General features: G+C 45.5%; 1 protein-coding gene across 1 annotated transcript; it reads right to left on the bottom strand.

The window, feature by feature from the left end:
• Window positions 1–29,398: 29,398 nt before the first annotated feature.
• On the bottom strand, window positions 29,399–132,613 carry PTH2R (parathyroid hormone 2 receptor). The gene is made up of 13 exons (XM_054044581.1): window positions 132,301–132,613; window positions 98,664–98,766; window positions 91,548–91,658; window positions 91,320–91,441; window positions 88,601–88,698; window positions 81,730–81,916; window positions 80,152–80,305; window positions 59,220–59,280; window positions 42,566–42,632; window positions 36,160–36,254; window positions 33,793–33,931; window positions 32,620–32,661; window positions 29,399–31,890 (listed from the first exon to the last, which is right to left on the bottom strand). The coding sequence occupies exons 1-13, from the start codon at window positions 132,370–132,372 to the stop codon at window positions 31,495–31,497; spliced, it is 1,647 nt and encodes a 548-aa protein (XP_053900556.1). The 5' UTR covers window positions 132,373–132,613; the 3' UTR covers window positions 29,399–31,494.
• Window positions 132,614–144,179: the final 11,566 nt, after the last annotated feature.

The raw sequence follows: 144,179 nt of genomic DNA, 5'->3' as shown, positions 1-144,179 counted from the left end.
TGGAGTGGATGAGATCCCTCCTCTTTCTCTTTCTCTCTCGGTTTTCCTTTCTACCTTAGGTATTAACCTTTAATCATGTATGTTATGTTGGTTTAGCCCTCCTTGTGTAGTTATCATTATTATTCAATAAATAACTTTTATGGTTAAGTTGGTTGCTTCCCTCTCTGTTGCTGAACTTTGTGTTTTTAGCTTCCCCCATTAACTCTACAGCAACGCTTCTTTTACCTAAGCTAAAGATCCCTGTGTGACGTTGTGCAGTCTATATGGTTTTATTAAAACATGATAATAAGTGAATATAATGTAACTGGGATATGCTTCGTGCAAAAGGTCTCTTGTAAGGTATCATTACAAAGTTCATAATCTACTGAGTGTGATCATCCTATTTGTAGAAATGTACCACTCTTGTATCTAAAACTAGAAATATAAAACATAACTCTGAGGGCCTATTGTAATTATGTAATGTATGAGCCATTAATGATGGTTTGGAATCTTGACTTCCATTAACAAGGACCATTGTCTGCAAATGGCTGTGTTTACCTGTTAGTCTTCCTGTATATGTGTGTGCTGGCAAGTGGGCCATGAAGTCTTGCAGTGACATGTGATCATGTCACCTGAACTGGAATCCATCTTTAACCTGATGCTTTTCCAGTGAGGGGGGGTGGAAACCCAGAGGGACAAAGGGTTCCCGCCTTATGCAAAAGATAAATAAAAGGGTGGAAGAGAACAGAGGGGAGAGGAGCCATCATGGAGAATCCCCTAACTATCACCTGAGCTCCAACAAGAGCTGTACCAGGAGAAAGAATTGTGCCCAGGCCTGGAAGGTGTCCAGTCTGAGAAAAAGCTTACTGAAGCATCTCTGAGGGTGAGATTATCTGTATTTAGTTTGATTAGACATAGATTTGCGCATTTTATTTTATTTTGCTTGGTGACTTACTTTGTTCTGTCTGTTAGTACTTGGAACCACTTAAATCCTATTTTCTGTATTTAATAAAATCACTTTTTATTTAGTAACTTACTCAGAGTATGTATTAATACCTGGGGGAGCAAACAACTGTGCATATCTCTCTATCAGTGTTATAGAGGGCGAACAATTTATGAGTTTGCCCTGCATAAGCCTTATGCAGGGTAAAACGGATTTATCTGGGTTTAGACCCCATTGGAGTTGGGCATCTGAGTCTAAAGACAAGCACACTTCTGTGAGCTGTTTTCAGGTAAACTTGCAGCTCGGGGACAAGTGATTCAGACCCTGGGTCTGTGTTGGAGCAGACGGGAGTGTCCGGCTCAGCAAGACAGGGTGCTGGAGTCCTGAGCTGGCAGGGAAAACAGGAGCAGGGGTAGTCTTGGTATATTAGGTGGCAGCTCCCAAGGGGGTTTCTGTGATCCAACCCGTCACACCCTGCAGCGCCCAAAATACTGTGGGGTTTGCTCATCAAGTAGGTTACTGCCAGTGCAATTGTGTTGTGAGATTGGGGATAGGGTCGGGCTGAATCTGGGACACATAAGGGTAACAGCTTGAAAGTGCTGCTTGACCCAGTCCATTGAGCCCAGGGGCATACAAGGGGGGACAGCTTGAAAGTGTTGCTTCAACCAGCCCAGTGAGTCCAGAGACACATAAGGGGTCAGCTTGACAGTGCTGATTGACCCGGTCCGCTTAGACTTGCTTTGTTAATGTATGTGTGGATGTGTGTGTGTGTGTTCATCCGGTTCTGGGGCTGAAGAAACCCAGCCCTGGGAACCTAGGTCCTGCAGGATAGCTCCATTGGGAGGGGACTTGCAGAAGGGAGAAGTAGAGCTCCATATAAAAACACAAATGACATAAACAGTACGCTGATAGAATTACAGAATCCCCTTCCCGAGAAGAGTAACCCGAATAAATGAGCATACTCCAAAGTAATGAGCAAATCTTGTAACAAGACCCAATCCACCCAGTCCTAATTGCAATCCATTCATAGTCAGCCATGTCAAGCAATGATCCCCAGCCCTACATCTCCAGGGGACTGTGTATGGACATGCACTGCTGTCCTCTGTTGCACAAAGCACATCAGACCAGATTAAGTATCTATTAGATTCTATTGTTTTCCTCTGAATAGCGGAGGAGCTGCTCCTTTCCCTCCTCAAGGGCTGCATTTCTGGAGCTCAGGGTCATGGGCCCCATTTCCAACTGCCACAGGTAAGTGGGTGGCTAACGAGTGTGATGCCGCCTGCGTATCCATCCATGGAGCATTATGAATGGATCTGCAGAGCAGTGGGTTCGAGAGGAACTTGATTAATGGCAGGAAAATGCCAAACAGTCTAAAAACAATAAAACTGATAAACCCTGGGATGAAATGTAGCAAAAGCCATTCCTATCCGCTCCGGGTTTCTGTCGGGATATTCAGAGGACCAGAAAATGTAAGTGGGTGATTTAAATTATCTGCAGTTAATTTAACTCCATAGTTAATCCACGGACCACAAATCTTCAATTACAGGAACAAACTCTTCCACTCAAGGGAGAAAAGTGAATGACGCGGGTGGAACTGAGACTGGATTGATTATAGCCTGATCAGGCGTATGTGTGACTTGGGTTTGAGGGCAACAGTCCTGAGGTTAGTTCTCATCATAAAAAATACCAGGCAGTTAGGCAAGATGATCTGTCCCCTGCACAGGTCTAGAGTCGCCAAGGGTGCTGCAGAGCCAAGCAGAGCGGGATGCAGCAGCAGAGGTCAGTGGAGAGGGGCAGAGCAGAGGGCAGTTGCACGTCAGGACAGAGAGTTGTGTGTTCAAGCCCATCACCCTCCAGGTGCATTGTTTGGACTGGACTAGCAGGGGCATGGTGCGCCACGGAGGATGGGTGATGCCTTGACACAGAGCTGTGTTGATGGTGCCCGCTGGATGCTGGGGAGATGGTGGAATTTGTGGGCCTCTTCTGTTAGTGGGCATGCTGGCAGGGTGGGATTCAGTAGTATGGAAAATGGAAGTAGTATAAGGACCCTACTGTCAATCAAACCGTAACACCTCCCCTTGGCCCCTTAAACCCCACCCCTTGAGCCCTTAAGCCCCGACCACCTGTCACCTGAAGTCCCACCCATGGGACTTCAGGTGACAGGTACTTCTGGGTTCAAGGCGGACACATGACCAGAAGCAAAGTGTGTCATGTGACCCCTCTAAGAACTCATCCCACTTCCCTCTACCAATCAGGAGGGGTTTCAGCCACATAGGACTGCCCCAAGAGCAGATTTGACCAATTGGGGGTGTCCCGGGGCGGGGTGACCCATCCGGAAGTGAATAATGTGACCTCTCTAAGAACTCCTCCCACTGCCCTCTACCAATCGTGATGGGTTTCGGTCGCATAGGACCGCCCCGAGAGCAGATTTGACCAATCGGGGGTGTTCCAGGGTGGGGTGACCCGCCCAGAAGAGGGTCGTGTGACCCCTTTAAAAACTCCTCCCAGCGCCTCTGCCAATCAGAGTGCACCACCATCACCCCATAAGTCCCAGCGCCGGGGCAGAAGAGGCCATCTTTTACCAAGAACACGTGCTTTAGAAATCGTGGAAACATGGACTCCTTCACCACCCCCGTGAGAACTTCGGACTTTGTTTTCGCCCCGAGGGCCTTTGACCATCAGTGGAGAAAGCGCTACATCAGCGACAGTTCTGAGGAGGAGGAGGGAGCGACCAAGGGGAGCCCTTTGGCCCAGCCGTTGATGGATACGCCGGAACCCGAAACCCAACTGCTTGTGAGACACCCCGATGAGCATGGTGGCCTCTTGTTGTCCACCCCCATGGAGGAGGAAGACGAACACAGCTCGGGGGAGTCACCGGAGGACAAGGTGAATGGAAAAGACGTCGCTCAGGTAAATGAATGATTAAGAAGTGACAGTTGATGATGGGGTGTAATGGGGTTAGGAACCAGCGGGTTGTGTAAATCTAAAAACAAACAGTGGGGTGCTTACTTTCTTTTCTGAAAATCTCTCAACAGCTCGACAATGTCTTTCTAGAAGCCTTTGAGAACTTACACATCGGTAGCCCCGTAGGAGTAAATAGACATAAGCAAAAACAGCTGATGCATGATATGAGACACAGATATCAAGACGAAAATCTGGAAAAGGACAAAATGGAAGAATGAACCAGCTCAGACTTCCTTATGGAGTCCATTTTTACAGGCGGCTGTAAAAGGTCGTGTTAAACCAGGCGATTAATAAAACGTATTTATTGAAATGTGTCAATATGAATGTGTCCCCTTTCGTATTTGTGTTAGTAAAAGATGGTACCAGTAAAAGTCATGTCTAGGCAGCTCTGTTAAAGAAAATCTATTACACCCCCAGGGAAGTTGGGAGCTGGAGTGCTATTTCTGAGATGGCCGCTGCTAAATCGTCAGAGGCTGAACATAGTCTAGCCCTCATTTGCTGCGGGGACGATTTGCTAAGTAATTTTAAAAGGACCAGGTTTCTCTTTACACAGCTAGACATGTTTTCGGTCGGCAACCCCAGCTGTTACAAGCAGTTCTTTATACAGAGGTTGCCAACAACTGTAACACCACACAATATTCTCAAGCATAACAGACAGTGTTTGTTTGGCATTATCCAACACATTTTTTATAAAGTAACTTTTCCCGCAGTTGCTAGGCCCCGCGAGAATTGCAGAAAAGGGGTGTTTCCACCTCGTATCCATTTTTAAAAGCTGTAGGGCAGGGTTTTAAACCCTTCTTCTAGGACCCTCTTGTTGTAAACGACTTTCAAGTGAGTTTAGGACCCTGCAGTGGTGAGCAGCAGCTGGGCGGGGGTGTTGGGAATCCCAGTGGGGCCTGATTCTGGCAGTTAGGTGCCTAAAGCAGCAGTTAGGCACTTAAGCCCTTTGCTGAATCTGGCCCCGAGAGGTACCCTGAGTGATCAGTTCTAGGCACATCTTTTCCTTCAGTAACTGTCTAACGATGAAGTATGCATCGTAACCTTTGGAATTGTGCTCTAGGAACGTGTAGTCCCGGAACTCTTTGCCAGTCAAGGTCTCAACAAACATAGAAAGACACTCGTTGCCCTTCAATTCCCAGGATTTTTCCAGCTTTAGGAACATAACAAAAATGTATTTGGGCGTGTGCAACCCAGTCTCCTGCGTGCATTCAAAATCATAAAAAAAGATACTTTTCTGATGATTCAGGCTTTCTAAGGCTGTCCATAAAACACAGGTGACTGTCTACATCACCAGCGATCAAACCCTGACACTGCTTACAGCGCCTCCCTTTACACCTGTGCCGCTTGTCCACATAAGACTGACACTTATCACGCAAAGTTTTAAACAGGCATTCGACTTGTTTTTTTGACGCACAGTCGACATGTCCATCTAAACACTCTTTGGATCGACAATACAGTCTACAGCTAGGACACCTCAGCTGCACGCCCATGCTGTCCAAGCACGTTACACTCAAACAGAGGCGGCAACGATACCTGAAGAGTGGTCGTGACTGTACGCCATGTGGCAAAACTCACAATAATTTTTCACACTGAAGAACTTTTTCATATCCAGAACCCCATAGTAATGATCATCGTGCAACAGGATGAAAAAAGTCTTGGGGTACACTGGGCCCTCCGTTTTAAAAAAGCCCCATCTGCCTTTCGCCGTATACAGCACCACCTGTATATTGTCTCCTAAATGCTGTTCAAATGTTGCTACGTCACTGAGCAGAACCTTTTTTTGATCTGACCACCCAGTTTCTCCTGCAACTTTCTCGCCCCCACTAACAATTCCGCGTCTGTAGGTTTACGGTCGGACATAACGGCCAAGAGCCCACCCGCAAAACACAGATTGGTACCAGTGTAAGTCAGGTCTATTGAACATTGTCTCTTTTTATGGAGGATTTGACTACCGCGGATAGAATTTAAAACGCTACAAGCTCCCCCACCCCTGTTTTTTACAACTGTCACAACGAGGAGCAACGTCCCATCGAGATGCAGCTCTCTATTGCTCTGTAACAGCTTTGAGGCCTGAGTTAAGAAATCCTCAGCAGACAGCTCATCCCTAGTTCTTCTGACTGAAAACAAAGGGTTAGTTAAATTTTGGCTCTCTAAACGTAACTGAACATAATCATCATAATCACCATTAACGTCATCCAGAACTAACTGTATTCCCCTGTGTATGGCTTCAGCAACCTGCTGAGCTGAATTTATTCACTCAGGATTGACAAAACGAAATTCCTCACAATACACCGACCCCCCAAATCTAGGTAATTCACGTTGCCAACTTCTCACTCTCTCCATATACACCTCTGCATTTTCAGGGTTACTTGGGGGTTCCTCTATGGGACCGTCAGCGGCATCTTCTACATCAGATGCTATTTGAGAGTCAGACTGCGAGGGGCCTCCGTGAGGGTCATCAGGAGGAGACGGGGACCTTCTAGAGAGCCCTCTGGGGAATTTTCTAAATCAGACTCTGCGTGAGAGTCGGGTTCCACCTCCCCATTTTCAGACAAGCCAGTTTGAGAGCCTCCAGTAGGGGGCATCTCTTTTTGCTTTTTTCCTCATTACCTCTTTAGCCTTTTTTAAAATTTTTACTGAGACCCTGGCCTGGAACTTTTTGGCCGCCATTTGTTTGTCCACCAAGAGCTGTCCCCCCTTTTGTTTACACCTGAGCTGATGTGTACCCTTGAGGGTACCCTTTTTACCCAGGCCCCTTTCCATGGTTAGTTACGCCTGCTCAGAGCCACCTTTTGGAAAAATTGAAGTATTTTTCAAAAAGTCACCTGCCAGAGCTTTTGCATTTTTGACATGGTTTCCAGCTCTCCTTTCTTTTAGACCCCTGAGGATATAGCAGCCACCAGTATTCTGAACAAAGCCTCATATTTTCCCCAAATCGTCATCAGTTTTCTGAATGAAGCATCATACTTTTCCCAAATACTAGAATATGGGGGAGCTGTGACGAGCTTATGGTGTTTGGAGAATGGTCTGTCAGTCCTTGGTTTTTTATTCACAACCCCTAGAGCGCGTGCTCCAGGTTTGTGAATGTGTGTATTTTTGCTCACGTTCACAACCTCTAGAGCGCGTGCTCCAGGTTTGTGAATGTGAGCGTTTTTGCTCAGTTTTCTCAGGGCTTGGTGTGGTGGTGGCCGCTGAGGAACTGGAGTTGTGTTTGCGTGGTTGGTCTTTACCAGAATCTTTTGTTTTGTCCTTGGGTTTGACATATATGAGGTTTGGACTGCCCTGATACTTCATCTGCACTCTCGTGCTCAGGGCCGGCGCAACCCATTAGGCGACCTAGGTGGTCGCCTAGGGCACTACAATTTGGGGGGCGGCGACCGCGGCGGTATTTCAGCGGCGGGACCTTCCGCCGCCTCTGTGGGGGGGCGGCATTTCGGGGCGGGACCTTCCGCCCCCTAGGGTGGCAGAAAAGCTGGCTGCGCTCCTGCTTGTGCTGTTTTGTGTTAGCGTTGTTAAAGGTCTCAAAGCAGATTCCTGGTTCTTTGGCGGTTCTGGTGGAGGTGTCCCTGTAGCTTCGACTACTGCATTGTCAGGAAAGCTGCCCGTGCCTATGAGGGGGGAGAAAAGACATTTTACGAAACTGAACTTTATCATCTTTCTCACCCACACCTATGGATTTACTTAAAATACAAAACCTCATGAAACAAATAAGCAAAATCTATTTACTGGGCTTCATCCATCCATCAGTCATTGATGCTGGTGAATTTTCCTTTTCAGCTGTCTCTTTCCTTTTTCTTCTGAGCTTGTTTACCCTCTTGTGTTTTGACCGTACTGTGAAGCAAACAACATTATAAAACACATGAAACTGTCTTGTAAACTTAAAAAAATAAAATATTCATTAGGGTGTTTTTCTATTTGAAAAGTCACAGCTTTAAAACAAAATAATCCATTTCAGGCTGTACAACAAACACAGGTTTTGAGTTTATTTCTACCGCTTTAAAAAACAAACCCACAAACATTTTTTAAAAAGACATCTCATTTTGCAAAATAAAAACCAAACTGCTTTTAAAATCCATTGAAAATACTTTTCAGTAAACCCACATGCATTTAAAAGGCACATGGTTGTTCTGTCCACCACCACCCCGCCCCCACCCCTGCCATGTGTGTTTGGGCCTTCAGGTTAAAGAACAAGCAAACATGTTAAGTTCGGATTACCCCCAAATCCCTATACAACCTGTGCAATACCTGAAGGTTTTTTTTTTTTTTAATTTAACAGTATTAAGCACATCTATAGTTAAAATGGTTTTTACCTTGGCCTGGTGGTGAAATGCAGCTTAAAGTTCCTGGTTCCATGCTAAACAGATCACACTGCAATAAAGCCAGGCACCATTATTTACTAAGACGGCATGGCCAAAGAATGGCATTATAGAATATCTATTTTCAGAGTTAAAAAGAGGGCGCATACCTCCTCTTGCAGTCCAGCAGCAATTCAAGAGCGTTTCTGTTGAAAGAGACAGGCTCCAAGCTCCTTGAGGTTTTTATACCATCCTAACTCTTTGTTTCAAAATAGTCAGCAGGTTGATTGGCTCACCCTTCCCTAGCATTCCCTTTTGTGGTCTGGGCTGGGGGAATAAGTTGTCTGCACAACTGGGCTGCTTTTCTTTTCTTTTCTTTTCTTTTCTTTTCGTTCAAATACATTTTTCTGTAGGGCCTCTTACAGTACCCATTCCAAGTGGGGGCCCTTTGCAGATCTCAATGAATGTCTTGGGGCTTGTTTTTTATCAAGGTCCCCCCCCGACGCTAAATGTTCTTGGGTTAGGCACAGACATTGCATAGCATAACCAATGGCAATAACAGTGTTTAATAGGATTTCCAAACACAGCTCAGCACACAGGGCCCCGAGTTTGCAGTTTATATCCACTGAAGTCCAAGTCACACAGTCATGGTGCCGTTGGGCTGGCGCATCTATGACACAGCCCTCACAATCTTCAAAAAGCTTTTCCCTAAGGCAGTGATTAAGGACAGCATTAACAACAATGCGAAGAATAGTCCACAGGACTTTTTTTACGCTCACGACATGGCACTGGCTCAGTTAGTTCCATGCCAAGCCTCCTCCTAAACTCCTCATAGCCGTCATCCTCGGAGTCCTCTTCAACAATTTGTATCGGCGTTGAGCAGAACCAAGGTGGGCCCAGTTCATCTTCGCTGCTTGATGCTACGCTGTCCAGGGCCTCCTGCTCCTCTAGAAAGGCATCGTCGAGCTGTCGAGAGATTTTCAGAAAAGAAACAGTGTAAATTCCCACTGCGTGTTTTTAAATTTACACAAACCCCCCGCCCCCCGGTTCCTAACCCCATTACACCCCATCATCAACCATCACTTCTTAATAATTCATTTACCTGAGTGATGTCTTTTCCATTCACCTTGTCCTCCGATGACTCCCCCGAGCTGTGTTCGCCTTCCTCCTCCAGGGGGATGGATGAAAAGAGGCCACCACGCTCATCGGGGTGTCTCACAAGCAGTTGGGTTTTGGGTTCTGGCGTATCCATCAACAGCTGGGCCAAAGGGCCCTCCTCGGTCGCTCCCTCCTCCTCCTGGGAACTGTCGCTGATGTAGCGCTTTCTCCGCGGATGGTCAAAGGCCCTCGGGGCGAAAACAAAGTCCGAAGTTCTCATGGGGGTGGTGAAGGAGTCTATGTTTCCACGATTTCTAAAGCACGCATTCCTGGTAAAAGATGGCCTCTTCTGCCCCAGCACTGGGACTTATGGGGTGATGGTGGTGCACTCTGATTGGCAGAGGGCGCTGGGAGGAGTTTTTAGAGGGGTCACATGACCCTCTTCTGGGCGGGTCACCCCGCCCTAGAACACCCCCGATTGGTCAAATCTGCTCTCGGGGCGGTCCTATATGACCGAAACCCATTGCGATTGGTAGAGGGCGGTGGGAGGAGTTCTTAGAGAGGTCACATTATCCATTTCCGGATGGGTCACCCCGCCTCGCGACACCCCCGATCGGTCAAATCTGCTCTCGGGGCAATCCTATGTGGCTGAAACCCCTCCTGATTGGTAGAGGGAGGTGGGAGGAGTTCTTAGAGGGGTCACATGAACCCCTTCGGGATGGTTCACCCCGCCCTGGAACTCCCTCATATTGGTCAAATCTCCTCTCGGGACAGGCCTACGCGGGTGAAACCCATTCTGATTGGTAGAGGGCAGTGGGAGGAGTTCTTATAGGGGTAACATGACACACTTTGCTTCCGGTCATGTGTCTGCCTTGACACCAGAAGTAATACCCCCATGTGTGGGTCTTCCGGTGACAAGTGGTCAGGGCTTAAGGGGTCAAGGGGCGGGGTTGACGGTAGGGCTTTATACTACTACCAAACACCCTTGGAGGCCCTTGCCTTCCAAAAGGGTGGCTTTGTAAATTTAGTATCAGGTGTTCTTGAACGAGGGTCCTTGGACATTTGAGACTTCACTGTGTTTTGAAGTTTGGAGAAGGTTTGCCTGAGGCACATTAAGATCCGTTTGAGAACTGGAACTTTGTTCCTTGAAGGGGATGGTGTCCTAGCTCTGGAGGCCTTTTCTGGCTTTGGAGGAGAACCATCAGGACTCCCAGTTGCTTTCTCCCCGGCTTGCGAAAGCCCTGTTGTACTTGTAGCAATGGACACCATCTTTGGTTGCTTGGTGGGGGCCGTTTTCCCCATTCCATCCTGCGTCTTGCTCCTGTCTGCTGGAAGGAGCCACACCACTGGCAGCTTGTTGTGGTTGGATGACGCTGAGGAATCTCCTGGAGTCCATCGCTGTGGAATTCCATGGGATCTTCTGGGCAAGTCAGCACCTGCAGAGCCAGCAGGTCTCTTCCGTTGAACCTTATCGCACTTGCAGACTCTGATTGGCGGCTGGTCCCTGGAGAGCTTTGAACTCACAGTTCCATTGAACCCGTGTGGAGCCATGATGTCTCGAAGACCATGCAGCTCAGCAGATACTTGTGTCTCCTCCTGAGTTTTCTGACCCTTCAACTTTCCTGGATGTGCCTTGCGGCACAGCTGGCAGACTGAGACCTGGCCCGCCAAGGGGCGGGAGCTGCTCAACATTTCCATCAGGTGCTTGATCTGCAGGTCGTGCGCAGCCTGCCCAGCAACGAGAGAGTCAAGAATGGATCTTGTCAGCTGCCCAGAGCCTGGTGCCTGGGACGTCTTGGGACGATCTGCCCTGCTCTCACCTGCCTGTGCCCCTGGCCTCAGGCAAGAGCCTTCTCCCGAGATAACCTTCCTCTCCATGTGCAGCTCCAGCGTCTCTTCTGTCCCTTTGATGCTACTCACACCGGTAAGGGGCTTTCTCAACTCACTCCCATAAATGTGGAGTGTCGCTGCGAGCAACTTCTCTGTTCCTGCGGTTTCTGGAGGTGGCGATGTCAGATCCACCCCTGCTGGCAGAGTGCAGCGATCTGGGTTAGCCTGGTTTCCTGCCGTGCCTTCACTCCCGCCCATCTCCATGGTGGTATCTTCCACTGGCGTTGGAGGACGTGTGGAACAAGAGGAGCCTGTGCTTTGCTTCCCTGTCTGCGATACGCTGCCATGGTCTGGGGTTTCTTTCCCTTTCGAAGCTGCTGCCCCAGGATGCTTCCAGGAGTAAGACCTGGCCATTTGCTGCCTTCTATCGGTGGGTAAGGCATGTACATCCTCCAGCCACTTCTGACTGGGGGCCCTTAGAGGCAACTGAATAGACCGAGCCTTCTTGGAACGCACCTGAAACGGTGACCGGTACGGAGTCACGATGCCCCCGCAGGTAGAGTGAGAGAGCCGGCCTCTCTCCTCTGGGGAAGGAGACATGAACCTCCTCAGGGAATCCTGGATCCTCATGGGCAGTCCCCATCTTTGCTGCACTTGCATCTTTATAATGTGGAACTCCAGCTGCTTTTTAACGTCCCTCCCAAGGAAGAGCAGCTCCCCAAGGATGGGAACCACCTCAACCTCTGGCTTTGCCTTCAGGGAGGACAGCTTGGGAACCGGGGGTAGGAAAGTCCGCAGGGATTTCCACTGGGCATCCGGCAAACCCCACTCCTGCTGCAGCTTCTTCTGCTGCGTGTGCCAGTCCAACTTCTCCCTGACCTCATGAAGCAGGAAATCGGTCTCCATCTCACTGAACTCCACCCCAGCTGCCCTGGCTGGGACGATGTGAGGCACCTTTGCCGGGGGCTCTGGGTCCAGGGTGAGCAGCCCCCTCTGCATGACGAGATGCTTACGCCTTATGTGGAGTTCGATGGGGTGGGCAGGCTGTTGTCCCATCATTGGCAATGCCGCTGTCCTGGGCTTGCCTGGCTTCCTAGGGGGGCGGAGTGGCCCAGGCAGGGCAGTCTCTCTCACGAGGGGAGAATCTCTGTGCGACTCTCCCACCATCTTAGGAAGCGCCTTCATTTGGATCTCCAGGCATTTCTGAGCCACGTGCTCCTGCAGCTTGACCACCGCCGTGGGCACAAGCCTTGCCATTATGGCATCAGGGGATGCCATGATCCTGTGGGCCTTTTGGGGCAGGGATCCTGAGGGGCACACACATGGTTCCTGGATCTCCTGGGCACACTGAGGGCCGTCATCAGATCTCAGGGGCGTTGGGACCTTTGCTGTAAATCCACATTTGGGCCGATCTGTGTTGAATTCCCATTGCAGCTTGGTGTCCCGCTCCCCCAGCAATGGCTCCCCCAGGATGGGGGTTTGTGGAGCTGGAGGCAGAAGAGCTGTGTGGGGTTTCTGGGGGGTGAGGGGTAAGCCCTGCTCGTGCTGGAGTCTCTTTGAGTGCACGTGACAGTCCAGCTCCTCCCGGACTTCATCGCTTAGGAAAAGGTCCCTGCTCATGTTGAACTTCACCCTGGGGTCTCTGTCCGGTGGGCGTAGAGCAGGGGCGTTAGGGATCACCTTGGCCAGCGACTCAGTGGATAGGGTAGGTGCCCCCAGTTGGCTCTGCAGATGCTTCTGTCGGATGTTGAAGTCTGAGCCATGGGCTGACGTCTGGTCCAGACCCGTGGTCTGCTCTCGCCGGTCTTGTCTGCTGTGGGCAGGAGGCCTGGGGAGAGGCTGGGCTTGGATGGGATGAGTGGATCCTTCCCAGCCCGCGCCAGGCATGATCTCCCTTGTGCGGCAGAGGGGCTCTGACCGAGTCACGGAGGCTTCTGCCAGGGAAAAGGAGCTGTGACTCCAGAGGGAAGAGGGGATGGATTCCATAGAGGAATAGGAGAACTGGCTCGCCACAGATGTCGTCACACTTGGCCTGTGGGAGAGAGCAGACAGGGACAGATGGGACATGGCCCTGCTGAGCTAAGCCTTCCAACTGTACTGCAATGGGGCAGTGCCTAGGCATGCATGGCACACCACACTCTGACACAAGGACATCAACTGGCTGACGAAGGACTGAGAGGGGGAGCTGGCACTCAATTGATCTATAACGATAACCCCTTTGTCATACGCACATGTGCAGCACCTAGCACAATGGGGCCTTGAGCATGATTGGGGACCTAGTGCTATTTTAATAGAAAGATTAGCTAACAAAAATTGGTTTGGGTGAGGAAGATGTGAGCATGTGTGTGTAACCCTTGCCAGAGCATGTTGTGAAGGCCAAAACCATAAACAGGGGTCAAAAAAGAACTTCACACCGGATTCCAGGCCAGGGACCCTCAACCCAGCAGTTCTGGGCTTTCCTCTCCCAGCTTTCCCTGCTACTTCCCTGGACTGCTTCCTGCCACTCCTGGTTCCCCTCCTTGCTCTGGGTGCACCAGCTCCAAACACATCCCCCTCTGCCCAGGGAGGGGTGCCCTTTCCCAGCAGCAGCCCCTGTCTGTTGCCAGCTTCCTGGCTTTATGGGCCCTGCCTATTCCTGCCCAGCTGAGCCTGCTTGCCATCAATTCCCTGCTCCTTGGCTCTTCCTCCAGGGACACCATGTAGAGTTAATGGGTCTGCCTGGCCACCTTAGCCCCTTCCAGTCCTGCGTGGGGTGGACACCCCATCCCAGGGTGTCATCTGATTGCTGTTTCTTTCAAACACAGCAGGGAGCAGGGGCAGGTTCTAGACAGTCGCCTGCTGGGAGATATTGCCGGACAGAAGGATTTGATCCTATTCACAACCCAGCTTGTGGTCTCTGCATTTAATTTCTGATAATCCCTCACCTCACTGTCACTGGTATCTCACCTTGGAAGCTAAAGCCTCTTAGTGGCTTTTTCCCTGTTATTTTAGGATCCTGGAGTGTCTGGTTTTCTCTGCTCCCTCCTCTCTCCATTCACTATCCGCTCCCACCCAGCCCCCAGTCTGGTGCCCCCCGTGCAGTTGCCTTACGGTATCAGAACTTCATCCAGGTGTCTGGCCACGTACTCTATCCTCCTCTCAGCGATCCTGAGGGTGTGAGCCAAGGGGAGCTTCTCCAGGTACATGCGGCAGCTGGGGAACAGAGAGAGCAGATAGCTGAGTGCCGGCCCTGCCCTCAGGCCCTCTTTTACCCAGAGGGGCGGCACTGAAAGGCTCCCTGTCCCATTCTCCACTGAGGCAGCCTCCTCCTCTGCAATACCCAGGCCTTGGATGTTCTGGTTTTGGGTTATCTGGATTGTTAGGTGACCTCTGTCTAGTGTGGAGAAGGGGAGAGTGTATCCTGCTGGCAGCGTGTGTGTCATGTCCCTTCCACAGAAGCTATCAACATATAGGATAACAGCCTACTACAGCTACCAACTAATGCAGCTGCCTCTTTAGCTCTAAGGGGTGCTTTCTGCTGCAGAGCTGAAGGTCCAGGGTTCAAATCCTACTGGGAACCCATGCTGGGGGACTTGAGGTGCAAGAGGGGCCATTACACAAGTGCTGCTGGATCCCTTTCACCCTAATCACCGTACCAGAAAGGCCAGCCTTCCTCCTGACCTCTCCACCTCATCTTTCTGGTGTGCAGGGGGCTGCTCCCATCAAACATCTTTTCCCCCTCTTGGGAGGGGAGGATGGTCCACTCCAGTCGACACAATCTACCGCCGCCCCCCCGTCCCCCGCAGGTTAAATGAGCCACATGATGCTAGAGTAAGGGAAAGACCCACTGTACGATGCATGGGGGTGGATTAGAGATGGCAGCTTCTGCTGGGTGGGAAAGAATTGCATGATTCTAAGGAGAATAGTTGCTTTCCTGGTTTATAGGTCGGGGCAGGGGAGGGATTACTAGGGCTACTGCCCCTGGGGGCGGGGATGAATTGCATGACACGAGAGGAGGGGACTGACCCACTGCAGATTTATGGAGCCGGGCATTGCTTACCATGCCTCTAGGCGTGCACAAGCCTCCTCCAAATCCTCCTCACAGCGTCCAAAACCTGCCCAGAGGTGAGACATAAAGGAGACGTTGAGCTGCTTGGGCACCCTCTGCTTCCTCGTGCCCCAGAGCCCCAGATTTCAGGGGCCCCAGCCAGTGCCTCTGCACGACTGTGGGCATGACTGTGCCTTCGCAGGGAGAGGGGAGGCAGGTGGGGGAATAGACCCTATTTCTCTGCTTTGCGTGGGGCCCGAGTTTGCCACCACAGCTGTGGGGTCAGGAGCTGCTTACCTTTCGGTTTCTTCCTTTTGTCCCTGCGCCTCGTCTTCCTCGGAGAAGCCTGCCACACACAGAGAAAGCAGCAGGGTTATAAGAGAACTCCTCAATAAAACGGGGATAACAATGAGCCAGAGGTGATTGCCATGTGGGGCCAGAGGGAAGTTTTTCCTTGTGGGAGAGTATTGCACTAGGAGGCATCATGGGTAGGCATTGTGCTTTTCTCTGATGCAGCCAATATACGGCACACAGCACAACCCATAACAGGGGTCACTGGAATAATCCAGGGGTTGGAGAAACAGGGATGGCTGGTACCAGGAGCCTGCAGAGTTTAGAAGCATTGCAGGAGAGAATAGAAGTGCTGTTGCAGGGTCTGGTTCTCTCCCCCCCTCCCCCGCCAGTTATGAATTGCACAAACTGGTTTTTAGAATAAACCAAAACCAAGTTTATTAACTACAAAAGGTAAATTTCAAGAGATTATAAGGGATAGCAAACAAATCAAAGCAGATTCCTGAGCAAATCAAACAAAACACGCAACCTAAGCTTAATACACTAAATTAACTGGTTAATAGTAGAAAGCAACAGAGGGTCCTGTGGCACCTTTAAGACTAACAGAAGTATTGGGAGCATAAGCTTTCGTAGGTAAGAATCTCACTTCTTCTGATACTTGGTTAATAGTAGCACATTCTCACCCTAAATGTTGTTTTGTGCAGGTTGCAAAGTTTCTTGACGGTAAACTGCACTGATTGCAGCTTAAATATCCAGGTATTCCTTTCACAGGCTAGATCTTTCCCCCCTGGGCTCAGCCCCCGCCCTCCTCCCCCTCAGTTTAGTTCCTTTGTTTCTCCAGGTGTTTTCAGCAGTCTTCCTTTTTGGGCAGGGAGATGGTGGAGAAGAACCTAGATTAACTCACTTCCAAGCCTTCAATAGGATTGGGATATGACAGGAATCCTTTGTCTCCCAGTTTGACCCCCACCCCCAACTCCCTCCTAGTGGAAAAATACCACCAGTCCAAAATGATGTCCAGTACCAGGTGACATGATCACATGACCCTGCAGTGTCAAAGCAGCATCCCAGGAAACTTCTCAGGAAGGAGGAAGTTTAGTATCTTCAAAGTCCTACTGGCCCATCCAGGCTGATTGCCTACTGTTTGGTGGGCATTCCCCTGGTGCAAGCACTTTTGTAATTGATACAGAGCCCGTATTCCTAACTTCAGATACAGAAATGATACATCCATACAAATAGGATAATCACATTCAGTAAATCAGAACCTTTCCAATGATATCTCACATGACCCATCTTGCATAAAACATACCTTAGTTATGCCATATTCATAGAACAATATTTCTCTGAAGAATATAGGGCATAATGTCACAGCAGTGAAGAAGCATGTGGACAAGGGCGATCCAGTGGATATCGTGTACCTGAACTTTCAGAAAGCCTTTAAGAAGATCCCTCCCCAAAAGTTCTTAAGCAAAGTAAGTTGTCAGGGGATAAGAGGGAAGGTCTTCTCATGGACCAGTAACTGGTTTTAAAGATGGGAAACAAAAGGTAGGAATAAATGGTGAGTTTTTGGAAGAGAGATAAATAGCAACGTCCCCCAAGGATCTGTACTGGGACCAGAGTTGTTCAACATATTCATAAATGATCCAGAAAAGGGGGGAAACAGTGAAGTGGCGGGATTTGCAGATGATACAAAACTAAAGATCGTTCAGTCCAAAGCTGAATATGCCCTCCTTGTTCCTAGATGTAGAACTCTGTGTTGGGCTGTATGAAATCACATTTTGTTTGAATGGGCCCCATTTGCCAAACAAACTCTCCAGAACTTTCTGTATGACTGCCCTGTCCTCATCGTTATTTCCCATTCTGCAATCTTTGTGTCATCAGCACATTTTTATCAGCAGCAATTTTATATTTACGTCCAGGCTACACCTGAGGGCAGGTTGCTGCTCTGGCAGCTGGCAGGCGCTGATGGCGTCTCTAGGTCAGAATAGGGCTGCCCTCCTGCAATCTCCCTCTAGCCTGTGAGCTGTCAATGCTGTGCTTATATCAGGAGATAGGATGTGGCAACAGCCCAAGGGGTGAGCTGCTGAGCTCAGAACTAGGCAGGAGAGAGGGCATCAGATTTCCCAGGAAAACCCTGGGTCTTTTCAAAGCTTTATGACTCTCAAGCCCCTAAGCAAGGGACATTTTTTTCCCTACTTGTGAAGCAGAATCTCCCAGCCTGAAGTGATAATCTAGTGTTACAAGTGCAGAAAAACGTTCATGGTATCGCCTGCCCAAGCATTCCAAAACCATGCGCTGGGCCCCACCAAACTCATGAGATTGACTTCAAAATAACGATATCTTAAAAAAAATTCATCTGGGGAACTCTTCATTTGCCTTCTGGTGTCTGAGCCGCTAGGGTGCACTCAATTTCCATTTTCCAGCTTCTCTTTGCAACCAATGTGCTAACAAATAAAATGAAATGAAATCAAACCAAATAAAAAGCCGAGATTCTCAGATAAATCACTTGACTCCAGCAGTGGGAGCTTTAAGAAAAGCACCCTATATCATGAGATAATAAAGAGCCCTACCTCTTATCTAACACTTTTAGTCAGTGGATCTCAAAGCACTTTACAAAGGAGGTCTGTAGCATTAGCCCCCTTTTAGGGATGGGAAACTGAGGCACAGAGAAGAACAGTGACTTACCCAAGGTCACCCAGCAAGACAGTAGCAGAGACAGGACCAGCACTTAAGTCTCCTGAGTTCCGTCTAGTGCTCTATCCACTAGGCCACAGTGCATTTGAAGTAAGGGGTCATAATCAGTACATTCCTGTCGTGTGTGGTGGTGATTTTGGCTCTCCCAATGCCATAGTTGTTGAAGTGACACATTTTGACCTGTGACCTGTGCTGGCCCAGGGGCATCATTGTTAAAACGAGTTTCTCACAGCAGGTTCTTGTTAGGCCTGAACACAAGTTAACTGGACCATGTCTCCGATGTCCCATTGGGAAAGTTTAAAAGCCACTGAAGGCCTTGCAGTGCACTGACATACTGGGATTTTCAGAAAGCCTTTGACAAGGTCCCTCCCCAAAGGCTCTTAAGCAAAATAAGCTGTCCTGGGATAAGAGGGAGGGTCCTCTCAGGATCAGTAACTGGTTAAAAGATAGAAAACAAAGCGTAGGAATAAATAATCCATTTCTCCGAATGGAGAGAGGTAAATAGTGGTGTCCCCCAGTGGTCTGTACTGGGACCAGTCCTATTCAACATATTCATCAATGATCTGGAAAAAGGGGTAAACAGCGAGGTGGCAAAATTTGCAGGCAATACAAAACTATTCAGAATAGTTAAGTCCAAAGCAGACTGTGAAGAGTTTCAAAAGGATCTCAGAAAACTGGGCGACTGGGCAACAAAATGGCAGATGAAATTCAAGGTTGATCAATGCAAAGTAATGCACATTGGAAAACATAATCCCAACTCTACAGATAAACTCATGGGGGCTAAATTAGCTGTTACCACTCAACAAGAGCTCTTGGAGGCATTGTGGATAGTTCTCTGAAAACATCCACTCAATCAGCAGTGGCAGTCAAAAACGGAAACAGAAAGTTGGGAATCATTAGGAAAAGGATAGATAACAAGACAGAAAATATCATATTGCCTCTATATAAATCCAGGGTACACCCAGATCTTAAATACTGCCTGCAGATTTGGTCTCCCCATCTCAAAAAAAGGCCAATTAAGTAAGAGAAAAAAAAACCTTTTGAAGTGATAATCAAGATAGCCCAGTTTTTTCTCTTATGTAATTGGCCTCTCAGAGTTGGTAAGACAACTCCCACCTGTCTCTGTATGTGTATATATATATATATCTCCTCAATATTATGTTCCATTCTATGCATCCAAAGAAGTGGGTTGTAGCCCACAAAAGCTTATGCTCAAATAAATTTGTTAGTCTCTAAGGTCCCACAAGTATTCCTGGTTTTTCTATCCTACTTGTTGCTTGGAGGTAATGAATTATTCATTTGATCTTATAATAAATATTTGAACTTGTAATATCCCTGCAAATGCCAATTAGAGGCTGCTCTGCATTTTAATCTGAGCAAAACAAGTCTGTATTCGCATGCTCTTTTCAGACATTTTGTTCTTTGTGATTTTGCTGAATTTAAAGTGTTCATGAAAACTGGAGGATTCAAGAACAGAGCCTCTTCTCACTGGATCACTATATATGGAGTGATCCCAGCAGGGACAAAATGCCACAGGTATTTCTTATATTAGGTAGCAGCAAATGTTCTATCATCGCTAGCTGGGGTGGTCGGGGCAGTAAGGAACAACCAATGAATGGAGCCACGAGCTCGGTCTGTAGCCCTGTCTCTCTCTGTGGATGTGTCCTGCCAGCCCAATGGGGCCTGGTCAGAACAGGGGGCCTCTGGCCACCCTCCCTCCCTTCCTTCCATGGGGCTGTGTCCAGGCAAGCTCTGCTGAGAGTGTAGGATGGCTGCTGAGGGGTTGGGGCAGGGGGTGTCCTCCTACCATCCTGCTTCTCCTGGAGAAACTGTGCTGGGTCGCCATGGCCATCCAGATGACCAGGACCAGAAGGACGCAGGTGTACAGCACCCAGGGGCTGTCCCAGAAGGCACAGAACCAGCTCTGCGTGATCCCCATCCTCATACTGGGGAGGACGGTCTGGACACTGGGCTCCCTGCTGGTGCTGCCACTGGATCTCTCCCGAGAGGCTGTTTGTTCCAGTGACGCATCATAAAGGGCCAGGACCAGGCGGGTCCTGACATCACAAAGGGACTGCACGCATCAGAGGTGAGCAAGATCCTCAGCTCCCTACAGCCCCTCCCCAGTGTTAGGGGGCTTATGTTTTTACCCTTTTACTGTCCTGGTTCTTCCCGCATGAACAGAGCAACAATACCCCAAGTTCAAAGGCGCAAACAATTTGATGTTTATTGGGGTAAACTTTTCGCAAGCATCATTTTAGTTGCCGTTCTATTTTCAGGTACCATGGTAGCTGTTACACAGGTGCTGGCCTCCTCGTTGAGCATTTTGCGTTTTCGTACACATTTTCCACTCCTCTCAGCCTTTTGAAGCCATCCCCCACCCACGTCATGCTAGCAACAAGACACACACCACAGACAAACAACGCAAAACATAGATTCATAGCATTCTGGGTTATTCTTTCACTGGTGCCAGCATGCTTGTAGAGTGTCTGAAAAACAAAAGAAACAATTTTTACCCCCTTTGGTGGGGACAGATTATTGCTTAATAATAATACCAATTCCTTTTACAAATTTCCTTGCTAATTGCAGGAAAAACAGAAGAATTACCTTTAGGCTGTTCTTATTTTGTTTTATAGTCAGGCTAGTGAATTACCCCACTCACTGGTCATTTATGAAATTTCTGAGGTGGCGTGCCTCAGTTTCCCCTCTTGTACAACAGACCAGGTTTGCAATAGTTTTTTTGCTGTACCAAGCTTTATGTTTATTTTCAGGTAATAGCTGAGAGACAGCTTTAGATTTTGGCTTTGTACATCCCACCCTGACGCCCCCCTGTTAGGGTTAACCTGTCCCCCTTATTTTCAGGCTTGACTTGTTTTTTCACCTCCCTCTTCTGGAGGGCCATAATCTGAGTCTTCTAGTAGCTTGTTTGCTGACCAGATGGATTTGTTATTTCCAAATTTTTTGTGCTGCTACTTATGGGTAGTTTTCTTCTTCCCCCATCAGTTAGGTAATTTGCATTTACACAGAGGCTTTCTTGGCTTGCCTCTGGATCCAAAGCGATCAGCAGCTCAGAGACTGTCTTAAAAGGGACACATTTCACTTCCACCAGAGTTCTCATTACTTTTCACTTTCATCTCCTGCTTTAAAACACACAGAGATTTGAAAAAGAAAGCACAAATTATTGTGGCTTCTTTTGGAGCCCTAATAGGATTTTAATTAAGTACCACGTTTTGTTTGCATTTCTTTTACCCCTTTTTTAATATACACTGCACATGTCCTGGGAAATAGTTTAATTTCCATAACATTATATTAGCCATATCAATTTTACAGAAGGTGTAACTGCCTTCCCGTGCCCAGAGTTTTCATGCCACCAAAGCGACAGTCCAATCTCCCAGAGCCCCCCCAAGGCTCAGTGTTCCCATCATTGCTCCCCTTTTCCTTTTCCTATGCATGCACAAAACTATTTTTGCCTAACATTTTTTGCACTGGGATTACTTTTTTTTTTTTTACACAACTGTACCCCGATTACACTCCCATCTTGTACAACCAGAGACAGCCAGGGGCAGTCAAGTTAAGTTCCAATAGAAACCCCTGACATTCCTTTAGTGATTTTGATCACATTACCCAATAGTTAAATAATTTGATTAGATTATTTCTCCTCCTGCTGCCTGCAGCAGTCCCCTATAGACAATTTTTGTGGGAAAAGGGCCCATTTTTTCTCAGAATAGCTGTAAAGGCTTCTGGGGACAGAAGCATCGTGGTGGTAGTAGCCACTCTTCCTGACCCCCGGTATAATTTAATTACCAAGCTTCCATCCAATGTGATTGCACAGAGTTGCATATACAGTTACATTTATATAACTGGGTTTTATTATTAAACCAAAAACTTGCTTCTTGTAACACCACAACTGTTACCTGTACCATTTTCACAACTCCCAAATGTTTACTTTCCTCCAAACCCTGATTTATTAATTTTTGCAAAAGGTATTTGTAACTTTTTACTTACTTACTTACTCCTACATTTAGTTTTTGAAATAAAAGGAAGTTCTTCTTCACGCAGTGCAGAGTCAACTTGTGGAACTCCTTACCTGAGGAGGTTGTGAAGGCTAGGACTATAACAGAGTTTAAAAGAGAACTGGATAAATTCATGATGTTTAAGTCCATTAATGGCTATTAGCCAGGACGGGTAAGGAATGGTGTCCCTAGCCTCTGTCTGTCAGAGGATGGAGATGGATGGCAGGAGAGAGATCACTTGATCATTGCCTGTTAGGTTCACTCCCTCTGGGGTACCTGGCATTGGCCACTGTTGGTAGACAGGATACTGGGCTAGATGGACCTTTGGTCTGACCCGGTACGGGCTTTCTTATGTTCTTAAGTAGCCATACCAACTGTAAGAGGCCAATCAATTGAGATGAGCTATCATCAGCAGGAGGGAAAAAAAACCCTTTGAAGTGATAATTGAGATGACAATGTCCTGTTGGAAGAGTTTTCTACCACCAGAGAGGAATTTTGGTGGATTGGGGTATATATTTGAACAGTACAATTCTTACTCGTTTATTATCTTGAGCTGATGATGTTCATTACTGGGTTGTAGCCATGTCTAAAGCAAAGAAGTAAAAACTGAGGAAAATGTCCTCATAAATAGGAAATGTTTGCACATGCTACACCACGGTAAGCGCTGTGGCGCTTCGTGGTCTTGAGATGCCCTGTTTGTGAGTTAACTGAGTGCTAATTGTTTGCAACTAAATGCCTTGTTTCTTCCTTTCGGGGGGGGGGGGGGGGCGAACAAACCAAGAAACTACTGTGAGAGGAAGCAGGGCCCTTGTGCCTTGCAGAGTCGGGGGGGTGGGGGTGTGTCACATCCTTCATGGTGGGAATGCTGCGTGGAGGAGAGGGGGCTCATGCCCTTCAATGTCATGGGGGGAGGGCATTGTGTGTGGGAGGGAGGGGGCTCATGTACCTTAGGGAGACAGTGCTGGGGGGGGGGAGGTGGACCAAGCCCTGCAATGTCCCTGGGGGTTCATGCCCCTCCGGGGAATGTTGGGACGGGCACCCATGCTCTGCAGTGTTGGGATGGTCCATGCCTCTGAGCAGGGCCAGCTCTAGATTTTTTGCTGCCCCAAGCAAAAAAAATTTTGGCTACCCACCGCCCCCAGCCCTGAGCTTCCCCCCCGCCCACCAGTGACCCCCCCCACCCTCTGCCACCCCAGCACTGGGCTCCCCCCCAAAACGTGGGATCCGATACCAGCACACGGCGGCCAAGCCCTGGCCCAGCCGTGACTCTGTCCCCATGTGGGTGGAGCTGCTGGGTGGTGCGGAGTGGGAGTACTTCCAGGTGCCGGTGCGGCCGCGGGGCCGGGACGGCTTTAGGAAGTGCGGGGCCCAATTTGAACATTTTTGGCGGGGCCCCGGCAGGGATGACTAACCAAAAAAAAAAAAAAAACCACAACGTAAAAAAAGGGCTTTCATTTCTTGCATGTATTATTTACTTTCCATAACTATATAAATAATAAAATGATGTACATTGCATCATATATGCTGTTGATCAGTTATTAATGAGCTCCGTTTCACAAGTGTAGGTCCCTGCCACTGCCACTCCGTGCAGATGTGGTGTGCACATGTGTGGGTCCCAACTGCTCCCTGACCCTCTCATTGAAGCAGGTGTGCAGGGTTACTGCCCTGGGAACTGCAGGGCAGCAGTGGACATGGGGCTGGCTGGAGGCAGGGCAGGGGCTGACTGGAGGTAGGGTCTGGCTGCAGGCAGGGCAAGGGGTGCGGGGCTGGCTGGAGATAGGGGTGTGTGGAGCGGGCTGACTGGCTTCAGGGAGGGTCACAGGTGGGTGTGGCAGGGGTTGGCAGGGCTGGAGACAGAGGAGTGCAGGACTGGCTGGCTTCAGGCAGGGGGGTGCAGCAGGGGTTGGCTGGAGACTGGTTAGGGGGTGCGGGGCTAGCTGCGGGCAGGGCAGGGGGTGCAGCAGGGGCAGCTGGAGCCCCGGCCCTTTAAATAGCCCCTGCGCCCCCACTATCCCAGGGCTCTGGGGGCTATTTAAAGGGCCCGGGGCTCCCCTCCTTCTACTGCCCCGGCCCTTTAAATAGCTGCGGGAGCCCTGGGGAAGTGGCGGGGCTCCAGTGGCTATTTAAAGGCCCGGGGTGGTAGAGGCAACGGGAGCCCCGGACTTCTTAAATAGCCCCCGGAGCCCTGCAGCCCTACCCCAGGGCTCCAGCTGTGGGGCTCTGGTGGCAATTTAAAGGGCCTGGGAGCCCCAGACCCTTTAAATTGTCCCCTGGGTAAGCCAGGCCACTCTGGTACACCGTACTGGGGCGTGGGCGCGGGGCCCTCTTAGGGGCGGGGCCCGATTCAGGGGAATTGGTTGAATTGGCCTAAAGCCGGCCCTGCGGAGGGGAGAGGTGGGAACGGAACAGAGAGTGTCAATAACAGCAGTCGGGCATCGGAACAGCGTCACATCATCGTTGGCCGATGCTGGATACAGACCGGGCACAGGAGATTGTGTAACTTTTTCTATTGCGCCAGTTATGTTGGAAATGTTGTAATCCCCCTCTAAGGAAAGCCAGTTTCTTAGGAAATAAATAATGCCAGGAAATTCAAACTGTGAATGTATAGTTGAGTTGAAAAAATTACTTTCTAATTGACATGGTGAGTTTTCCATGTTAATTCCCTTTCAGCGGGTCCAGTAGCAAATCTGTGCAGGTTATATGTCAAATGGCAATTTGCCCTGTGAACTCCACCTGGGAGCTGAAACAATCAAGCTGTTTTTCTCTACTTTACTGTCACCAGCCACAAAGCTTCTGCTGTCAGAACGTAGCTGACAGTGCTGTTAACAATTGATGAGGCTGGCCCTGCAGTGCTAAGAACAGCAAAAACTTGTTAGTAGAGTAGGCAGATTTCATTCCAAGGCCGTGAGAATGGATGTGATGCACAAGGAGGTGATGTTTTAACAGGCACTTTCACAGCAAATTAAGTAAAACTTGTAAGAAACTGTGATCAAAAAAAAGAATGTGATCAAAAAAGTTGGCTTAAAAGCAAATGTGCCAAAAGCAAACAAATCTGTATCTGATGACTGGCTTGACACATCTTGTATAGAAGCCTTATATATGAACTATTTTACTCTTTTTTATTGGCAATTTTGCTCACTTTTCTAACTATATAATTAAATAATGCTGGATGCTGTAAAAATGGGTAAAATGTTGCCAGAAACGTTCACATTTCTGGAATTTTTTTCTTATAGATGCAGAATTATCTTAAGCTCTGTCTACACTATGAGCTAGGGGTGTGTGTGTCCATGAACAGGGGAGCACACCCCTAGTTCATAGTGTAGACAGAGACTTAGAGAAAATGTGATCTAGTTGTAAGAAAAAGTGACTGAGATCCAGGACTCTTGGGACTTCTTTTCTATTCTGCTAGTGACTAGCTGTGTGCCTTTGGTGAAATCACTTCATTTTGCTCTCATTTTATTTAAATGTAAAATGGGATTAATAGTCCCTACTTCAAACAGTGATTCTTGACTGACATACTTTCAGATCCTTGGAACTATAAGAACATCAGAACATAAGAACGGCCGTACCGGGTCAGACCAAAGGTCCATCTAGCCCAGTATCCTGTCTACCGACAGTGGCCAATGCCAGGTGCCCCAGAGGGAGTGGACCAACAGGAAATGATCAAGTGATCTCTCTCCTGCCATCCATCTCCATCCTCTGACAAACAGAGGCTAGGGACACCATTCCTTACCCATCCTGGCTAATAGCCATTAATGGACTTAACCACCATGAATTTATCTAGTTCTCCTTTAAACGCTGTTATAGTCCTAGCCTTCACAACCTCCTCAGGTAAGGAGTTCCACAAGTTGACTGTGTGCTGCGTGAAGAAGAACTTCCTTGTATTTGTTTTAAACCTGCTGCCTATTAATTTCATTTGGTGACCCCTAGTTCTTGTATTATGGGAATAAGTAAATAACTTTTCCTTATTCACTTTCTCCACATCACTCATGATTTTATATACCTCTATCATATTCCCCCTTAGTCTCCTCTTTTCCAAGCTGAAGAGTCCCAGCCTCTTTAATCTCTCCTCATATGAGACCCGTTCCAAACCCCTAATCATTTTAGTTGCCCTTTTCTGAACCTTTTCTAGTGCCAGTATATCTTTTTTTAGATGAGGAGACCACATCTGTATGCAGTATTCAAGATGTGGGTGTACCATCGATTTATATAAGGGCAACTATGGCAGCAGGAGCTGGATTGTAAATACCTTATTTGCACTGAGGAGCAATTACTCACACACAATAGTCTCATTAACTTCAACTATTAATTCTGCAGTAAGATACTACTCAGCCTGAGTAAGGGTGGAACATACTGGCCCCATATTAGTGCAAATTATTACTAGTACAAAATGTGAGGGATAAATTTGTGAGAAATGAGAGGTGATTGTCCTGCTCTACTTGGCCCTGGTGAGGCCTCAGCTAGAGTACTGGGTCCAGTTCTTGGTGTCACACATTAAGAAAGATGTGGACAAATTGTGGAGAGTCCAAAATGATAAAAGGTTTAGAAAACCTGACCTATGAGGAAAGGTTAAAAAAACATACAAACTAGGCATGTTTAGTCTTGAGAGAAGAAGACTGAGGGGGGACCTGATAACAGTCTTCAAATATGTTAAGGGCTGTTCTAAAGAGGATGGTGATCAGTTGTTCTCCATGTCCTCTGAAGGTAGGACAAGAAGTATTGGGATTAATCTGCAGCAAGGGAGATTTAGGTTAGGGATTAGGAAACACTTTCCAACTCTAAGGGCAGCTAAACTGTGTGACAGGCTTCCAAGGGAGGTTGTGGAATCCCCATCATTGGAGGTTTTTAGGAACAGGTTAGACAAACACCTGTCAAGGATGTTCTAGGTTTACTTGGTCCTGCCGCAGCACAAGGGGCTGGACGTGAGGTCCCTTCCAGCCCTACGTTTCTATAATTTTCACATCTCTTTCAGTGATTGGACATGGAAACGGAATTGAATCTGTCCATTTCAGAGCTCAACATTAGAGCTGGGCAGGAAACAGTTGTCCCATCTCTTGAGAAGTTTCAAGATTTCCAAAAAAAAAAAAAAAAATTCCCATCCAAAATTGGGACAAAAGTCAAAACTTCGAAAATTTTTGCAAACCAAAAATGCAGAAGAAAAAGAAGAAGAGTTCATTTTGAAATGTTTCATTTTGATTTCAACCATTTTTTTTATTTTTTTTAATTTTTTAAAACTATAGATCAAAAAAAAATTTTTTGGGGGGGGGAGGGGGGAGGAGAAAAGTAATTTTGAACTGGAAAACCAGAATTTATTGTTACGAAAATGTTAAAACAGCACGTTTCGACCATCTCAAAATCTTTTCCAAACATTTTTCAAGTCAAGAATTTTGCTTAAACGGACCCTTTGCCGTGACAAGATTTGGTTGCAAAGAATCAGCATTTTTTTCAGTGAACACCCAGCTGTACTCAATGTGCATACCAGAACCATGTATTGTGTCACTAAACTGAAGCTCAGGGCACTTCTTGTGTTGATTAGACAATGCATAAGTCCGTTACCACAAAAGAGGCAATGTTGTTTCATTAGAAAAGGGAAGATTTGTTGATAATCTTCTGATCAGGAACAGAGTGTTCCAGTACTGCTGAAAGAGATTTTGGAAGTGGGTTGATATTCAGTAGTGGGTGTGCTTCTGAGAGATAATCAGCACTGAAGTTCATGAACACACAAAGCATTTTCAGTCTCTTGTTGACTGTAAAATAATAATTAATAAATGGAAACAAATGCTAATGACACTTATTGCAGGCAAGAAACTCCCTTGACTGCACAAATGTTTGCTGTGGACATTCTGGATTTAAATAATTTTGCCCAGGGGCAGAGTTTAGTTGCTTTGTTCACTATAGCAAACTGCACTTACTCGCAGAAATGGAAAACAATATTTCCTCCAGAAAAAGGCTAAGGTACGGTTTCCCACATAGGGAATTCTACATAGGTTAGTGCTTAGGAACAGTAGCTGTATACATGCCCCAGTCAATGTTACCTTGCGTCAGAGATAAACAGCTCTGCACAAAGAGAGGGTGGAACAACTGATTTAACAAGAAATCACGTGAAAAATGGCTCAGGCTATAGTCAGAACTAGAGTAGTGACGGCAGGATACGCACCCGATCCAAAGCTCATTTTGAAGCTAATGGAAATCTTTCCGTGAAGCCAGGGCCGGCTCTAGGCACCAGCAAAACAAGCTGGTGCTTGGGGCGCCACATTTTTAGGGGCTGCATGGCCGGCGCCAGAATGCCGCCCCTAAAAATGTGCCCCGGCCGCCCTAGCTCACCTCCACTGCTGCTGCCAGGGCGCGCGAAACAGCTGATTTGCGCGCCGCTACTCACCCTCCCTCCCAGGCTCTCAAACCTGGGAGGGAGGGGGAGATCCCGAGCGGCCGTTTCGCGCGCCGCTGCTCCCCCTCCCTCCCAGACTTGACAGCTTGGGAGGGAGGGGGAGAAGCGGCGCCCGCGCCGTGGCCACTCGGAGTCTCCCCCTCCCTTCCTCCCTCCCTCCCAGACTCTCAAACCTGGGAGGGGGGGAGACTCCGAGTGGCTGCGGCGCGGGCGCCACTTCTCCCCCTCCCTCCCTCTCTCCTAGGCTTGAGAGCCTGGGGGGAGGAGGCAGGGCTGGGGATTTGGGGAAGGGGCGGAGTTGAGGCGGGGCCGGGGGTGGGGTAATTAAAGAACCAGGGTGGGGGGGGCGGCCAAAATTGTTTTTGCTTTGGGCGGCAACAATCCTAGAGCCGGCCCTGCGTGAAGCTCATTAAACTTTGGATGAGTCCCATAGAAAACGTCTTTTTCACCATACAATAAATGAATGCAAAATGACAACAGGAAGATGTGTACCGAGAACTCCTTAGCAAAAGGATGAATTGCTTTTGTGAGCTCTCACTACTGCATAGGACATTTTTGGCACAGGGATGTACAGAATGCTTTAGATGACAGTACAAGGACTTCAGAATTAGTCCATATCATGAGTAATATCGGAGACGGGAGAGATGGGAAAGAACTCTCTTGCCATCTTGTCTATTCCCCTGACTATAAGGTTTACCGGCTAGTTAATAGGTTCAGTGAGGGAAATTTGAGCTTTTAACCACAGAGAATACCCGGGTAGGAAAAGGATCACTGTAATGAATGAGCGTCTCTGAGAGAGATTTGATAGGCCACAGAGGCAGAAATAAAGGAGAAGCACAAGAGCCAGACATAAGTTTTAAGCACAACTGAAAAGCTGAAAAAAGGAGATTTTTTTTTAATGTCTCTCATGTGCCACTGAACAATAGCTACCCAACAAAATCATTAAACAACAGCACCGAAACAGCACAATTGACGTCTAACATCAGTTAGCACTTCACAGCATCAGCCCTCAGATGTTTCAATCAGACACGATAGAACTTAGCCCATGTCAAATCCAGTTGGGATAAACCAAGTTGCTGTGGGATCTGGAACTTTTTGTGTGAAATCATGCAGTTCACAGAGAGCGTACTTGGCATCACCACGGCTTGTTCTTATTTTCATGCCTTGTAGGAAGAAATGCACTGCCGTTCATGGTAAGTTTCAAATGTACACCAAACAGATCATTGGTTCATTAGTTATCTCAGTCTTTTCGGCTCAATTTACACTCAGGTGACATTTAAAAACTATTTTCACCCCTTACCCCCAAATCCAGTCATTTAAAAAACGTTTCAATGTTTTACAGCACACTCTGGTAATTCTCAATAGTGACGATGAAATATGTGGAGATGCGAATGGCTGCATACTGCACCTTCCACCCCTCCCCAAGTGGTTCAGCGTACACAGCAGCACCTGCAAAAATGGCCCTTTTGCTGCCATCTTCACCCCTAGGCCGTGGTGTGCGTTTTTCCCACAAGGGAGGAATTCAGCGCATTTTCTGGGCTTTCCCCTCCACTGTTGCCCTTGTTATGACAGAGTAGAGCAAGGGTGAAATCTTTCTAAGAGTCGAGACTGAGGCACGGACTGCAGCACTATCCCACCACAATGAGAGCCATTGAGTGTCCATTTAAGGGATCTCTGCTGAGTTCCCCCTACCTGGGCCATCATGGTGAGGCATGCAGGAGCTCCTTAGCTATTCTATCAGATTGTTATACCATGTCCACCACCACATTTGAGCTGAAGCAATGAAAAAGTGCCTGGATAGCAGAAGCTTGCCAGAGGGGTGCACTTAAAGGGTCCGTGGAGAGACGTGGCGTAGGCAGCTGCCATCTTATGCATCCAATCCCCCCGAGTAGAACTCCACTACTTGGAAATCCATGGAAGAATGGAGTGGGATTGTGTCCCAGTGGAAGAATTTGATCTCAGCGCAAGGATCTTTGGACCAAAGTTGGCCAACAGGAAGTAAGTATCTGGCAAAGACCTTAATGTGTTTAATGAAAGTGCTTTTGACAGTACTAAAGCTGGCTGAAGTAGCTCAGGCCTGTATTAACCCAATCACGGTTTCTTTTGATGTTTTATGGAGATTCAGTGGGCACAAACCCATTCACTGTCCAACATCAAAGTCTTTCAGAGGTCGACATACAGCAGGAAACATTCCTCCACTACAGGGCACTAATTATATTTACATTTTCTGGTGCTCTTTTTAGAATTATTTCACTTACCCGGAAGGTTTTCAAATGATTTCATATTCAGTTAGTATTGCCACTTAATTCCCAAATCATTGCAGAGCTCAGTGCATGCAGCAGGGGCTGTCTCATTACAGAATTTAGGTCACATAGTACATGAGGTTTTGGTTTGGATGTTTCCATAAAACAAACTAAAGCAATAGTATAAATAATCAAACGTAAGTAGCATCTCAGTTTAAAAACAATGATTTGAAACATTCCGCGTTGAGATCAAAGTTCACTAGGTACTGGATGAAAACCCTTTTAAAGTTTTTCCCAGCTCTGTGATTCACAGCTAAGACATTTTGGAGTCCAGAGAATCCATTCAAATGCATATACTGTAAACCTTCTGATATCCATTCCTCTTTTCCTTTCAGGTGTACAAATGGAGGAGTCACCTTTCACATGCCTTCAGAAGAGCATTTGCAGAAAACATCTAAGATGTGTCTGCTGTACGGAGTTTGAAGTGTAATGCAGGTAGTGTAAGTGCTAAAAATTCACATTTTTGTGCCTTTGACATTTGTGGCATAGAAACCATTTTGTGTAGTCAGCAGCATTATGTAGGTCTGGAGTCCTTGTAAATTAAGCTTCACCATTGACCAAGATCTTCACTGAGATTGGCTCAAGGCAGTATATGGATACTAGTAGCTGTTGGCATCATGAGAGGATTCAACCCGTTTTAGATTGGACATGCCCATGAATGTCCATGACTGTTCACAGAGCCTCCTCCATTTCTACCCTGTTCCCCTCAGGGTCTGTGCTACTACCCTGCGGTCTAAGTGACTCCTTGAGCGATATATCATCCACCTGCTTCTCTTCATCTTCATTGGCCTCTTCATGAACCCAGTGGTGCACACAGTCCTGTTCAGAATTGCTCCTAACATACCCAGGCAAATTCATGTGCGCCTCATTTTGCCTACTGGCATTTCTGCAGACTTTGCTGGAAATCAGAACCATGCGGGAGCTGGCCACCATCTGAGACTGGCTGCTGGTGCTGAGGGTCATGTTGGTGAGGACGGAGCCATATCTGTAATTGCCACATGGAGTCGTCCTTTTCCAGTCAATAGCCAGGTTCCATCTAGTCCAAGTCTTCTTGATCTCAGTCTGAACCTACCAGAGGGAAAAACAAAATCAATCAGCAACAGATCTAAGGCATAAATTGTAAGGGGAAGGAGTCAAGAGCTAAAGGAAGCCTTTAACCATCTTCCCTTTAAAGCACAATCTTGAAAATTCACATGGTATGAAGCTCCTCCAGCTGTGTAAAATCAGTTTAAAAAATCACGTATTAACCCTTAAGAAAAACCCCAAATGCCCAAACAAATGTCATCACCTATCAGCCAGATTCTAATTCACTTTCTCAAGTTGTACAGTTCCTTTCTCCAGGAGCCATCCTATTGTAATCACAGATTCAGATTATAAAGCCAGAAGGGACCATTAGAGTAAGGGGTTGCTGAAGTAAGAGCATCAGAATCTGGCCCTGTGTCACTAATGTCACCTTGACTGAAAGCCCTTTTTAAACATTGCATTTACGTTTCATCATGCATGTCATTTCACTCCGTTGGTACAATGAATAGTACTAGTCAGTTTCCCACCATGTTGCAAATAATACAGGGGCCTGTTCAAACCCAGACAAAAATTGTTTCCATTTTGTTTATTTTATAATTCATAACAATTTACGGAACCAACTGCGTGACTCTATCCCTTTAAGAGTTGATCAGTAGCTGTAGCACAAACAGCTAACTTGCAACCATCCTCTTATTATATTCTGTAGAAAATCTCCCTTTCTGTCACTCAGAGATTTTGGTTAGAAGCCTCATCCAATCCGTGCTTTAATCTTACCTCTCCGTTGCAGTAACAATAGATGATAGAGACGAAGAAACCCTGAAGGATAAGGAAGCAGAAATCATTAGGGGATAATTGCCATGCGAAGAAGCATGTCAAATGTAAGTCTCCTTCCAGCTAAATTTTAGCATATCTAACTCATGTTAAACATATTAATAAAGTTTATCATTTCTCAAAGTCTTCCAAGTTCATTCCTGTTTCCATGTTATTTTAGCTACATCCAGCAGAGTTTTATCTGCTGTTATCACAATCTCTGGAGAAAGAAGATGAGGAGATGGAAGATAGACACTCTCTCTACTATAACCGGCTGGAAAATGGAAATCCCTTCCCATGAAATATTTCACATTTTTGAAAAAAAAAATTGGTCCCAAGTCAGGACGGAAAGTAAAAAAATGTGAAATGTTTTGTGAGATGAAACTTCCAGAAAAATTCCCTTTCAGAAGAACCAAAATGGAATGTTTCCACTGGCCAGAATCCTGCCTGCAGAGAGAATGTGAAACTGACAAGAGTCAGACAGTGAAATTAACAAGGCCCTTCCACAGAGGCAGTTGGGGAACCATCATTTCAATTTTCCTGAGAGAAAATCAATTTTGGGGGGGAAAATTGATATTTTCCTACAGAAAATTTTGATTTTTGTGAAAATGGCATTTTCTGTTGGAAAATTATTCCAATGGAAAATTTCCAACCAATCAGCTCTGCTCTCTACTATCTTCAGATTCATGTCTGCAATGTCTGTTTTCTCTGTTATTTCTTGAATCTACGTAATCTTGTGGTTATTTGCATCCAGCTGGCATAGTAATTGAATCCATATTGTAGAAAAGTAAATTAAACTTGGATCTTCATCCCTGAAGCAGAACTTTCCTAACTAGGAAACAAAAAAACATCTATTTTATCACAAAAGCTAATAATACGCCACCAGAGAAAACACACTCACGATATAATCATCACAATCCTTCCTGTGGTACTAGTAGTGGAACGAACCCCCAGAGCTCCCAGCTGCTACTAGGTTTAGGAACTCAATGACCAACCCTGTCCCAGCTCCGTAAAAATGTGATTTGCCTTTGGCATCAGAATTACACTGTTACATAGTGTCAAGGATCAGCAGAGAACCAGAGAGAAGGGGTAAGGAATGAGAAGGACAGAGAACAAAACAGATAATATATCTCGCACCTGGAAAGAGTTGAAGAATAGTTCACAGTGCATTCGGATCTGCCATCCCAACCCAGTGAACGTGTGCGGTAGGCACACAAAGACAATATAATGCACCCCGAAGACCAGAATCAGAACCAAGGTGGACTTTGCTAGCTTCCTGTAAGAGAGTTACAAAAAATACATGAATGAGAGTGGATTGCAGTGAGGAGATCATGTAGACTCATTAAGATTCCATCTAACATAAATTTGTTGTCTTTTCAAACTCCTACAGAGTAACGACTTCCTATTTTGTTTTTAGCTAATCATTTTCCAGCATAAAAGAAGTCCCAGTGGCAATATGGGATAACTACATTTCCTCAATCCAGCATAAAACATCAAGTCCCACTTGATTCTGCCCCCAAAACGTACCCCAACAAGGGTGATTTGTACTGCAGCCGTCACTCCCTCAGCAGGTACTTACTACCTGAATTAGCATTACTAGTGCACTGTTGTACACAAGTACTTTTCTATTACATTAGACCCGTGAGAGCTTTTACACTTCATCTTGAAAAAGCAAAAGCTCTCTTTTCTTGTGTGAAATGCTGACAAGCTCATGCGCCTAGAGGGTTCAGTTAAAAGGAAATGGGCATTTCCAAGAAAACACTACAAATTAAGGGCTCTACTGTGGCTTGTAGCAAAAACCCTTCAATAGGGTGTGGCTTATAGCTGCAACACCTCAGTGGGGGAACTGTGAAGCATTGCAGCTCCAAGAGGTCCAGTGGAAGTGTGCCTACTGCTACATCCCTTGCACGGATGGCTGGCTGGCTGGCTCCACTGCTCAGGCTAGGTCTACACTACCCGCCTGAATCGGTGGGTAGAAATCGACCTCTCGATCCCCGAATCAACGCTCTTACTCCACCAGCGGAGGTGGGAGTAAGCGCCGTCGACAGGAAGCCGCAGAGGTCGATTTTGCCGCCGTCCTCACAGCGGAGTAAGTCGGCTGCGATACGTCGAATTCAGCTACGCTATTCACGTAGCTGAATTTGCATATCTTAAATCGACTCCCCCCTGTAGTGTAGATGTAGCCTCAGTGTGGTGGAGGCTGGGAGCATGAGCTCACAACCTCCTCACCCAACCTTGTCTCCTTTTGCACCCCAGGACGTACCAGCAGTGATCAGTTTCAAACGCTTCCAGAAAATGGCGGAGGTGCTCCCCTGGTTAGGCCCGCCCTTTCAATACAGCTTTGCAACTTCAGTGTGCCACTACCTAGCCGGCTGCTCGAGTAACTGTGACAGCCAGGGGTGAAATATTGGAACAGCCTTCCGAGGGAAACGTTGGGGGCGAAGGACCTGTCTGGTTTTAAGATTAAGCTAGATAAGTTTATGGAGGGAATGGTTTAATGGGACAACGTGATTTTAGTCAAAGGAACAGCGTGCCATTGCTGGTAAATAGTATAATGGCTAATGAGGGTCAGGCTGGAGAATCTTGCCTACGTGCTCGGGGTTCTACTGATCGCCATATTTGGGGTCGGGAAGGAATTTTCCTCCAGGGTAGATTGGCAGAGGCCCTGGAGGTTTTTCGCCTTCCTCCGCAGCATGGGGCAGGGGTCGCTAGCTGGAGGATTCTCTGCTAATTGAAGTCTCTAAACCACAGGATTTGGGGACTTCAACAGCAGAGTAAAGGGAAAGGGGTTGGGACGGCTTTGTGGCCTGCATCATGCGGGAGGTCAGACCAGATGATCATAATGGTCCCTTCTGACCTTAAAGTCTATGAGTCTATGAGTCTATGTTTTTCCCATTGGCAAGGGGTGAGAAGGAAGATGTAATCTTTCTTTTCTGATGCAGGCCTTTGCACATTCATCTACACTTTTGTCACCTTAGGAATACTTTATTGTAATTCACTCTATAGGATTCTACACACAGCGATCAGCAGCCAGTCTCAGATGGTGGCCAGCTCCCGCATGGTTCTGATTTCCAGCAAAGACTGCAGAAATGCCAGTAGGCAAAATGAGGCACACATGTCTTTGTGTTGTAATTGAAATCAATATATTTGAAAATGTGGAAAACATCCACAAATATTTAAATAAATGGTATTCTATTATTGTTTAACAGTGCAATTAATCGCTTGACAGCCCTAGAATAAATTAATGAATATTTTTCAGAAATGCCCACATGAAAGATGAATTTGCATGCCTACACAGTCTGGAAGATGAATTTACAAAACCAGGATATTTCAGATGAATGTAGCAAAACAATCCATCAACCCCAACATTTCTCAGAAGCTATGCTTCAAAGGCTGCTTCACCTTTTATTGAGACTTGTAGGTGATTCATACTGTTTAAAGCATCCCTTTTAACCAGAAAAAACTTGAATATGCTGTTAAACAAAATCCAGTCCAGGGACTTACCTGTATTGTTTCCTTGTGTCATACCCAACAGCATTTGTCTCCCATATTTTGGTTGCCAGAACTCGTACAGTATTCAGGAACAGAATGAAGTTCAGCTATAAAATACAGAGAGGTATTACAGGGACGCAAACACAGTTAGCTATCTTGTAGGCAGCTGCAAACTTTTGGAGGTTGAAAAGAATGTTATCAGTAGCATAGGCACGAAAACAATGAAGAACATTTTGCCACATAGGAAAACTGCAGCGAGGATAAAAATGATATATTTATGATCACCGGTCCAGGATATTGCTTGGAAAAGTTACTGGTTCTGAAGTTCCTAGCCCTGGCTAGTTGTGAGATATCACACTTGGTTACCATGGATGGGCCAGATTTTCAGCTCCATTGAAGTCAACCATGCCAAATTAAACCATGTCAGTTCTGACATGGGTTAAGCCATGAAAGTTAGATATTAGTGAGGTATTAATGATGGGATCCCATGCTTTCCATTACTAAAAGCTTTAGGGCCAGGTTCATTGGCCTGGAGGCTATTCCAGAGGTGCAAAGTGGACTGGCTATCTGGGTGGTGGGTGGGAGGGAGGAATCCTTGAGTGGCAGAGAGATGATATAGACACTCCTATGTCAACCCTTCTTGGTTTACTGTAGGGGGAATTGCCTAGCAAAAGGGACCGTGGCCGTGATGGCCTTTTGGGGGCCATAGGCACCAGGTTTAAGTCACACTGAGGACTGGGACCAATGCCCATTGACCACATGATCAGGGAGTTACAACGATGGCTTAATACCACCGTAGCCCATCACCTCCCTGTGCACTTGTACTGAGCACAGTTCAGCGACTCTGGTCCTAACTCCAGCTGTGCTTAACGCAGCAGCAGCTCAAACCACATCACGATCTGAGCAGACAAAAGCCAGATTGGTATAATGTGATTTTTTTTTAAGGGCTGATGTCCTCAATCTGGCCAGGGTTACTGGAGTTAGCAATAGCAGCTCGGATGAAATTGGATGAATCCCAGCTACCCAAAGCTATATGGCATTTCTTTCCAGCCCAGGAGGTTTGGGAGATACTGCACCTTAAAACAGGTCCCGCTGAATTGCCGGAGATTTTTTTTGGCATTGCTTGAGCACTGGACATAGTAAGCCCTAGATTCCACACCAGTGTAATTTTTCTATGCATCACAGGTAGCCCTGTTGTCACAGTTTATTTCACATTGTTTCCTTTGTACGTACTGCCAGTGTTACTTATGTACACGCAGGGCTTTCATTTGCAAACCACCCAGCTCAGGTGCAGCTTTGGCAAGACTTCTGTGGTGTAATTTAGAAATCCTGAGTACAACTGCTGCCTTTATTAGGCACAGAAAGAATGTTCTCTTCCATGTGCCTATTATCGCATCAGCTAAGCCCTCCCACAGAATTGGCTGTTGATTGTGAACAAACAAATAATCAAATGGTCATAGTGTCGGTTGAAACTCTAGTGTGTAGGCTGCCAGGGGAGCATACACTATGCTGCCAAAGGGATGAAATTGAGAGTATAATGGGTCTTTTGTATCACTAAGATACAGTGGGGGAGAGATAGCTCAGTGGTTTGAGTATTGGCCTGCTAAACCCAGGCTTGTGAGTTCAATCCTTGAGGGGGCTAGTTGGGGATTGGTCCTGCTTTGAGCAGGGGGTTGGACTAAATGACCTCTTGAGGTCCCTTTCAACCCTGATATTCTATGACTAATCACACTTAGTCACAACAGCATATTGCCAGTGGAAACACTTGCAGTGAACAAGGTTGGGGGTCCCTTATGGAAAACTTTCATCCACATGAATCAAACAGAAATTTGTTAGGAAACTTTCAAATCTGAACTACCTGTCAGACCCTTTCTCCCTAAAGTCCAGCTAGTCAATGGGAGCATTTTCCCATTCACTTCAGTGGCTTTGGACCAGGCCTTTATTGCTGCTGTGACCTTTGAAATAAAGGCAGAACATCTGGGAGCTGGAGGCAGGCTGGTCTTGGTGAAAGGCTTTGGAATTCCTTGTTCCTGTAGGTCCTTCAGAGGCTAAGTTTAGGACATCAATTCACATAGGGCCTGAGCCTGATTCTCCTGCTGTTTAAATCAGAAGTAATTCCATTGACAATAATGGAGCAAGACCAGTGGCATGAGAGAAGAACTGGACAGCATCATATATGAACACAGCCAGTTCATTCATATATTACCGAGACTGTAGAAACAGGGCTTGAAGAAAGGAAGCCCTCCCTGTGTTAAGCATGATAACGTCCATTACGCACATTACTGTCACTTTCACCTGGAAACATAGTGAAAGATCCCAATTGACACCAAAAGAATGTATTGATTCCACTCCAAATACTGCAGTGAGGTGGAGTATGCTGACAGAGAGCACCTATCCCACTATTTTCTGGCAATTCCTTATTTCTACAGCAATTCTAAATAGGACACAGTTAGAACAGTATGCAGGGGGCTCTCGTTCCAGTGCTCATAAAGATACCAAGGGATGTGATCCATCCTCCAGCAATAGAATTTTTTAAATCAAGCGTTCTTGATTTTCTAGCAGATAGTGCAAGCAGCGCTATTGGATGTGAAGCAGGAATTAATTCTTTGACCTTCTATGGCCTGTGATTGCAGGTGGTCAGATTAAATGATCACAATGATCCCTTCTGGCCTTTAAAAATCTGTGACTTATTGACCCGATTCCAATCTCATTTATACGAGTTCTGTGCTGCTGGATATCTTTGGGCATGACTCTCCTTTACACGGAAGACCCTTTTACACCATTAGATCAATGTAAAGGAGAATGTACATCCACTTCACATTGCCAAAGAGATGAAGAGGGGCCACAGTGTAAACACAAATCAGGTTCCATTGGCTTTAGTGGAGTGACTCCTCTTTTACACCTATGTAAGTTAGCCCACAAACAGCCCCAAAATCCTCACTAAAAGGAATATGAAAAAGGTGACTTCGTCGTTTTTTTGAAACCTTTCATTTTGATGTTACTCTTTTTGGTTTCCGGGGTGTGTGCCTTTCAAAAATCTGCTTCGTCTCTGTTTTCATTTCTCTCACCCAGCTTTTATGCCGGTTTGTTTGTTACTTGGCTTTCCTGAAATATTTCCAGGCTCATTTGAAAACAAACCAATGCGTCAGATATAATGTCTGCGTTGTAGAACTGGGTGGCTTTTGTACTCAGAGAGCAAACAGCTGTGTAAACTGTTACTCTTGGGCTTGAAAAGAAGCCCCGTGTTCTATTCTAGAGACATGAGCTGTGTGGTTGATGATAAAAATTTGTTCTGTAATAGGATGGGGTCACCAGTAATATTATTTCTATGTATTATAGTAGTTCTTAGAGGCCCCAGTTGAGACTGGCACCCCATTGTGCTAGGTGCTGTACAAATACTGAGAGTATGTCTACACTACCATTGAAGGTGAATTGCAGCGCAGGTAGCCATACCTATGCTAGCTTTAATCTAGCTAGTGGATCTAAAAACAGCAGTGAAGATGTGGTGGCGCCGACCCTTTCGTGGGCTGTACAAGCTGCCTGGAATCCTGAGTAGGTAGAGGGGTCCGTGTCGCCACATTTTCACTGCTATTGTGGCATGAGAGATAGTGGCTTGCTAAATGCAGGACCAGCACATACCATTCCCGAGACAGTTCTCTCAATGCATCTAGTCCTCGCCTTCCACTATCCCATGGTTTTGTGATGCTGACAATCAAGTTGAAACAGCCATGCTCATTCTCATTTGGGAAGCAAGCTGGCTTGGAATCCAGATCTCCTGTACCAACCTGTCATAACACTGCGTTTACTACAAATGTGCTTTGAGCCCAGTAAAAGGGATAGCTCTGGAAACCCACCAAAGTGTCATTTTGATAACAGTAAAAAAGCTTGGTGTCAAGTGCAGAAGCAGCTAATAACTAGGGGCCATGTCTAGTACCTAGACTGAAGCACATTTCAATGAGCTATCTAAAAGCCTTACATCACAGATGATTCTGAAAAGTAGATTTTAATTTCCGGACAAATTTGATCATTTATTGCAATACCACTCTTAAGACAAGAGATTCTGGCTATAGCTGCAGTGCTGTAGCCATTAATAGTGAATTTTTATGAGGACGAGGCAGCAGAAATAAGTGTGTCTTGAAACGAAGGAGGATGTAAATGTAAATAGAAGAAGAAAACGCTCTCCAAGGACTTTTTTTTTCTGCTTCTGCTGAAGCAAACAAAATGAACTGTGTAAGGATGCGTGTGTCCTGGTTACAGAAGCATCTTTGACAGGTTAGGTTGATGCACAATGAAAATTCCTTATGCAGCTGCCCTTTAAAAAAAATCCAATTTTCATGTGTTTTTAAGGTGTCACATCAGGTTCTGCACAGTATATAAATGAGCTCAGCAGAGGTGTTGAATTTAAAGCTACGCTGGTATAAATAAAAAGGGGCTATTGTCTGAGTGTTCTCTGCCCTCGTGGCTTTGGAATTCAATCCCAACTCAATGGTCCAAAACAGACCAAATCTGATCAGTTGAGATGATCAAAAAGCGATCATGAAAATATCACAGTGTTATTTGTTCTGCTGGTTTAGAAAAGGAACAATTATTGGGTCATTCCAAATTTTTTCTTTAACATTTTTATAGAACATTTTTCGTTTGGGATTTTTTTTTTATTTTTCCTTTCTCCCATTTCCCCCCCTTTCCCATGTTGCCAACAGGAAGAATGATAAATCAAATCTCAAAAACGTAAATAAAACCGCACATTTTTGTTTTCTACGGTTGTTCAAAACACCAGGACCATTTGGGAGAAAAAAATGTCATGACGTTTTCCAATTTCCTAAAAAGCCATTTTTGACACTACCCTCCCCTCCTGTCTCCCCCCCACCATAAATTGTCCTACCAACTCTAACTTTGCAGCATGCCATGAGGATCAGTAGTAATCTTTAGTGAATTATTGGTGGGGAAAGGGTATTTATGTTTTTAATATGCTGGGATTGCTGATGGTGGGTTATACTGGATTGCACTTCTGCTCTTTAGCTATTTTGGGGAATAATTTTTTATGTATTTTTAAGTTATGTCAGGGGAGTGCACAGACACATTCTGTATAAATATAATATTTACTTTATGGGCCAGATTAATTAGTATAATTAGGATAATGGAGACTTGTTTTCCCTATGCATTGGTAAATGACAGTCTTTTTATTTTTGTATTTGAATAAATTGCTCAAGTGATTAGTTTCATGTGTGTCAAAAATTGGGCCATATATAGAGCATGAATGATATTATGACGTACTGATTTTATATAAATATAGACATGGGATGCACGAAACTTGGCAGGTCCAGCTGCCGTATTATTATTATGTTTATTTGTGTGCCAAGTTACGGTCACAAAGAGTAGTGCACAATGCAGTATTTGGGCCATTGTGGATACAAGCACTACAATTCTAAAAGCAAAAGTATGGATTCATTAGCATTATCCCCTCTGAAGAATCTACCTTCATACCAAACTCCCAGTAGTTTCAGTGAGAGTTTCACACATGGAAGAGCAGCATGATTGGGCTTCTGGAGCCAGACATCATTTTCCTATCTTCCTTGCCCCAGACTGTGCCTTTTCAGACATTCCCATGAAATGTTAAAGGGCTAAAATTCAAGATGAGAAAATGGGCACTGAGATTGAAACTACAGTGCCTTCTTGCTGCCCATTAAGGCTTTCCTCCCTTTCCTGTTTTTCTGTCAAGCTGTTTCCTGCACTGCACAATGTGTTGACAGCTGCATCTGTAGTATGGTATTATGTTGGTAAGTTAGTGAAGGACGAGTTGTCATTGACTACTATAATAGCCAATTTATAACAAAAATGCAGAGGATTTATTTATCTTAAACGAAAAGCCTCTTGCCCGCGACACTAAAATGTGCTTTTCTCTTTATTGTGAGAGGTATCAACACTTCAGAGAGAAAAGCAGTTGCCGAGCTAATTTTTTGGGGGGAGGGGACCACTCCCCCCCGGCCGCCTTCAGGTGTCATGTGCCACCTTTTCACACGGGGCTGGAAAAGAAGCCTGCCCTGCACTCACGGGGCAGGGTTGGCTTCTGACGCACAGAGCTGGGCCCAGGCCCCTGCTCCAGGCATCACGACATGGTGCACGGAGTCATGTGCGTGTCACAACGCCGCTCACTCAAATGTGGCCCAGCTGCCCCTCCATCACGAAGGTTACTGCAGCCCTGTGCACCAGGCTGCAGCAGTGGGGTGGGGAGCCAGGCTCAGTAAAGCAGGACAGAAGCGGCTGCTGCCAGGTAACCTGCTCCTAATTCCATCCTTCCCCGCCCCACTTTCACTTCAGAACCTGTATCTTTTACAGCAAAGCCACAGTGTTTTTTTGTTTTTTTTAAAATCAGATGACCAATAAACCATTTACTCTACATTGCATGTATAAAACCTACCCCAATGGCTGCTAATATCGGTGCTTGGTAAATCCATTTGATAGCGCCGGCACTGAGCTCCCAGCATCTGTGATATCAACAAATACCTAGAGTTAAACTAATGACAACAGCAACAAACAATCAAAGGTTTCATTTTTTTTAAGTTTTGTTTTTTCCCCATTGGCTAGAATGGATCATGCTCATTTTGGAGGCGTGTAGAAGAATGGGCCGCCGATTTCGGTCAGCCAAAACAGATTTCGGTCAGCCAAAAGAAACAGTCAACGGTAGGCTATCAGTCTATGAAAAGACCAACAAAACTGGCCACATCATCACCATCAAAACAATTACCCCAGCACTGGGACTAATTGTTGGCAATCGCAGAGTGAAAGGCCAAGGAGACTGAAAGCTCTAGTCAAGAGCTGATCCCGCCGGGGCACGGTTGAGACAGTAGTGGTTGCACAGAAGGCGTCATTCGCCAGTGCTGTCCAGATAGCATCTTTCATGAACGTCGACTGGAGACATGGTTTTTAACTGGATAAGCATGTCAGCCGTAAGTTCAAGCTTCAGACTGATGCCAAAAAATGTGCTTGGCTGATAGATCAGTGACAGAGAGTGGAAGCAAAACAAGACTTACCGATACAACCCAAATGGCCATATTAGACAAACATGCAGGGCTTTGATGACTAATGATGAGGGTACAGGGAATCAGAGTTTGTCTCTACAAAAACATAAGCCAAAATGATGCGATCCTTTACCTCCTGCTGCATGTTTTCTTTATATAAACGTAGGTATTACAGCTGTTTAGCTACTCTAAAGCAATGTACATTATCACAAAGGCCTGGTCTACACTGAGGGGGGCAGGGGGAATCGATCTAAGATACGGAAATACCGTAGCTGAAGTCGACATATCTTATTCCAACTTACTTCCCGTCCTCACGGCGCGGGATCGACGGCCACGGCTCCCCCGTCGACTCCGCTACCGCCGCTCGCTCCGGTGGAGTTCCGGAATCGACGGGGAGCGTGTTCAGGGATCCATATATCACATCTTAACGAGACGCGATATATCGATTCCAGATAAATCGATCGGCGGGTAGTCTGGACGTACCCAAATGCTACAGTTGGGTCAGCTGTAGCTGTAATCATGTTAACGACAGAGGCCATGACACTACTTGCTAAATGCAGATACCATTGGTTTTACAGGAATAATGTGTCAGTTTAGGGATAAGTTGTGAACTTTTTTTTCCTGCCGGGACGTGCTTACACACAGCCATTGGCCCATTGATGTCAATGGATCCCCGGTATGACTAAGTGCTCACCAGGCTGAGTTAGGGTCACACACTCTAGCCCGTGGTTAATAAATAATGCATATAAATTGCAAAACACGGGTGCATCAATTTACAAGTAGTGATGAGCCTGGAGTGGCAAGTCTTGAGCAACATCAGGCCTTGTTTTAGGGATATTTTATGCGCTCACTTCCCGCTGAATGGGCGTATGTGTTGTCTGACCATCACAATTATTTTCTGTCTTACTCTATATGAGACTCTTAGCCCTTCAGGCTTGTTAACAGTGCCTTCTGCTCTCTAAAGGACTCATTTTCTTCCTGTTGACAAAATAATGTCTGTAATATCATACCCACACAGAGACATGAAAGAATATCAACTGATTGTCATGCTGGACATGGTTTCAGCCCCTGTACAAAAAGCAATGTTTTAGTATGAAGCTACATTGCATATAAAGGGTCAAATGCCAGCCAAACACACCCAAAATACATCATTTGTGGTGTCTGCATGGCTATTTTTCAGCTGGAATAACCGACTTAATTGACAGTGGCTAGCACAGCTGAAATGCCTTTGAATTTTCATCAGAGTGCCATCCCATCCGTAATTACATTGTCCACCTAGTGCCCATGGCTGTCATATCGGAGCACCTCACAGTCTAATGCATTTATCCTCACAACAGCCCACTGAGGCAGGGAAGGGCTATTATCCACATTAGCTGGATGGGGAAATGAGGCACAAAGAGACTGACTGTTCCACAGTCGCACAGAACGCCAATGGCAAAGCGGGGATTTGAACGCAGGTCTCCCCACTCCTTGGGCAGGGGCCTCACCCTTAGAGCAGAGCTTCAACTAGCATCAATCTGTGTTGAACCACTGACTTCAATGGCGTAATGCTGATTTATATCACCTGCTGGTCAGCCCATATGTCGGTGATCAGAAATAGATATTTAAAAAGAATGGGATTTTCAAATCAAAAAAAGCCAGAAGAGTGGGAACTGGCTGGAGGCTATTTGCTGCTCATAATGGGGGTTTAAACACCAGTAGCGTTCCTTCTAAATGCCTGTGCCTACACAACTTATGTGGACTACATTATATTCTTTAATCATTTCTTTCTGTACGGAATGCAGCTCTGGTGAAAGGAGCCAGACGGATAGCCCTAGAGACTGAAGTCACCAACTGGACAGGATGAGTGACAGCCTACTGCTACTGGTAGCTGGTTCCTTTTGAGTGCTGTTGAATGACCTCTGTGAAGTCAGTTGATGGTCTCCAGCCAATTTCAAATTGGCAGATTCCTATATCACAAAAACCACCCGAGCAACTGACATCTTCACTGGAAGACTCAGCAGCGAGGGCAAGAACTGACTCACCCATTGGGACGGGGGGGTTCCCTCAGCTCAGAGTTTAATCATGGTGACGTGACAAGAGCCCAAACCACACCAGTTTGATAAAGGCCTCTCAGTCTCTGGGGCTGTCAATCTGGCAATTAATCATGTTGCAGAATAGGTTATGTTCTGATGGCAAATTTGTGGAATACCCATGAATGGCAAGAAATCAGGCAATATATGGCACGTAACGGCCAAACAGCGCTGCTGTTTTTATTAATAAGATATTGTACTTGATTTCTTCTGGCCACTCACTCCACCGGGAAAGTATGTTTATTTTACAAAGGCTGTTTGAATTTAGACAAACTGTAAAAAACAACAACAACAAAAACCCCCATCAATACACAGATTTAAAGGCCAGAAGGGACCGTTATGATCTAATCTGACCTCCTGCATTACACAGCCCAGAGAATTTCACCCAGTGAGTTCGGCATCAAGACCACAAATTCTATTCAAATTACAGTACATCTTTTAGAAGTACATCCAGGCCCAGCTCCTAAAAAGTAGTTAGGGACCTAATTCCCTTTTAAATCAACAGGAGTTAGGTGCCTAAATACCTTTGAAAATCTGGGCTCCAGTCTTGATTTAATGACTTCAAGTGATGGAGAATCAACCTCATCCTTAAATTGTTCCAATGGCTAATTACCCTCACTGTTAAAAATTTGCACCTTCTTTTTAGTCTGAATTTTGAGGGTGATTTTCTCCTTTCTGACAGGCAGACAGAGGTAGAGGGAATGCGCACACAAGCCACAGTGATAGGTGGCAACAGTTTTGATTTTCCGTGCATTTAGGTTGAGTAGCTATACTTTGTTACACTAAGCTAGACTACATGAGGGGAAAGAAATATATACTATTGTACTGTTAACTAGAGCTGGGTGATAAATGGTTTTCTCATCCTAGGAAAACTTTTGAGATTTTTTTCCCCATCCTGACTCAGAATGAAAAGTCAAAATCTTGAAAACATTTGCTAACCAACAATCACAAAATCAATCATTCGATCAGTTTGGATCCATCAAATAGTTTAATTTAAAATTTTTTTTTTTTAAATTTTAACTCTTTTAAAAACTACAATAAGCTTCAATTTTGAAACAAAGTCATTTTGAACTAAAATCCAGAATTTTTCTTTTAAAAAATATCAAAACAGGTCATTGTGACAACTTGGAATTTTTTTCAAAAGAAGACATTTGTCAAAACTGACTTCTTCCTATGAACTATTTTGGTTTAGATGAATCAGCATTTTCCAACGAAAAGCCATTTTATTGACAAAAATCCCATCCTGCTCTTCCATTAGGATAGTGTAATGCTCTCCAGTTCATACCAATGGACTTCATTGATGATGATTTTTCAATATAAGAAATAGCTGGAAGACTCCAAACTGGAAGAGAATAACACAAGGCCCAATCAAATTGGCAGTTTTTCAAAGAGATACTATTAAGGGAACAAGAGCAAACTATCCCACTGCGTAGGAAAGATAGGAAGTATGGCAAGTGACCACTCTCGCTTTACCAGGAGATCTTCAATGATCTGAAACTCAAAAAAGAGTCCTACAAAAAGTGGAAACTCGGTCAAATTACAAAGCATGAATATAAACAAACAATTCAAGCATCTAGGGACAAAATCAGAAAGGCCAACACACAAAATGAGATTAAACGAGCTAGAGACATAAAAGGGTAACAAGAAAACAATCTACAAATACATTAGACGCAAGAGGAGATTTCCGAGCCATTTCATGATTATCTTCAAAAACTCATGGAAGATGGGAGAGAGTCCAGAGGACCAGAAGAGGGCAAATATAGTGCCACTCTATAAAAAGGGGAATAAAGACAACCTGGGAAATTTCAGACCCATCAGCTTAACTTCAGTACCTAGAAAGATAATGGATCAAATAATCAATTTGTACTTTTCAGTTATTTTCATAAAGAAAGATGGTCATTGGTAACCATTAAAACATGTTATTTGCAACTAAATGTAACTGTTTTGTTAAATTTATTGCTTCTTTTTGGTAACCAGCAGGATACACAATATCTACACACATTTATTGAAGCAATTATATAGCTTAATTTATTCAGATTCTTCGTTTTTCTATTTTTTTCTCAGTTACAAAATGGTGAATGATGCATCTTTTACTTACTAGATGATTAATTTTTACTTATGATCCGTATCAAGTTTTAATTAAATGGAAATTAAAATCTGATTAAAAATGAACATTTTTTTTTAACTACATAAAACTACCTTAAACGTAACAGAGGGTCCTGTGGCACCTTTAAGACTAACAGATGTATTGGAACATAAGCTTTCGTGGGTGAATGCCCACTTCGTCAGATGCATGTCATCCATGAAAGCTTATGCTACAATACATCTGTTAGTCTTAAAGGTGCCACAGGACTCTGTGTTGCTTTTTACAGATCCAGACTAACACGGCTACCCTCTGATGCCTTAAACGTGTTGGATATGTAAGAAAAAGTTTGTCAAAGCACATTTTGCATTTAAAACTAACTGCTTTATTAAACAAAGGAGGTATTATCCATAGTTAATTAATTGAATGGATTGTTTCTGGTCACCATGTCCATCTTGATTTTAGTACTAGTAGATCTCTCTCTCCCACACCTTCTCTTTTATTCATAGATTGCAAGAGGTAAACAGTATTTCTTGCTTTTTCAACTCCCAATTGGTTTCTTAACTTTGAATGAACTAGTCATTGAACTGAATTAGATGAATAAACTGAAATGGAGAAATATTCTCTTTGCACTGGCAGAAGGGGCTACTGCTGTCAAAAGCTGAGTTAGCACTTCAAACACACACTTGTTTCAAGTGCTTAGCCAGTAACTTTAAGCAGTTCAGGGTTTGACTATCTTAAAAACTAGGCAGCAAACTTGTACTGCTTAATAGTTTTTGTATTTTATTTTAATAGATTAGAATAAATTTAGGCCTTAACATAGATTGTCAATTTGAAATTTCAAAGTAAATAGGTTTATTTTTAAAAATAATCCCGGATTTAAAAATTTAAAATCTGATTTTTTTTTAAAGTATCACCAATTTGTATTCATCTTGTCTCAAAGTGACATGATAATAGGATACGGGGACTTTGTTCTAGGGCTTGTCTATATGGAGAGTTAGTGCACAGCAAGTTGGGGTGTAAATAGACAGCGCACTATCCGTCCATACACTAACTGGCCCTGGGAACCCTGCTACCACACACAAAAAGCTCCCTAGTGCCCTTTGACACGAGTGCGTTTACTGCAAAGAAGCAGGTGACTTAGGACAGGGGGAGGGATAGTTCAGTGGTTTGAGCATTGGCCTGCTAAACCCAGGGTTGTGAGCTCAATCCTTGAGGGTGGCCACTTAGGGATCTGAAGCAAGATCAGTACTTGGTCCTGCTAGTGAAGGCAGCAGGCTGGACTCAATGACCTTGCAAGGTCCCTTACAGATCTAGGAGATAGGATATCTCCATTAATTTATTTACACTTGCAGATGTAGAGCGCTTTGAGTTAAACCAGCCTTCGTAGAGGGCAATACGGAAAGCGCTGTAGTCTGTCCACACTGACAGCTGCAAGCGCACTGGCATGGCCACATTAGCAGGTCTTGCAACGGCCACAGAGAGAAGTGCATTGTGGTAGCTATCCCAGCATGCAAGTGGCTGCAATGTACTTTTCAAAAGAGGGAGTGTGTTGGGGGGGAGAGAGAATGTCAGCATGATGTCTTGTAAGTTCAGAGAGCAATAGACCCCTCTCCTCCCTGCCTCTTTCTCTCTCACACAGCATTCCACAGTAATGGTTGCTTTGTCTTGGAGCAGATAAGCATGCCGGCTATCAGAAACGGAGCTTTCAAAGGGCATATCGGCATGCCTGCAGTAATTCCAAAACAATGACAAGAGTGGCCACTTGCTTTAAGGGGATTATGGGATGTTTTCGGCGGCTGATCAGAGCGCAGTAATGCAACGCCTCGTTCACACTGATGCCCAGGCGTTTTAGCCAATGCGCACCAAGTGTTAATCTTCTCACCGAGGTGGAGTACCAGGAGTGCTCTAGCCCTGGAGTCAGAGCACTCTATGTGCTTTGCCAGTGTGGACAGGTACTAGGGTGCCCGGGGCTGCTTTAATGCGCTCTAACTAGCAAGTGTAGCAAAGCCCCTAGTGTGCAGAAAGCTAGTATGCAGTAGATTTACACCCCAACTTGCTGTGCACTAACTCACCACATAGACAAGCTCTTAGCCTTTGCCTCCAGAGTCTTCCCACTTCATTAGAGACATGAGTTAGTAAAAGATCTGAGCCCATATTTCCTTCCAGGAATGCTGCCTTCCTAAACAAGGACTATGGAAACCTTCATTGTGTTGAGTGTTCTCCCTCTTCATTCTTTGCTGCCTAGCAGAGTTTAAGCATTGTTTGAATCGCAGCCGGTCTGAATCATAGAACCATAGGGTTAGAAGGGACCACAAGGGTCATACGGCTACTGACCCTATGAGTCCCTCAATATCCACTGGCAAAGTGTTCACCATCAGTAACTATAATTGTTACCATGCCGGACAAACTCAGTACACATAACACCTTTTGTCATAGTATTTATCTAAAGAGTATTTTGTAAGCTACCATATGGAAATTGGTGACACTCTGGTCACTAATATTCTTGTGTGAAATATGTTGAGTCCAAGCAATCCAAGTAGAGATGATAAGCAGGTTTGTCCTAGAGAAAGGAAGGTATGTGGACTGGTCTGCCAGCATCAAGCTTTGCGAGCCAGTGGATAATGCATTTGCCTCTGTGGTAAACAGTGTGATCAAGCTAATAGGTGAAGGAGAAAACAGCATGGCTTGATTACAAGCAAAAGACATTTGCATCTAAGATAAATAGAGTAATCAAACCAGCAGGAAAAGGGCCCCAGCTCCCCATTCTGGATAGGGGGCATTGAGGTCCCAGGGGGGTGGTTAGGGGCAGGGGTCCCAGTAGGGGGCGGATAGGGGACAAGGAGCAGGGGGGTTGGATGGGTCTGGGGTTCTGAGGGGGGCAGTCAGGGGGCAGGAAGTGGGAGGGAGCTGATGGGGGCAGGGGCCAGGCTGTTTCAGGGGCACAGCTTTCCCTACCCGGCCCTCCATACAGTTTTGGAACCCCAATGTGGCCCTCGGGCCAAAAACTTGCCCACCCCTGCATTAATGCAACAGGGATCACAATCTCTCCTTGCTTAACAAAAGAACGATCAAGCTATCTGTGGAAACTGACACAACTTTCAATACCTGCCAGTGGAGAATTACTAGGTTTTGTTTTGCCTTTTTACAGTAGTCAGAGCTACTTGCTAACAGTTTTGCATGGATGAAGTGATTGCTGTGAGTCAGAATGCGGGAGACAGAAACTTTCAGATTCTCAATCTAGTATTTACTGCAAAATAAATAAATAAATAAATAAATCCTGCATCAGCCTTGCAAGAAAAGATAAATGGTGACATCCTGGGTGAAAAGGATGCTGGTAGTAAGCGACACTTCAGAAGAAACTGCACCAGCATCCTCTGCCAAAGATCAAAATGGAATGACCAATATTGTTCCTCCCAATGATTCCTACTATAAGCAAACTGAGCAACTTACAGAAAAGTTGGTGCCTTCCTTTAGTTTTCTTTCACTCAAAATAACAGAGCACATGGGCTGATCAGCATTTTTTTCAATTTCACTGAAATTTCAAATTTCGAAATAAAAAAAAATTGGAGTTGGACAAACTTTTGAATGGAAAAAGAAACCCGGAGAAATGCTTCTCATCTCCCCCTTCCCCCGTTATCTCTATATAGCACCATGATGGGGTAAAGAATCTGTAAGGAAAGTTCCCATACGTGTAGAGTAATTTGCTATTGTTGTGCCAAAGCATGGGGTCAGGGGATAGGGAGCAGGAGTGGTTGGATAGGAGGTGGGGTCAAATTTGGAGAAGTCGAACGGTTGCCATTCACACTGGAGTGCGGAGTTTTGTGAATGTGCAGCAGAAAGGCGAGCTGCGTGCTGCAGCTGAATAAACAGCCTCTGACTTTTGTGGTGCATGCACAGAGAAAAGACCAGAAGTATTTAATGGAGGTTTATAAGTTCTCCTTTTCTTCCATTAGAACACCACAATATCAGTGTTCATGATTTTCATTGGTTGACCATATCTATCCCAAGCTGTTCCAAAGACTGTAAATTCAAAGGTTAAGAACATAAGATTGGCCATACTGGGTCAGACCAAAGGTCCATCTAGCCCAGTATCCTGTCTTCTGACAGTGGCCAATGCCAGGTGTCCCAGAGGGACTGAACAGAACAGGTAATCATCAAGTGATCCATCCCGTCGCCCATTCCCAGCTTCTGGAAAACAGAAGGTTCTGAGCATCTGTACGTCCCACTGACAGGAGTCGGAGAGGTGAGTGCTTGAGCACCTTTGAAAATATATCAACAGCTGCACAATACAATTTATAAAAAAACCCAGTTCCAACAGAAGAGCAGGCTGCTGAACAAGGAGATCACTTATTTACATGCCTAAATATGGTCTTTGAAGTATCCAAGTTTCAATATTTTTGGCCCAATACTCCTTGGCAGAAGCTCTGTTAGTGGAAATATACCATAAATCCACTCATGGAATTCAATAAAATAAATACGCCAAGGCAAATTAGAGATTTGTGTGGGCTCCTCCAGAGAGCGGCATGCAAATTAGATGCTCACTTGCACATGCACAAAATCTGGTCCTTTCTGGGGACTGAAGATCAGGCTCTATATGTCTTTGGAATATTTTACTCTGTGACAGCTGGGTCGATAATTCAGGTTTCAAAGGCATTTTTTTTTCACCTTGATGTGCTGCATGAAGGAAAGTGGCCGGGGGAGGCTTCAGCGTGGGTTTATAATGCACGCAGGCCACTCTGCACATTGTGACCTGGCACATGGGGTCACACCGCCACTTCCGTGACTCATGCTGTACCCTTGCAAAACAGCAGCCCTCCAGTGGTCAAGGCTGAAGATAACACTTGCAATTTCCGGCAAGAATGGGAACAGTGGCTTCTTTATAGAATTTTCACATCAAAGCTTCATATGCACCTTCTACATTAAAGGAGCAGCTACCCTTTGTTTCCTGTAGAGGTACAGCTGTCTCTCCTCGGCAATGACATTTTTCATTAGTGACCCCAGATGTCCTTCCTTACCACAGACTTTAAGTGCAATGAATCTTATCACACAATGGAAAGAGGGTTCTGCGATGGGTTTTGTTTTATTGTAAAACTAGAGTTCCACTGTTGAATTGCTGGGGGATTTTTATATATGTCCTTTAAGGTTCCTCAGTTAAAATCCCCATCACGGGTCTGGCTGCTTGGCCCTCATGTGGATACACAAGGAAAGGATGCAGGGCACCTTTCCCCCAATCTGGTCGCCATGTCCATGAACCAGCCACAATGCATCTGATGAGTACATGCTCAGCTCCCCTTCCGGGATGCCCACAGATGCTAGCTACTGTGCGGGGAGAAGGGTATGCAGAATTTAGGGACATGGTCCTACTGCCATCACTGTGCCCCAGCTAGCAGAGCTAGATGGGAACGGGGGTGGGGAATGGGGAGGGTGAGATATTACGTCTTCTCCTTGGGTGGCGTAGTTACCATGCAATGTATGCTGCCTGAAAGCCCCCTTCCTGGAGACTTCAGCTACAGGACAGCCCTTTCACACCACCTCGCTTTATGTGCAGCACCAGGGCCGGCTTTAGGAAGTGCGGGGCCCAATTCGAACATTTTCGGCGGGGCCCCGATAGGGATGATTAAAAAAAAAAAAAACACATGTAAAAAACCACCTTTCATTTCTTCCATGTATTATTTACTTTCCATAACTATATAAATAATAACAAAATGATATATTACATACACTATGTAATATATGCGGATGCATGCTAACCCTACCTAAAGTTCTTGACGTCCCCCCCCCCGGCCCCTGCCCCATCCACCCCCCTTCCCTGTCCCTTGACTGCCCCCTGCCACCCCATCCAACCCCTCCCCTCATTCCTGATGCCCCCCCGGGACCCCTGCCCCATCCAACCACCCCTTCTCTCTGTCCCCGACTGCCCCCTGCTGCCCCATCCAACCCCCCCACTCTTTCCTGACTGCTCCCCCGGGACCCTTGCCCCCATTCAATCCCCCGTTCCTTGCCCTCTGACCACCCTGACCCCTATCCACCCCCTCACAACCCCCCGAACTCCCCTGCTCTCTTCCAACACCCCCTCCCTGCCCCCTTACCGCACTGCCTGGAGCAGCTCGGCCGGGGCTGGGCCCGCTCGGGCCGGGTCCGGGCTGGAGCCGCTCGGCCGGGTCCGGGTCTGGGTCCGTTTGGTCCGGCTTGGGTCAGGGTTCGTGTCTGGGCCGGAGCCGCTCGGTCCGGTCTGGGGCTGGAGCTCTCGGACCGGGCCGGCGCTGCGGGGCCCAAGACAAGCCAGGCCGGAGCTGCTTGGCCGTGCCCGGGTCCGGGCTGGAGCCGCTCGGCCGGGGCCGAGACTGGCGCCGCGGGGCCCGAGCCGGGCCGGAGCTGCTCAGCCGGGACTGGGCTGGGGCTGGGGGCATTTGGCCGGGGCCAGGCCAGGAGGCCAGGCCGGAGGGAGCTGCGCGCTCGGCCAGGGCTGGACTGGGCCGCACCGTGCCTCCCTGGAACCCTCCTCGCGTCCCTCCTCCGCCCCAGCTTACCTCCTGCCTGCTGCTTGTTTCAGGCTTCCCGTGAGCATCTAATTCGTGGGAAGCAGGGGAGGGGGAGGAGAAGGGGGGTGGAGCATTCAGGGGAGGAGGGGGAAGTGGGCCGGGGGCTGGGTGGACAGCTGCGCGGGGCCCCATTCAGGGGAATTGGCCGAATCGGCCTAAAGTCGGCCCTGTGCAGCACTCTTCATTTCAATGTAGGCGTAACACAGCAGCTTCTGTGGTACACATTTTCAGACCAAATTCTGCACTTCCCTGGACTCATGCTCAGAGCATCTGAGGAGAGGGTGAGAAAAAGGTGGCTGTAAGCCACCTTTCCAAACTGCTTATCCTGGAGAGATCCCTTAAGGGCATGGATCATCTAAAGTGTCATGTGTTCTGCTCCTAGCCCTGTTACACCATTCTGCAACTACTAGCAGCAAATATCTCCAACAGCTGGTGATGGGACGGGCTGCAAGTTACTACAGAGAATTCTTTCCCAGATGCCTGGCGGGTGGGTCTTGCTCAGTGTCCAACTGACCACCATATTTGGGGTCAGGAAGGAATTTCCCCTGGCTCAGATTGGCAGAGACCCTGGGATTTTTTGCCTGTCCCTGCAGCATGGGGCATGGGTCACTTGCAGGTTTAAACTATGTAAATGGGAACTGGAAGTCTTTAAATCATGATTTGAGGACTTCAGTCACTCAGCCAGAGGTTAGGGGGTTATTTCTGGGTAAGGTTCTGTGGGTAAGGTTCTGTGGCCTGCAAGTCAGACTAAATGACCGTGATGTTCCCTTCTGGCCTTAGAGTCCCTACCCCCAACATACCTCCCCCTCTACACAGGAGGAGGGGACAGTGGGCGGCCTATGGAAATGTTCACTTCATACTACTCAGGGGACTGTTTTACATTCAGGGAATCAATGATGCCCCTTCAGGTCAACACAAAGCAGCTGAAATATAATCAAGGATCTGGTCCAATATCTCAATAAGAAATGTGGAAGTGGACCCAGACATTCCAAGTCCCCTATCACTAGGGTGACCAGACGTCCTCTTTTTAAGGGACAGTTCCGTATTTCAGCTCTCCTGTAGGGGTCCCGACTTTTTATTAAAAACAGGCAACTTGTCCTGTATTTTCTGTCTCCCCCCCTACTGGCAGGTCCTGCTACTGGCCGGATCCCTGCTCTCCAGCTGCCTGCCCGCCAGCAGTGAGTGGGGGGAGGGGCGGGAGGGTGGATGTGCAAGGCTGGCGGAGGGGCAAAGCTGCAGCGCATGGAGCCGGCCGTTCTGTCAGCGCAGCCCCCGCTGTCTGCCGGCTCTCGGCCAGCAGGGTCCCCCACATCCTGTTTGCGGCCGGCACTAGCTGAGATGGCTGATGAGCGCGGGCAGCCAGTTATGTGTTGCTCTGCTAACCACCCAGCTGCCCTTTATGTGCTCCCCCTCTTGCTGTCCTCTCCCTGCTTTGCCCCTTGCGTCCCGCTCCCAGCGCTGTGCAGAGACCCAGCCCCCAGGTCAGCTCACCAACAGCCTGGTTCCTACCTTCCCCACTGCCTCTGGCTGGGCAGGTGCCCCCAGAAAGCCCAAGACCCTCTGGCCTAGGGCTCTGGCCAGAAGGAGCCAAGCCCTGCATGTGCCAAAGCCCCCCACAGAGCTGGCATGGGGAAGCTTCTCTGCCCCTCAGCTAAGTTCTGGAGTGGCGGGAGAGGGGAGGAAGCGATTTCCAGCCTGTTCACACCCTGACCCTGCAGGCTCCACACCAGGCCCCCAGGCAGGGGCTTAGCACCCTCTGTGCCCACGGCCTACTGCCCTGCCCCCAGGGAGCACGGAGCTGCTTTGTCCCTTAGGCACCCTGCCCTGCTGAGCCACCTCTCTGGCCAGGTTCGCTGAAGCCCCTGCAGTCAGGTTCTCTGGGCCCTGGTGCACAATGCATCCGTAGGGCTTAACCTCTTCCTGCCCACGCTGTAGCTGGGGACAGCAGGCAGCTGGATTATGTTGGTGGCCAGCAGCAGCCTGGAGGTGGTAGCTGCCTTTCGACACTGTGCAGGTAGAAAGGGACAAGCTGCTTCCAACCACAGGGGAGTCGGGGTGGGAGGAGAGAGCCAGGTGACCCTGCATGCCCCCCACGTGGTGCCTCGGGAAGATGCAGTGGCAGGTACCAGGAGAGGTGGGTCCATCCCGGGGGCCCAGCCAGGCATGGATGGGGGAGAGCACCAGGCAGGGAGCGTGGGGTCGGTCAAACACCCCCACCCCTCCAGTGTGAGAGAGGTGTACAGGAGTGTGTGTAGGTCACCTCTCCCCATGAACCCTAAAGCCTTAATGATAAGAAGGTAAATAAAAAGAATCCAGCTACACACTATTTCTTTTTAAGAGGGGCTCAGTCAACTTGATGTTAATTTGAACGTTTATCCTGCATATTTCTGACTGATTACTCATAGTGAAGCAAGTTCAATGGCAATTTTATTAGGTGGCCCATATTCAGCATAGGGAAATAGGGTCGCCCTACCTATCACTCACGCTGAGGTATTTGTCTGAATACACAATGTGCCTTTCTTCTAGGACATGAACAAAGACTTTTCCAGTCCAGCTCAGTATATATTTGTGGGTAGTGAAAGTGATGCCTAGTAGTAAATTGCTCTGAACCATTCCTAGTGCTTGACAAAGTTTTGAACTATTGACATTCAGCAAAGCAACTCCTCAGCAATTATTACACAGACAAAAGTAAAGCTCTGGGAGGAAAGAATAATTTTCTGCACATATTGATGCAGAGAGTCAGAGCATGAAATAAGGTCACAGCTACTGCTCAGTAGCTGCTCATATTATTCATCATTTCAGCTGAATCAGAGGGCAAGTGTTGGCACCAGGTTGCCCACTTAATAGCCATTTGTTTGAGGTTGGAATTGTTACTGGTGGATTGTCTCTTGATTTAGCTTTGGGACACAGAAATAGTGACGAAAGACAATTAGAGTCAAGAAAGTGCACTGATCGTGGAGCTTTTCCTTTCCAAGTTTTCTTTGTTATGACGCACTCAGGGGCCTAGATGAGAAGCAAGGCTGGGGAAGAGAGGAACTTATGGAAGACACTGGAGCTCTGCAGCAGGGTACACAAGCGATTTTATATGTTGACACTGACAGCTATCCATGGGACTGATTCACAGGCGCGAAAAGCCTCCCATTTACTTCAATGGGCTTTGGATCAGGCCCCTTTGAGTAGCAGCCTTATCAAAAACATGGAAAACACCCACCCAAACAGCGTCTTCATAACCTTTGAGAGAAGGTTGCTATGCCACATGGCCGGAAAGCAAGAAAAGGAGCAGCTAAGTCGTTCCACAGCCCATCTCCACTCCATTCATTAGTTCTCATTCTCACCTTCCACCACTCACAACTATGTCTCTCCAGCCTGCAGCTGGATCAACCCAACCTGCATCTTTAAATCGTTACACTAGCTCGCCTATGCAGGACTTCAATTCTGACATTTCTATATTTAAAAAAATCACCGGCAACATAGATCACGGATTCCTCCGTTATCCTAAAAATTACAGAGAAACAAAGCTCCCTGCTCCTGTTTGCAGTCTGACACCAGATCTCACTTACTCATACCAGTATGAACAGAGTGATAAACAAAACAAAACAATCAGCACATAACCAATAACAATAGTGCCCTGGTGCTCACTGGTTGTTCAGGATGGAGGCATATGCATACGTGTGGGCTGTGGGTGATGAAAGGGTAGTTGAAATTGATGAATGACATGCACCTGCAGTGTTGAATGACTTCTCTTATCTCCTTGTTTTTTGTGATGGGACTTTCAAAAACACTCAGCATCAGCATACCCTGCTCCGGTTGAAGTCAACAGTAAAAGCTCCACTGACCTTAGTGGCAGCTGGGACCCATGCTGAGTGCATTTGAAAAGCCCACCCTACATGCCTGACTTGCGGTTGTGGACAGAGTCTGGGAGTATGAAATGTAAATTCTCTTACTTGCATTTATCTCTAAGGCTAGGTCTACACTACCCGCCTGAATCGGCGGGTAGAAATCGACCTCTCGGGGATCAATTTATCGCGTCCCATCGGGACGCGACAATCGATCCCCTAATCGATGCTCTTACTCCACCAGCGGAGGTGGGAGTAGCTGTCGACAGGAAGCCGCGGAGGTCGATTTTGCCGCGGTCCTCACAGCGGGGTAAGTCGGCTGCGATATGTCGAATTCAGCTACGCTATTCACGTAGCTGAATTTGCGTATCTTAAATCGACTCCCCCCTGTAGTGTAGATGTAGCCTAATTGTAAGTGCAAACCTTTGGATCTGTCCAGAAGCCAGGTTGGGGGCCCCTTTTTAGAAAATGGGAAACAGTGTATATGGATCGTGTATATATATGTATGTATACACACACACACACACACACAAATGTGAATATATACAACATGTACTGATGACACCCCTGTACTAAACTATGGAATCATGTGATAAATTACATTTATCATACAACTTTGATTTTTCTCACTTGCCCTCTCCCCATTTAGTCCCTCAGTACCACCTACGTTTAACATTTCAAACATCTGAGCCGCTTCAGCTACTATTAGTTTACAGAACCAGCCTGACAAGAGAGTTCCTCTCCTTCCCCGCTAATATAAAATTTCCACCCCCAAAATTTCACTGGCTTGATATGTCTGCCAATCACTATTCAATCCTGGGTTAATGGCAGGCTTAAGGTCCAATAGCTTATGAAGCATGAGGCCTCGGAAAAACAGTTGTTTGAACACTGGCTAACCCAATATTCGGTCTCATTGAGTGTGAACTGGATATAAACAGAAAAAGATCCATAGTGGACACAACACCATTTTCAGTGCTCTAGCTGCATGCAAAGCAATTTTATTGCCCACTATCTAAATGCCAAGTCTAATTTTAAATCCTTTAGAAATACAATAGAAACAAGTTTATAATCACAGCGAGGATCTCCACAGCAATGAGTTATCAGACTAATAGGAATTATTTGCTTTGGGCATTTAACTTACTATCGGACCTTCAGGAAATGAGATCCCATTATCATCTCTCAGCTTTGCAACACAGAAAGTAAACAAGGAAAATTAGGGTTACGCAGACCGTTATTCTCTTCAGTACATGTGGACCCACGCTAAATCAGAACAGCAGATGAGCTGACCCTTTATTTTTATCATCACTTTTTCTTCTCTTTTACATTAAGGTGTCCACTGTCGACCCAGGCATTCTGCTGATGCATCTATCTTTTGCTGTTTAAAACGACACTTTGTTTGCAGGTAAGAATGGGAGCACATGATCGGTGGTACATGGAGGAATGGAGAGATGAAAACAAATCTGATTGCTTTCCATAAACAGATAGATCAAAGCGCCTTCTGCTTCTTTGCCGCTTACCTTGCATCTGCCAGCGTTGCACGGACCACTGCCCAGGCTCCTACAAACACAGCCGGAAATCCTACAATTATGAAAAGTTAATTCGTCACTGTTCAGAACAGGTTCATTTGGAAGAATGATGGGGTGGGTGAGAATTGCTTTTTTATTTACACCTTAAGGGAAAGTAAAATAACTACTTGTAAAAGAAGCCAGAAGGAAATGAAGTTCTTATTATTAATAAACCATGAGCTGTGAAGATGCAATATTCAACATGAGCATGAAAGACCAAATTCTAAAAAAAAGGCGATGGGGTGGAACTGAGGTCAGAATTTGCACCTAAATTTTAGATAGAGCTGAAAGTTTGAAAATCACCCATTCTACACACAACTTTTGGGGCCAAATCCCTAGTTGGTGTAATTCAGTGGCTTCATTTATATCAGCTGAGGATCTGTCTTTGCCTCCACTGTTTCTTATACACCAGGAGCCAGAGGATGAGGTGAATCTGAGTCATGGAGCTTTTATCTCTATATGATACAGGAACCCAGCCCAGCTTGGAAATAATTTAAAAGTTTGACAGTCATTGGTTGGTGTACATGAAATGAATTGGATAGCCTCAAGCCAGTTCCAAGTGAACAAACATCGACAAAACAAAAGCCAGAATCACAGCTGGCAACTTTCAGCTGTCACATCACGCAGCCCAAGGAACGAATAGGCGGGAAGCATGGATTATTCTTTCCCTCGAAAAGCTAGTCAAAGAAAGGATTGAGGCAAAGTGGCAGGACAGCATGGGGACATTTGCACTGTTTCTGCCCACAACGGAACCTGTTGGCTGGACAGAGGACCTCAGTCTCCTGCCATGTTTGCTCAGCCCATGTCTCAGATCAAGTATTTAAAATGCAGCACCACTCATGGGTGGTGTGATTCAAATACAGGGTCTGGGTTTGTTCTCACTAAGGTCAGTGGGAGTTTTGCTGCTGGCTTCAATGAAGCAAATGCAAAGGTTTCCAGTCACCAATCTCTAACCTCCCCTGTGAGAGTAAGAATATTTGTAGTGGAATCAAAGCTACCAACCTTTTATGTGCAAAGTTAGCTGTCCCCTCGGGGGGAGGTTTGTCACGGTGCAGAGGGCTGGCCCACAGCCCACTTTAGGCCCATTTTGATGGCTTAGGTAGGACGTATGCAGTTCATGGGTTTGGTGCAGCTCATCTGCAGAGCGCCAGATTTGGCCTACTCCTAAGGAAACGCTGTCGAAAGTGTATTCAAAAAATGGTGCTGGTGGTTTCAGGAAGGATTGTTGCCCTTTCAGAATGTTTGTTTTTAGTAACAATTTTCTTAACATAGGAAACCTCCAGATGGCAGTTATTGAAAACACTATTGGCCTTGCTACAGCCAAATGCATTAGTGACCTGAGCTAAAGCCAATGGGAGTCTTTCCATTGGCTTCAATAGGCTTTGGGTTAGGCCCTAAACAACCGGTAAGAGCAAGGACTTCCTGTGGACTACCATTGGAGCACCAACAGATTAGAGCATCTGATATAGATATTCTTCTTTAAGAGGTGAATAGAGTTTTAAAATGCTGACAACATTTTCAGGCTATACTTGCTCAAGAAGTTGGGATTTCTGAGATGCACCATGCAATGTGACCCTCAATACTGACAAAGATTCAGGTGAGCTACCATTTGCTTCCTCCGTTCAAGTTAATGGAAATAGCATTGTGTGTTCCTGTGATCCTGCAACTCTGAATTTGATTTTGCCATATGGGGAAAGCTGGTGATAAAGTACTGAATTAAAGTGAAAAAAAATATATATGGGCAAAGCCTTATGTTTATACTTGAAATGGAAGAGCCATCTCTCTGCACAAGCATCATTGCTCTCTATAGTATGTCTTGTGGTGTCATGACTAGTCTCATTTTAAAACACTCAAATGCTGGGTCTTCATAAGACCTGAGTGAACAATTGACCTTTGGCTGTTTGTGAATTCTCTTAGAACAGACTTAGATTCCTACTAATTTATACCTTATTCAAAATATGGTTCATGAGGACATATCTCAGTCTATGGAGTGCTCTCAAACTATTCTCTGCCTCTCTTGCTTTGGAGAGTTGCCATTTGTATTGTGCGCTCTTCACTTATGTCACGTGGTATTATATACCCAGAAGCCACAATTCCTTCTGTGCTCCAAGCTGGCTCTAGTGAGACAGTAATATACCCTTGGCCTACACCAATAGTAAATTACCACCTCTGGGGAGCTGGCTCAGATATAGTGTGTGTTGTGGGGGCAGAGCCAATTCCCTGCCACTCTCCACCCATTCCATTTGGTATGCAATGAACTTCTCCCCAACACCTGAACTCAAGGACTAATCTGCCCCTTTTTTGTCTACACACAAATTGCGTTAACCCAAAATTTGGACCCAGGGTTCTAGGAGCCCAGAGGGGTGAAGGGTCCAAGCCTGAGGCAAGCTAGGAGCCAGGATTCAAGCCCTATTGCTCTGCACTGTAGACACAGGCCCACAGAACTTGTGCTCTGTGAGTCTACCAAAAGTGTCCCACAATCCCATGGGCTAACTTTGTCCTCTGGACAGTCAAATGTGGTGGTCAAGTTTGCCCACAGTGCACCATAAACAAAGGGCTAGAAAAGCCACATTTTGGGAGGGTGAGAGGAAGTCTGGGATATAGGTGGTTGGACTCAGGTTCGGACAATGCAGTGTAGACACTGGAGTCCCAGGTTGGGACACAGGGTTCAACAATTCCTAACCTGGGGTTACAAATGAATGGCGATGCTCAACCCCTAGCTAAACAAACCCCAGGTCTGCTAGCTCGTGTTCTACTAACCCTGGGTTACAGTACAGTGTAGACATCCCCTTAGAGACACAAAATCATTAGCAAGCTAGGAAGAGAGAGAGAGAGCGGAGCAAAAACTTCAGATACAATCACTGCCAGCCATGAGGAAGTGTATGAGAGGATCTAGAATTTGAGAGTGAGCCAGACCCTGTATGTCGACATCCATGAACTTTGAGATCCAGATTCAGACTTTGCAACTGTGTCCATCCCTGTTCAGGAGAGCCTCTGTGGAAGAGAGGATTCTGGTTGATCGCATTTGGTTACGTCAGCACCTGTCGGATCTACTGAGGGTGGCCTGGAAACAGTTGAGCTATTCAAAAGTATATAGAAGTCTCCCTGCTTGTTCCTGGGGCAGGTTTTTCCAACAGTTAAAATGTATTCACCCTAACTGATGTCCACAACATCTAGGAAGGGACTACGGGGCAGGGAAATGATACGCTGCAACAGATGAAAGAAATAAGGTAGCGATCACTCTATCGGGGATCGATTTATCATGTGTAGTATAGGCGCGATAAATCAATCCCTGATCGCTCTCCCGTCGACTGCTGAATTCCAGCTTGGCGAGAAGCGGAAGCAAAGTCGACGAGGGAGCGCCGGCCGTCGATCCCGTGTCGCGAGGACGCGAAGTAAGTGATTCTAAGTCAATCTAAGATACGTCGACTTCAGCTACGCTATTCTCGTAGCTGAAGTTGCATATCTTAGATCGATCCCCCCCTCAGTGTAGACCAGGCCACAGAGAAACAACGATGAAGAGGAAAGAGTGGGGAAGAAATGAAGGGGTTAAGGTCAGAGTGGAGAAGGGTATTAGAGAAAGAAAGAAAGAAAGATTAATTCTTTACTTAAAACCATTATTTATTTGTATTACTGTAGCCCCCACGAGCTCTAGTCACGGACCGTCGTGCTAGGTGCTGTACAAACACAACACAAAGAGGCCACCTCCCTACCCCAGAGAGCTTAACAATCTAACTGTAAAGTATAAGATAAAAGACAAAAGGGCCCAATCATCAGCTAGTGTCAACTAGTAAAGCTCCACTGAAGTCAATGAAGCTACAACACTTTACAGCGGAGGACCTACCCGGTTCCTTTTGGCACTAAAACAGTATTAAAATTCCCCAGGTGCCAGGAAAGCTCAAAGTACTTCAATGTCCAAGGGCTTTTTTTTATTTAGGTCTTCCTCAAAGTCAGCTGCAGCTTCTGGCTTTCACAAGGGGCTGCTCCTGTTTTATCCACTTTTATAATTATCATAGAATCATAGATTTTATGGGAGACTTTAATCACCCTGATATCTGCTGGGAGAGCAATACAGCGGTGCACAGGCAATCCAGGAAATTTTTGGAAAGTGTAGGGGACAATTTCCTGGTGCAAGTGCTGGAGGAACCAACTAGGGGCAAAGCTTTTCTTGACCTGCTGCTCACAAACAGGGAAGAACTAGTAGGGGAAGCAAAAGTGGATGGGAACCTGGGAGGCAGTGACCATGAGATGGTCGAGTTCAGGATCCTGACACAAGGAAGAAAGGAGAGCAGCAGAATACGGACCCTGGACTTCAGAAAAGCAGACTTTGACTCCCTCAGGGAACAGATGGGCAGGATCCCCTGGGAGAATAACATGAAGGGCAAAGGGGTCCAGGAGAGCTGGCTGTATTTTAAAGAATCCTTATTGAGGTTGCAGGAACAAACCATCCCGATGTGTAGAAAGAATAGTAAATATGGCAGGCGACCAGCTTGGCTAAACAGTGAAATCCTTGCTGATCTTAAACGCAAAAAAGAGGCTTATAAGGAGTGGAAGATTGGACAAATGACCAGGGAGGAGTATAAAAATATTGCTCAGGCGTGCAGGAGTGAAATCAGGAAGGCCAAATCACACTTGGAGTTGCAGTTAGCAAGAGATGTTAAGAGTAACAAGAAGGGTTTCTTCAGGTATGTTAGCAACAAGAAGAAAATCAAGGAAAGTGTGGGCCCCTTACTGAATGAGGGAGGCAACCTAGTGACCGAGGATGTGGAAAAAGCTAATGTACTCAATGATTTTTTTGCCTCTGTCTTCACGCACAAGGTCAGCTCCCAGATTGCTGCACTGGGCAGTACAGCATGGGGAGAAGGTGACCAGCCCTCTGTGGAGAAAGAAGTGGTTCGGGACTATTTAGAAAAACTGGACGTGCACAAGTCCATGGGGCCGGATGCGCTGCATCCGAGGGTGCTAAAGGAGTTGGCGGGTGAGATTGCAGAGCCATTAGCCATTATTTTTGAAAACTCATGGCGATCGGGGGAGGTCCCGGATGACTGGAAAAAGGCTAATGTAGTGCCCATCTTTAAAAAAGGGAAGGAGGAGGATCCGGGGAACTACAGGCCAGTCAGCCTCACCTCAGTACCTGGAAAAATCATGGAGCAGGTCCTCAAGGAATCAATTATGAAACATTTAGAGGACAGGAAAGTGATCAGGAACAGTCAGCATGGATTCACGAAGGGGAAGTCGTGCCTGACTAACCTAATTGCCTTCTATGATGAGATAACTGGCTCTGTGGATGAGGGGAAAGCAGTGGATGTGTTATTTCTTGACTTTAGCAAAGCTTTTGATACTGTCTCCCACAGTATTCTTGCCACCAAGTTAAAGAAGTATGGGCTGGATGAATGGACTGTAAGGTGGATAGAAAGCTGGCTAGATCATCGGGCTCAACGGGTAGTGATCAATGGCTCCATGTCTAGTTGGCAGCCGGTTTCAAGTGGAGTGCCCCAAGGGTCGGTCCTGGGGCCGGTTTTGTTTAATATCTTTATTAATGATCTGGAGGATGGTGTGGACTGCACTCTCAGCAAGTTTGCAGATGACACTAAACTAGGAGGCGTGGTAGATACACTAGAGGGTAGGGATCGGATACAGAGGGACCTAGACAAATTAGAGGATTGGGCAGAAAAAAACCTGATGAGGTTCAACAAGGACAAGTGCAGAGTCCTGCACTTAGGACGGAAGAATCCCATGCACTGCTACAGACTAGGGACCGAATGGCTAGGTAGCAGTTCTGCTGAAAAGGACCTAGGGGTCACAGTGGACGAGAAGCTGGATATGAGTCAACAGTGTGCTCTTGTTGCCAAGAAGGCTAACGGCATTTTGGGCTGTATAAGTAGGGGCATTGCCAGCAGATCGAGGAACGTGATCATTCCCCTTTATTCGACATTGGTGAGGCCTCATCTGGAATACTGTGTCCAGTTTTGGTCCCCACACTACAAGAAGGATGTGGAAAAATTGGAAAGAGTCCAGCGGAGGGCAACAAAAATGATTAGGGGGCTGGAGCACATGACTTATGAGGAGAGGCTGAGAGAACTGGGATTGTTTAGTCTCCAGAAGAGAAGAATGAGGGGGGATTTGATAGCAGCCTTCAACTACCTGAAGGGGGGTTCCAAAGAGGATGGAGCTCGGCTGTTCTCAGTGGTGGCAGATGACAGAACAAGGAGCAATGGTCTCAAGTTGCAGTGGGGGAGGTCCAGGTTGGATATCAGGAAAAACTATTTCACTAGGAGGGTGGTGAAACACTGGAATGCGTTACCTAGGGAGGTGGTGGAGTCTCCTTCCTTGGAGGTTTTTAAGGCCCGGCTTGACAAAGCCCTGGCTGGGATGATTTAGCTGGGAATTGGTCCTGCTTTGAGCAGGGGGTTGGACTAGATGACCTCTTGAGGTCCCTTCCAACTCTGATATTCTATGATTCACTTTTATAATTAATAGTAACTGTGACAGATATGGCAATTTCCTGCCATATCTTTGAAACACCTAATGATATTAAGCTCAAGTATCTTTCAGGTCTATTTCATTAAATGAAAAGATTATGTATTCTTGTAGGCCAGGATTGTACAGGATACGTAACCTCTCTAAGGAAGTGTTGACCTATGACCCTATTTCATGTATAATTTAGCTTGCTATGAAATTAGTGACAGTATGGGGCATAATATTGATAGCTTTATTAGACTGGAACATGCTGGGGGGCACAGAGGAGAATCCAGATAATTGGGTTATTTGGCTTTGCTCTGGTTAAGGCCTGCTTTATTAGTGTGAGAAGCTTGAATTTGTCATGCTAAGATGAGAAGGTGAAAGGGTAAAACTTTGATTGGGGCAATTGAGACAGGAAGGCAAAGGATTAATTGTAGAAGTTCTAATGTGCCTGTCAATATTTAAGGGGGGACACCTCCTACTCTTGTTAATGACAGTTTTAGCCCAGGGGTAGGCAAGCTGATTTTCAGTGGCACTCACACTGCCCGGGTCCTGGCCACCGGTCCGGGGGGGCTCTGCATTTTAATTTAATTTTAAATGAATCTTCTTAAACATTTTAAAAACCTTATTTACTTTACATACAATAGTTTAGTTCTATATTGTAGACTTATAGAAAGAGACCTTCTAAAAACGTTAAAATGTATGACGGGCACGCGAAACCTTAAATTAGAGTGAATAAATGAAGACTCAGCACACCACTTCTGAAAGGTTGCCAACCCCTGTTTTAGCCACTCAAAGGTTCGGCATGCAACTCAAAGGCTATAAGCACTTGATTGGGTAGTAATAGGGTGGACAACTTTGTTTGAATGATAATCACAATATATTATTAATTACATAGGTATATATAATTATTTAAAAGAAGGAACCTCTGCTTATCAGACAATAATGGAAGCTTAGTTATTCACCGCTTTGAGAGGCTGTGTAGCTATGTATTTTATACGCCATGGAGGAGGGCCACCAGCTGTAATGGAAGTAAAAAGGTTTATGTAAAATGTGTATATTACATGGGCTTTTTCCCAGACACACTACAAATCTATTTATCTTTTAATTATTAAAGGCAAACAGTCATAAAGGTATTCTTTAATTAGTTTATCAAGTGTAAAGTTAAAGGCATTCACTGGTTCTGTGCCTTTCACTTGTAATTCAGGTGTAATCTTCAGCTAGAAAACTGACAGGAGGGAACAGTGAAAAGTGGCTTAAAGCTCTTTGGCCAGCTGCCAATATGTTGATGTATGCAACTGGAAATGACTTCCTGGGTAGTTTTATCTGTGTCTGTTAAAAAGGGAAGCAAATTGCTTTTAACTTACATTTGACTGAACAGAATTAAAACTGGTTCCCATAAACCAGTCTCAAAATCATTTTAAATTTACATAATGTATTAAACAACAGCAATTAACAGTCTTTGTTGTTGCAGACCATCTAATTTAGAACCCTTCAGACGTATTAGTAATTTATAAAGATCAGTGTCTCTTTAAACAAAATAATATATTTTACATTTACATCAAGCAAAGTAGTAAGTAAAGGAAGAGAGAAAACAAACCCCATTCACTACCTGAAAGGGTGACGGGGAAGAAAGTTAAAAAACAGGGATAAAAAAACGCTTGGGTAAATTAAAGTATGGAGAGCTAGAGAGAGAGAAGGGGGGTGTGTGTGTGTGCACGCGCGCATGTTTACATTGACTGAGCCACAAACCTCATTGGGTTCAAATTTGTATTATTAATATACATTTAACTTGACTAATTATTTCCTGTCTCTTATTATCGCAGAGGCTCCAGGTAACAAACCAGACACAATCCTGGATTCGTACACCATACCCATTGTAAAAACAGGAACACACAACTTCTCTGCTTTGTGCAAGGATCATCCTTTTAAGAAAGTATGAAGCAGTCTCTGCTACCCACAAATAACAGCTATGGTTATTATTGTAAGTCCTAAATCATCACTTCAGTAAAAAAGTGACTAAATATTTCTTGTAAAACCTGTACAAGTCCCTTTTAATTTCTCTAACTAAACAAAGCTTATGTTAATATTGTTTTTTAAGTAAGAAAACACGGTATATGACTATTTAAGAAAAATTCTGCTGTAGCCATTTTGGTCCCAGGATATTACCTTATGCACCTTGTCTTTCTGTTCAGGGAAAATACCTTTGACTCCTAATTAAACAGTTTAATTTATTTCCATTAACACAAGTAGTTTTGCAAGGTATTACACGGTTTAAAACCAGAGAGATTTCCAGTACTCATCTGCTTTATTGATCAATGATGCTATCAACTAAGACCAGGGCCATTAATAAACTTAACCCTTAGATCTTCTTGACCTGCGCTAAATAGCAACCTCTAAGTGGTTGTATGTATTTTACCCTTTGTTTTCTTAATATATGGTATCCAAATAAACTTAAGTTTTGTTTTATTTTATGTATTTAAACAATATTAAAATTGTTTTGTCCTTAGTTGTCAGTTATATTTTATGCAGTGTTGTTGTAGCCATGTTGGTCCCAGGATATTACGGAGACAAGGTGGGTGAGGTAATATCTTTTATTGGATCAACTTCTCTCTCAGCAACAGAAGTTGTTCCAATACAATTTTTTTTTACCTCACCCAGCTTGTCTCCCTAGTTATGGTTTATGTCACAAGACTCTCATTGGTTTTTTTTAATTGGGGTTTTATTTTGTTGCAACAGAAACATTTTTATGTGCAAAGGTATAAAAAAAGATTGAATTAATGTTGTACCAAAAATTATATTATAATTAAATTATAACCACCATTATTAAATTATTGTAATGGCAGTTAAATTCTTTTGTTAATCTCAGTTATGAATATAGGTATGTTTTGCCTCAATGAATTATAAATGTTTATTTTATTTATTAAACTTTTATTCAAACTACTGTTAATGTTGATTTGCTGTGTGTAAAACAATATAGCCAGTCGTTCGGCAAAACCCAAATGAAAATTCATAAGTTCATTAAAACCAAAAAATATTAAATGCAGTATTGATAGTGATAAATGTGTAATAGTTAAAGTGTTTTTAAAACTAAAAATATACATTATTTGGTTACCTATTGTTATACGTAATTAATTTAATGCAAATTCAAAAGGATCAGGTCCCAGCTAAGACAGACAGTTACCTTTTCCATAACTGGTGTTCTTCGAGATGTGTTGCTCATGTCCATTCCACATTAGGTGTGTGTGCTTGCCACATGCACCAGTGACAGAAGATTTTCCCTCAGCAGTATCCGTAGGGGACCAGCTCTGGCGCCCTCTGGAGTGGTGCCCGCATGGCACGGTATAAGGGATGCTGCTGGCTCTCCCCACCCGCAGTTCCTTCTTGCCGGAAACTCCGACAGTGGGGAAGGAAGGCGGGTTGTGGAATGGACATGAGCAACACATCTCAAAGAATATCAGTTACAGAAAAGGTAACTGTCTTTTCTTCTTTGAGTACTTGCTCGTGTCCATTCCATATAAGGTGACTCCAAAACAGTACCCATGGAGGTGGTTAGGAGTTCACAGACGTGTAGATTGCAACACAGTTCTGCTGAACCCTGCTTTGTCCCGGCCTGCTGAGTGATGGCATAATGAGCGGTAAACATGTGAACAGAGGACCACGTAGCGGCTCTACAGATGTCCTGGATAGGGATGTGCACCAGGAAGGCCGCCGAAGATGCCTGCGCTCTCGAGTGGGCTCTGACAATTGGTGAACAGTGAGTCTGACGGCTCCTCAAGTTCCTCTTCCTGGAGCCCCAAGTTAGAGGCGACCCTCTTCAAAAGCTCCTGATGAGCCTTGGCATCATCTTGCGGAACTGGGTGAGGGGGACCCGTAATCGCTTCATCCGGCAATGATGAGGTCAAAGCCAGCTATGGGTCTGGGGGGGGGGGGGGTGTCTTCCCCTGTGGGGCCTCCATCTCCTGAGGAGGGCAAGATGCAGTGACTGATGGCCTATCTGAGGCCCCCCACCACCAATTGGGTGGCCTGGGAAGGCTGGGTGAACACGGGGCTCATTGCGGTGCCGATGAGGTTGACGGTACCATTGGTGCCTGGGCCTGTCCTGCTACCAGGGATTCCTGCTCAGCACTGGAGTTGTAAGCGGAACGGATGCTGTGGAGTGACTATGAGTGGCTGGCCCAGCGGCCCTCCTCACCATGGTGCCAGCCGCTGTGCCTCAACGCTGACCTGTCGGATGAGGATGAGTTCTCCCCACGGGACCCCGTGGATCTTCAATGTTCAGCGGATCTGCATTGGTAGACCAGCAATCTACACCTCATGCTGCTTGACCTGTACCGGGATCTAGAGCAGGACCAGGAGTCAGAGTGGGCCGGTCGTCAATAGAATCTTCCCGATCAAGGAATTCGCCTCTTGGCGACAGTTGCCGTCGGGTGGGTGACCCGTGACCCCGTTTTGCCCATCGGTTGCAGGACTGGTGCCAAGACATTGGAGACCTGATGGGTCGGTCTCGACACTCATGCTGGGGGCTGCGGCAGGTTACCGGCAAGCCACGCCTCAAATCCCACCGTCAGTGCCCAGGGTCCGGAGACTCCCTCTCAAATGCAGGCGAGCACTGGAGGCATGTTCCCCACAATGGGAGCAGCACTGACTCCTGGTACAGGTCAAGCAGCATAAGGCATAGATTACTGGTCTACCAATGCAGATCCACTGAACACTGAAGATCTCGTCCTGGGTTGGTCTTGACGCTCATGCTTCTTAGCTGGTGCCAGGGAGGGGGATCGGTGCTGGCTTGTAGATGGCATCGGCGGGGCACTCCGTATCGACGCTGCAGCGCTCGGGGCCAATTCGGACCTCTGCTCCGTTGCCGGGGTCAGCGCCGACTCCACCAGGAATGCCCCAAGACGAGGTCTCTCTCCTTTTTCGTTCTGGGTTTGAATGACTACAGATGCAACACTTGTCACTTATGTGTCCTCCTCCTAGGCACCTTAAATAGCTAACGTGCGGGTCGCTGATGGGCATGGGCCGCTTACAATGATCGCATGGTTTAAAGCCTGGGGATTGAGGCATGCCCTGTCCCTAGGCTGAGTCCCGTCCGGAACCAACTATTTAGAACTAATACCAAGAGTAAATACTAAACTATATACAACTATTTTACAAAGAAACGTTCGAGAGAGAGACTGAACTGAGCAAAAGCTAGCTAAAGCAGCAGCAGTTCCAGCACCATCACTGGCGGCAAGAAGGAACTGAGGGTAGGGGGGCGCCGGTGGCACCCCTTATACTGTACCATGCAGACACCACTCCAGAGGGTGCCAGAGCCAGTCCCCTATGGATACTGCTAAGGGAAAAACTTCTGGCACCGGTGCATGTGGTGAGCACACACCTAATATGGAATGGACATGAGCAAGCACTCGAAGAAGAACATGGGGTTGGTGACCGTAGACCTGGACCAGATCTTGAGTGCTCCACTCTGGATTAACCGGTGATTGATATACTAAGGTGCTTGTGGTGGTTAATTATAGGTTGTTCAGCTTATTAAAGCTGGGCAGCAACCCCACAATGTGCTGCATTGGCAAAGAGATGGCCCCAGGGTGCATGATGTGGTCATGCTCTCACACGTTTCTGGGTCAGTTCTCTACTGATCTCTCAAAAAGACCTAGTTACGAATCTAAGAATTTTATAAAAGGAAACTGGTCATTTATGGAACCCCTCTCTCTCAGCAGGTAAAAGCCTTTTCCTTAAAAAGCAATACTGCTTCCAAACAGTCAAGGTGCCAAGGCTTTGGAAGAACAGGTTCTCTCTTGCTGGGGACTCCCAACAAGGATAGAATTCGACCAAGAAAGCCACTTTGGGGGAACGGTCTTTGAAATTCTTTACCACTGTTAGAAATGCATAGCAACAATTCCACATCCCACTCCACCCACAGTCATCTGGTGGAACAAACAAATCAAACCATCAAACTGACGTTTAGAAAGGCAGTAAGTACCCATGAAAAAATTACCACATTTTAATTACCATAATTTTAATAGCTCTTAGAGCAACCCCTGCATTTTCAACCATTTAATCACCTTTCAAAGCGATGACTAGACACAACAAGAAATTGCCAAAACATCAAATATGGCAAACCATTCCCTTCCAAATAAAAGGAATTATAATGGACGCATACAATCAATTCTTGCATGATATGGGTAATGACCAAAATGTGACGCTAATCACGCTAATCAATTAAAGTTGTACGAGGAAAAAGATTGGTCCCTGCAGGCATCAAGGAGTCCTGCAGCGGCCAGAGATGAATCCCAAATCATGGTTGGGGCTGCTCCTCCTAATCAACAATCTCAATAGCGTGAGAGAATAATTGGGATTATTAGGTGTTGCTATGGTTAGGACCTTTTTTATTACTGTGCAGCCTAGCTTGTTTTAGTGATGTTAAGTCTGAGTTTTAAATGATGCAGGCCTGAGAACTGAACCCCAGCTCCTGAATTCTGCGCTCCCCTTCTGAGAGATAAGCAAAAGACCACAATAGTACAGGTACGCTGCAGTATTGCAAAAGTAATTCTACATTTAGGTGGTTGGGGGCATTTGGCAACATGGTAACCAGGCAGACAGGTAATTAGATCGCACTGACGTATAGGAATGGTTAAATTCTTGATGAACAATATTAATTATTGGAAGATTAATTATGGATACCCAGAATGCTACATATGGATGATGGACAAGTATAAACTATTATGGTCACGGAAGGAGACTAGATGTATTCGTATAGCTGGATTTTTACATAAAAGAGGAGTATAAAAGATCCGGTCTAGTTCTCTAAATGTGGGTTCATTAGGTCCCCACAATGTTGTAAACCGAATCAGGACCAACTGTCTGATGTGCTTCACTGACTTCTTCATCTCCAGAAGGTTGTACGTATGTATAACCTTAGATTGCAAGGATGAACAATACAGGAAACCACTTTATTGTACTTAAATTATACTTGTATATATTAATTTCTCTAGGATTTCAATAACATTTGTTTGTATTAACTAAACCTCAGAGTTTCTCTGTGTTTTTCGCCAATTTCATCTTCTTAATTAACTCTAAGCAGCTGTCTGAATAAAGAACCTCTTATCTGTGACAAGTGTGTGTTGCAATAATCAATCAGGCTACAGGGGAGATGTGACGTAAGGCCCAGATGACCAAAGGACCACACTGAAATATGCCAAACAAGAATAGATTTTGGGGACAATACATGTGACGTGGACTTCCTGGGAAAAACACTAAGGAGAGGTTAATGCTAATTCCCCACTTCTGGTAATGCAAAAACCCTGCCTTTTCAAGCTATGCCTGGAGCAGAGGACCTTTGTCTACTGATTATCTGTTCCTGGAATCTCAAGATCAAAAGGCCCAAGCCGTATAAAGGAAAGACTAACCTCTTCCACGGGGCTGCGAGTTCTGAGCTAAGGCTGTTATGAAACGGTCACCACAGAAAAAAAAAAACCTTTGGTGGGGTTTGAAGGACTGACTCCCACCAGATCTCAAGACTGGAGTTGGGCTGATTTCTGGTATGCTTATTAGCATGCCTGTAGGGTCTTTTATTTAATCTGTTTTCTCTGTAGTGCTTTCACCGTAAGAATTAATGTGCTTGCTTAGAAAGAACTGTGTGATAATTCATAACTGCTGGAAATTACAGCTCTTCATAGCCCCTAGAAAGAAAGCAGCATGCAGACGCTGGCCTGTTTAGGCAGTCTGGCTTGCTGGGAATATCAGAGTGTTGGCTGGGAACTACGCAGGCTGGAAAACCCCCAATCATAGGAAGGAGAGAGATGTGGGTCTCTACACAAGAAAGACGATAGCTAAGGAGCAGTGAGCCTAGAGTGGCTGGCCTTGGTAGACCAGCAAGGGGAAATACACAGTACAGTGGCTCTGAACTGCGACACTAACCAAGACACAGGGATTAAGTGACGACCTCCCTGTCACCACAAACACATATGCTATGATCATACCATGAACAAGTGTGTCTCAAGCCTGTTTTAGATGGACCGGCCTTAAAAAGACAACTGAGAAGGGTGGAGTGGATGTGAATAATAAACCAAGAAAAATAGCCAGGAGCCAAGCCCACACTCCACTCTAATGAAGCGAATAAATCACAGCACTGGAGGAATGTATGAACTCTTTCACTTCAGATGACTCAGCACACAGAGATGCTCATATTACTATTAGAGCTTGGTGAAATTTTTCAACTGAAGCTTTTGCAGCAAAAAAATCCACAGATTCAGCAACATCAAAATGTTTTGCGAATTCATGTTCTTTTTTAGAAAAAAAATTAAAAAACCCTAAAAATTCTTGTGTCAGCCCTTATTCTTTGTTCCCCTCTCCTGACGTACGGTATCAGCTGAGTAGCACAGGCTTGAATAAAGTTTTAATGTCTCCTTGCTTTTTGATGCATATTATTAAGTGGGCTCCTATGTGAATGATGCACTCTGTGAGGTGTTTACCTTCTGCTGGAGTATCCGCCGGAGAGTGGACGCGCTGAGGCCAGAGAGGAACAGTGTTTAAATCACCAGGGCAGTTCTTACAGAATGAAACACTTGGCGGTGGAGCTCACCTTGGCCAGCTTGTCAAGAAAGGAATGAGGACGGAGAGCCAGGATGATAAATAGGCTGGATCACCTGTCCAGTTTCATGAGGGAAAGTGGGAAGGGGGAAAGCATGGAAGGAACAAACTGCATTGATCTCAAGCATTCCTACCATTCGCTCATATAACTGTATATAATCCCTTGAGCACCACAGCTGGTGTGCATCAGGGAGCATGACATTTTACCCTAACATTCACTGGGTTGTGCATAAACTTGCAAGGAATCTACAAAGCACAGGAGTCTGGCTACACACATGCCACTTTCGTGGTCACACGGTGAACACCCATAGGGCTGATTTATGCTGCAGCATGGCAGTTGATCACACATGAAAGACAGGGAATATGGGCTCTAACCAATTAACCAAAAATGGTGGCCTGGAATGAAGAGTTGAATAAAAATCGCTTGGGGTCTCATTTATACCAGCTTTACACAGATTGACCTCAGAGGAGTTACTCCTCTTAGAACAGCATGAGCAGGAGGACAATCAGGCCCTAAGTCTGCCCTCGGATCAACCTACTATCTTGAATACAGTAGTTATCTCAGAGCAGTACTTGGCATATACCCTCAGCCTCTCCTTTACCCATGCCCACCTGACTGCTTAGTCCCTACATCCCAAGCCCTAAAAAAGTAGTTACATGGTTAAATTTGGTGTCTCCTCTGAACAAGCTGTGTGATGCATTATGGGAGTCACATGCCCCAGGTGCATCATGGGAGATGTAGTCTGGCCAGAGAGCCCAGCCCACACTAGAAAATGGGGGCAACAAGTAGCTGAACCACGTGTCCTGTCAGGCAATACAGCACCCTAGGAAGAAGCAGTTTAATACTTAACTGCCACGGAATGAATCATTTCAGGTCAGTTCAACAAACCAGAGCTTTAGTGTTTTGATTCAGAAATACAGAAAAAAAAAAAAAAAAAACCACTTACCTGCGATCAAAAATGCTGAAACAAAAATGTTTCACCATTTCCAAATTGAAAAACACATATTGAAACACCTGAATTTCCCATGGGACAGAAATTCCAATTTTTGTTCAGCTCGATTCAATACGTTTTGTATGGACTGTTTATAGCGATCCTAAGCAAACTATTTTAGAAGCCATTCTTGGAATTGGCGTGTGGGAAGCGGCTGCGATGTACTTTATCAAAAATATGTTAGTTTAGAAAAAAATTAAATAAATATAACAGTAAATGAGCATGCAGAACGCAGCGTTGGCATGGAAACCAGTGAGTGTTGTGTGCTCCTCTCTTCAGTACTTTCTTTTTCTTGAGCTGCCAATTGAGATTTGAATATCATCATGATCGGAACATACAGATGTTGAATTATCAGCAAGACCCTGGCAGTGGTGGCTGAAGCACCCACTGCCATGCAAAGCAAATATGCAGATAAAAGGCCCCCGCAAAGCAAGCAGTGACTGAGGAGGAAGTAATTTACAGAAAGGCGGTCGGTAATGGTATCATACCGGTTGGTGATTGAAAAGGCCTATTTGATCACCGCATCCCTCCCTCTGCAGAGGCAGGCTGCAAGTCTATACGAAAGGACTACTGAACTCAGCAGGAAGAGTGAAAAGTAGCTTGAAACTAATAATCCCCAAATACTAGAAGATTTTTTTTTTTTTTTAAATCACGAGAGACTCCACATTTTCAAAATGAAAAGCTATGATAAGGAGAAATGTGCTAGGAGATCTCCATATCGAATCCACCTTCAGCCCATCTTTATTCTCCATGGTAAGATTGCCACTGCCCTAGGGACTATGGGCTAGATTTCTAAAGGTATTTCAAGGGAGTTAGACACCAAATTTAGCTCTCGGTAGGCCCATTGAAGTCATAAGATGAATTTGACACATCATGCTTAATGTCTTTGTTCATTCAGCATTAGCACTTGGGAAAGCAGCTCTGCTCTCTAATTACCCTCCACATCATCTGCTGCTGTAAATAAAACCTGATAGCTTTCCAGACCTTTAAAAATCTGGCTTCTAGCCTTTGAAACAATCAAAATGTAGCCCTGAACATTCCAGGGGGGCTGGGGTGTCCAACTCTCTTAGAAAGCAACAGAAGGTCCTGTGGCACCTTTGAGACTAACAGACTTCTGTTAGTCTCAAAGGTGCCACAGGACCCTTTGTTGCTTTTTACAGATTCAGACTAACACTGCTACCCCTCTGATACTTAACTCTCTTAGGATCCTTTGAAAATCTTAGCCTATGTTTCTAAAGTACCTTCCATCCAGACATCTCAAAGGCTCACACAATAACGTATTACACCACACAGAGCCCCGGTGAGTTAATGAGTATTACACCTAATGTGTTTTGATGTAGTGAAGCCGGCACAAGAGGTTAAAGGATTTGGCCAAGCTCACGTAGATAAACAAGCCTATGTAAGAGTGAGGGAAAGAACCTGGACATATCCAATCAAACATCTCCTATCAGTGAGTCTTAATAGATTAATTCAACGCTTTGGCAGATGATGGCAAGCAGGGCTGCACCCTGAAAGCTGCCAAGGAGATCTGGAAAGCGAAACGTTTTTGTTTACAGCACCAGATGATGTGGAGGGTACTTAGCGAACAGAGCTGCTTTCCCAAGTGCTAACGCTGAATGAACAGAGACATTAAACACCATGTGTCAAATTCATCTGACGACTTCAGTGGGCATGCCCCAGAGCTAAATTTGGCCCAGGATATTTTCCCTCTGGAACGCTCTTCATTCACAAGAAAAAGCAGCCTGTTTGCTCCTGAAAAGAGTTGTGCTACTTTAAGAGACTAACCAGAGATGGGAGAAACTCATGATGTTTTGTGTTTCATGAAGTGTTTAGATACTTTAAAATAAATAAAAAAGCCCAAACTCTCCCCCTGTAATGTAACCCTCCTTTCCATTTCTCCTTTACCAGGGAAATTGATTTTAAAAACCAGGCAATAAATAGTGGCTCAAACACTGCTTTGCAACGAGCCCTGTTTATGGAGCAGCAAGCGCTTTGCCCCCGAGCAGCTCAGAAAACAGATGGTCTTTGAGTACATCTGCCTCCCAGTTTCCCCCTGTTGGGGGCGGGGCCATGCCCTCCACCAGCCCCAGACTTGGTGCACCATGTTCCTCCAGCTCTTTGATGGGGGCAGAACGAAGGCTGTGACCCGGGATGTTGTACCCACTTACACCAGTCCTGATTTTTGCCCTATGTTTTTAAGGACTTGATCCAGTCTTTACATAGACTTTAGCGGGCTTTGGATCAGGTCCTCACATAGGAACTCAGATACCATGCTGATGCAGGGCCATATAAACATCGAGCTAGCTGGATGGATTGAAAACCTCTTCAAAGCAGACATTACCTGCATCTCCAGAGAAACATTTCGTTTCTATTCCCCTGTCCCGCAAGTCCTGAGACACACCCCAATCTAAGTGCACGGACTAAGCTGCCTCCCTTGAGCACAGAAATGAAGTGGGTGAAATGTTTTCTTATCGGAGGCAGAGCTACCAGGGTACGGAGAGAAACACTGTAATGCTGGGAGAATGTTATGCAACACCCACCCATTCAATGTAATACCCTGTCCCCTGTAGTGGTGGCTGGGCCATATCTAGACATCGATGAGCCTGCGACAGCCTTGGCTAACAGAGCTGGATCTTTTAGCTCAGGGAGTAAAGGCTTGAGGCCCACTACTGCTGACCCACTGAGGGGCATGGAGTGAGTTACTTCTCCTGGAGATGTTGAGAAGACAGTAAAGAACGGTCCTGTGTATAAACAAGGTCTCTCTTTCTCTCTCGTTCAGTTCTCTTTGGTATGAAAAGAGAAGCCTTAGAGCCATGTTACTGCACTGCAAACATTTAATCAAAGACACCTTATTGCACCTGTCTCACATTGCAGTGCTTATTTATCTATTCCCTGCAGATACCATTCCCCTAGCAGTTCTTGTTACAGCGAAGCCTCCATTTACAGTGTCTTATGCCAGAACCACCACTTAGCATCAGGGATGAAATGTCAGTGGTGAACCATCAAGCAACACAATTCATAGATTTTTAAAGGCCAGAAGGGACCACTGTGGTCCATCTGCATAACAGAGGCCAGGGAACCTCACCCAGTAATTTCTGCATCCAGCCCATAACGTCTGGTTGAGCTATCGTACAGCTAATAGAAAGATAGAGTCTGCAAGTACTGGAAAATCCACATCATCACTAGATAAACTGTTCCAAAGATTAATGACCTTCACTGTTCGGTTCTGAGTTGAGCCCAGAACTAGAAAGACAAGGAAGGGGGAGCTGTTTAGGCTTGGATCAGCTGTGGAGAACACAAGTTTCAGCCTGCTAAATATCCTTTTTTCTCCTTCATGAATTCCCATTTCAGAGCCCCGCCCTCAACCCCTCTGTCAATTTCACCAGCGTTAACTTCATTTCCCCCCATTTCAGAAAAGTTAAAAATACTGAAATACAAAATGAAGTTAACCTCAGATCTCTTTACAGACCAGAGAACACACTTCACCGTGAAAGTAAAAGGAACCAGACAAGGGGTCTTAACTGCAGTGACTGTTTATAGAGGATGGTATGATGAGACTGCCTACAATTGCACATGTCCCATCTGTGACTGCTATTAGCAAATATATCCAGTGGCCAGAGATGGGGCACAAGCTGGGGAGAGCTCTGTGTTACTACAGAGAATTCTTTCCCAGGTGTCTGGCTGGTGGGTCTTGCCGACAGGCTTGGGGTCTAACTGATCGCCATATTTGGGGTCGGGAAGGAATTTTACTCCAGGTTAGATTGACAGACTCTGGGGGCAGGGGGGGAATTTCACCTTCCTCTGCAGCATGTAGAATGGGTCACTTGATGGAATGAACTAGAATAAATGGTGAATTCGCTGTACCTTGAAGTCTTTAAATGATGAATTGAGGACGACAGTAACACAGACACAGGTTATGGGCCTATTACAAGAGTAGGTGGGTGAGATTTCATGGCTTGCAACGTGCAGGAGGTCAGACTAGATGATCACGATGGTCCCTTCTGGCTTTAAAGTCTATGAGTAATGCAAGGCTATGAGAACGCAAATCCTAGCATAAGAAGTTCAACCTGAGGATGGCTGTTGAAGAGACCCAGTGCAGTAAGTAATCTCCTGCCATTTCTTTTCTGAGGCTTGTGGTCAATCCCCAGTTCTGGACACAGGGATGAATTCTGGTTTAAATCTGGAGTAACACCATTGACAGGAGCAGATTTACACTGGTGGGACTCAGTGGAATTTGGCTTAATCTCTGCAAATTCATAGATCCTTCTTGAACAGATAATAACGGCCAGTGGACTGATATATGAAATGAGCTAACAACACGAACAAACACACATGTAATGGCTGAAGAATCTGCAGACAGGAGATTCACCTCTCTCTGGAGTATGGAGAGGACCCATTATCTCTTATTTTAATTTATATAGAGGCTTTTCTGAGGTGCTCCCCACCACACTATGTTTAGCTTGCAATTAAGCACTTCACATATTTGCTTTGCCCTCACAACAACCCTGGAGGTAGGGAGTCTTCATTATTATCCACATTTCAGAGTCAGGAGATAGAGGAGTTAAGTGACTTGCCTATGGTTGTACAGGAAGTCAGTGGCAGAGCTGTGCCTGCCTCCTGATGGAGTTCACCAGTGGTGCCCAACACAATCAACTTCCTGTAACTACTGGTGACAATAGATTATTGCTGGACATAGGTCCTTCCTGTCTTTTTTTTTTTGTTTGTTTGGGTCTCATGTGATGAAACAGAGCAATGAGGATAGTAAAATAGCAGAATCCTCTCCCTCTGAGAAGCCTGATGAAAAAATGCAAGGAACAGAAGAGTCCCATATACCTTACCCCAGCCTATCAAGGTGAAGCCCCACAGGTATTTGGTATCCGAAAAGAAAGCCACAAAGATTAGGCTGTGCAGGTAGAGGCCTTCAACCAGGATCCAATAGTAGTTGGTGGCCAAGAAGTAAATAAACATCACAACCGCAATCTTGCACCCCACCTGTCAAGGAACCCAAACAGAAAGCTAATGGGTTACCATTCCTGGATACAGCAACCATCCAAGAATCACCATTATGCTACTAAACCCATTGCACATGGCTCCTATTCTGACAACTTTTCATATCTCTGTAAATAAGACGTGTTAAAGGCAGCAAGGCCATCCTTTACACAAAGACTTGATGCTGTGCTAAGTCAACAGCTCTCCTTGCTTTGTAAGGACCATTTGTGGATGCATTAGTGCTTGTGAAAGTGAAGAACAAACAGCATCCCTCTGAGAAAGCTATTGTGGGGGCGAGAGCTGTACAAGCTTCCCACACCCACGCTCCTCTGTTAGGGCAGCTTCATTATGACCTGCTAATGCAGTCCTGGGTCTCACTCGAGCAGAGAATGACAAGTGGCTCAGATTTTGCAAGGAGGCCAGCCATGGTTACCCAAACAAATGTGAGTCAGTCTGATCCCATTAACAAAGAGAAGGATTCACAAGAGAAACAGGCAGACAAGTATTGACATCTGGGGAACAATTTTCAAAGGTGCTTCAGTCAGAGGTGCTCAACCAGGGATACGTATACGCCTGGGGGTAGGCGGAGGTCTCTGGGGTACATTAACTCGTCTAGATATTTGCCTAGTTTTATAACAGGCTACATAAAAGGCATTAGCAAAGTCAGTAAAATTTCATATAGGCAGTCACTTGTTTAATACTGCTCTGTACACTGAAATGTGTATTCCAATTGGTTTATTTTATAATGATATGGTAAAAATGAGTGTGCTGTGACATTTCTGTATTTTTAGATCTGATTTTGTAAGTTTCTAAGGGAGGTAAAACTTGGGGATATGCAAAACAAATCAGACTCCTGAAAGGGGCACAGAAGTCTGGAAAGGTTGACAGCCACTGGCTTAAGTGACTTAGGAATCCAAGTCCCATTTTTAAAAGTGTCAAGCACTTAAGTGAAGATTTTAAAGGTATTTAGGCACCTAAAGATGAAGATAGGGGCCTAGTGGGATTTTCAGACGTGCCTCGGCACCTAATTCCCACTGGCACCTATGTACTTTTGAAAATCCCACCAGGCGCCTATCTTCACCTTTCAGCACCTAAATAAATACCTTTAAAAATCTAGCCCTAGGAGCCAGAGTCTCACTGACAGTCAGTGAGGCCCAGATTCTCATAGGCCCCCAACTTCCACTGACATCAATACCTTTGAGGAGCCAGGCCTCGGGATCTTGAGTCACTTTAAGAAAATGAGACTTTGGCCCACTGCATACTGAATTTTCAAGAGCCCGATCCTCAGGATCAGCTTGATATTTTATCCTGATTCACCACTGTAATACCTCGCCACTCTGGAAGGAATACAGATTGTCCTAAAGGGGCATAACTCAGAGAACAGTTCACTAGCAGGCTGACTGTTTTCCCTGAGGGTCAGTGCTTACGTATTGTGACTTGTCAATTGCAGGTGCCACTACAGCGCTCCGGAGGTCACTCATCAGCAGAGAGTCCAGTTCTTTGACGCCTATGTGCGTATGCACAACTTTGTCCTTGATAAAGATGCTGGCAGCTCTTAGCATGAAAGAGACAAAGAGATGCATGTGGATGCAATTCCTGGTGCAGTGCAGCCTCCTATGGGAAGAAAAGGATCATTTAGAAGAGGCTGTTGAATTCAGCCAGCAAAAGCGCAAAATTTTGCCGTAGGCTCTGGGATAATCTATGGCCAAGCTCGGCAAGTTCAATACTTCCTCATCCCTTGACTTAGTCACTATTTCATACTTTAAGGAGTCGGTTATATTTTTCTTAGGAAGGACAAAAATACTAAATAAAAGGGCATGATGACTTAGCGATGACAGTTACCTACAATATTCTTGTGGGACAGAGGATACAAATTCGCTTTATCTTTGAGTTCTGTCTGAAACTCTAGCCCACAATCTTCAGAACCCCTGCATGGTGTATCATTTGATAAGGCTTAAAATGAAACACCTCACATGAGCAAATGTCTACAAATCTCAGCTGTTGACAGTCTGCAGCTTGTTGTTCGTACACTAAGTAGAAAGCTTGTGCCCGATGCCACCCTGACAGCAACAGAAACTAATTGGGCTGAATCGTACAACCACTTACTCGGAAACATTGTGCATTGGACAGTGAATAATGCTATTGAAGGGGGAAGTTCACGATATTATGCACTATGCTTGGTAGTTAGAGTCTGCACTACAGCATCCTTAAATTACATAGGCCCCAACTCAGAAAAGCAGCTCTATTCAGGACAGCCCTCCAGCAAATGCTTAACATCAAACATGTGCTTAAGTCCCGTTTGTGACACTGGCAGACCAGGTGCCAACTCATGCCAGAGCCCCAAGCCTATTCATTGTGTATTAGTATAGATCAAAGTGATTATTAAATGTAAACGAGTGTATTTGGTGTTTAAACGCATGAAAACTAGTGGGATGTTACTTGCATTGTTTTCACTTATCTGTATCCTGCTATAATGTGGGAGCAAACATTTCCATTCTGTGTACCCCTGTAACTAAATAACCCATCGAACAAGCCCTAAAACGCAAAGGAGGCTTTGTGGAATGCAAATGAGGAACTTGAACAGAAAAGTGCTAATTTCAAAGCAAGTGGTCATTATGTGTGATGCCCGGAGGTTAAAGACTCTAAATGTATTTCTCACTCACAGTCATCAAAGGAAAAGCCCATGTGGGTAGTGACACTGTCAGCTTGTTTTCTGTGAGAAGAAGCTATAAGTATGGATTCAGGGAAAGATCCTTCATCTCTGGACTGTTTGGACTCTGACAGAGAAGTGTACCAGATAAAAGCCGAGGTCCCCAAAGACAATCTGGGTACCCTGAGAAGGCTTTTGGGAAACTGGCAGTTTATGACATCACTGCCACCATTTAGAATTAAAAACTGTGATTCATTTGTGCATACATTTTATCTGCTTTAACCTCTCAATAACTCTCATTTCCTTTTCTTAGCGAATAAGCCTTTAGCTAGTTTACTATAGAATTGGCTACCAGGGTTGTCTTTGGTGTAAGATCTAGAGTACCAATTGATCTAGGGCAGCGGTTCTCAAACTGGGGGTCAGGACCCCTTAGGAGGTCAGGAGGTTATTACAAGGGGGGGGTTGCAAGCTGTCAGCCTCCACCCCAAACCCTGCTTTGCCACCAGCATTTATAATGGTGTTAAATATATAAGAACGTGTTTTTAATTTATAAGGGGGGGGAGGGTCACACTCAGCGGCTTGCTATGTGTCACCAGTGCAAAAGTTTGAGAACCACTTGTCTAGGGTAACTGATTGGTCTCTTGAGACTGGGAGCAACCAGATGTGATGTGGTTTTCGGTTTAAGTGACCATTATCACAAAGTCCAGTTTGTCTGGGTGGCAAGATAGACTGGAGAGTCTAAGGGGACTGTCTATGATTCCATGGTAAGACTGGTATACTGATCCAGGAGTTCACATTTGTTACTGGCTTGGTCAAATCTAATTATAGAACCCACTACCAGTGTGGGGTGTCTGCTCGGTTTTCTGACAGTCTGCCTTGAGGTTGGCACTCAGAGCTGTGAGCCACTCCAGACAGCGTGACACCATTGACTTCATAGATTCACAGAAAGACTACCAGTGATGGAAAAATCCACAATGTCCCTAGGTAAATTGTTTCAGTGGTTAATTGACCTCAATGTAAAAACACGCACCGTGTTTCTAGTCTGAAGTTGTCTAGCTTCAGTTTTCAGTCCCTGGGTCCTGTTAAGCCTTTGTCTGATAGATTAAAGAACTGTCTACCCTCAGAATTCCATTCCTCTTGTAAACCATGATCAAGTCACCTTTCAACCTGTTCTTCAATAAATAAAACCGATTGAGCCTCTTTACTCTCACTACAAGGCAGGTCCTCCAGACCCTGTAGTTTTTTTCTGAACTCTTTCTGATTTTCCAGCACCCTTTTTGATGTATGAACACCTGAACCAGACAGTAATAGTCTCATTAATGCTATACACACACACACACACACACACGAACGATAACACCACCTCCCCATTCTGACCTGATAATCCCCTGCTTACATGGATCACATTCACTCAGCAGCTACCAACTCACACTAGGAGCTCACATTCAATTGGTTACACTGGTCTACAACTTTTGAGAAGTCATCTGCTTCAGAGATAAAATGTGCTATTTATTATGTATTTTGATGTGCTGAATTCAAATATGACAATTAAAACAACTGATTGGCTACTGTTTCTAAGATATTTAAGTTTTTACATTTTATGTCTATGTATATGGTGTAGATAGTAGAGTTTTAATCATAAATTGTAAACCTAGGTCTTTTCATGTGTTTATGGTTGCTTTACATGATAATATTTCACCTGTCCTGTTTATGTAACACTTTAAAAATCAGCAAAAGGGTTATATAAATAAAACGGATTATGAAACAAAAGGCAAAAAACTATTATGTACATAGTTTAGTCCTATTCAGTGTCTACTCGGCGCTTCTTGGCTTGTCTCTTGTATTCATTAAATGGAGCATCTCTTGTCACTGTCCAGCAATAGTCTGCAAGCATTGATGGGCTCCATTTGCCCTGATAGCGTTTCTCTGTTGTTGCAATGTCCTGGTGAAATCACTCGCCGTGCTCGTCGCTCACTGCTCCGCAGTTCGGTGGAAAAAAAAAAAAAATCTAGATGAGAGTGCAAAAAATGTATCTTTAGTGACATGTTGCAACCAAGGCTTTTGTATGTCTTGAGGAGGTTTTCCACCAACAACCTGTAGTTGTCTGCCTTGTTGTTGCCGAGAAAATTTATTGCCACTAACTGGAAGGCTTTCCATGCCGTCTTTTCCTTGCCACGCAGTGCATGGTCAAATGCATCATTTCGAAGAAGTTCATGAATCTGAGGACCAACAAAGACACCTTCCTTTATCTTAGCTTCACTTAACCTTGGAAATTTTCCACGGAGGTACTTGAAAGCTGCTTGTGTTTTGTCAATGGCCTTGACAAAGTTCTTCATCAGACCCAGCTTGATGTGTAAGGGTAGTAACAAAATCTTCCTTGATTCAACAAGTGGTGGATGCTGAACACTTTTCCTCCCAGGCTCCAATGACTGTCGGAGTGGCCAATCTTTCTTGATGTAGTGGGAATCTCTTGCACGACTATCCCATTCGCAGAGAAAACAGCAGTACTTTGTGTATCCAGTCTGCAGACCAAGCAAGAGAGCAACAACCTTCAAATCGCCACAAAGCTGCCATTGATGTTGGTCATAGTTTATGCACCTCAAAAGTTGTTTCATGTTGTCATAGGTTTCCTTCATATGGACTGCATGACCAACTGGAATTGATGGCAAAACATTATGCAGTAAAACAGCTTTAAGACTCGTCTTCGATGAATCAATGAACAGTCTCCACACCATCGATGTTGTTGCAGGCTACAAGATCACCTTCCATGAAGAAGAATGGGACAAGATCCTTTTGACGGTCATGGAACATGGAAACCCTAACATCACCTGCCAGGAGATTCCACTGCTGTAGTCTGGAGCCCAACAGCTCTGCCTTACTCTTGGGTAGTTCCAAATCCCTGACAAGGTCATTCAGTTCACCTTGTGTTATGAGGTGTGGTTCAGAGGAGGAGGATGGGAGAAAATGTGGGTCCTGTGACATTGATGGTTCAGGACCAGAAGTTTCATCCTCTTCCTCTTCCTCGTCTGACTCAAGTGAGAATGATTCTGGTGCATCAGGAACCGGCAGTCCTTCTCCGTGGGGTACTGGGCGTATAGCTGATGGAATGTTTGGATAATGCACAGTCCACTTTTTCTTCTTTGACACACCTTTCCCAACTGGAGGCACCACGCAGAAGTAACAATTGCTGGTATGATCTGTTGGCTCTCTCCAAATCATTGACACTGCAAAAGGCATAGATTTCCTTTTCCTGTTCAACCACTGGTGAAGATTTGTTGCACAAGTGTTGCAGCATATGTGTGGGGCCCACCTCTTGTCCTGATCTCCAATTTTGCAGCCAAAATAAAGGTGATAGGCTCTCTTAACCATAGTGGTTATACTGCGCTTTTGTGATGCAAAAGTCACTTCACAAACATAGCAGAAGTTATCTGCACTGTTCACACAAGTATGAGGCATCTCTGCTCACTTTGGCTAAACAGAAATGTGTCCCTTTGCAAAATCGAACACTAACAAATGAGAGCATGACACTGTATGACTTCTAGAGCTGATATAGGGCAATTTGTTCAGCAGAGTGATGTAAGCTTCGTTATGATTGCATCATCCATCACTTCTAGGAATAACATGATGCAATTCATATCATGTATGACGCAATACCAGCTTCAGATTGCATCATTCATTGTTTTGCCTAAAAAGCAAGTACTGTCCAAACCCAGTCATAGATTTATTCATAGATCCAGTGAAAGATGTATTTTAGTCATTTCTGGTTTAAATTGAGATCCCTTCCCTTTATAACTCACTTATCCTCCGCCATTCCCAAGTCAAGGGTTGTATATACTGACCCAATAGCATATCTTGAAAACTAGAGCCAATCAACAATTTTAAGCATCATTTTCGTTCTCCGTGACCCAGAATTTGTAAAGTTTGACTACATTTATTTCAGAAGCATTTTGGCTGTAGAGCAGTATTATCTACCATCTCCAATACTGCGTTCTTATTGACTTAAGTAGGCCTTAAGCACATGAATGTGCCGAAGAGCTCTCCTGAACACAAGTGACCCTGAAGCACCTATGTAAGTGGTTTTTTAAATCTGATTCTAGCAGAGGTCAAACATCTTGCTGCTTGCAATAGCTTCCTCTACCCACACCCTTGCAACTAAAACAATATCAACATTTCTTCTGAGATTAAACCTTGCTCACATGCTATGGAAAAGAAGTTGGAAGAATGTGTGTAACTGCGCCACCTGGAGCCCTAATGCATAATATTAACTCCCTGAGGTCCCTTCCCAGTATGCACTGGGTTTCATGCTGATGACACAGTAATGAAGGCAATCATTATTATCTATTTTTAAAGCCATAATAGAAACACAGAGAAAATTGCCAGAAACACCAACAAGTGCATATGCTGACAATGAAAATACTGCATAGTCTTACTACTTATTTATAAGTATATTTATTTATAAATAAGTAAGTATTTATACCTGCCTCTGGAAATTTCCACTACATGCATCTGACGAAGTGGGTATTCACCCACGAAAGCTTATGCTCCAATACATCTGTTAGTTTATAAGGTGCCACAGGACTCTTTATCAAGTCTTACTACCGTAACCCTCATCCTCCTCACTGCTTTCCCTTCCTACTGTTTGCCCCCATCATTTTTTTCCTGTCACAGGTCAGGTTTGCATTGGGACTGTGACATCCCTAAGAGGCCTGGCCCAGAACCTGCAGCCCAGAAGGGTGCGGTGGCAAGGGGCCGTCTACGTTACAGCAGCTTCCTTAGGCTGACCTATGGGTCGCAGCACTGCTCTTAATGGCTGCGGTGCTACTTGCATTCCCTGGCATTCCTCTCCCGCACCTAGCACGCTCCCTACACAAGGATTCATGAGGAGGTTCTCCGCTCTATGGCTGTCTTCTGCAGTGCCTGCACCAGAAGAAATCTTCCAGAGCCAAAAACAGGGCTTTCAGAGCTCCTTTGCAGCCTTTTTACACAGCATAAAGGGGCCAGAGCAAAAGCGAGGATCTCACTGTTTTACTGTTTGTCTTCCGTGAAATGCCTAACACGCTGCTGGAGACCATAATATGAATAATAGTCATGGAAAACCTGGCGTGCAGTCTCTAGAGTTTGCTTCTTCTTTGGTTATTTCAAAAGAGAGCATTAGAGTGAGCATTCAACTCGTAAAGTGTTGGCAACTAACTATAGCAATATCCCTATCAGTAACTCGAGCGGATAATTCCACATGCCAGCAAGTCTATTGTTTCAGTTGTGAAATAAGCCATTAAGCCTCAACCAGACTATAGGATAAACCACTCTGATCATTCTGTGCCTCACGGTGCTGTCATCTTTAACAGTTCTGGAGACAGACAATACAACGTCTCTTGCTGCTGGCAATTTTTACATGGCCATTGGAAATTATTTTCCCTTGAAATGTTTTAATGTGTTCTTTGTCTGATCAAAGCTTTACACAATTGGTAGCCATTGAAAATTACTCCGTGCAATGCATAATATTTACTCTCAGCGCTGCAGACAGGAATATAAAAAAAAGCATCAAGAGATTGGACAGTCCTGTGTGAATAAGGAACATTAGATTATCTCCTGTAGAGATGATGGTGCAAAAAGGGGACAGAGACCAGCTCGGTCTATGAATCTCTCACCTGAAGTAGCCAATGATGAAAACAGCCACTGCCAGAGAACTGAAGGACATAGAGTATCCAACAGTGTACATAATGTAGAGACGTTCAAAGAATTCCCGCTGGAAAAGAAAACAAGATCATTTCCACTTTATTTTCTTCATCTGTGTGTACAGTCTCCAATAATCCAGTTTCACTTAATAAGGGACAAGCCCTAATGCAGGGGCCTCAAACTCAAATGATCACGAGGGCCACATGAGGACTAGTACATTGGCCCGAGGGCCGCATTACTGACACCTCCCCCACGCCGCCCTCGGCCCCGACCCCACTCCAACCCTTCCATGAGGCCCCGCCCCACCTCTTCCCACCCCTTCCCTGCCCCCATTCCAATCCCTTCCCCGAAATCCCCCCCCAACTCCACCCCTCCCCTGCCCCCAGGGAGTGCAGGAGGGGTGTGGTGTGTGGCAGGGGCTCAGGGCAGGGAGTTGGGGTGTGGGATGCAGGAGGGGTGAGGGGTGTGGCAGGGGGTCAGGGCAGGGGTGAGGGGTGCAGGAGGGGGCTCAGGGCACTGTGTTGTGGTGCAGGAGGGGTGCGAGGTGCATCAGGCAGCTCAGGGAAGGAGGTTGGGATCCAGGAGGGGTGTGGGGTGTGACAGGGAGCTCAGGGCAGGGTTTGGGGTGCAGGAGGGGTGTGGCAGGGAGTTGGGGTGCAGGATGCGGCAAGGGGCTCAGGGCAGGGGGTTCGGCTGTAGGAGGGGTTCGGGGGCGGGCTCTGGCCCAGCGAACACTGGGGGCAGGGCAGGCTCCCTGCCTGCGTGCCCTGCCCCACCCCGCCCCCACGCCAGGATGTGTGTATTGCTGTTGCTTCAGGCACCGCCCCCAGCATCTCCCATTGGCTGGGAACGGGGAACCGCGGCTAATGGGAGCTGCTGGGGGTGGTGCCTGAAGCAACATCAACACACACACCAATGTGCCCCCCGTTCCCCATGTTCTGGCTGCTGCGCGGGGGCAGGGCAGGCAGGTAGGGAGTCAGTGTGTGTCAGGCCAGAGCCGCTCTAGGGAAACGCTGGAGGGGGGTGGGGGTGCGGGGGAAGGCCCGCGAAGAGCTCGCCGGCCGCAGAAAATTACCTCGCGGGCCGCATGCGGCCCATGGGCCCCGTGTTTGAGACCCCTGCCCTAATGTGTGTTATTGGGCCATATTCATCCCTGCTGTAACCCCACTGACATCAGTGGGGTTACACGAGGGATGAACTTACTGTACTGCCATCCCAAAGAATTCAAGATTCATCAGTCTACAGTGGGGGGGGGGGGGGAAAATCACAAGAGTATTAAAAAGAATAATTTGGGTTCATATATTTGCCTTCTGGTGTTGTACGCTTTAGGGGGTCACTTAAAACTTTATTCCACAACCATGGAAACTAATTTTTTTTTTTTTTTTTTTTTTTTTTTTTAAATGAAAGAGGAGATCCTGTAACATGATTCCTGGTGCTGCAGATTTGAAGAAATGCACTAACCACCATTCAAAAAAATCACAAGAGCAGGCGATATTGGCATTGTGTCTGTTGTCAGTTCCCCCCACTAGCTTTGGGGGGAGGGAGGGAATAATTGGACACACTTCTCTTGCCCTGCTATCTGCTCAGCTCCATTGACTTCTACCCTGAGGGGTTGGAGCCAGGGCTCTGATTCCTCCTCGTCCCTGATCCCTCTCAGCTCGGTTGCTGATGGCGCTTTAGAATATGTTAGTCTCTAGCTCATTGCCCTGAAGAGGGCTGCTGTGCGACAGCTTGCTGAGAGTCTAGCATGAATACATCACACGGCTCAGTATTAAAAGGAAGGAAGAGCTAGCATATTTAGACCCAGATCCTGACGTGGGATTCAGCCGAGTAAACAGCTGCAAAGACAGCCATTGATTTCAATGGGAATTATGGGCCTGGGAGCTTTTGAAAAATCTATTGGAGCGTTTATGTGCATCATGAGGTGCCCAAGTACTTTAAAAATGGCCCAAATCCCACAGACATAAGGACTTACACCTCACCAAAACTACTTATAAGGGAAAAACGTATACATAAAAATGTTTGAGAGTCTGGGGCTTTAAAAAAAAAAAAAAAAAAAAAAAACACTGATCAGCTATACAGCACTTCCCATTCAAACATCCCTAATCTCAAGATAAACAAATAACATTATCCTCATTATACAGATAGGAAAACTGAGGGACAGGCAGGTTCATTGACGTGCCCCTATATCACAAGCTGATTCAGTGGCAGAATACCAAATTGAGCCCAAGTTTCTTCATCCCCAGCCGTGGGACAAGAATTTTGGACCCAAGAATCTGGAGTTAGTCCACCCCTGCCAAAAGCAGATGCCATGCTGCTAAAGCCAATGGAAATTGCAGCTTTGGCTGAATTTAGCCCTCACAACCACATTAACCACAGCGAGGAACACCTGAGAGGGGAAAGTGCCTTCAGTTCCTAGATTCAGTGTCTGCAGTTCCTTCATGTCTACATTGTTTTAAATAAGCCTCTTCCTCATTTTACAACTTAAAAACCATTGTGTAAATAAATAAATGCTCATTGGGTCTGATGCACCATTATTAAATTAGGACAACAATGTGCAGGTCATTCATATTTCAAATTGTTTCTGTACAGAACCATCAAGGAATGAAAAAAGTGTGTACAATTTCAGGATTTGTTCTTCCCATCCAAACTCTCATGCTCTAGGATTGCATTGGAAAAACACCCCCATACCTTCCCCGAGCTGATTTCTGGCTGTAAGTAGCGAAGGCAGTCTGAGTAATTGGCCCACGTTCGGTTCAAACCCTGCACAAGGTCCCATGTTCCATTAGGGCTACAGTGCCTGAAAGCCACCCCTGCAAGGAGGAAATGAGTCTTGGTTAGTCTACGTGGGTTCTTTGCCCCACCTGGCTTTTCATTTGCTTCACATAAATCCTATGAGGACTACAAGACCGGCAGTACCTTTGTGATTGAAGTCATATATATAAGGAGGGCATGGAACAGCCAACATTTTTCCCAGTGAGCCCCTAGGCCAGCATATTAGTCCATCCCATTCTGGAAAGCAGTTACCCTCTGCAGACAAATAGAAGGAAGACATAGAAAGGAGAAATGAAAAGTATGAGACAAGCCTCTATGCCACTTATTTTTTACCATAGCTCCTAAATATTTAAAAGTATCTTGCAATTTAGTTACCTACGGATTAAAAAAAAGTGTTAAATTTCTTCAAGTAACTTAATTGATAATGAATCAGTGATATCTAGCTTATATCCCAAAACAGTATCAGTTTCTTTAAAAACCCAATGCGTAGACGCTTTAGAGATGCAGGCAGTTCCCCACTTCCATATAACTCTTCATCTCTGACTCTCAACCCACCTACTTTACACTATCCACCGACCTTAACTCTGCCCTCCGACGTTTGCAAAATATGTCAAACGTATTGGAAATGGTCCCCCATGAATAGGAGATCATATACTGCTAGGAATTCGTTATTTTGACCATGGCACACATTTTTGTTGATTCTGGGAGCTATGGTACTATAGGTAGATCAAGGTATGTCTATGAACCTCATAAGTTGGTGAATCACCAAGGATGCTTCACCAACAGCATTGGGCTGGTCAGTGAAGGTGCATCTCTCGTATCTTTAAGAACACAGTATATTCAGAAAGCTGCAAGCTAGGGGACATTCTTTCCCATCCAACAGGTTACCATTTGCAATGCTGAAACGCCAATATTGGTCTGGGGGGGCCCAGCCATCCCCTTGTTCGTGAAGCCGTACACAGAGCACCTCCACAGCACCAAGGAAAGATTCAGCTACTGGTTCAACAGGTGCAGAATGATAGCTGAACATGCTTTTGGTTGATTGAAGAAACAACGGGGATTGTTTACTGAACAGTTATAGCTGCCTGCTGTGTCCTGCATAATATCCGTGAGTCAAAGGGGGAAAAAGTTACCGCCAGCGTGGAAGGCTGATGTAGAACATTTGTTGAATTTCAGCAGCTGGACACAAGAGCTATTAGAAGAGCTCAACATGGAGCTATACCGTTAAGGGAGGCCTTGAAAGAGCATTTAACCATGAACCACAGTAATGCACTGCGGTGGACTGAGCTCTACGTGGCCCTGCTGTTTTGGGGCCTGTTGGGAATTGCCTGGTGCTTGCTGTACATTTATGAATATAGCACTGTTTGTCACTGATCCTAGGAGTTCTGTCACACACACAAGCGTGTAAGTGCTTTCAGTTCCGCTAGGCACTCTGCAGAATAGGTTGTCAACGAAAGAAGATGAATTATTTTCCAAAAAAATAGAAGTTTTTTGAATAACAAAAAGAGTGCAAGAAAAACGGGTGCAATTTAAAAACAAATAAGTTTAAAAAGAACTAAATAAATTAACGGAACAGAACTTAACAAGGGGAAAGAACATTCATGTCCGTTTTTACCTACACCCAGCAACCATGGCTCTCCCAGGTCAGCGTATGTGAAGCAGTGGCTGTCCTTACTGTCCCCCAGCGTGAAGTTGTAGGGGTAGGGATGCAGCCCCTGGGGCCATGTGGAATGTTGAGAGGGGTGTAGGGAGGCACTAAAATGGAGTTCTCCCTGGACGGCAAAGGGAGCTTAGCCTATGATTGTCAAACCTGTCAGTCCACCTGAGTCTGCAGCATCTGTGTTTGCTGCCGGAGAAGCCCCTGTTTGTCCTGGTGCATCTCCTTCTCCTGTCCAGTCTTTCCTTTTCCATACAGCCTGCAATATTCACATTCCAGGCCCTCTGCTCATGGTCTGATGCAGCACTAGCTTGCTGGAGCTCATTGAGCATGTCGTCCCAAGTCCTCTTCTTTCTCCTCATCTGGCTCAGGCATTCTGCAGGCGTGGAGGGGGAAGCCCTGAAAACTGCAACACCAGCAGCTCCAGACCGAACACAGGTACCATTGGCACTATAGCCACAACAGAAAGCGAAGGGTTCAGAACTCCCTTTGCTTGCTCCCCTCGAGTTTTTACACAAGACATGCTTATTGACACTTCTACTTGGGATTGCTTGCGCACAGCACCAGCCATGGGGAGCATGGCTCACCAGGGGTGGGAAATGAGTAAGGAATTGCTCAGTGGCATGACAATAGGATGATAAGGCACTGAATACCGGTACCAGTTTCCACAGGCAATGGGGATTTTAGTGGATCTCTCACTCCCGAGGGTAACAAAGGCACAGAGGGCACAGCTGCTGCTGGCATCCCGAAGCCGCCTGGGCCTATATGTCGCTAGCCCATGTACTGCAATGTGCCTGACGAAGTCATCACAGATTGGCGTGGGAAAGTGTCCTGCCACAGAGGAAGAAATAAGGCTGCCATCCCTAGAAGCCTTTGGGAGAGGATTGCAGAGAACCTCCATGAAAGTTTCATCAAAATCTCTCAGGAGAATTCAAAGAACATAAGAACGGCCCTACTGGGTCAGACCAAAGGTCCATCTAGCCCAGTATCCTGTCTTCCGACAGTGGCCAATGCCAGGTGCCCCAGAGGGAATGAACAGAACAGGTAATCATCAAGTGATCCATCTCCTGTCGCTCATTCCCAACTTCTGGCAAACAGAAACACAAAGGATGCCCCTGTGTACATAAACTGCTCTGCATTGGCCTCCACTGCCTAACTCTACAAGGGAATGAAAAGCAGATAACTGCCTCTGCTTGTTGTACCACTACCTCTTCTAGTACAAATAAATTAATGAAAAAGTTGATAGCTGCATCCTGCTAAGCTGGGAGCACCATCTGTACATCATTGGAATGGGAAATACGTTTACACACCAGGGCCGGCTCCAGGCACCAGCCGAGCAAGCTCATGCTTGGGGCGGCATATTCTAAGGGGCGGCAATCCCTGCAATCCTTTAAAAAAAAAAAAAAAAAAAAAAAACTTCGCCCGCCCTGCAGGTTTTTTTCTTTTTGGTTCACCACTCCAGCTGCCCTGTAGGGGGCAGCGGCACGGAGGAGGGGTCCTGCTGGGAGCGGGCTGCGTGCTCCGTCTGCCCCAGCTGGTGCCAGGTCTGTAGCAAGCCCTCCCGGCAAACGGCACGGTGGGAGGGGCCGCGGGGCGAGTGCTCCGCTGAAGCCCTGGCCACACCCCTTCTCTCTCTCACCCTGCTCCCTCCCGCTGCCCGGGGCACGTCTGCAGCACCGGGAGTACCCCTGCACCCGCGCTCCGGCCTCCCTGCATGTTTTTTTTTGCTCTGCCGCTCCGGCCGCCTCGCAGGTGGTTTTTTTTTGCTTCAGCGCTCTGGCCACCACCCAGGTTTTTTTTTTTTTTTGCTTAGGGCGGCAAAAAAGCCAGAGCCAGCCCTGTTACACATCTACCCAAGGTTCCTTCCCCTGCATCAGGCTTTCCTGTGCTCGACCCCCAGGGCTGACTGAACTGTGGTGGAGTCTCCAACAGGCCATGGCTTGCAGCACAGCTGGGCCCCCCGACGCATGTCTCCCCCTGCCCCCATCCTCCTCGCTGTTCAGGTCATGGGCCTGTGACTCAGCTACAAAGATATCCACAGTGGCGTGGATAAGTGGGGTCTGCCCCAAGCATGGGATGCAGCTCTTTGTAAAAGGGGCAGGTCTGCAGCTCAGCACTGTATTCACTGTTCGCTTCCCTGACCTTCTGCTATGCCTGCTTCAGCTTCTTGGCTTTCATGCGGCACTGCTGCCGGTCATGGTCATGCCCCTTCTCCTGCATCCCCCATGCAATCTCCCCATAGACATTCACATTTCTATGGTTGGTCCCTAGCTGTGCCTGCACAGTCTCTTCTCCCCACAGGCCTAGGAGAGCCAACATCTCCTTTCTACTCCAGGCCAGAGTGCATCTGGAGCATGTAGCCAGCGTGGTCAGCTGGGCAGTTGCACATAACAATAGAGAGCTGCGACGTGCGCTCATCAAGCTGGGCAATTAGGAAAAGGCATTTCAAAAATTCACAAAGTTTTAAGGTGGAAGGAAGAGAGGCTTCCGGTGTCCCTGACCCCCCTGGGTAGTGGAGTTCACATTTGTGACCAGAGCGGTCAGTGTTGGGCATTGTGGGACAGCTGCTGGAGGACTGTTAGGACTGACATACAGTGTCTACGTGCACATTGCATTGATCTCAGTACATCAACTGTGGCTCTATGCCACGGTGTGACTGTGTCACCACAACAGGGTACTTGCATTGGTGGGAGACAAATTCAAGTGTAGACACGTGCTGATGCAAGGCAGCTTATATCCACCTAACTTTGTAGTACAGACCGGGCCTTAAACTCTCCACATCACTTAGCCTGCCTCTTTTATTCACCCAGTGAGAAATACATGTCATTCATCAGTGCAGAACAGAGACTCAACAACCTTTCTGGAAATATAATTGAAATTATTCTATTAAAGAAATAGCAACCAACTGTCTTACCCTTCATTCACTGGCTCAATACATCTAGTCTCAGAACAAAGTATACCCAATTATATTTGGCTGCTTAAAAGGTGTTGGCGTTTGAATAAACGTAAAATCTGATTAACTTTTGATCCAGTAATTTGTGCGTGGTTAAAGATTGTTCCAGGTCATTACATGTTTCATCCATTAAGAATCACACTTGTCAGGGACTTCACTATTAAGAATAAGTACAAAAGGCTCATATTATTTCAGGTCCACTACAGGAAGTCACTACCACCAAAAAAGCAGATCAAAGAAAAATCTTAACTTCGGGGCTTCTTAAATATTTATTTTTAACTCATTCTGTAAAGCTTTAGGGCCAGACACTGATCTCAGTTACACTAGTGTAAATTTGGAGAAACACCATTTCCTAAGAACGGGGTTATTTCAAATGCACAGCATTGTAAAGAAAGCATCCTTATTCAGGAAGCACTTACACACGTTTTTGTACAGCGTGTTCTTAAAGTTAAGGATGTACCTAAATCTTTTCTGGAATACGGATTGATTTACGCACATGTTTAAGTACTGTCGTGAAATATGAACCAGGATTTCATCTCAGGACCTAATATTTATTTTTCTGTGGCATCGACAGAAATGTTTGTGTGTTACTGTAACTCACATGACCTAAGCCATTGGACTTTTTGTGGCACTCTCGTGAAAACAGGCTTTGGTAAGTATTTCGTTCACTGAGAGTGGTTTCGTACATGTAAATAGTTCACATACATTATCTGGTAGAAGGGAAAAAAATACTTTATGTTCAGTTGAATATTAACTTGCCAATTTCCTCTAAACAAACACCATAAATGATCTCGCCCGAAATCTTCATACATTCCACGATGAAACTAATTATATGTCTTTAAAAAAAAAAAAAAACAGTGGCATTTACAGACAATATTCTAAAAAAATGTAGTAGTGTAGCTGTCTTTCTTCTTACTCATCCTTCTTTCAAAAAACATGGAAACCATGATTACTATTATTAGTGATATTATTATTATTACAACTGGCATTAGTATCATTTGTGAGATTGTAATAGCAACCATAACAAGACATTGTTACTGACAGTAATAATATGTATGTACAGAAGACATGTTTTCTTATTTAGACAAAACCAAAGGAAAACAGAGCAAAGGCTAATTTTATGGTTTCCCTTTTATCCAAAACTCCTTTTACTCCAATATAAATCTCTTCTCTAATCACTCCCAAGAGTATCTCAATATTTATGCAAAAAGAACAAGGAGTACTTGTGGCACTTTAGAGACTAACAAATTTATTTGAGCATAAGCTTTCGTGGGCTATTTATGAGGTCTTTGAAGCATTTCATGTAAATGGGGTTATACAATATGGGGTGTTTTTTAAAAATAGGGTGCAGAGGGCACGGATATGTGTTTTGTAGGAATTCATCCTGTAGTGACAGGGAGATAGACTAGCAGATCTTTTCTAAATTCTAGAGGCCAGATTTTCAACTGGTGAAGCCAACAGAGTTATAGTGAGGTAACACTAGTGTAAGTAGGAAAAGAATCAGGAAACCCAGAAATTCAAGTTCTGACTTGGCTAGAACTCTCCATGAAAAATGCAGCACTAGTGAAATGGTGATGTCTAGAGCTGGGTGAATTTTGCTTTGGGCAAATATTCACACACACATTCGGGTCTAATTTGGCAAGTAACTTCAGACAAAAAAAATTTTTTGGAATATTTTGTTTCACTGCTTCTGAAACAAAAAGGTTTTGACCTTTTGAAATGAAGCATTTCATTTCAGCAATTTCAACGGTGAAACATTTCAACTTTTCATTTCGAAATGGTGTTTCATATAGAAATTTAGTTAATTAAAAAGGGCGAAAGACAACTATCCCACCTGCAATTGTTTCAGATTGAACAAAGTGTTTAGTTGGATTCTACACATTCTATGCATTTAACTTTGCATTTTTCAGTTCAGCTCTGAACAAAAAACAAAAACAAAAAAATTTTAAATCCATTTGCTCAGCTATTGGGATGTCAGAAGAGCCAACAGAGTAAAAGTTGATCACCTGACAGAAGAAGGGATTTTAAGTCTTGATATTTGATTTGTCTTAATTAACAACTATTTAAGTTCAATGGCTAACATTTTAGACAAAAGAAAGCTTTGTTAAAGATTCTGTAGCCTTGTACTTTCAATTCAGGTGTTATAAATAACAGAGATGTCTGAGACCTTCTAGCAAACCAGGAAAGATCAAACTGGACGTTCATGATAGCCGAGATAAAATCTCTCCCAAAAGAGCAAAAAAGGCAAGTTTTTTAAAACCCTTTTCAGCTCACCTTTAAGCTTAACTCTACAGCACAGTAGAATAATAAAACAAACTATGAAGAGAACGTGGCAACTCATGCACATCAATGAATTCCAGTGACTGGAACCTCACTAACTACAGATATCAAAGAAGGCTCAAAAGCCTTGATCAGTTTGAAGCATCAGCCTATGTGCAACCTTGTCTGCTTGAGTCTTAGAGATAAATGGGGAGAGAAAGAGAAATAAGGAATGTCTATTAAAGGCACATTTCACACACACTTGATTTGATTAAGAGAAATGCTGAAGAAAAAAATTGGGATCTTTCTGCATTGATCTCCTGTGCTTTGACACCCCATTAGTACTGCTGGTGTAGGGAAGAGAAAGAAATCAGTTGCTCAGGTACTTCACCTCCTTCTTGTAGTTGGGTAGTGATGTTCAGTTCACACTGGATTTTGGCTTCCAGGAGAAGATAAATCTGCTCCTCCGTGGTAATCGTGTCATCAGAATCCACCTGTGTGTGGGGGGAAAAAAAGTGAGGAATGATGTTGCTTGGATCATTTGACCCTTAGCTGTATTTTAATGGGAGTGCTCTAAAAGAGTTAATTTTCAAGACCTGCATTTCTAAGCATTTTAACATTTTCAAAATGAAATGGTTTGATTTTACAAATTGACACATTTTGTTTTGAATTTTACTTTTTTTAAATTTGGGGTTGGGGTAACTTTACATATTGGTTGATCTGAGACAAGTTCCCCCCGCAAAAAAATCATGTCACCAAAAAAATGTAAATAGTTCCATTTCAGGTTGACCCAAAACTAGTTTTTTCTGCAATTTTGCAGTTCTGCCACCAAACTGAAAGATTGGCTATTCCCATAACTCTAATTCCACCAGTTTACTGATTAACATTCTCATCATGTCGGCATTTTCAAAAAGGCATGTTCCCCTGTAGCCATTGAGAAAAACTTCTGGCAGATTTAGATACACCACTAGCAGCATCCTAAATTCATAGTCAATACCTGACTTTCAATCTACGTACTAAAACAACGAGGAGTCTGGTGGCACCTTAAAGACAAGTGGGTTTTTTACCCACGAAAGCTTATGCCCAAATAAATCTGTTAGTCTTTAAGGTGCCACCAGACTCCTCGTTGCTTTTGTGGATACAGACTAACACGGCTACCCTCTGATAATTTATGTACTACTTGTTGGGACAGACAGTGGGGAGGGGGGTAATTCTCAATTACTCCGTTCCTGTGCCTGGGCTGAGGATGAGGTGGTGGTGGACAAAAGGTGGTTTTAAGCCTTCTTTGCACTCGCGATATTCCTCCTTGGTCCCCTTGTGTTAGAGCATCTTAAGGGTTGCTCTGATTTATACTCTACTTCCCATTTCCCCTTATGCACCCTGGAAAGCAGACTAGTTGTAACATAGTGCATTCTGGTCACACTCTCCATCCACCCCCTTTACACTGCCACTCCGTCTTCTACACCAGGGCTGAGAACAGGGAACCGTGACACTACACCAGATAGGCAGTCCCCTCTGCATAAGGGATACTTTCAGAAGGCTGTTTCCACACACTTCAAAGCCTTTTCTAGAGCACAGGTCCTCAGGGGCGGGTGGTTGGGGGGAGAATGCGTGAATTCTGCTAGAAGCGCGTATAATTAAATGCCAGAATAATACTCTGCCCTTCTGTATCACCTTCTGTCTGAAGTTCTCAAAGCCCTTTATAAACATTAGTGAAATAAGACTTAACACATCCTGGTGAGGTAAGTGTTAAGCCCATTTTATGGAAGGGAACAATGAGGCAGTGTTAAGTGACACACCCGAAGTCAAACAGGAAGTCTGTGGCAGAGCAGCCAGATCTCCTGACTTCCACGCTTAACCTACTAGACCACTCTCCTTCCCTCTTATAAAGCATAGTGCACTGAATGCATGCCCCTGCATATGCAAATGTAAGGGGGACATTAGTCAAGTCTCCTGAACCCAAACTCTCAGAAGCGGAGTTTGTTCAACTGAAACCAGACGGGCTCAGCTTTTTACCTAACCTGCCAGCTCAGCCCTAGCAAATAAGTTGTCTCTTTCAAAATACCCTTATCTACAGATCTGTTATTCAGGGAGGATATTTCATAAGCTGAGCTTCTAAACATTTCCCAGCCTCATCCGCATCAAAAATAAATGTCTCTCTCAAAGCTCATATGTAATTTAGTTAGATACAAGATTGTCCTTTTTTTGTGCCAGTTTCCCAGTGGGTAAATCTTAAATTCACATCGGTTTTCTTTTCTTGTGTCAAAGGAAAAAAATATTAGAAAAGTAAGAGCTATGGAAAGACCATACTTCATGTTCTCCCTCACCCCATCCCACTGCTGCTTTAGCCCATTCTTTATCCAAATACGATAAATCAGACCGAATTTATACCAACAGGAACAGCTCCCTATGAGCCACCAATGAGGTCTGGCCATACCACGCGGCACTCAGGCACACACCCTCTACCTCCACACCCTGTTTCCTCTGCTGAAGTATAGGGGAGAACAGGGCCTTAACTAGGGCGGGGCGAGCGGGGCAGCTGCTCAGGGTGCAAAGCCACGAGGGCAGAAAAATGGGATGGAGAAATGCCAAAATAAATAAACAAACAAACCAGCAGGGGGCACAAATACGTTTGCTCGCCCCAGATGCTAAAATGTCTAGTTACAGCTCTGGGGGAAGAGGGTGGTGTAAAGCTACTGAGAATTCCACTGTCCTGGGGGAATCCTCACCTTCACCATTAGGGTGGCTTTGAAAGAACTTCGATACACTCTGGGATCAAGGTTCAGGTCCCTCAGATGGCAACACACACCACTTAGCATTTACAATAGCATTTTCAAAGCACTGTAAAAATATTAATCCTTCTCCAAATCTACCTGAAGCACTCAACCATCTTCTAAAAAGACACACTACTCACTTAGGGGAAAGAGACCCTAATAATAAGGTTATCAGTAGGAGATGAAGGACCAGGGCATGCTGTTTTTTAAGGTTACATAAGTAGATCTGGAGAAAGGTTTTTTGTGTGTGTGCGTGTCTGAAACATTTTTCAAGGTGGGTGGAAGAAGTGGAAGCAAATTCAGCAACAGTGAAACATTTTGTACATCTGTGTCGGTTTTGCCAAATTGTTTTGGTCAAATTAAACTCTAAAAAGAAAAACTCCAACACCCCCTACACCTTACCCTCTTCCCCCCACAAAAAAACCCTTTTCTTTAAACAGTTTCTGAGCAAAACGTTTCTATTTTTTCTGTCTGAAATGACTTTTCTTTCCAGAATTTCCTTCAATTTTATTTTAAACAACTGAAGTGTTTAAAATGATCAAGATCAAAATGAAACGTTTTACCCAACCTGAGTTGAGGGTTTTTCGTGTTTATTTTTTTAACTTTTTGATTAATCAAAAATGTGGAAAATTCCATTTTCAATTTGACCCCCAAGTTTTTTCCCCCCCCAAGAACTGCCCACAAACTTATTTGCCCAGCTCTACACCCAAGATAAATTTCTAATCTCTTTGAAAGCAGTATTGGTGAAAATATAGATCTTAATAGTTTGAGGGCTAAGCGAATCACATGCCCAAGCTCCACCCATGTTATTTGTATTATTGAAGTGCCTAAAAGCAGGGGGCCATCGGCACTCAAACCATGGCCCCGCCCCTTCTTCCTGAGGCCCTGCCCGCCTGCCACCTCTCTCCCCCCTCCCCAAGGCCCCGCCCCCAGCTTGCTCCTCTCTGTCTCCTCCACCCTGTCGCTCGCCCTTATGGCCAGTAAAAAGTGATGGGGCCTTGGCCCCCTGGCCCCTCCTGATCCAGGATCCCTGCCTAAAAGCCTAGCCATGGACCAAGACCTCCACTATGCTTGCAAGACTTCTCAGTGTGGTGCCATTAGCATTTTATAAGCATACTCCTCTCTCTTATCTAAGTCAGAGGTTCTCAAACTGTGGTTCAGGGACCACCAGTGGTCCGCAAGCTCCATTCAGGGGGTCCATGGATAGTTTCCTCTAAGGTGCGCGACTGGGCAGCTGCACACAAGAAAATGAAGGACCACCCATCTAATTAGTGGAGTCGCACAGGCGTGGACCCTGGAGAAGATGCACATGTAAGGTGAGGTGGTGGCCTTGGGGGGGAAATAGGGGGTAGGTGGGAGGGGGCAGTGGGGTGAGAAGAGGGGATGGGGGGAATTTGAGATGTGCAGGGTTACGGCAGCAGCGACTTTCCCCAGCTACAGGACTGTGGCTGCCAGGAAGAGACGGCCCTCCTTCCCAGCTCCAGCTCAGGGGCTGCTGCGCTGGGGGAAAGGGGGAGAGACACCCCCCTCCTTGCCAGGCCCAGCCAGGCTGCAGCGGGGGGAGAGAGAGCACATCCATCGCATTAGAAAGGTAAGACTACTGATATTAAAATACGAGTTGTGTGCTTTTATTTGTAGAACCAAAAAAAATGTTGTTACGTTTTTGTTTTATATAGCGCTTTTATCCAAAGCGCATTACAATAGTTAGCTAACGGTACAAACAACATTTGGAAAGATTATTAAGTGGTCCACCAAGACCCTCAGCAACTTTCAAATGGTCAATGGAAAAAAAGTTTGAGAACCACTGATCTAAGTAATTAATGGACCTATTGACTAGTACCAGACCCAGGATTGACCCATGTGGACCCCCTAGATACACCCCTCCCAGTCTGACAGAAAGCCACTGATAACTACTCTGAGTACGATCTTTCAACCAGTTGTGCATCCACTTTATAGTAATTTAATCTAGAGAATGTCATGGGGGACTGTGAAAAGCCTTACCAAAACCAAGTTATATCATGTTGACTGCTTCCCCACAATGCACTAGACCAGTAACCATTTCAAAAGGAGGAAATTAGGTTGGTTTGGCAGGATTTGTTCTTAACAAATCCATGCTGGCTATTACATCTAGCCCTATTATCCTATAGGTGCTTACAAACTGATTGGTTAATAATTTGTTCCAGTATCTTTCCAGGTATCAAAATTAGGCTGACTGGTCTATAATTCCTCTGGCCCTCTGTGTTCTCCTTTTTAAGGATAGGTGCTATGTTTGCCCTTCTCCTGTCCTCGGGGTCCTCCCCCATCCTCTGGGAGTTCTCAAAAATAACTGCTAATGGTTCCGAACGTGCTTCAGCATGTTCCTCACGTACCCTAAGGTGAATTCCACCAGGCCCTGCCGACTTGAATACATCAACTTATCTAAATATTCTCTAACCTGTTCTTCCCTACTTTGGCTTGCGTTCCTTCCCCCTTGTTGCTGACATTAATTGAGTATCTGGTCACCATTAGCCTTTTTAGCGACGACTGAAGCAAAATAGGCACTAAATACCTCAGTTTGGTTGAGGTCATCAGCTCTCCTTCCTCCTTAATAAATAAATTAATTAATTAATTAATTAATGGAGATATCCCATCTCCTAGAACTGGAAGGGACCTTGAAAGGTCATCGAATCCAGCCCCCAGTACTGATTTTGCCCCAGATCCCCAAGTGGCCCCCTCAAGGATTGAACTCACAACCCTGGGTTTAGCAGGCCAATGCTCAAACCACTGAGCTATCCCTCCCCCCTGCCCAATTCTGTATAAGGAATTAAGTAGAGGTTCTACAATTTATTTTGCCTTTCTCTAGCTCCTATTGTATTTGAAGAACCTCGTTTTATAGCTTTTTCTGTCCTTTGCTGGGTGTGTCTCATTTTGTCCCTATAGGCATGTGCAATACATCTCTACTCCTCCTCAGCAATTCATCCATGTTTCCACTTTTTGTAGGACTCCTTTTTTAATCTTCCAGTCATTAAAGACTTCCTGATGGAGTCATATTGGCCTTTCACTGGTCTTCCTGGTGGATCAAGCCATTTACAAGGGCACTTCTGTGCTAGGTCACTGATTCAAAGGGGACTGGTGGTGATTTAAGCCCTATCCTTAGTGAACAGGTAGCCACACAACAAAACACCTCATCAACCCTAATCGGTACTAAGCAGCAAACGTTCGTAGTGCTGTCCGAGAGGCCAGCCAGCTATTCTTCCCCTCTCCCTCCAATTCAGCTGCGAAGTACATCTAGGCAACCTGGGGAAGCTTGCACTACTGACAGAGACAAGGTTTACTGCAGGTGATGTCGCTGTAATGATAGCCCCTTGCGATGTTCTATGTTCAGTCCTTCCAGGCTGTCCATCTGACATGGTTCTCAATCATTCCATTTTGTTAAGGAAAAGTAAAAATGTGCTTCATTTGGTCATCACTGAATCTGTATAAGGAATTCATTATTTGAATAAGGAGTTCTGCAACCCTCAATCTGTACTTCAAATATACTTTTAAAAAAAGACAGACCTGCAGATTAAAAAAAAAAGATTGGAGTGAAATCCTGACTTCACTGAAGCCAATAAGAGTTTTGCCATCCACTTTGCCAAGATTTCACCCCAAGAAGTCAGTTTCACATCAGTATAATTTAGTTCATTAAGTCCACACAGTTTTAAAGTCTTCCAACCAGCCAGTTCAGTTGCATTTTATTTCTGACAGATACAACATATTTTCACCACGACACTATCACTAGCATCTTGTTTTGACAGCTCTATTCAAAGCCAATGGGACTTTTCAATTGTTTTCACTCCATTGTTTTATGTTGGAATTGGAAAAGGTTCAGAAAAGCGCAACAAAAATGATAGGGGGATGGAACGGCTTCAGTATGAGGAAAGATTAATAAGACTGGGACTTTTCAGCTTGGAAAAGAAATGACTAAGGGGGGATATGATTGAAATCTATAAAAATCATTATAGTGGAGAGAGTAAATAAGGAATGTTATTTACTCCTTCTCATAACACAAGAACTAGGAGTCACCAAATGAAATTAATAGGCAGCAGGTTTAAAACAAACAAAAGGAAGTGTTTTTTCACACAACACACAGTCAGTTTGTGGAACCCTTTGCCAAAGGATGTTGTGAAGGCCAAAACTAACAGGGTTAAAAACAAACAAACAAACAACCTAGATAAGTTCATGGAGGATAGGTCCATTAATGGCTATTAACCAGAATGGACAGGAATGGTGTCCCTAGCCTCTGTTTGCCAGAAGCTGGGAATGAACGACAGGATGGATCACTTGATGCTTACCTGTTCTGTTCACTCCCTCTGGGGCACCTGGCATTGGCCACTGTCGGAAGACAGGATACTGGGCTGGATGCACCTTTAGTCTGACCCAGTGTGGCCGTTCTTATGTTCCTATTTTAAGAGAGTTGGGTGCTGCTTCCTGTGAGAACTGAATTGGGCCAGATACTCAGATGGTGTAAATCAGCCAATGGAACTGCAATGGAGGTAGGCTGATTTATGCCAGCTGACGATGTGGCCCATTGACCTTAGTGGAGACTCCTACTTTAGATGAGGCTACTGAATGATGAATCAGGCCCTTTCTTTCCCCCCACCAACTATAGTCTGCAATGTTTCTCACAGAGCAAGCTTACAACAAGCCTCTGTTTTAAGATAACCACACTGAGCATTTTGCACAATCTTACCCTTAATACTTGAGACTATAATCCAGCAAAGCACTTAAGGAGCCGCTTGACTTCAAGTGCTTTGCAGGATTGGGGAGCAATAGTTTACAGGAAGTTGTTTGCTATTCAGTAAAAGGAAAGCACGTAAGCATGTGCTTAAAGACCATCTGTTTCACAAGTCTTCTAAGCACATGCTTACATTTCATTAAATTTCAGTGGGACTTGAGCAAGTGCTTAAATGCTTTGCTGACCAGATGCCTAAAATACAAAGCGCTTACAATTTAACTATACGCATTAGGACTGAATAGAACCATCCCCTGTGGGACGGCACTCGGATGGATTTTCCCAGCTTTTTCCCTGGAATTTGTCCAGCCTCGATGTTAAGGACTATTTGTCTGCTAGTGCTAATGTTATGCTTTATATATGTATAATTTGTAAGTGTTTTTTGGTAAATGCTTAAAAATGCTTGAAAGTGAACTGGGAACAGCAAATCAGAGTGTGAGTAATTCATGACCAGAAAGCATTCATGAATACTTATTAAGTAGGCACACGGAGAATCTTATGTGGTAATTTACATCTGAGTTTGAAACCACCTGTGCTGTAAATGTTTAATCATTTCAGAGAGATACAGAGAGGGGGAAGCCAATGGACCACAACCTTTAGCTTTAGAAGATTATTTGCCACGTTTCTCCTCTGAGTCCCAGATCTGCCTAGGAAATATGCTTTAAGATTATAAAAATATTGGTTCAGTTCTGAAGGGTAAAGAACAATATACTTTCATTCCCTGGAAAACCTAATGGTAATTTCTCTAGAGTAGCGGACGAGAAATATGCTTCTCACAGCTCAAACCGAATTTGAGTGTAGCTGCCCTTTATGTAATTAGGCATACAGTACAGTTACCAAAAGAGCTTGATTAATATTGGAGTGAGCTCCCACAGAGGAAGGTGCTGCTGACAACTTTTGCATGATCCAACAGACAAATGAGATTCAAAAGGGGACAAAAAACTTTTTGTACATGGCCATGGACTCCATTAGAAAAGGCCATTTATGAAATATTAAAATAGCATTCAACTGCTGGTGAGATTCAAGAGGATTTTAGAGAAAGTGCTGAAAAGGAGGTCAGATACAAATGAAACCAGACCGATCACTCGTAAGAGCATAGGAATTGCCACACTTGATCAGACCACTGGTGCATCTAGGCCAGTATCCGGTGTCTGACAGTGGCCATTACTAAAGGCTTCAGCGGCAGAGACAAACCCCAAATTGTGCAATTATTGGATAACCTGCCCCCAAGGAACGTTACTTCTTAACTTCCAGCAGTTATAGATTGGCTGTGTCTGTTACAGCTGTCCCCCGCTACATTCCTTTTTCCCCCCTCTCCTTTCTGTTTGTCCTGTGTGGCCGCCCCTCCTGGCCATTGTGCTCACTAAAGTCACAGCCCTATTCATAGGAATGGCTTGTACAGACTAACTGGAGCCATTGCTCTGCCTAGGGAGGGGGCTTCCTTGCTTCTTTGTTGGTTCCTTTGTTCAGACCCTGGGCTCGGTGTGGGGGGGCGCTGCCCAGAAATGCAAGACCTGAAGTGGCCAACTAATTAAGCATAGGAGTCATACCTGTGGCTCAGAACATGCCCAGGCATGCCTATGCTTACCTGCAGCCTTTCCCTGCCTTCTCTCCTCCCCTGTATCAAGAGGAGCCAATCAAAAGTACTGGTGGGAAACTGCCTGAGTTTGCCTTTAAAGCGGGACATTTTCTGATCAGACCTCGGAGAAGGTCCTTGCTTTGCCACTTGGTCTGATCAGCTAGGGGTCTTTGGGGGGGCCCTCTCCCCGCTCTCGCTTGTTTTTGAGCATACCCCCATTTTGAATTCCCCTCCCACGAACAACAAAATTTGTGCCTGGAGATCTCCTGATTATTGTAAGCGAATTGAGTCCTCTCTCCATCCTCCGATGCTACTGCCGTTCCCGTCTCTGTGCTTGCTGCTGTCCTGGGGATTGGTGAGAACTCCCTCTTGCAAACTCCCCCTGTCCTAGCTGCTGGCCTTGTTTCCCCAGCAGACAGACCCAAGCTAACTCCTTGGTCTGTATCTGTAATCTGTTTCTTGCTCTGCAGCGCCTTTGCTGCTGGAAATAAGCCTGTGCCGCTGCTAGGCTGTGCCTTCCTGGACTGTATCCTGGGCTGCCGGCTTGCAGCCACCCCACTGCTGCAGCCACCACTAGTTAAACCCTCCCCCCCACCCGGGGCTGTACCCTGGGCACACACCACTCTGCCCTCTGGAACTGCTCCCCCTCCCAATCAAAGCAGCGGCATAGTGTAAGGTGCACCTGTTAGAACCAGGTCCTTAGTCTAGATAAGTTGTAATTTCATTTTGCATAGCTGTGGTTAAGTTAGGTTTAAAGAATTGTTTGTATTGTGCTCTGTAAGTTAGGTTTTAAAAAAATTATTGCATTGTGTTCTGTTACTTGCTAATTTGTGTAGCCTTGGTTAAGTTAGATCATAGTTAAGATTTTACTGTGTTCTGTATAATTGTGGTTAAGTCTGTCTTCCCGCTGCCCTAACCCCCCCCCCCAAGCTTGCCCGCGTCTCCCCCCCCCCCAAGCTCCCCAGTCACTCGTTGCAGTCTCTCTGCTGTTTAAACTTGCAGCCTGTCTGCTCTCTGTGTCTCCCTGAGTTTAAATCTCCCTCCGCAGCGCCTCTGCCTTTAGTCTCTGCTCCACCACGTACTCCTCTTCCCCCATCCCGCAACCTCACTCCTCTACCACTGCCTTTCTCTCTCTTTTAATCCCTTCCCCCACGTGCTCACCCCGCTCCTGCTGCTGCCAAACCTCAATTGTATTACTGAAGTCTAGCATAAAACCCCATTGGTTACCCTTTTTCTCTCTAACACTCCTCACATTTTACATTTACACCACTGTCACATATTTTTACCTAGAGTTGTTGGTTATTTAACACATTTTACCCAGAACTGTTAGTTGGTTATATCCTGCTGTGACACACCCTTTACATAGGAATGGTTAGCTACCTGTTACATTTATACTTCAGTGTTAATTGGTTACCAACTGTATTGGACCCCACTGTATTGTACCCCACTATTTACTAAAAACAACCCCTCCCCAATTGTCTACCTTAACAAACCCCGTACCCCATACTATTGAATTTTCCATTTTTGCATTTTCTTAATAAAGTTTATTTTGCACCCCACCAGTGCAATAGTTGTCCCCCAAGATCCCCTACCTGCTGGCAGGTTCAGGCTGATACCCCAAAGAACAAGGGTGTGCAACTCTTGACCTTTTTTTTTTTTTTTTTTTAAATGATCCTTTCTAACATAACTGGGCATGTTCTCATTATGCACCTTGCTTTTAGCCCTCTTCTCTCCAAAGCATCTCGTCTGATTTGCCTCATTAGTCACAAGACTCCTAATATGACAGAAGATCACATATGGGCTATTTCAGAGATATTAGTGTCATTCTGGTGAAGGAGTTGGCATTTATAATGGAAAGCTGGCTTCACCATCCAGGGCAGACTACAGTCACAGTAATTAATATTAGTTACTACTCAGACAGAGTAAGTTGAAAGCAACTTGGGGGGGGAGGGATAGCTCAGTGGTTTGAGCATTGGCCTGCTAAACCCAGGGTTGTGAGTTCAATCCTTGAGGGGGCCACTTGGGGATCTGGGGCAAAATCAGTACTTGGTCCTGCTAAGGAAGGCAGGGGGCTGGACTCAATGACCTTTCAAGGTCCCTTCCAGTTCTAGGAGATGGGATATCTCCATTATTATTATATAACTGTGAAATATTAACTGGAAGCAATTTCTAAGTTACAATTAGAGTTGGGTGACAAAATGCTTTGGACTCTTTGTGTGTGTGCTAAAAATACAGATTTGGGTTGACCAACATTTTGCAAATGTGTGTCAAATTTGCCAAATTGTTTTGGTCAAAAAACAAAATTCTGAGAAGTCAAAAAGTGTTTCATTTTTACAATTTCTAAATGAAATGTTTCCGTTTAAAAAAAAAAACAAAAACAAAAACCAACTTTTATTTTTAAATGCATAAAAGTTCAAATGTGAAATGAAACATTTCAGGTTGAACAAAACATTAGGTTCAGCCTTAAATTAATTTTTTCACTTTTCTGGTTCGGAAAAAACTCATTTTAGGCCAACCCAAAACAATTAAAAGAAAAAATTCAGTTCATCCAGCAAACTGGAAGTCAATTAGTCTTCAATGTGTTTGATGATTCAGAGTCTATAAAAGTTTTTCTAGCCACCAAATAGTGTGCAGGATCCCTCAATTTGTTGCATTTTCTTCTGTATTTCATGAAAGTGGGAGAACATCGGAACACCATACACTGCTCTAGAAGGGTTGTTTTTATAAGCAAAAGCTCTTTCTGGATGCCAACAGTGAGATGGGCACTTTTTCATTTCGGGACATAGTGCAATACAATCACTGAGCTATAACCATTACAACTGGTGAACATTCAAAATAAAAACAACAAGGAGTCCAGTGGCACCTTAAAGACTAACAGATTTATTTGGGCATAAGCTTTTGTGGGTAAAAAACCCACTTCTTTTTGTGGATACAGACTAACACAGCTACCCCCAATACTGGACACCATTCAAAATAAAAAAAAAAAATATATATATATATATGAAGCAGTGGGACGACTGAGCTGCAAATAGCCAGAATAGCCCAGATAATTAATGGTACATTTCAGGATAGAAGAAGTCACATGGGCCTTCTACCTACTGGTCAACCGTAAAGTTGGTGTCAGTTTCAGGGTACCTGCATCTGTATTCTGCCTCCACGATCTAGCAAGGGCACCCACTTAGAAGTTTATAGCTCCCAGCCACCATCTCTCTTGGGTGGAGACCTGAATTTCTCCCCCTTGCGACCAGCTTTTTTAAAGGCTGCACAGTTCCCAGCCTTACACTGGGATATTCCCAGTAAATTAAGACTGCCTAAATAGGCCAGCAATTGTCAGTCACAAGCTACCGCACAGCGGTTTCTAAGCGAGCACACTACTTAAGTGAAATCATTACAGAGAAGACATAATAAATAAATAAAAGGCCACACACACACACACCAAAAAAGCTTACCAGAGGTCGCTCCATCTCTAGCCTTGGACTCTGGTAGGGGTCAGTCCTTCAATCCCACAACGAGGTTTTCTCTGTAGTTACAAGTTCATAACTGTCCATACGCACCAACTTTTACTTTTCCCAGGAGTTGCTCCACCTCCACTCCGCCCTGAGGCCTCCACCCCTTCCCCCAAGGCCTCACTTTCACTCCGCCTCTTCCCACCCCGGTTCCGCCTCCTGCCCCAAGGCTTCATCCTCACTTCGGCTCTTCCGGCCGCCTTCCCTGATGCCACCACCCCCTGCCTGCCGCCTTCCCCCCAAGCTCCAAACAGCTGAGTGGCGGCACTGCCAAACAGCTGTGACTTGTGGGTGCTGAGCACCCACAGAGTCAGCACCTATGTAACGGTCCCAGATTCTGCACCAGAACCAAGACTGGGCAGATCAGCCTGTTTCTTTATACAACTTCGACCTTTGATCTCCAGGAACAGGTAATCAGCAATCATCCTCTGCTTCTGGCCTTCTATATTAGCAGACAATGACCCTCTCCTCAGGGCATAGCTTCAAAAGGCTGGATTTTTGTATACCTGGAGGTGGGGGATTTATATTAACCTCTCCCTAAGTATTCGCCAGGAAATCCACTTGACATTCATTGTCCCAAAAGTTCATTCTCATCAGACATGTTTTTGAGGTCGTCCTGTTTGTTCACTTTGCAGGGGACAGTTGATGGTCAGAGCAGAGCAGAAATTTAGTGGGAACGATTGTGCAGAGTCAAAAGCCGCTAAGATGGACCAAGATATTTTATACTGGTTTGCTGGGGGTACGCACACACCGCGCAAAATCTGTTCGGTTTTCGCCCCAGATTTCAAATGAAGGATGTTGTGATCTTGTTGTTTGGGTTGCTTTCCTAACTACAGCAGAAAACTCACAGGGCCAAATTCATCACTGGAATAACTACACCGATTTCAAATTCATCCCGGATGTAACTCTTTTGACACAAGCCCAGATTCTTCCAGGACCTACAACCATCTGAATTCATAGCGGTGGGCAGAGGTGTCAATCTGGGCCATAATCCTAATCCCGTATTCCTTGCACACCCACAACTCCACTGAGCTCACGGGGATCTCTGGTGCATAGACTCAGTCGCAGTATGGCACTTGAATCTATGGTGGCAGGAGCAGCGCCCACCTGCAGTGAGCTTCCACACGGGGTTGCTCCACTTATAGTGGAAAGGAGGAATAAATAGCAACATGTTGCAATGTGCAAACTGCAGCTGTGGCTAGAAGGCATCTGCTTGACGTGAACCTGTTCTGGGGGGGGAGGGAGGAAGTGACTTTGCTAAGAGGGTTCCACCGTATTGGCTAGAGTGCATTCCTGTTGAGTGCCTTCTTAAAGCCCACTCTCTTCATTTGACCTCTCCATGGCACCGTGTGCTTCCACCTCTGCACTGATTCTTTCTTATTTGTATTCTATCCATCGTCATACCACTATAACCTCTTCTAGGTCTGGCTCTTTTCCTTTTATGCCGTGCACATGTGCGGTACTACGTGCCATGGATGTGTACGCTCCTTAATGACTGTAAGCCACTCCAAATCATAAGGCTCACTCCTTTATAAAAGCAGCCTCAGGCAGCACTTAGTTTGAAAGCTCAAAGCATGTACTGCAATTATTTCTCATCTCTGGAGTGCAGCAATTTGCATCAGGCAGATCTGGCTCTGCCGCAGAGAAAGAACACACAAGCTAGGGCAGCAAAGCGTTAGCGTCTCTGTATTGCATGACTGACTCCAGGCTAAGGCATTTTGCCATCTGCATAAAGCAACAAACTCCAGAGCTGTGGTTCCTTGGCGGCAGTCTGAAGAGAGCTTGTAGGTGGGTCCTCAGAGCGACCTCCCTCTTAGTGGTGAAGCATCCAGCAGTCTTTAAGCAGTGACACTTGCTGCTAGAAGTCACCTTTTCTCTCTCATGAGTTCCAGCAGCAGGTTTGACCTACGGTACTAAACTGTTGCTGGGATGTGTCACGATGCACCCTTAAGCAGCACTAACCTGTGTTTTTGTGTGTGTGTGTGTTCCTTTAAATGGTGTTCAAGCGAGCAGGAGGGTACCTTTGGAGGAAGGGATTAGACATGGATAGTCGGCAAAGCAGCACACAGATGTTCTACTGTAGGTAAGGCACAATTTATAAGTCTCAGTCCTTGTGCTTCAGTGCATACATTAATCAGCAGCTAGCGTCAAGAAGAAAGATGCCCTCTTCTATAGCATTAAGGGGGCAAGTATTCCTTACTCTTACAGGGAGTAAAGTTGAATGCTTCAGAGACCTCATTAGCCTGTTTTAATAGAGTAATTCTGATGACTACTGAATACAACCTAATTTCCCACCAAACGACCAGCTTTCTGCTCCTGCTTCTATATAAACACTTGATTTTTAAATCTTGAGGCATAAAGCTTGAATAGAAAGTGTGCTGTAGAGCAGTGGTTTCCAAAGTGGGGGTGTGCAAGAGGATCCCTGGGGGTGCACGGCAGGAGGAGCGCTTTTTTTTTTTTTGGCGCTTCGGTGCAGCAGGGGGTTCGTGCTCAAAAATTTTTTACTGATAGGGGTGCGCGATCAAAAAAGTTTGGAGACCGCTGCTGTGGAGAACAATCCTACACAGTCCCTGGGTGACCTAACAAGTCTTGTCCATGCCTGGAGACCAAGATAATGCAATAAATATATCTGACATATGCCACGTGGCTTGCAAACTCTAGTCTATTCTCCTCTTCTTGAAATGTGGGCTTACTACCACTGGCATCAACAAACCAAATAATAAAGGAATGCCATATTCCTATTAAGGGTACAGTAGGCAGACCCCTTAGCAATGACTTAATTCATCAATATCTCAGGTTAATTTTTTTCCCTTTTGGCCTTTTTTTATTTAATTTGAACATTTAGGTAAAAAGTAGAGTGCCACTTTAACACCAAAGCCTGAGATCGCTAATTAATTTCCAATAGCCATGCTGGTGTAATTAACTCCGTATCGATCTGGATGTTCTATTGTATACACACTATTTCCACATGAGGGACATTAAAAGCCAACATCAGCTAATCAGGAAAGCGGGTCAGTGAGCCCGGATAGCAGAGGGTGTCAGTAAAACAAAACAAAACCGCTCACCTTTGGTTCACAGGCTCAGCTCTAGCCCAGATTGGTAATAATTATACTATACCTTGCACTTCTTTAGCACCTATCTGAGGTTCTCACAAGGAGTTAAGCCTCAATATCCCTTTGTGGTACAGTACTGTTTGCAAATATTTTGTACCAATTTTACATATGGGGAAATTAAGGCAGCAAAAGATTGAGTGACTTGCCCAAGGACACACACAGCTTAAGAAAGTCAGATATAGAGCTCATACACAAATCTCCCCATCCTTTGCTTTAACCAGTAGACCTCACTGCTTCTAGTGACCAAAAGCTGTTACCCCTGACTGGCTGGCATTTTATCTGAACAGAATAGGTGGGCTTAGTCCAGGTCCTACTGGAGAGATGTTCCCCTAAGCACTAAATGACACTTTTAATGGTATTGTCAATGACTGGCTATGCCTGGGGCCCAAACAGGCCTCACGTTTCGAGGTAGTTCCTCTAGAACAGGCCTAAGATAACAGCAGGACAGTCTACAGAACTCAGATGTCACTATGCACTCTAAAAAAGAAGAACAGGAGTACTTGTGGCACCTTAGAGACTAACAAATTTATTAGAGCATAAGCTTTCGTGGACTACAGCCCACTTCTTCGGATGCATATAGAATGGAACATATATATGCACTATGCACTCTGTACCTGCTAGATGGATACACAAATGATTAGGGCCCAACCAAATTCACAGCCATGTAAAATGCATCACGGACCATGAAATCTGGCCTCCCCCTGTGAAATCTGGTCCTGTGTGCTTTTACCCTATATTATACAGATTTCATGGAGGAGACTAGCGTTGGGGGTCCTGACCCAAAAGGGAGTTGCAGGGGTGGGGGGTCACAAGATTATTTTAGGGGGGTCGCGGGATTGCCACCCTTACTTCTGCACTGCCTTCAGAGCTGGGCGCTGGAGAGCAGCAGCTGTTGGCCGGGTGCCCAGCTTTGAAGGCAAACCCCCTACAGCAGTACTGCAAGCCCCCATAATAACTTTGTGACACCCAGGGCTGGCTCCAGCATTTTTGCAGCCCCAAGTGGCGGGGGGGGGGGGGGGGAAGGGGGGAGAAGCCACGATTGGCGGCAGCTCTACCACCGCCACTTCATTCTTCAGCGCCAGGTCCTTCCCTCCGAGAGGGACTGAGGGACCCGCCACCGAAGAACCGGACGTGCCGCCCCTTTCTGTTGGCCGCCCCAAGCACCTGCTTGCTGTGCTGGTGCCTGGAGCCGGCCCTGGTGACACCCTCCCCCCGCCCCCACCCCACTCCTTTTTGGGTCAGGACCCCCTACAACTATAACAGGGTGACATTTCAAATTTACATGGCTAAAATCATGAAATTTACGATTTTTTAACTCTTATGACTGTGAAATTGACGAAAATGGACCCTGAATTTGTAGGGCCCCACAAATGATTAACTTCGAGCTACACTGGGCCATCAGGCACAAGTCTGAGCTAGGGCTGGTGCGCAAGCTGCACTTCTCTTGGAAATACTGTGACTCCGAGTCACAATTCCTCCCCTACTCCTCCGTGTTCCCAGGGGAGTAGCAATTTATTGCTGGATTATACCAGTATAGCCGACTGCACACTGGTTGAGCACGGGGCGGGTGCAGCCTAGATTCCAGCCTTCCTCCTCCTGCTCTCGGGACACAGTAAGCAGAAGATTAGTCCCACTTGCTCATCCCCCCCCGCCCCCCAGATACAGGGTAGCCCATGCACTGACTAAGTGGTTTATTGTTCGTTTTTAAACTCATTCCTTTGCCCAGACACTTAGTTCAAGTCGCCATCTAGCCCTTTGTCTGCAAGACAGTCTGGTGCTTCCCAGAAGCACTAAACTCACTCCAAATTAAATGCAGATCAATTTTCTAGACATCCCATGGGACGAGTGGCATGATACGGCTGTGCACATGAAACCTGCTTCACACTCAGTGAAACCTCAGAAATTTCACAACAAAGGCCAGGTCTGCACTACAGAGTTAGGTCGACCCAAGGCAGCTTACGTCTGCACTAATCTGAAGCTCCCACCAATGTAAGTCGCCCACTACATCAACTTCGTAACTCCACCTCCACGAGAGCCCTAGGTTGATGTAGTTAGGGCAACTTGTGTAGACCCTTCATTGCTTACAATCCACCTTTACTGCCTTTGACAGAGCGAGCTGTCAGCCCCGTGCCAGCTTGCAAAGGTAGCAGCAGGTGATGTAAGTGTGGGGCTGACCGCCGGAGCCTCCCCCTCAGCCCCATGTGGGGCTGACCACTGGGATGGGGAGAGGGGATCTGGCAGTCAGCCTCGTGCAGAGCTGAGGGGCTCCAGCTGTCAGTCTGGGGCATGGGAGCTCTGGTGCTCAGCCCATGTGGGGCTGGGAGGGGGCTCCAGTGCTCAATCTTGGGGCGGGGGGGCATTCTCCAGCAGTCAGCCCTCCATGGCTGTCAGTACCCTACCCTCCAGCTGTCAGAGCCCCACAATGCCCCACTTCTCATCAGGAGCGCTTGGCACCTACGGGACATGCACCACCAGCAGAAGAAGGGCAGCACTGACACGAACAGCCGATTGAATTACTGCGGTGGCTTTAGGTAGAGTCAACTTAATTTTGTAGTGTAGCCATGCCCTACGCTCAGTAGGTCTTAGTGGGACTACTGACTTCCTGCCGATTTCAGTGGCGCTGCGGTGATGGACACCAGCTCAGGATCGGGCGTTGAGTGTTGGGAAGATGAGATATGTGGGTGCCTGCCTTTCATCGTGAATATAAGATAAAAACATGCACAGTGCACTGTTTTTCCCCTGCCAGACATGAGTTCTCAGACTCTTGTGATTGAAATGGTGGCTGTGTTGAACTGAAAGCAACTCTGCTTTTAACAGAATGGGGCAGCATTTGCTAATGAGCTGCTGAATACACAGCTGGGGGAGGCAGTATTTCACCTGTAGCACCAACCCTAAGTGTTCAAAAGTCGTGAGTCGCCTCCCCCCCCCAAAAAAAGTCATGATGTTTAAGCCAATCACAAGAGTTTGAAAAATAATACAGTTTGGGGTTTTCCTATGTTGCCTTCTGGGTTATACATCTTCATGGCATAGTAGAGCCTGACCCAAGTGTAACCAATGCAGCCATGCCTGCCTGAGTCTGCAGACAGCCTGAAACAATAGCTATGAGAACTGCCCTAGGCATCTCCCTGGGAGGTTAACTCCCAAACCCACTGCTGTAGGGGGACCCTTAATTTTGACACTACCCTAGAGGACTGCTTGTAGCAGGTATAGAAGAGTGCAATAGGCCCAGCCCACCCAGGCAAAGAGATATATCCTGATGTTGGGATCAGTGCTGACACTCCTGACTCTTGGGGGAGAGAAAGGGTCCCTGCGGTGCTCCCGGAAGATAAGAAGAGGTCCCGCTGCCTCTCTCTTTCTGCCACCATCACTACAAGTGAAGGGCAAAGCCCTGGTACAGAAGTGGATCTGTGCGTGGCCCCAGGAAGGGGTGCGCCTGGCCCCAGATTGCATTAATCCAGCCTTCTCATAGTACTGCAGCCAAACGACGACACTCAGCGTGAGCGTACCCAGCTGGAGCAGCTTCTCCGGAAAGATCCTAGTGGAAGGGTTAGCGAGGGCTTCTGAATAAACTCAGCGTGCTGCAGTCAGGTGCTCCACGGGAGTCAGGAAGGGAAGAGAGGAACCTGAAAGGCAATCAGCACCTCTCGTGATAAAAGGACAGGAGCGGGGGAAGTACCACGCTTTGAGCCGGCAGATGCGTTAAACGTTTATCATCCGCTATGCAGGCGCTGCTAGCAACTGAAAGAACAGAGGGATTCCTTGGGGTTACTTTAAAGGATTTGAGGCATTTGGATAATGAACAGATCAGAACAAGTTAGTGAGGGGTAAGGAGAGAGAGAGAGAAAGAGAGAGAGCGTGCGTGTGTGTGTGTAAAACAACGACAGCAGGTCCTTGCGAGGGCTCAAATGGAAGCACGTGGCTTTACCGCAGAGAAAGAACACACAAGCTAGGGCAGCAAACCTTAGCGTCTCTGTTGAAGACAAAGATATTAGGCACAGCTAGAGGCAGGCCACCGGATGAGATGGCCCCATGTTCTGAAGCACTACAAAGATTCCTCGCTCCTCCATGCTTAGCTGGGGAATCTGGCTTCCATGCTCTGGGTCAAACTGATCATCAGATTTGGGGTTAGGAAGGAATTTCCCTCCAGGTCAGAGGGGTTTTTTCCACCTCCCTCTGCAGCATGGAGCAGGGATCAGCTGCTAAGAACCTCTGGGCACAGCCGACCTACTCTATTCCCTGCCATCGCAGGGGCACAGTCATTGGTGCCACCTCAGTCTCTCCTGCCCTCTCCCTGTGGCACAGGATACTTTAGTCTGAGGACTGGAAAGCAAACAAGACATTTGGCTCTGATTTGGACCAATAATTTGGATTTGGACCCCTTTATTCGACATTGGTGAGGCCTCATCTGGAGTACTGTGTCCAGTTTTGGGCCCCACACTACAAGAAAGATGTGGAAAAATTGGAAAGAGTCCAGCGGAGGGCAACAAAAATGATTAGGGGTCTGGAGCACATGACTTATGAGAGGCTGAGGGAACTGGGCAGCAAACAGGGTGGCTAACAGGGGAGTCTGAGTGGGAGTTTGCAGTGGGAGGTGGAAGGGGAGGCAGGAGGGCGCGGTGTGTTGTGTGCTCCGTGTCCCCAGGTGCTGTGGGCAGAGACTGCAGCAGCCATGAACCAAGCAGCAGCAGACAGAATGCAGATGGCTGCATGTGGAAGCTGTGGTATGTATATAGTCCTAGCTGGGGACCTGGAACACAGGTATGTTTGTATGAAGTGTCGCCTTATAGTGTTACTGGAGGAAAAGATTAAGGGGCTGGAGATGCAGGTAGATACCCTGGTGGAGTTAAGACCGGGGTTTGAGCAGCTGATGGAGGACAGGCAAGGAGGGGCTGAAAGGGAATGCTCTGTGGTGCAGGCGGAGGCAGGGGTAGAGGACGGTGAGAGGGGAGTGGAAGGGGGAGAACAGAGGAAGTGGCAGCATGTTACCGTGAGAAGCAGGCCAAGGAAAAGGAGGGCCAATGAGGGGGGAATAGAACTCAGGAACAGGTTTGGGTGTTTGGATAACGAGGTTGAGGGGCAGCAGGTGGTGACTGAAGGTGGGAGGGTGAGGAAGAAGAGAAGAGTAGCTAGTCCTATAGAGAGAGGGGAGGTGTTGATGGAGACAGCACAAAACCTGGGCCCCAGGAGGACAGAGGAAGGCACAAGGGGGAGCATAAGAGATGATAGGAACAGACACAGGTCAGGACTAGAGGGATCGGAGACTAGATTACTAGATCGCACTGTTGCCAGGCGACGGCAGGTATGTAATTGGTGACTCTTTACTGAGGAGATTGGACAGGCCTGTGACCAGGGCGGACCCGGAGAACAGAAGGGTATGCTGTCTACCAGGCGCAAAAATACGCGATGTGGACCTGCGGTTGAAAAGGATCCTAAAAGGAGCAGGTAAGAACCCCTTGATAATCCTTCATGTAGGAACGAATGACACGGCTAGGTTCTCGTTAGAGAGAATCAAGAGAGATTATGCCAGGCTGGGGAAGATGCTCAAGGAGATAGAGGCTCAGATTATCTTTAGTGGGATTCTGCCTGTTCCTAGGGAAGGGCAGCAAAGGGCTGATAGGATTGTGAGAATAAATTCTTGGCTAAGGGAGTGGTGCTATAGGGAGGGCTTTGGGATGTATGGCCACTGGGAGGCTTTCGGGGACAGACAGCTGTTCTCGCGGGATGGACTTCACCTGAGTAGGGAAGGAAATAGACTTCTGGGAGGGAGGCTGGCTCATCTCATCAAAAGAGCTTTAAACTAGGAAGTTTGGGGAGACGGTTGGGGGATGTACAGGTAATCTCCACGCCAGATTCCAACATTGCAAAGGTGAGTGAGATAAGAGGAGGTATATCCGGGGAGATGAGATTGGACATAAGAAGGATAGGGGGGACGAACACAAAGAGGCCTGTAACATATAGCATTACTAATGTGAGACATGCTAAACAACATACATTAGGGTGTTTATACACCAATGCGAGAAGCCTAGGTAATAAAATGGAGGAATTGGAGCTCTTGGTCCGAGAATTGAAACCAGATATCGTAGGAATAACTGAAACGTAGTGGAATGGCAGTCACGACTGGAATACAGGTATGGAGGGGTATGCGCTGTTTAGGAAAGACCGGAACAAAGGTAAAGGTGGGGGGATGGCACTGTATGTGAATAGTGAGTTAAGCTGTAAAGAAATAATAGTTGATGGAATAGATAACACGGAGTCCATCTGGGCAATTCTCACACTGGGTAAAAGGACTACTAGAGCCTCTCCGGGGATAGTGCTTGGGGTGTGCTATAGACCGCCGGGATCAACCCAGGATATAGATAAAGAACTATTTAATGTGTTTAGAGAAGTAAATACTAATAGGAACTGTGTAATTATGGGGGACTTTAACTTCCCAGATATAGATTGGGGAACAAATGCTAGTAGCAATAATAGGGCTCAGATGTTCCTAGATGTGCTTGCTGATCAATTCCTTCATCAAGTGGTAGCTGAACCGACGAGGGGGGAAGCCATTTTAGATTTGATTTTGGTGAGTAGTGAGGACCTCGTTGAGGAAGTGATAGTAGGGGACAACTTGGGCTCCAGTGATCATGAGCTAATCCGGTTTAAACTAAATGGAAGGAGTAACAAAATTAAATCAAAGACTAGGGTTTATAATTTTAAAAAGGCTAATTTTAACAAATTAAGGGGACTGGTAAGAGAAGTGGATTGGGCAAACGTATTAATGAATCTTAAGGCAGATAATGCCTGGGATTACTTTAAATTATAGATCCATTAGCTGTCAGAGGCCTGTATCCCAAAAAAGGGAAAAAAATTAGTAAGCAAGAGATTTAGAGCGACCGACTCAAAGGGGCAATTAGGAAAAAACAGAAAGCGTACGAAGAGGGGAGGGATCAGTAAGGAAACTTACCTTAGTGAGGTCAGAGAATGTAGAGATAGAGTGAGAAAGGCCAAAAGCCGTGTAGAGTTGGACCTAGCGAGGGGAATTAAAAGCAATAGTAAGAGGTTTTACAGTCATATAAATAGGAAGAAAGCAAAGAAAGAAGAAGTGGGACCGCTGAAGACTATAGCCGGAGAGGAGATTAAAGATAATCTAGGCATGGCGCAATATCTCAACAAATATTTTGCATCGGTGTTTAATGAGGCCCATGACGGTATTAGGGATACTAGCACCGTGATAGAGGGGCATACAGGATGGGGGATTACCGTATCTGAGGTAGAAACAAAACTTGAACACCTTAATGGGGCTAAGTCAGGAGGACCGGACGATCTTCATCCGAGAATATTGAAGGAATTGGCGCGGGAAATAGCAGGCCCATTAGCGACAATATTTAATGAATCTGTAAACTCGGGGGTGGTTCTGTTAGACTGGAGAATAGCTAATGTGGTTCCTATTTTCAAGAAGGGGAAAAAAAAAGTGATCCGGGTAACTACAGGCCTGTTAGTTTAACATCTGTACTGTGCAAGGTGCTGGAGAAAATTCTGAAAGAGAAACTAGTTGAGGACCTTGAGGTTAATGGCAATTGCGATAAATTACAACATGGTTTTACGAAGGGCAGATCGTGCCAAACAAATCTGATCTCCTTCTTCGAGAAAGTAACAGACTTATTAGATAAGGGAAATGCAGTGGACCTAATATACCTGGATTTCAGTAAAGCGTTTGATACTGTACCCCATGAGGAATTATTGGTTAAACTGGAAAAGATGGGGATCGATATGAAAATCCAGAGGTGGATAAGGATTGGTTAATGGGGAGAATGCAGCGGGTCCTATTGAAGGGTGAACTGTCAGGTTGGAGGGAGGTTACCAGTGGAGTTCCTCAAGGTTCGGTTTTGGGACCCATTTTATTCAATCTATTTATAACTGACCTCGGAACCGATTGCAGGAGTGGACTGATAAAGTTTGCGGATGATACGAAGGTGGGAGGCGTTGCCAATTCGGAGGAAGATAGGGATATTCTGCAAGGAGACTTGAATGAGCTTGTGAATTGGAGTATCACAAATAGGATGAAATTTAATAGTGAAAAGTGTAAGGTGATGCATTTAGGGATGACGAACAACAATTTTAGTTACAAGCTGGGGACGCATTGGTTAGAAGTAACGGAGGAGGAGAAGGACCTAGGGGTCCTTGTAGACCGCAGGATGACTATGAGTCGACAATGTGACGTGGCGGTGAAAAAAGCCAATGCGGTCTTGGGATGCATTAGGCGAGGTATATCTAGTAGGGATAAGGAGGTGCTGCTTCCGTTGTATAAGGCGCTGGTGAGACCTCATTTGGAGTACTGTGTGCAGTTCTGGTCTCCCATGTTTAAAAAAGATGAACTCAAACTGGAACAGGTGCAGAGAAGGGCCACTAGGATGATCAGAGGAATGGAAAACCTGTCGTATGAAAGGAGACTAGAGGAGCTCGGGTTGTTTAGTCTGACAAAACGAAGGCTGAGGGGGGATATGATTGCTCTCTTTAAATATATCAGAGGGATAAATATAAGGGAGGGAGAGGAATTATTCCAGCTTAGTACTAATGTGGACACGAGAACGAATGGATATAAACTGGCCGGGGGGAAGTTCAGGCTTGAAATTAGACGAAGGTTTCTGACCGTCAGAGGGGTGAAATATTGGAACGGCCTTCCGAGGGAAACGGTGGGGGCGAGGGGCCTGTCTGGTTTTAAGATTAAGTTAGATAAGTTTATGGAGGGAATGGTTTAATGGTAAAACAGATTAGCCAAGGAATACCAAGCAATGGCAGGTAAATAGTATAATGGCTAACAGGGGTCAGGCTGGAGACTCTTGCCTACATGCTTGGGGTCTTACTGATCGCCATATTTGGGGTCGGGAAGGAATTTTCCTCCAGGGTAGATTGGCTGAGGCCCTGGAGGTTTTTCGCCTTCCTCCGCAGCATGGGGCAGGGATCGCTAGCAGGAGGGTTCTCTGCCAATTGAAGTCACTAAAACACAGGATTTGGGGACTTCAACAGCAGAGTCAAGGGAAGGGGTAGGGACGGTTTTGTGGCCTGCAGCATGCAGGGGGTCAGACCAGATGATCATAATGGTCCCTTCTGACCTTAAAGTCTATGAGTCTATGTTTAGCCTCCAGAAGAGAAGAATGAGGGGGGATTTGATAGCAGCCTTCAACTACCTGAAGGGGGGTTACAAAGAGGATGGAGCTCGGCTGTTCTCAGTGGTGGCAGATGACAGAACAAGGAGCAATGGTCTCAAATTGCAGTGGGGGAGGTCCAGGTTGGATATCAGGAAAAACTATTTCACTAGGAGGGTGGTGAAACACTGGAATGCATTACCTAGGGAAGTGGTGGAGTCTCCTTCCTTGGAGGTTTTTAAGGCCCAGCTTGACAAAGCCCTGGCTGGGATGATTTAGCTGGGAATTGGTCCTGCTTTGAGCAGGGGGTTGGACTAGATGACCTCTTGAGGTCCCTTCCAACTCTGATATTCTATGAATAAAATCCACTTGGAAAGATTCAGAAGTGAGCTGTGTCTTGCCTCTGCAGTTATTTCTAAGTGGGGCACAAACAGGGCATATGATTTACCGCAGGGCACCCAGCGAGGCAATGGCAGACCTGGGAATGGAGCTGCGCTAGACTTTACAGCTGGAGCATCTTGGACAGGAGGAGAAAGATGGACAGAGGCACTGGGGGAAGAGGAGAGAGAGAGAAGCAGCCCCAATTGGAGCAGGAGCAGTCAGAGCAGCATTGGTTCCAATCCCAGGGAGAGGAAAGCAAGTGAGAGCAGCAATGCAAAGAGCAGGAAATTTGGGGGGTGGGGAAGGGTGGGAAGGGCTATGAGGAGGAAATCAGATACAGCCCTGCTGTGAAATTGCCTTTTCAGTGCCCGGTTATTGGGAAATTTTGGAAAACTGTCACCAATCCCACTGTGGGAGGAGTTGTGAGCCCTTTCTCTCCTGAGCCAGGAGGTGTCTATGGGAGTTGGGATGCCTTGTTACAGAGGTACCAAGCCCCCTGGAGCCCAGGGCAGATGTGTGCGTCAGGCTGAAAGGGCCCAGGAGCTCTGAGCTGAGGTGCAGATGGGGATAAATGGATTGAAATGGCGGAGGCCCACACCTTGGGGTAAAACGACTGACAGCTACAGCACAGCTCATGAGGGGCATTGGGTGGAGCTAAGGGTGTGTCCATCCACGAGGCTGTCTGGCAGTCAGAGGAGTATGAACCCTCGGGTGCTTGAAGGGGTTGACAAGGGGGAAACAACAACAAAAATCAGGGTCACAAGGGCAGATCCAGGCTCCGGGTCCATGATGCAAACAAGCTCAATCACATGCCTGTGCGCACACAGAGAAATGCACAGATAACCGTGCAAACACCGCACTCCGGCACTGGCTCAGGCAGCCACACAGGGACACTGCACTGGGCAAGGCACTTGCTAGTGAGAGATCTCGCTGTGTGGGCTATGGGCTGCCTTCTAAATGGGAGAGGAAGATGGCCTTCCAGCTTCCCCACACCCTTTAGCTCTAGGCTACTCCTCATGGACTACTGAATAATGGTCAGATCCATTGCTCGTTTGGCTTCTCCTGAGCCAGTTGAGGTTGGGCATGGTGGGTGCTGGGGGTGGGAATTTACTGGCTATAATTCCAGAGTAAGAAACCCAATTCACCACCCTGCACAACGGGGCCCAACTTGGCTACAGTTAGAGCTGGCCACAAAGCGGAATTTCTGTCCTGTGAGAAATCACAGAATCATTGAATATCAGGGTTGGAAGGGACTTCAGGAGGTCATCTAGTCCAACCCCCTGCTCAAAGGGGGACCAATCCCCAACTAAATCCCCAAATGGCCCCCTCAAGGACTGAACTCACAACCCTGGGTTTAGCAGGCCAATGCTCAAACCACTGAGCTATCCCTCCCCCCTGAAATGCTGAGGGTCTGATCCCTCTCACCCCAGCACTGCCCCCTGCCTCCTTTCTTGATCACTGGTGGTGGTGTTTTCACATCCTGCCTGTTACTCACGCCTCTAACCTGGAGGTCATCCTCACAACTGCATTAATGCCATTTAACATCGGGAGTAGTGTGATTATTTCCACTTCAGCCTCCCAGTCCTCCTTTAAAAGAGTCTAACAATCTACAACAGCCAGGCATACTCCTGTGCTTATGGAACTGCTGTTGAAGTGAGTGGGAACTCTGTGTATGAAGGAACAGGACTCGGTTATAAATATACTTATCTAGGGAAGGGAAGAGGGAATTAGGGTTAGGAAGAAAAAGGAAAAACAGAGCAAGAGGTGGGTCAGCTGGAGGGGAGTGGCCTGAATATAGCAAAGTCCCATAGAGTTTTCCAACATCCACCTGTAGCGTAGCCTCTATTTTCCTCATCAATTATGAAATAGTTCCCAATAACGGCTTAGAGCTAATGCAGAGAAAGACAGAATGGACCTTTTTTGCTTATTCTACTGCAGCAGCCTCTAAGATTTTTGTTCCATGCAGACATTGCCCTTGTAAAAAATAAAAGTTGCCAGACCACAAGATAATGTCTATGTTAGAAGTCTCCTCATTATATGCTTCAATGCCTTTTTAGCAATTGCAGAGTGCTGTGCATGATATATATATAGCATACAGGTTACGCTGGCTAGAGTTTGTGACAAGTTTCAAATCGGAGATCAAATTTATTTCTGTGGGCCAGATGCAAATCTCAGTATTCCCAAAATCATGGGCCAGGCCCTACAAAATCATGAGATTGGCCAACTCTTACCTGCCTGATTAAGAGAGCTCCTGTGCTAAGTAATAAAGGGAGGAAGCAGATCTGGTCTTATCCCCAAGCAACACATGCAGTCCCAATGGATATCCTTCTTTGCTCCTCTCGTAAACTGACAGCTTTTCTAGCTGAGTAGATTCTCGCTCTCCAGCTATTTCATTCCAAGGACCACGTCATAAGAGGAAGCGCCTTTTATGGAACACATTTCTTCCAGACATCCCAGTTTTCTACTCTTTTGTTCTCAAAATATTTTATTCACCAGCCAGAGCTCTATAGCCCAATGAGAATTTATAGACCACCGTTCCAGAAGCAGTATCCTAAACTGGGGGTTTCCAAACTTTCATAGTGGTCACATCTTCATAGAAGGATGGACAACTGGGGTGGACAGTCTTCATGGCCCACTCATGATTGCAACTCACCCCTGTGTCAACTGAAGAACTTGCTTATGTGGAAGAATAACATTAGGAACATATTTTGTACCTGGTCAGAATGCTGGTAGAGAAGTCCCAAAATAGTCTTTGCCCAGTAAGGACAGATGGAAACAATAAACTGACCAATGACTAGAGACTGAGACATCAAAGGAAAAAGATGCAAGTTATCTTGCTATCTGTGACAGCCACAAAGGAAGTGCAGTGGATATTTCCTTATCATGGATATGGATAAGCTAGAAAGGGTAAGATGAAAGAGCAGGCTGATTTAATGCTAAGCCAAGGGATTATGGCGATAAGGGGGTTCTTCAGAACATCAGAGGCAAAAGAAATATTAAAGGGAAAGTCACCCTGTGAACAAGCAAGGAAGTGAATGAAACCTGTGATGACTCAATCACTGCCAAGATGCCACTTTCTTTGTTAAACAATCAAGATCAACGGGTAAAATAAAAAAGGAGCTTTGGAACATGACTGCCAGATTGTGGCCTGTCCTGCATTCACTGCAGGGGGACTAAAAGGGCATGAAATACCCCTTACGTCTCTGCACAGTCCACATCCTGCGTGGCAGCACAGAATGGGACAGCCACAGGATCTGGGTCCTAGAGACTCAAACGTAAAACCACAATTTAGCACTCAGAAAGTAAGATGACCTCATGCAAACAGCTATTCATAGAAAGGGAGAGAGAGGAAAAAGGAATATTTGGAAAGTCTGAGCCTTTATATCACACTGCAAGTCTGGAGTGCAAAGAAAACGAGCTAACACGCTAAATCACTGATAACTGTTCCTGAAGAGTTATGGAGATAGAGGATGGTGGAGGAGGGGGTGGGGGAAAAAAAATAAAATCACATAGGTCAACAATATTAAGAATTAAAAAAATGACACTCAGAAAACCTGCTGGCAACTGCCGTTCAGCAAAAGTAATTTTTATGATAAACCATCAACAGTTAGAAATGTGGACTTCTATGAAACCTATCAGGCCAAACCACAGGTGCTGACTTTTGTTTTTGCCGGTGGGTGGTTTTGAAGACGTGTATGTGTTTGGGGGGGTACGGAGGTGGGCGACTCTGCCAGTTTTTTTTTGGGGGGGGGGGGGAGGCTATTTTTAGCATATTTAGACACTTTTCATATTCTAGTTATTGAATATATGTGTCCATCATTGGTTTCTTAACAATTTAACTATTATTAAAATAGTAATGAACTACATAGCTACATTATAATCATTGCACTCACCTACAAGCTGTCTTCACTAACATCCCAGTGTAAAGACATTACATTTCACTGTAGCTTTCTGGATGAAACTGTCAGCAACACTATGTCACCCCCTATTTTTTTCAATGGGTGCTTGAGCCCCGGAGCACCCACAGAGTCAGCGCTTATGGGCCAAGCACACTTGATTGCTTTTGTCACAGAACTACAGAGAGTTGGTTTGAGAGTCCTCCATTCTGCGAAGAAGGCAGGCATAAAACCTACATAACACTTCATTACACTTAAGCTCTCAAAAGAGGGTTTAAGTATATCTTATGTGGCACACATACATTCTACACTAGCAGTGAACATCTACTGTCAAGCAGTCACTCACAAAGTAGTTACATGGAGATCAGCAGGAGTAACTGCTCAACACTGCGAGTAAAAGACTCACAATCTGGCCCAAAGTTATTGGACGAAAGGAAAATAATTCACCAGAACTCACCTCAGTTTCTTGGCTGCTGCAAAGGTGGCCTTAACCCTGAGTAAAGACAATAGGAAGCGTCTACAAGTTGCAATTGACCTCTTCTATGTAACTCAACACATCCACAGGGTAGCGTAGCATCTTTTCAAAGAATAGGGAAACATTTTAGCTTGCCAGGGGTGGTGCGACTAGGGATTTTGTACCCGTTTCAGTTATCGGAAGAGAGAGGACTTGCAAATCTCACACTGTAATTTCATACCATGTGAAGAGTCTGGCTTCTGGGCCTTCTTTAGACAGGCCTTAGGAGCCTGTAGAAGGGAGGACTCACCCAGGGCACGCTCCCTTGTGGCTGGGTGGGGGGCAGCTCTTTCCTGTCTGTCAGCAGTCGCTCAGGTCCTATGGTGGGCTGCCTCCAGACAGGTCACGTTTTACTTCCACACCCATTTCAGAGTACTCCAGTCTCACGTCCATATAAAACACCACTCAAAGTTCCGGTTGCCTCAGCCCCTTCCTGGGGTTTACTAAGACCCCTGGGTCCTCACCCAGAATCTTCACAGCAGACCATTCAGAGAAATCTCAATTAAATACTTCTAGTCCCACTCAGCTCCCAGTACTTCACCAACCCCTGCCTCAGGTTTACCACAGCAAGAACCCCTCATTTCCTGCCATCTCAGTACTCCCTTGGTCTTAGCACCACACTGAGGCTTTTTTCAGGCCCACTGAGGCAAGAATCACCATTTCCTGTAGCCTGTGCCTTTTAACTGCCCATGCCCAGGTTTACCAACCTTCCCTGACTCCCTCAGCTTCCTGGCTTCCTCCCCAGGTCCCACACCCACCTTCCTCAGAGTTTCCTGCTGGGACCGAGCGGAATGCCTGCAGAATTCTTTCTTGCTCTTATTTCAGAGCAAGGCCTCCTGGGGCTTCCTCCCTGGAATCGCACCTCCTCAGGGGCTGTGGCCACAGCCTATCCCTGACTGCAGCTCTTCTCCACAGTCCCCCAAACTCACTCCACATCCCCCTTAGGCTTTATCGTCACTGTCTCTTGGCTTCACTACCTCCGGCTTCAGGACAGCCTGCTTCTAGCCCCAGGCTTCACAACCCCCAGCCTCAGGACCCTCTGGCTCCAGGCCACCCAGGCTTCAGCTCAGGAGAGGAAACTCCCAGCTACCTCCCACTTGGGTCCCCTCCCTGACCTTTCTTCTGCTCTGCCCTTCATGAAGTCCCAGCTCCTCCCCGCTGGGTTTGATCACCAATTATGCCCGACACCCTTCCAGGTGCTACTCAGTGGCCTAACTGGGCTCAGGTTTATACAGCCCCATTACAGAGCCGTACACCTGCAAAGCAGTTTGTGTATGCTAGAACGGTCTGTGCTCTCGCACAGGCTTTTGAGAGCAACATACCATAGTAATGCAACATGCTTAGAGAGGTAGAGGCAGCCTCTGTCTAGAGGAAGGACAGTCCTGTGATTAAGGTGCTAGACTGCAACTGAGGGCACTTAGGTTCAATGCTCAGTCCTACCACAGCAAGTCACTCCATGTTTTGGGGGTGGGTATTCCGCTGGCATCCATGGTGGGGATTTACATTAGGTGAGGTCCTTTGTTTGATTTGTCCATTTAAATAGGGTGCATCTCAAAGCAGGACTCTCTCTTATCGGGGGTAGGTACAGCGCCTAGTACGACAGAGTCCCCATGTTAGCCGGGGCCACGAGGCTCTACTGTAATGTTACTGATAATAATGGAACGAAACAAATGGAGACAAAAACATCAGTGGCATTGTTTCCTTTTAGTTTTAGAGAAAAATAAATAGCGATCTTCTCCTGGATGCTGAAGACTAAGGCCCTGATCTGGCAAACACTGATGCATGTGCTGAACTTTATTATTGTAACGTATCCCATTGATTTCAGTGGGATTATTCGCAGTAGTAAGATTAAGCATGTACATCTGTGCAGGATAGGGCTCCAAGAGAGGAAGAAAATTAACAATTAGTCGTGAGTTTCCTTCACCACAGTACAAGTGAATCATCCCCAGCCTGCGCTTACTGTTTGGATTGCCTGCTAGCCATACACGCCTGGTCTTTGAATTCCCTGTCGCTTTCACGTACCAATGGATCCAGGCTATAAGATAACAAGCTGATCGCTCACTTCGTTTTTTGTTTGTTTGTTTTGGGTTTTTTTCAGATGGAGGGGACTTGAACTAGCACTTCCATTTGAGTCATATCTCCTGAACTGACCTTTAAAGATTTCTTTAAATCCAGCTACAAGTATACAATCAATTCAAACAAACAGGTTATGAAAGATACTACAGAGAGAAATTTTAAAACCAAGATGCAATTGTAAGGCCCCTTTATTATTAAAAGCTACTTTAAAACAAAAAAGAAGTGTTGCATTTGTTATTTATACTTGTAAATATCCTGTCTTATGTTATTAAGGGTTTCTTAAAGAAAAAAAAAAAAAAAACACACATTTACCAACACAGGGTTAAAAACTAAAAAACATGTAGACACTACAGTAAATATAGATAATAAAAATATAATAATAAAATAACCCAGGAAACAGTCTTGAAACAAGATGACTGATGGTGCGGGGACCTGATAGTCTTCACTGTCCTCTTTATAACAGCCCTTAACATATTTGATCAATTGTTCTCTCTGAAGTAGGACAAGAAGTCACAGGCTTGCACTGCAGCATGGGACATTTAGGTTAGATATTAGGAAAAAGTTTCTAACTATCCAGGTAGTTAAGCTCTGGAATAGGCTTCCAAGGGAGGTTATGGAATCTCCATCACTGGAGGTTTTTTAAAACAGGTTGGACAAACACCTGTCAGGGATGGTCTAGGTTTACTTGGTCCTGCATCAGCGCAGGGGGATGGACTTGATGACCTCTCAAGCTCCCTTCCAGTCCTATGTTTCTATGATTCTATGAAATTCCAGTTGGTGGCTTACTCATGGGGGGACTGTTACAAATGAGACATCTACTAATGAATTATAGCCAAAGAATGACCTGATCAAGCGCTCTCTCTACCTGACCCTAGATCAGGTCTTGCTAGCACTCACTGTAGTCCCAAGTCCCAAGAACAGAGTTTCTTATCAGTTCAAAGTAGATTTTAGTTATTCCTTGGTCTTAGTGTATGTATCCTTCTACTTTCCTACTATTCTTAAGTACCGAGAACCATAGTACCCGAGTGCCAGGTGACGATATTTAACACTTATATGGTACATTAGTTTCCAAAAACTGTAAAAACCATTAACTAATCTTAAATTCTCTTATATCGTTACATAAGTAGTATTCTCAATGGGGAAACTGAGGCAAAAAGGTTTTGTGATTTGCCCAAGATCACAGAGACAGTCATTGCAGAGCAAGGATAAGAGCTCAGGTTTGAGAGCTCAGGGATTCCTGGCTCTCAGATCGGTGGTCAGTCTAGTAGACCTCACTGCAAAATTTCCCATTGTTAAACTTTTGGTATTATTGATATCCACCCATTCCAAATTAGAACCTGAACAAGTACTGTACATTTTGACTGTCTTTTCAAGTAACATTGAAGGATTGCAGGTTAAATTCAGTGTTAAGTATCTTATTTCTCATTTTCCTATTTCCTTAAGTCCCACTTTTACTCCTGAATTTATATCAGTCCAAGGGCATGGAATTATTCTTTGCACTTGCCAATACAATACTATAAAATTAAGTGACATCAAGGATTGTTTAAAAACCCGCAGTTATATCAACACGAATACCCAGGAAGCACAGATTTTGGCTGAAGGCATAGAAACCGCCGCCTATGAAATTAAACGCCTGCCCTTTCGCTTATAAATGAGCGCCCTCTAATGTGTTACTGAAGGTACCAGCAGTAAAGCAATCAATTCACAAACTTTTAGCTAAAACGAATCCAGGCTATTTCACGGATTCTACTTTTCACTCAACAGGGGAAGGGATGTCAAGGATTTCAAACCGGCCACTGTCCCACGGACAAGTCCAAACGCAGTACTGTCTGCCGTTGATAGATTAAGACACTGCAGGTGAAAGTGAAGCGAGATGCTAAACTTTCTGGATTTTAAAGTAAGAAGAGCTCTCTCCTTCCGACTGGCTAGTTTCTTCAATATCTGGTTTGAACAGCAAGCCAAGCAAACCAACCAACCGAGATGTATTGTATAAACGTACAGCCACTCGAGACAGCAACTTAGTCTGCTTAGACGCATCCCCAATGTTTGCCCTGGCAAAGTGGCTAACGCAGTCTGAGTAGAAGCGGAGAGAAAGTATCAGGTTTTTGGTTGAGATCTTCCAAGCCACCTATGGGATCCCCGCGTCTCGTTAAAGTGAAAGGAAATTATGGGACTCTGAAATCTCAGCCTCTCCGCGCGGGGAACCCACTATCCCCCCGCTTGTGCTTTCCGTCCAGTGCTCGGCACTGAAGTTCACAGCGCCAGGAACCGGGCAAGCGAACGGCCAAGGCGGGGCAGAAGTTCTTACCTGTGCCATGGCCAGGAGCCAGCCGCTCACGGCCAGCAAGCCGAACGCGGGGCGCACCCCCTGCGCAGCCATGCCCCCGTCTCCCGTCTCCGCTCCGGACTGGCTCCGGCTAGAGCGCGCTACCCAGGCAGGGCGCAGCAACGCCGGGGTGGGTGGATGCGTCTTCCCGGGCAGCTGCTCCCACTTCGCTGCAAAAGTCCGCGCGGAACTTTATAGCTCGTCTCCGGTGCGGGCTCGAGGCGGCCCAGATCAAGCTCCCCCCCCCTCCTCCTTCTGGGAGCCGGGCTGCGCCCCGCTTCGCCGCTCCCCTGCTGGTCAGTGGCACATGGCTCCGCTTCAGCTCCGGCTCGCCAGCCCGGCACGTCTGCCCATGCGCCCCGGGGAGGGGGAGCGTCAGAGCAGATCCTGCCCTGAGTGAGTTCACTTGAGACTTGGTTTGCACAGGTGGGCAGGGAGAGGGAGCCGGGGGGGGGGCAGGGGGAGACTGCTGCAACAGCAGCAGCTTGCTCAGACGCATTCCCGGGCCAGCCAGGTGGCAATCCTTGCAGACAGAGCTTGTGTTCCTGCTCCAGGACAATGGCTGAGTGGAGCCTCCAGCCACCCCATGGCCAGGGTGTGGAAGGGGCCAATCCACCGGCCAGCAGCACCTCTTGGGAGTGTAAATGCCCCCACCCCTTCCCCCACTGGGTGCACAGCACCTGCTGGGGAGAGCTCAGCACTCACCGTGCCTGATATGCGGCCACTGCGCGATTACCTTCCATTCGGATCCCCAAACCATTGTGGTTTTTTCTAAATTCCTTTTTCATGGAGCCAAGCCAAACATCATGTATTCAAGTTCCTGGCCGAAAATTCCAGCCTTTCCACCTACTACCCTGAATGAGCAGATTGTCCACAGGACAAGTGAGACACTGACAGTGCCCCTGCTCTGCCTTACTTCGCCAGCTTCCTGTGAACAACTGAAAATGCACCTTATTTCCAGCACAAACCTGCAGGGCGCTCGGCACCGTCCACTCACATTAAACAAGGATCTAGTATAAATATTAAAAACCTCCAAAGAAGTCTCACTATTTAAAAAGGCGTTTCCTCCCCCACATTTCCCACAGTCATATCCTGAATTGCTGTTTCCAAAATCTGGTTTTTCAGAATTAGCCGGGATGCATCACCCGTGCCCTCTCACCACCAGTGAAATGTGGGAAACTGAGGCAGCTGCTCCTCACAGACAGAATCAGCTGCCGCAACCTAGGAGCAGAGAGCAATAGATACAAAGCACAATGTAAACCCAGAGTCAGTGCAGCCAGCATGAGAGAGGAGAGATTGAGGCAGAAAGATGTTTTCCATTCCAATGTCTGAAATACAAAGAATGAATCAAATTCTTGGGAATCACAAAAGATTTATCAGACTATGACAAGGAAAATTTGCCTGATCCTGCCCAAAGCACGTCACAATATGTTGCAACTTGTCCACCTGATTAGGAATAGACAGTAGTGACAGATATAGAGATAGCCCCTCCCCCCCCAACACAGGGTATGGCATCATCAGGTGTGGACTGTACCTGCCCCGGAGAGAGGTCTGTCTTTTTCTTACACTTTGGCAACTCTTGTATAGTTTCTCAAGTCAATAAAGTCTTACTGAAAATCTCGTTTTCATTATTATTAAAAATAAGTGGCCAGATTCCAATCTGAAATAAATGGGCATAGCCCCTGGAATTTCAAATGGAGCTGTGAAGATTTACACCAGCTGAGGATCTAAAACGTACAACATTGAACATCAGTTGAAATGTGCGATTGTTACTGTTATGTGGACTTTTGAGCCTAGGACTACATACAATGTAATGGCCCTGCGAGATCTGTAACAGCCTTATCAGCCTCTATATGTGGCCGCAGCCACCACTAGAGGAGGACAGAGTAAACATACTGCGGGTTGCACAAACTCTGATGCATCTCAGTTACTTTGTGAACATAGAATCACTGGTGTGTGTGTTTCCAGGACCAATCCCTACATTAAGGCAAGAGCAAGTGAAAGATAATGTAGGGGAAGAGGGATGATGAGGGAGAAGACAGTGGGGCTATGTGATCACTTTGGAGGCTAAGGCATGTATCTTGAGACCTGGCCAAACTAGACCATCCCTTTTGGGGGTAACCGCCCCTTCATTTGAATAACACAAACATTCAAAGATCAAACGTCCCCTCCTTGAGAAAGGTGGTAGAGATTAAACAGAAGGAACAACTAATTGGCTGATTGGGGCACTGTTCTCTGGGACCTGTTTGGAGCTGGACTGGGTGGGTTTGGCGACTAATCCATTTGTAAATGATGCTCGGTGATATGAGTATATGGTAAGACTTATAGGACCGGTGCTCTTTTAAAAGTCATATGCAGAAAGAAGGAGGGTGACAAAAGAGTGGTTTGTTGTATGATGAACTGAAGCATTCGGTGTATATATATATTTCCACTATAATTCAGAAGCTACCACTCACTGTCTTTTTCAAGGGATGGAACAGCCCACCCACACACAGTGAGATCCCTGGGATCTGGGCAATGGGGTAGGCAAAACTAGGGAATCTTTTCTGGTCAGAGCCCAGGATCTCCTTAATCATGTGAAAAACACAAACAAGAGGCCCTCCTCAGCTGGTGTATATCAACATACTTCCATTGAGGTCAATGGTATGATGTCAGTTTATACCTTTTGAGGTTCTGGCCCCTTTTTATGTATCTGGTCAAATATTGATCTTCATTTATACTAACAGGTTTGCCCTGAATTGTACATCAGGTATAATACCCACGCCATATATATATATGTTTAAATCATCATTTTAAAAGTTTATTTTGGAAAAAACCCAACTCATTATTCATAAAGAAAATCAGTCAAAACAAATAAGTCAAAATAATTTTAGGGTTTAAAAACTCGAAGTGGCATGTCACACCCAGTATGTCAGCATGTCATACACCACAAAGTCAATCCCTTTTAGAGTGGTATATAGTTAATTAATAGCCACTATACGGTGGGTAGTCACTGCAAAAAAAAAAAAAAAAAAGCCCTGTGCATAAAACTACCCAAATCCCTGGCCGGTACTTTATACTTATTCACCATGCTTCTAGTGTCGGAATTTCATATTCAGTTGAAATCAGGCAGGCTATTCACTTTCAGCTATAGAACAAAACCAACAATTAGCCCTTCACCAGTATTATAAAACATTTCACAGCATTGAATGCTTCCTGCCTGGTTACAATGAAGGTGCAAAATAATTTTTCAAACATGTTTTTATCTCCAAACATCGAAGTATTCACCAGCTGCTCAGAAAAAAAGGTATTTATAATGATCAGGATAATTGCCTGCAGAGGAGATTCAGACATCGAGACACCAGCAGAGATCTGCTTGAAAAGCTTTCCCTATCTTTGCAAAGAAAACAAAAAAGAAGCTAGGAAGTTGTGCTGCAGTGGACCGTGTCCGAATTAGACTCTTCCTGTGCAATGCAAAATGGCCTGTCTAGCTGAATGTGTTGCTGCATCCCAAGGGGCACTGTGGCAGCAAAGTGCTCCCGGTCAATAGCTCTTTGTTATGCTGCTTCAGCATGTACACATTAGGAGAAGGGATGTTTTGCAAGGTAGTATTTACAGTAGTTGCTGGGACCAGTTCAGATTCCTTCACCAGCCCACCTTCCCTTGTGACCATGTATGTGTGACAACTACGAGTCATCAGAATTAAACTTGTCTGAATCAACCCACTAAAGAACCCCGGGATGCACAGCAAGCTACGGAGCACCTTCCCTTGAGCTGAAGACATTGGGACCTGAGCATGATCAGCCCGTCACAGGATTGGACCTCAAACCTCAGGAGAAGACGACTGCTTGGAAGATGATTGAAGTCCAAGAAACTGTCTGGAAAATGATGTAAGTCAAAGAACAAGAGACGAGGAGGAACTAAAAAGAAAACAGTGATGTTCATTAAAAAACCGCTGGTGCCGCTTTTCCAGGAACAGTCAGTTGTTTAGGCTGGCAAATCTACAAATTTTGACAGTGCCTCCTGATTTCCTCTGCTGTTGCTCAATTCAAATGTTGTGCTTTCTCAGACTATGTGACTTGTACCACATAAGACACAGAAGCACACCTATGAGGCAAAAGCACAAGTTGGCAGTAATATAAGCTAATAAACTGGCTACTGCATATATGTACTACTGCCCTCTGCTGGAAGGGATCAGTGAATGCGTGGGCCATAAAGTAGCTTAAAGACTAAAGTAGCTCAAATTGTTTTGTGGGAAGGGGATCTGAATTTTCCCTACTGTTGCTGTGAGATTCCCAGTGCCATTGCATGCAGCTGAGTGACAGTCCTAGGTGGTCATGGATTTGTTACAATAAAGTCAAGCACCCAATCAAGGTGGGAAAATGGAACCTTCTTGTACAGCACATCTGTTCGTTTGGTATAGATTCTAATCACTTACACTAGTGTATAACTGGAGTAAATCCATTCGTTTCAATAGATTTACATCAGCCTAAATGAGACCTGTGTCTTCAGAGCACATTGGCTTACCTTGATGAGAAATAATTTTTTACTGTTGTTAGCAGGGCAAGCTGGCTGGGCGTGGTTCAGTGATCACTCAGAGACAAGGTGCTTGACAGAGATCTGCTTCATTTGGTGTCTCAGTTCCAATTGTCTCTGCATTGCATAATGTGAGCCTCTTAAAAGTACACCCCCCCCCACCGTGGGTTCCAGTATTTCAGCACCATCAGCAAAAGCATCAGCTAAATTCTAATTGCAGCATCTTTAAAACTGGTGATGATGGCCGAAAGAACAGTTTTATTTTCCAAGCTCCCAGTGAGTTCCCAGGGCTGGCCATTAGAAAAATAATCTTTTGATTTATGTCAAGGATTTCAAACTCCAAGGCTGGATCCATTTTATTTGATAGCATGAGATTATATATGCTGTGTCAGCCTCGGCTAGGACAGATAATTCACACACAGGAAAACAAGAAAGGGTACAACAGAAGCGGAGGAGTGGGAACACGGTGTTGTCCCTTGTACACATATGGCAACAGCTCCTCAGCTGGTGTAAATCAGGAAAGCATAATTGAAGCCAGTGCAGCTATTGCCAATTTACACCAGTCGAGGATCTGAGCTACTTATTTTGCCCTTTGAGAGCAGTCTACAATCACATAACCATAAGTATGAACCATTATTCCAAGCCTCCCTGGGTGTTTAAGGAGGTTTCCAAAAGAACTGTGCCCCTTTCATTTTTGAATGAGGTAGCCAAGCGATGAGAGGGGGAGAGTGGCAAGGAAGACAAGCCAGCATCTTCTGCCCTGAACCAAGAACTCATGAAACAACCAAACAAAATGCTGAGAGTAAATATGAAATTCAAGTGCACTCTCCATGGATCCTGTAAGAAGCCTGTTGGTTCATAGGAGTGTGATGCTGGCAAACCAGATGCCAGCTGTTGCCAAGGCTTTAGGACTCAGCCAAGAACTCACTGCGGGAAACCAGCCTGTGTCACCTTTGTGTGAGTATGGTTAAGATGGTATTGAACTTATAACAATGTGTTTAGACTTATGAAATGCTAGTAGGTTGCTGTATGCATTAATCTCACTTATAGTATCTCTATCACGGGCTATAATGTAATATTTAAGCTTTTGCTGTATAATTGTACAAAATGTTTGCCCTGAAACTGTCAACCTGTCAGAACGGATCATCTCTTGCCCACCAGGAAGGACTGCCAAAACTAAATGGGCCATTGTGGGACATCATGATACAAAGACTTTGCTAATTGCCCCTGCACAGGATATGTGCAAGAGTTCGTCCCAGCAGCTTGATTTCTGGAAGAAGGAAATAAAGATAGTGAACATGAATATTTTTCATCTTTTTTACTGTTTGGACTCTGACAGGACTGGAGCTATGAAACAAAAGCAGAGATCCCCGGGGTAGCCCTACAAGACACTCAGTGCTGACAGATTACTACAACTTTGTCACCTTTTGGAACCATAACTCATTGGCGTTTATATACTTGCCTGCTTTAATGAGTAAATAACTCTCTCATTTCTTTTTCGTAGCTAACAAATCCTTAGTTTGTTTATTACAGGATTGGCTACAAGCGTTGTCTTTGGTGAGTGATCTACAAATTGACCTGGGGTAAGTGACTGGTCTCTTGGGACTGGAAGCAACCTGAATCTTTTGTGATCATTGGTGTATGGCAAGCAACTATCACTAAGTCCCGCTTGCCTGGGTGGCAAAATAGAGTGGAATGCCCAAGGGGACTGTCTGTGACTCCAAGGTAAGACTGATATTGTGCTTCAGGAGTTCACATTTATTACCGGGTTGGTGAAATCTAATAATAGAACCCACAACCAGTTTGGGGTGTCTGCCCTACTTCTTGACAGTCTGCCCTGAGGTTTGGCACTCCTGGTCGAGAACCACCTCAGGGAGCGTGACAATAAGCACTTAGTCACAGCAACATTACCAATAAGTCCTTGCGTATGCTAGATAATGGCTATGCATCTGGAGCAATCTGCCTGGAGAGACTGAGGGAAAACCTATTCCAAAGTAAAATTTGAACTAAACGGCAACCAAGGTCACAGCAGGGAAGCTGTTAGATCTGTCAGACCCTGCAGTAGGACACCTAGGGGGCAAACTTAGGCTAAGATTTATGGTGTGCTATTTTTGAGATACCAATAAAGCCAAACTCTAGGGAGCGGGTTGGTTTGGACACTAACTTGAGTGTCTGCTGAGTCTGGAACAGACTCACTTCGTTCAAAGCTGTCCCAGCTAAGGCCACATTTCCTCATCTTTAGAACACCCTAAAATGCTCACCTGGTTTTGGTTGTGGGGATTGTGGTGAGTGGATGATGGAATAAGATTTTGTTGGGTGGTTTATATTTTCTTTCTTCTATATAGATTCTCATATTGTCCTCGTCACTGTAGGAGCTGAGTGTCTTGCAGTGGTGCATTAAGTCACGTGGCTCACATCTGTCACGTCCCTTGTTCTCTCTCATCTTCCACCCAAGAGGAGAATGGTGTGTGTAGTGGATTGTTTTGTTTTGGTTGTGTGGGGTTTGTTAAATGTGCACACTGCTGTGCGTGTTTCTGTTAGAGAAGCCAGGCTGAAGAAGTGCACCTTGTACTTAGGGTATGTCCATCGTGCAATCACAAGGTGTGGTTGCAGCTTGTGGAAACATATTCAAACTCATCTTCATCTAGCTCTCTTGGGTACCGGAGCAGTGGAGCTGTAGCTGTCTGAATCTCGCTGCAAGCTAGCCCCATGGCTAATTACCCAGTGTTCTGAGGAGGCTTATTCAGCTCCCTCTGAAGCACACGTGGCTGCAACTTTACTGTTCTGCTACGGGAACTAGCTAGATTAAAATTGACATGGGTAGGTCTACAGAAGTTGCAATCACACTCCATTATTGCAGTATAGACAGGGATAGGACTAAAAATGTGAGTGCTCCCCCCACAGCCCCGGGCTGGAGGACTTCTGTGCCTCCGCCAATTATTGGGGGTGCCGTGCCCCTGCTTGCCCCCCTTTGCGCATGACCCTAAGTATAGACATACCCTTAGAGCAGAAAAGGTGGTGAAGTTTGTGATGGTCCTTACATCCTCGGGACATTTGTTCCACAGGTTCAGACCAGCCCCCAAGAAAGCTCTGTCTCCTGCCCAGATGAGCTTTACCCTTATTATAGAGAGTTCCACTGTGCCAGAGAAACAGAGTTATCAACCACTGTCTTCATCCTGGAGCTTTCGGTCATCTTTTAGGTGTCCTGGGCCCGGGCCCTTGAGCACCTTAAAAATTGTACAGAGACCTTGAACTTTACTCAATAGTCTATGGGAAGCCAGCGTACAGAACACTGAGGATAGGACTGTCTCAGTCTGAGAGATGGTTGGTTTGAGCAGGTCATTTGGGTGTTGGATATTTATCCTGTATGTGAATATTTCAAACATTAATAAAAAGCAGCTGGAGTTATGGGGGTTCTGTGTTTTAAGGCACTCGCAGGAAATTAATTAAGTGAGGGAGACTGATATAACAGAGACATCTCAGTGCTTATGCTGGTTTGTACTATGAAAAGAAAGGGGAGGCGAAGTTAACATTTAGAGTGCAGTAGTTAAGCAATTAAATCAAATTCTTAATGAGATCAGCTAATGGTGGACTTAATCAGAATCTTTCATCGCTGCCACTCATACGTACCAAAGTGGAACGTGGTTTCTAACATTTCACAACTGTTCTGTTCCTGACGATTATAGATTTTGTTCTTTATTTGAAAATTTAGTGTGGAAGATGGGAGTCTGGAAAAATAAAGTCTGGTTAACGGCAGAACAGCTAAAGACCAGCAGCCCCAGCCACAAGACAAGCTGTGAATGCCACGCCGTTTGTGTATTTCAGTGCTAATGGGGAGGAACTGTGCCAAGGGCCCAGGACAGTTCAGACGCTGTGCCTATTCAGTCCTTGACCCCCCGCGAGACTGCCAGCAGTTGGTGCCACATATAATGGAGACACCTGTCTACTGGGAAGTGGTCTTAGGTCACCAACTCATCACAGACATGCCACTGAGCTTGTTAGATATTGATGCCTCACAGTCCTGCAGAGTGGGGCTGAATTCAGGCCAGTGACAACAACTGATTGGAATATTTCAAAATTTTGAAACTAGGGTGAGGGGAGGGAAGAGAATTTTTTTTAAAAAATTGCCATGATCTCCGCCCCCACACACACGTTTCCCCACCAACTATAGGGCTGGTCAACATTTTTATGAATATTGGCAAAATCTCAAATTTCAAAATTCAAACAGCATGAAAAAACATTTTTCCACTGTATTGAAACCAGCTCTGCTAGTGATCTAGAGGCCTCTTGGATCCATATCCCATTATCTTTCCCCTGAGGCATCTACAGTAGGTATCTTTGTGTTGCATTTTTTGTTTTGCAATATTTTGCTGATTGACAAACATCTCACACTTCCACTTTTTTATGTGTTAATAAATTGTAAGACTTCCACGGGTCCTATAGTCAGCCATATGCAACTGAACACGTTAACTAATATGAAGAATTACCCAGTGCTGAAAATAACAAGGAAAAAAAACAACCTTAGAACTTAATTTTTGGAGACTCCTATTGACTTCAATTAAAACTGTGGGTGTTCACCACCTCTGAAAATTAAACCATTGTGCTTCAAAATCTGTCAAAGTCCCATTGTCTTTGGGTCCGGCCCCTAATGTTGAATTATAACAACAACAATGGAGAACACATTGAAATAAAATGATAAATTATGTTCTGTGATTGCTTTCAATGTCTGCCATAACAGTTTCTGCCAAAGACAGCATTACACAGACATATCGGCTCTATTATTTTTAATCTTCTTTCTGGCATCCACAGAAAAAATGGATTCTAAGCAGCAGATCTATCTTCATGCATTCCGTATTTTATCATTATAAATCTGAATGATTAATACCATTCTTTTGGTGAAGATAATCCATGCTTAATACAGCATACTGGGAGGATCTCACAGACAGAGGGCTTGGCATCAAGGATCTATATCAGATATCTCTAGCCAATAAGATCTCACTTTGAGCAGAACAGAACACTCATTCAGTTATAGCTCAAGCAATTCTGCCCTTGTTTGGGGGATTTACAAATAAAATATATAGCGAAATAATTATTTATCGTCATGTTACAAAACATGCTGATAAGCTATGGCCTCCAAATGCAGCCTATAAACTATTGCAGAGAATTATTTCAGAATGAATTAGTAGTCAGCTTCGGTCTTTGGCATTCTAAACCTTTTACATACTTAATTTTGGTTAAGAGGAATAGGCAACCCTGAAGCAATATTGTTTTACATCTGAATTAAACACAGCACCCAATTATCGCCTGACAAGAGGAATCCCCATTATTAACCCCCCTAGGATTCAGTTCTGCAGTCTTTTCTTTGGCAAAACTCCCACTAAATTAACACAGAGCAGAATGGAAATTTTGCCTAAGGACTACAGGTCTGAGTCCCTAGAGATTAAATGTAGGAGAAACTTGTGGAGCTGGAGGACGCAGAACTATCAGGTGGTTCGTACCCACATAGTTTGGAATCATTACACTGCTCTACAGCCAAAATGCTTCTGAAATAAATGTAGTCAAACTTTACTAATTCTGGGTCACGGAGAACGAAAATGATGCTTAAAATTGTTGATTGGCTCTAGTATTCAAGATATGCTATTGGGTCAGTATATACGAACCTTGACTTGGGAATGGAGGAGGAGAAGTGAGTTATAAAGGGAAGGGATCTCAATTTAAACCAGAAATTACTAAAATACATCTTTGACTGAATCTATGAATAAATCTATGACTGGATTTGGACAGTATTTGCTTTTTAGGCAAAACAATGAATGATGCAATCTGAAGCTGGTATTGCATCATACATGATATGAATTGCATCATGTTATTCCTAGAAGTCATGGATGATGCAATCATAACGAAGCTTACATCACTCTGCTGAACAAATTGCCCTATATCAGCTCTAGAAATCATACAGTGTCGTGCTCTCTTATTTGTCAGTGTTTGATTTTGCAAAGGGACACATTTCTGTTTAGTCAAAGTGAGCAGAGATGCCTCGTACTTGTGTGAACAGTGCAGATAACTTCTGTTATGTTTGTGGTGAAGTGACTTTTGCATCACAAAAGCGCAGTATAACCACTATGGTTAAGAGAGCCTATCGCCTTTATTTTGGCTGCAAAATTGGAGATCAGGACAAGAGGTGGGCCCCACACATATGCTGCAACACTTGTGCAACAAATCTTCACCAGTGGTTGAACAGGAAAAGGAAATCTATGCCTTTTGCAGTGCCAATGATTTGGAGAGAGCCAACAGATCATACCAGCAATTGTTACTTCAGCATGGTGCCTCCAGTTGGAAAAGGTGTGTCAAAGAAGAAAAAATGGACTGTGCATTATCCAAACATTCCATCAGCTATACACCCAGTACCCCACAGAGAAGGACTGCTGGTTCCTGATGCACCAGAATCATTCTCACTTGAGTCAGACGAGGAAGAGGAAGAGGATGAAACTTCTGGTCCTGAACCATCAATGTCACAGGACCCACATTTTCTCCCATCCTCCTCCTCTGAACCACACCTTATAACACAAGGTGAACTGAATGACCTTGTCAGGGATTTGGAACTACCCAAGAGTAAGGCTCCAGATTACAGCAGTGGAATCTCCTGGCAGGTGATGTTAGGGTTTTCATGTTCTGTGACCGTCAAAAGGATCTTGTCCCATTCTTCTTCATGGAAGGTGATCTTGTAGCCTGCAACAACATCGATGGTGTGATGGCAGCCCTCAACATCGTTCACGATCCAGATGAGTGGAGACTGTTCATTGATTCATCGAAGACGAGTCTTAAAGCTGTTTTACTGCATAATGGCAATGTTTTGCCATCAATTCCAGTTGGTCATGCAGTCCATATGAAGGAAACCTATGATAACATGAAACAACTTTTGAGGTGCATAAACTATGACCAACATCAGTGGCAGCTTTGTGGCGATTTGAAGGTTATTGCTCTCTTGCTTGGTCTGCAGACTGGATACACAAAGTACTGCTGTTTTCTCTGCGAATGGGATAGTCATGCAAGAGATTCCCACTACATCAAGAAAGATTGGCCATTCCGACAGTCATTGGAGCCTGAGAGGAAAAGTGTTCAGCATCCACCACTTGTTGAATCAAGGAAGATTTTGTTACCACCCTTACACATCAAGCTGGGTCTGATGAAGAACTTTGTCAAGGCCATTGACAAAACACAAGCAGCTTTCAAGTACCTCCGTGGAAAATTTCCAAGGTTAAGTGAAGCTAAGATAAAGGAAGGTGTCTTTGTTGGTCCTCAGATTCGTGAACTTCTTCAAGATGATGCATTTGACCATGCACTGTGTG

Source organism: Malaclemys terrapin, chromosome 11 (genome assembly GCF_027887155.1).
Source record: "Malaclemys terrapin pileata isolate rMalTer1 chromosome 11, rMalTer1.hap1, whole genome shotgun sequence".
NCBI classification, from domain to species: domain Eukaryota; kingdom Metazoa; phylum Chordata; order Testudines; family Emydidae; genus Malaclemys; species Malaclemys terrapin.
Note: the sequence above shows the minus strand (reverse complement) of the source record. Positions and strands in the feature narration are given on the sequence as shown.

What these genes read in the sequence shown, in the direction of transcription:
- PTH2R (XM_054044581.1), bottom strand. Translation starts at nt 132,372, where the DNA reads ATGGCTGCGCAGGGGGTGCGCCCCGCGTTCGGCTTGCTGGCCGTGAGC. An exon ending in ATATGACTTCAATCACAAAG is followed by an intron (nt 91,442 to 91,547) that starts GTACTGCCGGTC and finishes TCCTCCTTGCAG; the next exon opens with GGGTGGCTTTCAGGCACTGT. An exon ending in CTTCACCTTGATAGGCTGGG is followed by an intron (nt 59,281 to 80,151) that starts GTAAGGTATATG and finishes TCATAATTGTAG; the next exon opens with GATTTCCGGCTGTGTTTGTA.